The sequence below is a fragment of the Podarcis cretensis genome (genome assembly GCF_951804945.1).
Source record: "Podarcis cretensis genome assembly, chromosome: 1".
Lineage (NCBI taxonomy): Eukaryota > Metazoa > Chordata > Lepidosauria > Squamata > Lacertidae > Podarcis > Podarcis cretensis.
In genome coordinates, this window is record NC_137170.1 from 27989300 (window position 1) to 28133478 (window position 144179).

Sequence of the window (144179 nt, forward strand, 5' to 3'; positions counted from 1 at the left end):
CCTTAGGGGCAAACTGAATGCGGTGCTAAATGTGAACTGAACCTTTGCTCCCTCCTCCCACTCTGTAATGACTAGTAGATCTTACCCATTTCCCTACTTCACAATCTTCTGCTTTCCTGCCCTGACTGCACAGCACACAGGGGGGTATATAAAAGAAAAGGCAACCTTAAAGATAACCAGGACTTTAAAGAAGAAGAAAAACAGAAAACAGGTATCTGAGCCAAAATAATCAAAGTAACCAAAGGAATAGAAGAGGGTTCAAGAAATATTTTTTGCCTAGCCAGTCTGGCAACAGAATTTTTAATAAAATGGACAAAAGGATCAGATTCAGAAAGAGCACAAGGCTGCTTACCCATCTCTGTGGTAATCGTTTTGTAAACTGTATCATTGATCATCACAAAGTAGAGATGGGTAAATGGCAGTCCCTCCAAGTGTCCCTATTTTTCAGGTACAGCCACGGATTTACAGAAACCATTTCCTGGAATGTCCTGCTTTTCCTTAGGACGTCCCTATTTTCATCGGAGAAATGTTGGAGGGTATGGAATTATGTGACCCCCCCCCCCACAAGCTAAGGAGATCATTAACTATACAACCTTTAGAAGACAGCTGAAGGTTTTTAAAATGTTTAATGTTTTATTATTTTTTATATATATGTTGTAAGCTGCCCAGAGTGGCTGGGGCAACTCAATCAGAAGGGTGGGGTATAAATAATGAAATTGTTGTTATTATGGAACTGGAAGCCCCTGCTTTCACTGGAGAAATGTTGGAGTGTATGCCTTGTGGGTGAGGGCTTCACTCAGATATTTGAAAGCCTTTGAAAGAGGTGGGAGAGTTTGAGAATTTGAAAGAACTTTAGAGCCCAATTTGCTATGCTGCTTGCTACTCTGTTTTTCCATCCTGGGGTGGTGACACTGAGGGGGTCACAATGGGGTAGTGGGTGGTGTACATGAATATATAGGGAATATATTCTTCAAATCTGCCAGGAACATAGAAACCGCCCTTGTACTGAGTCAGACCATTGGTCTATCTCTTGCTTCTTCTTTGGCCATCACTCATACCTGACTAAGATTGTCTTCCAAGAATATTTGTCTTCTAGCTCAGTACTGTCTACCCTAGGAGTAGGAAACCTCTAGCCTGTACCAAACCTCTGTACATCTCACCAGGCCTCCCCATCTGGCCAACAATGCATGCCTGCCCATCCCACATTACTGCATTAAATCCAATAATTGCACTACTGGAAACATGCAGTTTAGGTTGTGTGTGTGTGTGTGTGTGTGTGTTTGCATGTTTCCAATAATAGCTCACAAAAATGTTAAGATTAATTAAGGTTTTCAATGTATTTAGGGCTTTGTAAGTTTTGGATATTGGTAAATTCCCTTAATGACGGGGTCCTTTTTCAAGCTCACCTCTTAAATGTCCCCTGTTCTAAGCAGAACAGCAATGATGACAGCAGGTATTTAGCATTTAACATCCTGCAACCGACAACCATCTCTTCCCTGGTTATGAGCTATAATTAACTTTTACCATCGCACTGTTTAAAGATCTTTGTCAAAGGATTTCATGCTTCAGTGGCCTCCTAAAACACAGCTCACTGAGGCTGGATATAATTAATACATAAAACTGAGGCCTGGGAACACAAGGCAAATTTGGAGATCTGTCTATCCGACTGCACAACCATGTCACCTGTTAGATAGGAGTGGGAATTTTGTTTTTTATTCTATGTGAATATTATGCAGATGAACAAAATGTTCTTTGCTACAGAGAACCTGGGAGAGTGAAATCCTTTGGAACAACCACGACATGAATGACATGGACAACCATCTATAATGACCCCTTTTTTTACTCTTAGCTGGGGGGAAGGCAGTGAAGTGGACAAAATGAGAAGCAGTCTGGTTAAATGCCAAATCATCCCAGAATTTTAAATCTAAAGTAGTACATTGTGGGCAATCAGAGGCTTGGGAGATGGAGGTGATTATGCTAGGCACTCCTGATATTTTATTCTCATCCATGACTGGGCCAAGCAAGATTGCATAGCCTGTGTTCAGCTGCACTGGGAAAAAGCAGTAATGAACCCAGGTATAGCACTGAGGCCACCTTTGATAAGCAGTTTAATGGAAATGGTGCATAAAAAGAGTGTACCACAACTAAATAGCAGCTTTAGCCAAGGTGGCCATGGTGGCAGGAAGCTCCTTTTACCAGCTGCGGCTTCTATGATAACAGCCACAGCCATTGCTGGGCAGGAGAGCTTGACCACAGTAGTTAAGGCACTGGAGATTTCCGCACTGGATTACTGCAATGCACTCTATACAGGACTTCCTTTGCTGCAGCACCGTTGATACTGTCAGCATATAATACCTCTGCTCAGTGCTCTGCACTGGCTGTAGATTTGTTACCAGGCCAGGTTCAAGATGTCATTCTTAGTATATAAAACCCTTATCAACTTAGGGCCAGTTTACTAGTGGTATCATCTTGCTCCACATATGTCCACTTGACTGCTTCCACCTGCGGAACTGCCACTGTTACAGCTGCATCATAATAGTCATTCTGCACTGCTAAGAATTCCATCTGTGGCAGCATCTACACTTTGGAACACCCTGCTTATTGAAGGCAGCTGCCTTCACTGTACTCTTTTTGGCACCCGCTTGAAATATCTTTGTTGAGGCAAGCCTATCCAGACACGTGAAAAGCATGACATGTGTTTTAATTTATTTATTTTTGCTCATTGTCGGTTTGCAAAATCTATGTTTTAAACTGGCTTTTATTCATAGTTTTAATGTTGTTGTTTTTTGTAAAGTGGTTAGAGCTTCTATGACAGTCAAGTGATACCTAAATGTTGTGAAAGAAATGCAAATAAATGGAGAATGAGTGTTACCTAGCTAGGATTTGGAGCGCCACCAAAAAAAAAAAAAATGCTATAAAGAAAGCATCCATTTTTAATGCTTTTATTCACAGTGCTTTCCAAAGGGAATTTTGGACTGAAAAGTGACGCTTTTGTTGTCTGTTCAACCTTGACTACTAATTCAAGTTCTACAGAAGCCCTCCTTGTGTATTCAAAAGAATGCATGCAGGCATAAAGTGAGGGGCCAGACAGGCTTCATTAGAACTGCTATTGTTGCTGCCCAGCAAGGACTGGGGAATTCTGGGGGATGTTTTGTCAGGAGTTTTTTGCCATTATTGATATTAATTTTTGGAATCTTTATTTTTATGTGGAAATTGTTCAGTTTGGTTATGTAGTCTTTGACGTGTTTTATGACTACTTTGCTATGTTTGTAATTATGTAAGGTAAAGGTAAAGGGTCCAGTCGTGACCGACTCTGGGATTGCGCGCTCATCTCACTTTATTGGCCGAGGGAGCCAGCGTACAGCTTCCGAGTCATGTGGTAATTATGTAAATCTTTTCAAATTGTAAGCCACTTTGAGCATTGTTTTAACTGTGGAAAGGCAGCATACAAATAAAATGATGGTGATGATGATGATGAAAGTGGGTTCTGAGTGAGTTCAGTCAAATGCACCTAGAAGCTCCCTTCAGACTTTCCCACAGCGTGCTGGAAGTTGGGATGATAAGTGAGCATGCTCAACACATTTGTCGACATTTATGGACATTGAGAAGGTGGGGTTGGCATGCCCATGCACACCTACAGCCTTGTGTAGTAATTATTCCTTCTTTGTCCTTATACAAATCATTGGTCCCAAAAACCAGACAGAGGGCCTTCTCGGTAGTGGCGCCCACCCTGTGGAACACCCTCCCTTCAGATGTGAAGGAAATAAGCAGCTATCTTATCTTTAAAAGACATCCAAAGGCAGCCCTGTTTAGGGAAGTTTTAAATATTTAATGCTGTATTGTTTTTAACACTCGATTGGGAGCTGCCCAGAGTGGCTGGGGAAACTCAGCCAGATGGGCGGGGTATAAATAATAAATTATTATTATTAAAAGACAGCCAGAGACTAAAAGTTGGACTAGATGACCCTTGGATCCCTTCCAACTCATAAGATTCTATAAGAAGAGAAAAGTTTGGATTTGATATCCCGCTTTATCACTACCCGAAAGGAGTCTCAAAGCGGCTAACATTCTCCTTTCCCTTCCTCCCCCACAACAAACACTCTGTGAGGTGCGTGGGGCTGAGAGACTTCAGAGAAGTGTGACTAGTCCAAGGTCACCCAGCAGCTGGAGGAGCGGAGACGCGAACCCGGTTCACCAGATTACGAGTCTACCACTCTTAACTACTACACCACACTGGCTCTATGACTGACTTACTGAGTCATCCATCTCTCTTAAGAATTCACAGACTTATCAACCTCCCTTAGGTAAAACTCTTTCTGCCTCTCTTATGAGAATGACTGCTGAAAGCCAGCTACACAATCAGATTTTCTCTGCTTTTTGTCATACTTTTCTCTGTCTTTGTTTTTCCTCCTGGTTAAACGGTGAAGATTAATAGCTGAAGACGACCAATGGATCATTTAGAGTGTTAAGCATCAGTGATAAGCTAACCATCTGAGGATTAGGACAAGCTGGTGGGGGAAAGCGTTCTCTTGTCACAGACCAGTGATCCAGGATATATTCAGATTGTGGGGCATGGCACATGGCAGCTCCTCATATGGATGTCTGAGGAGAGAAAAGGATATGGAATGAAAATCTGAATCTTTGCTTCTTAAGCTGTTTTGATGTAAACCTGAAAGCTGATTCCTAGCCCAATCAAAACCAGTTAACAGTTGCTAATTGTTTCAGGCGAATACTAATACATATAAAAGTAAAAGAAAAAAGATTTTTGTTCAGCTTTCTTGAGCAATTTGTTTTTGTAACTTGATGTGGTGGATCACATCAAGTTCTAAATGGTTGACATCCATTCAACCATTTTTTCACCAGCTGGGAAGATTACAAGCACTGTTGTTGTGGTGGTGGTGGGGGTGGTGATAGCCAACTCCTGTAGTTTGACCCCAATACCTGGAATATGGGATCTAAAGCTTGTCCCCATCTTACAAAATTGACTTGTCATCCTTCCACTTCTCTTTCTCTCTTTCTCTCTCCACAAAGTAATAATGCTTCATTGTGCATTATCTTTACCTAAACAATACAAGCAGAAATGGTTCATCTCCAAAACAAATTGGTACTCCCTTGAATATTTCCCTTCAATATCAAAATACTTCAAAGCAGGTTCAGTGTTTGATCAGGTCACCCTGGTGGGGGTTGGGGGAGACAAAATCCTACACGACTCATTACTTTCACTTTTCTTTCCTTCTTTCTTTCCCATACTTGTGTTTATTGTTGTTTAGTCGTCTTAGTCGTTTTTGACTCTCCGTGACCCCATGAACCCGAGCATGCCTTGGAAACTCTCACTTTCTTCTCAAAGCTTCTCTTTTTTTATGTCCATGGAGTTTTCTTGGCAAAATACTGGTTTGCCAGTTCCATCTCCAGGTGAATCACATTTAGTCTAAATTCTCGGCTATGACCTGTCAGTCTTAGGTGGCCCTCCACAGCATAGCTCATAGCTTCTCTGAGTTATTCAAGCCCCTTCGCCATGACAAGGCAGTGATCCATGAAGGAGATAGTTGTGTTACTCACCTGCAAAGGGCAAAATATTATCATGAAGCTCTGGCAGCTCAGGGTTTCCTTGGATGAAAAAAGCTCATCTGGCCTCCTTCTGCACTTTGTTCAAAACTGAAAAGAGACTATCTACTACTTTGATGACGTAGCAGCTTCTTCTGTTCATGAATGTAAGAGTTGCATTGCAACTCCTATCATCCATGAAAGGGGTGGACGTCAGGGTTTCAGATTTCAGCGTTGCCTTGTGCAAGGCCAAAATTCAATGTGTGCCCCTGCCTCCCACATTCTGTTCTGCTCAGTTCTCTAGCCATAGTTGTGTTGCCCTGTGGTATCCCCTAGGTTACCAAAGATAACCTAGCCCCGTGGTATCCCCTAGGTTAAGCAGAGACATCACCTTGCCAACAAAGGTCCATATAGTTAAGGCCATGGTTTCCCCAGTAGTGATGTATGGAAGTCAGAGCTGGACCATAAAGAAGGCTGATCGCCGAAGAATTGATGCTTTTGAATTATGGTGCTGGAGGAGACTCTTGAGAGTCCCATGGACTGCAAGAAGATCAAACGTATCCATTCTTAAGGAAATCAGCCCTGAGTGCTCACTGGAAAGACAGATCGTGAAGCTGAGGCTCCAGTACTTTGGCCACCTCATGAGAAGAGAAGACTCCCTGGAAAAGACCCAGATGTTGGGAAAGATGGAGGCCACAAGAAGAAGGGGACGACAGAGGACGAGATGGTTGGACAGTGTTCTCGAAGCTACAAACATGAGTTTGACCAAACTGCGGGAGGCAGTGGAAGACAGGAGTGCCTGGCGTGCTCTGGTCCATGGGGTCATAAAGAGACAGACACGACTAAATGACTAAACAACAACAATATCCCCTAGGTTCAGGGCCCAGTGTGGTAGAACCAGTCATGTTGCCTAACTCCGACTCTGTCTCTTTTGACATTGTCTGCTGTGGTCAATGTGTGCTGTAGTTTAATTCTTGAGCTCTTGAGCAGAAATAGATGTTACAGATCAAGATGTTGGTTCCATCTCCTTTTTTGAATCACAGAGAAGGACAAATGGGCTCCACCCGTCCAAGGAGCCACTGCAGTGCCACCTTCCACTGCCTACCTAGTCCCAAAGGTCGGCTTTTGCCTTGAACTGTTCGGTGGGTGAGCACAAACAGAACTGAAGTGAGCAGTCTCCTTGCAGAAACTGAGCAGGATCTTTCTGTGCTTTAAGCACTCCTGCTGATTTCTTGTGACTCTCCTAATGATGAGGAAGAGGAGGAAAGAGACATAGAGATGTCTGCTCTGCGTCTCTCATGACTTCTTGTTAAATCATAATAATCTAGGCTTTAGTTAAAAGAACACTTTATTTCCCTGCATGCCATCTGTTTCCCCCCTGCCACAGACTATGGGACAGGTGCTGCACTCCTCAGAACTGTTCTAATCGATCCTTCAAAATCTGTACAAAAAGAAGAAATTTAACAGGACACCCACAAAGAGCAAAAATATATGTGGCAATACCTTCACATGCTGGCCATCATTACTAATTTTATTTAAAAGTATAGTATTTATAAGTATATTTATAATTTTATTTATAAGTATATTTATAAGTTTTATTTGAAATTAATATGGAGCCCTCCAAACTTTTGGGGTCAGTGGGCACATTTGGAATTTTGAAGCAGTTCCATGGGCATCGGTCACAAATTGGATGCTCTGGGGACATGGCATAACATAAAATGGCTGTCATTCTGTGTGGTGTAACACAAAATGGCTGCCATATCCAAAAGAACAGAAAGAGATAAGACCGCAAAATGGTGGAGGCATACTCCCGCCCAATCAGCCACTTCATCAATGTGAAGAAAGGCACCTGTACCATCTACTGCTCTTTTCATCGGAATGGACGGGATAAAGTGTGTCCAATCCTGCCATCTAATGAAATGTGGACATGTTTAAGAAAGCATGTTTAGTGTAGGAGAAGCCGAGTCAGCATAAAGTGGAACAGAATAGGAAGAACAAACAGTCGCTTTTGCACTCTGGGTTTTTAGGGGGATATTTACTAAGATCTTTCAATAGCATCGTAAAAGGTAGTGATGCACACATTGGTCCCATGGGCACCAAAATGGTGACTTCTTTTTCATATTGACTTGAACAGTCACTGCATTGTCCTACTGTGTGCATGAGCATCCGATCAAATGTTCCTGTGTAGGTTAAAGAATGTACTCCTTACAATTTGAAGCGTGTTTGGAGTGTCCTTATGGAATGGGTAACTGATCTGAGCAGAGACTGCTTGATCACTCGTTTCGTGGGAAAATACACATTTAGGCTGCATGTCAAAAATGCATTTGTCCTATGGGGAAAAGCTGTAACCAGGAGAATATAGCTTGAGATAAATTAGAACAAAAATTGCATCTGGCCAAAACAGAGTTGCTACCAGCATGATCATACACCCTGCTATGAAACAAAATATTTAAATATAAGGAAATATTTGCTCCTGGTTTAGGGCTCTGGCATTGCTATTCCCCCCCCCCCCCATAATGAAAGCTAATCATAGCATCTGAAAGAATAGATACATTGCCCTTCCCTCTTTTTTTGGTTTCTTTAATGCAAGTTTTAATCTGCTCAGAATTAGATAAGAGTTTTAATCCTCTTTGTTCTATAAAACATTTCTCAGAGGAATGGATTAGCAGATGTGTAGGAGGAGCTGGGATTGTTTGAATACCAAAATAAATGCTATCCTGCTTTGTTGGATTCTCCTGGAGTTCAAGGAATACAAAAGCCTTCTTTTAGTGCACTTATTTCTGCATTAGCCACAATAGATTAACGAAATGCCCATGATCACCCATAGAACTTCAGAAAATCAGGTGGGGACAAACAAAGAATAGGGAAAGACTGTTGTCTTCCATGTCTTGCTTTCAGGGTTTTTTGAGACATCTGGCTGGGAACAGTTTCAAACAAAAAATGGGACTAGATCAGCATTCCTCAAGCTGCTGCCTTCTGGACGTTGTTGGACTCAACTCCCATCATCCCTGACCACTGACCATGCTGGCTGGGGCTGCTGGGAGTTGTAGTCCAGTAACATTGGGCAGGCAGCAGGTTGGGGAAGAACGTACTAGTTGGATCCTTCATCTTATTTTGCAGAGCTCTGTGTATGTTCTTAAGCTTTTTTTTCTACCTGGTGGTCAGAGTTCTGTGGGTTAAGGTTCAGTTCCATTTTATTTGCAACATTTTGCCTGCAATGACAATAACAGCATGGCAGTCTGCTGTCCATTATTAAATGAGAACAAGCATTTGGACATCATATCTGACTCCAGTTAAAAATGCTTCAGATTTGCTTGATTTTCTGTAGGAGCGCTTCGAGAATTTGATATTTGAGGATTCCAATATAAAGTGACCTGAAATGCACATCCTTGACGAATGTGTGGATCAGAATTCATTCATACTGGAAATTAATAGACGCATGCTGATACCGTGCATTAAAATACATTACTGCTGCTGCTGCTGCTGCTGCTACTACTACTACTACTACTGGCACATTTGCAAAGTTAAGCAGGGTCTTAACTTTGTGAAATGTTGAAATTCCTATATTGCAAGGGTTGGACTACATGACCCATGGGATCCCTTCCAACTCAACAATTCTATGATTCTATGTCAAAAAAAGCTGAATCCACATCCTGAAATGGAATTCTATAAAGTAGTTCTATTATCTTCAATTGGAGAAGCAGCTGGTAAACCATATAAAGACTATAGTCTAAGCCTAATTAGGGATGCCATAACATAGACTCTGATAATTAGTGCATTTCTACCACACCTCCATATAAGTAAATGCATTTATAAACAGTCTGCTTTTTTAACGTATGCCTCAATTTCCTGTAAGTATAAAAATACAGTGAATAGAGCCACAGCTATTTCTTATTTATCTAGTTTTGAATTTTAATGAGCTAGAAAGCCGTAAGTTCATGCATTTTTTAAATTGCACAAATGAATCTTATTAATCCAATTCACAGTCCTGGGATAACTTGGGTAGGCGGTAGTGCTAAATAACATTTCATTTAAGGCTTCATCTTATGAGCCATAGCCCTGAGGGAATTAAGTATTTAGGGACACAACTGTGCCAGCATTATGGCACCCCCTGTAGCATTGTGTCAGTAATTGGAAATACATGATCATGTATTGCTGAGTTACTACTTGAACCAAACAGCCCAAACCTTAGTCAGTGTGTTGATGTGCAGGCGGAGGTGGAGAAAGACTCACTGAGCCCCATAAGAGATGCAACCTGATCTTATGCCTGCCCTGTGCTCAGAAGTGAGTCCCAGTCCCATTGACTTCATCTATGCAGAATGATCACTGCTTTGTGAAAGAGCCTATGGTCTGCATTCAAAAGGTTCCAGGTTCAATCTCTGGCATCTACAGGCATTGCCTCCAACATACCACAGGGGAAAATCGGGACACAAATATTTTGGGGCCGTGCTCTTACAGGAGCCAAAGCAAGAATTCTCGGATGCAATCAGAAGCCAGGATGGCTTCTGTAATTCTAGGATGCCCCAGTAAAATTGGGACAGTCCAGGTAGGCCCTGTTGCAAATATTAATATTGTGCAGTTTGAAATGACTGGATGCGTGAAAACTGACTCCTTTTGGAATGAAGCATTAGATATTATTCAGAACTTTACTTGAAGAACTTTCTTCAAAAACAGAATAAAAACATCAGCTGATACATCCAAACAGTTCCAAAAGACATATGCCAGTCCAAGGCATAGGCTCAGCATCTTACAAAATATGAAATAACTTTAAACAGGATCAAGATCATAACTCTGTCTCTCTCCCATTCCAGCCTTCATTAGCCTGGAGTTGTTTTCCTGGAGAGCTGTTCATACACCTTTGCTTCCACAGAATCTGAGAACAAGGGCTAAAGGCAACTCACTTTCAAAATAGAGATTTGTAAACAAATACCTTTGTCACACAATCTAAGGTTAAACACTCAGGTGTTAGCTAGCAGAAAACAGCAACAGTTAATTATCAACTCAGTTAAAACTCAGAGTTCCTTAGAATACCGCAGTGAATTTTAACAATGTTAAACCCTTTCACGAATACACATTTAGCCATTCACCATTTCAGTGTCAATTAAATTATTATATTTAACAGGCCCCTGGCTGAAACCCTGGAGAGCCACTGCTACTCAGCATAGCACAACACTGGGCTTGATGAACCAATGGCCATATGACTTAATAGAAAGCTACTTCCTGTGTTGCTAATTTTGTTTAGGATTACAACCTTACTTCTAAGCGAGTGCATTTAGGATTGCAGCAACAAACATGGCAGCTCCATCAATGTAAGGCTTGTTGACTCCAGCCATGCACAGAATCCAGCATCCCAATGAATAATCTTCTTAGAGGTAAAGCCCATCTCACCACATTTTTGTTCTGTGAACCACCCCCCTGAGACCTCAGAGTATAGGGCAGCATAATTAATAAATAATAATAATAATAATAATAATAATAATAATAATAATAATAATAATACAACTATCTTCCTGTGGACTAGATAACCCTTGGAGTCCCTTCCAACTCTACAGTTCCATGATTCTATGACCTGTGTGCTTTCTCAGTTTGTTGTTCAGGTGCTAACTCCTGATGGGTAAGTTCAAGGCCCCTACTCTCCCTTCTTAGAGGTCTTCATTTGAACTTGGACCAGACAAGCCTTGAACAGATTACTATCATTCACAATGGTCCTAAATACATGATGTCATCTCTCTCCCCCACCGTCAAATCCCATGTCAGTATTACATGCATTCCATTTCTATATATTTCATTCATTTCCCCCACTATCACTTTTTTCTAGGCCCTATACCAATTAAAAGTTTGATTGTCCATGAGGCAGGATGCCCAGCAAATGAATTCCATGCTTAAGGAGCAGCAAAGGCAAATCTTTTCAGTGAGGAAGTGAGTTCCTGAAGTAGAGCTGTCATACGTCTGGAACTTCCCAAACAGATCCAGGACTCGTCAGCCAAAAATAGTGTCCAGGTGGAATTTTCAGCAATCGGCTAAAATGTCCATATCACACTTATCAAAAGTGTTGAAAGCTCAACAACTTTTGTGTCCGGATTTTCACTTTTTGAAATATGGCAACTCTACCTGAAGACGTGGGTGGCACTGTGGTCTAAACCACAGAGCCTAGGGCTTGCCGATCAGAAGGTCGGAGGTTCGAATCCCAACAACGGGGTGAGCTCCCGTTGCTTGGTCCCAGCTCCTGCCAACCTAACAGTTTGAAAGCATGTCAAAGTGCAAGTAGATAAATAGGTACCGCTCTGGCGGGAAGGTAAACGGCGTTTCCATGTGCTGCTCTGGTTCACCAGAAGCGGCTTAGTCATGCTGGCCACATGACCCAGAAGCTGTATGCCGGCTCCCTTGGCCAGTAAAGTGAGATGAGCACCGCAAACCGAGAGTCAGCCACGACTGGACCTAATGGTCAGGGGTCCCTTTACCTTTACCTGAAGAGAACAGGTAACTTTCAGGTAGCTGCGGGCAGTAAATCTGAAAGAGGGAAGGTAATGGAGAGGGATATATATGAATATGTGGGCAGTGATGAAGATCTGATGGTAATTAAAATAATAATAAAAATATGTTCCCAATAGACCCACACGAGTAACGAATTGAAAGGTCAGGGAGGCAACAAACAACATCACTATCCTAATACACAGAAACGGCCTTATAAGTCAGATCATTGATCCATCCAGCTCAAAAAGGACAGGCAGGGTTCTCCAGGGTTTCAGGTAAAGGATATTCCAGCCCTACCTGGAGATACTGGGGATTGAACCTGTGGCTTCCTGCATGCAGAGCAGATGTTCTACCACTGAGCTTTGGCCCTTTTCCCTCTGGCAAAATAAAAGTGCAAATCTGACCATTTTACTTGCCTAGGGGAGAGGAAGAGGCTTTTCTGTTTGAACGTGTATGTTAATTTCCCTGCATGGTGGTAATTTTAGGCTCTAAGTTTAGCTTGTGTATTTCTGCACAAGAAAAGAAGAAAGCAATTTGCAGCTCCACGCAGAAAGGCCCACCACTTCCAGTTCATTTGCGTTTCATCTTGATTATCAACACATTTGTCATCCCCCTGTAATTTATTCATTATCTTTACCAAAGGGGAAGGAAAAGGTGTGGAAAGGAAGGGTGGGGAAATAAGTGCACTTGTCAAAACGTGAAACAGATGCTCTTACAATGATGGAGACAATTAATGTTCTCGAGAAAGTATCAACAGGCAAGGGGCTGTGCTGCGCTTCAAATTTCTTGGGAAAAACAGATGTCTGAAGATGCAAATGCAGATTTATTTTGTAAGCATGTGAGCAAGCTGTCTCTGGCTTGGAATGAGCTATCACATTTCTTCCTAAAGCCTGGGCTGTTTTGCTATTACTTTGATCTAAACGGCAAGAAGACAATAGATCAGAGACCAAATAGCTGACAATTAGTTTGGGGTTTTTTAAGAAAGAAAAAAGAGAGAGAGGTAGGCTTTTTTTCTTTGATTTGGACTTGATCTGCACATTCTGCTGAATAAGATGGTAGAGTCTTGAGTGAACTGGTACGAGTGGATCATGCCATTTCACCCCTGCAGAGAGCACCATTTTAATGGTGCCCCCATAGTGAAGAAGAAAAGCAATCTCCCAGCAAGAAAAATCTAATATAGCAGGGGGGGGGTCATAATTACCCTTTCCCCTGCTTTGCAGGTGGGCTGGGTGAACAGCTTTGCACCTGGCTTCAAATGAGAAAAGCAAAACATTTTGATTGGTTGGCAAAAGCCTCATGCAGCTGAGAGGAAGGAGGGAGTTGGCTGCTTATATCACCTGGGCAACTCCTCAAAAGTAGCTGAATTTCAGCAGTAGTCCACTTAGAGCAGTGATGGCAAAACTTGGCCCTCCAGCTGTTTTGGGAATACAACTCCCATCATAGCTAACAGGACCAGTGGTCAGGGATGATGGGAATTGTAGTCCCCAAACAGCTGGAGGACCAAGTTTGTCCACCACTGACTTGAAGGTACAGTATAAATCAGTGGGGCTCCAGCTGTTTTTGGACTACAATTCCCATCATCCCTGACCACTGGTCCTGCTAGCTAGGGATTATGGGAGTTGTAGTCCAAAAACAACTGGAGGGCCAAGTTTGGCAAACCCTAGCCTGAGCTGGTTGCAAGTTATTGGAAGTTAGAAACTGCCTTATACCTATAGATCTCAAATAGGACTGTTTTACTCTGGTGGCTGAGATTGGCTATTAAGTCTTCTGCCAGACATCCTCAACTAAGCCAGCTGTAAATGTAGCCATTGCAGTCTGCAGGAAATTGTCCATTTCAGAGTTGATATCTAAATATTTCTCTGGGATTTCAGCTAGGCTCCCTGGAAATAGTTTATTCCCTTGCTACTGGACTTAAAACTGCTTGCACATGTGTATATGAACTGTTTATATATTGCCATCTGTCAAACATTGTAAGGTTTGTTATAACAAATCCATATGTGAAAAGTCCCTATTGGGCATGGGGAGAGTCTATCCCAAAGCATTGTTGACATGTGGACGAGTCCTTAGGCACCTGTTTAAAATTAACTATGTGCTTTAACTGCTTTTCTAAAAGTGGGCAGGATAACTGAGTGAATAAACCCTTCCAAGAGCAGTATTCATTTCACTCTAAATATACTTACAAGGGTATAGATCTGAACTCAACAAGTCCTTCCAGTTAATCAAGTATAGGATCGCATATACACGTGATAACAAGGAAGCAAGAGAGACGTGGACCAGCTATGTCCAAAATTTCTCTTGCATTTCCCCCCAACCATGTGAAAAGGGGAAAGGAAATTCCACTGGATTCCATTGTAGTGTGCAGGCATTATTTGTGCTTACCTTGCTTTCAAGGTGACCAACTGTTTGAATGTGTCCTTTGTTTCATCCGGCAAATCATCTCTCCAGTGGTCTGCACCCTGCAACTTTTCTGAATACCTAAAAATGTGTGTTTTTATGTGAGCACCAGAAGCTGTGGAGGCTGCCTACTGTGTTCACCTGACAGGTGTTCACTGAGTGTTTTAAGTGCAATGTTTTCACTTTTAGAAAAAAAGTGCACCAATTTCAGGCCCTCTGTAGGCAAAAGCCAGAGCCACACCCTGACTGCCACCCACAACACCCCATTGGCTGTCCAGATTTCACACACATGGAAGAGTTATATGCACATATATTGATGTGGTCACAGGGCTCTTCCTTAAGATTGCCAACTTTGCAGCCAGCAAGGGCTTTGCTGCTACATATTCACCCAGTGCTTTACCAGTTGCACTGGCTCCCAGTGGAGTATAGGGTGAGGTTTAAGGTGCTGGTTTTGATCTTTAAAGCCTTTTGTGGCTTAGGGCCCTCATATTTATGGGACCGCCTCTCCTGGTATGCCTCATAAAGGACCATAAGGTCCATGAATAAATTATAGTTTAGAGGTCCCGGGCCCTAAGGAAGTCAGATTATCCTCCACCAGGGCCAGGGCCTTCTCAGTGATGGCTCCTACCTGGTGGAATGCTCTGTCCCATGAGACCAGGGCCCTGCAGGATTTAACCTCCTTTTGCCGGGCCTGTAAGACAGAGCTATTCTACTTGACTTTCAATTTGGTACACCTTTTTTAAAAAAAGGTTCTTTTGCCATCGATAAAAGGCAACCAGCAAAATAAATAAATGTTTTTTTGCAAAAAAAAAGGGAGGGAGAAAATCAATAACAAATAGAAACACTCTCATTAGCAACATTTGTAGCTGTCTTTATTGCTCTGTGCCCCGTGAAGCTTTCATATTTCCGCTCAGTGCTCTGTCAATTTATTTTCCCTTTCTCTGTGTTTGTATTATCTAAAATGATCAAACACCAAGTGTGCCCTGGAAAGTACACCAATTAAGAACCTCATTGAAGTCTTCTTGAGCATACGAGCTTCCAACGTAATTGGAATAATAAACTCATATTTGGTAGGTTACTATTTGTATTTCATTAGCAGTAAGGTAGGCTCCCATTTGGATTTCATTAGCATGACGAGTGCCACCTTTTCACATTTATATATATATATATATATATATATATATATATATATATATATATATATATATAGGATTTATTTTTGCACCTTCATACTGCAAGAGCAGCAGGGCTGAAAACATCTGGGCTGACAGCTCTTCAAATCAACGGGGAAATTCTGCCTCCAGCCAAGTCAATCAAAGTTTTACAATTAACTTCACAGAGGAAAGAATCTCACCCATCAAACAGCTCCGATTTCTTCATGTCACTGAGATTAAGGCAAGCAGACACCAGTTGTTCGCTTCATATTCATCCCACTAGAGTCAATAAACTTACTCAGAAGAACTCTTCCTGATTTGAGGTGATTATTCCTTCCACTAGCAGCCTATACTGCTCCATCCACAATTGTTTAGGAGGGCTACCTGGCCACCACACCACACACACAAACACACACACACCAAGAAGAAAGGAACAGGAATTGTCTTGGGATCAAAGCCGAAGAATTGAGGATTGTAATCTAAGTGCTTGGAAGCAAATCCCTGATGCTCTCTCTCCCGCCCTGCCTCTGTACAATATTGTCTCTCATGCTGCGGGTGGAGGGTAGGGGCTGTGCAGGGAAAATAAGGGCAAAGCTGTAACAGATGATCAAACACCAATTGCTAAATAACAAATAATAAATGCCAAAAGGGGATTTTTCAAATGGCCCCAGAGTCCACTGTGAAGGAAATCATGAAGGAAGCAAATTCATTTCCAACCACATAATACACCTTCATAATGATATGTTGCACCAATTGCATGGAAGGAGGGAGGCAGTTTCTGACCTCTGCAGGCACTTAGCTGTTGAGGAGAGAGCAGGGGCGAGTACCATAGCTGTCAACTTTTCCCTTTTCTTGCGAGGAATTCTATTCGGAATAAGGGAATTTCCCTTTAAAAAAGGAAAACGTTGACAGCTATGGTGAGTACTGTCTGGGCTTGTGAGGCAATTTCCTCAAACCGCACCTACCTGTCCATCAGCTGGTGAAAATTGGAGAGTTAAAGAGCAGTTTGAGCTGTTTGAAAGCCCTTTTGCAAACAGACTCGTGCTGTTCTTTAAACCCCTGGCAACTGGAGGTTTAAAGAGCAGTGCAGGACTGTTTGCAAAAAAAGAAGAAAAAAAGGGTTCCAGCAGCCCCATAAGGCACTTTGAAGTCCCAACAGTCTGAGTTTCAAAGTGCAGCATCAATATGACATCAAGTGCTAACCAATAAACTGAAACTGGCATGGGGACAAATGGAAGAAGATGCCTTCACCTTGGTATGGTTCCCTTTTATCACATACACAACCCAACAAGACAACGACAAGAATCCACCAACAACATACAAATCAATATGGCTAACCTGATTCAAAAACACCCACCCACCCTACTCACACATGAAAACATAGTTCACCACAGCCAACCACAAACAAACAACCACACCCTAGGCCAACCCCAACCTCTCTCACCACGAAAAGAACACAAGCGAATAGTAACGAGAACCCGCACAAGCGTCGCTGACACAAAACCCCACACATACATTAAGTAAAATAGAAACACCACCTCCCTACCCACCCCCACTCACCATGGCCCCCTCCACCTCTTTCCCCCTTTTCTTCCTTGTGTAACACTAATGTCTCCACAAATGAAACTGATCTATAGAAAATGTATCTAGAAAAAAGTGACTTTGCACATACTTTTGTAAACCAAGAAATCTTTAATAAAAAATATGAGAGAGATGTGTGTGTGTGTGTGTGTGTGTGTGTGTGTGTGAGGTCAAGTGATTGACAGGTGGGTGGCCTCCCCAAGGCTGGCAAAAAAAAGGTTCCTCCCACACATCACTCCGATCTATAAAGTATAAGTGCAAACAATGTGATTCCAGAATAAACTAGAATTACAACACGTCTTATATCTAGCTATGATAAGAAAATAAAGTATTCCAACCCCTCAACCCCACCAGTCTGGAGGTATTAGAGTGGTTTGATCTTGATGACAATAAAAGAGAGAGAGAGATTAAGAACACGTTTTCTGTTCCCAGTGGCTTGTAGATGCATAGGCTGTAATAATTAATTACCTTTGATTTCCAAGAGGTTATGTTGCTGGTTTTCTGTCAACAAGGGAGTTTCCTTTGGATGCAGTCCTAGCTTCTCTGATTGCTTTTTAATTCAGAGAATCCAGGTTTGCAGCATATGCCCCCAAAATGGGTCATCTCCTGTAATGACTCACCCTCTCCTTGAAGTAATTAATAGCGACAAGCACAGAAAATGCTCGTTTTTGCAGTGGCTCTGAACTTTTTCAAAGCGTTCCTTTGGTAGGGTCAGACACAATGCTGCCAAAGCAGTTTGCTACCTATCTTTGCAATGCACACACACACACCCCTAACAACCTTGGTAAAATTAATTCTATTGGAAAAAAATCAGTACAGTACTTGAAAATAAATGGAATACAATTCCAGCCAGCAATCAGATGTGGCTCTTCATGGGAATTCTTTGCAAGCCCCATAAACAAAACACGGTTTTGTTGTTCTGCTCACGGTTTTGTTGTTTTGCTCATCTGCCATGCCACCATATTTGTACTCCTTGCAGCCTTACTGCAGAGGCTCGAGAAAGTGTTGCTACCTCAAAAAGCTGTAGTAACCCACAGTACCATGTTTGACTTATAGCATCAGTGAGGGAGATTCTGGAGCATTTTCACCCACCTACCCCTAACTCACCATTATGAGGAAAGTCCTTCCTGTTCCTTACAACAGGGACATAAATATTGGGCTGCTGTCCTTGAATAAGCTTGCTGGATGGGCTTCAAAGAGTAGGAACCTAAAGCATAGGACTCCAATTTCTAGGGGCAGGGGAGAAAGGTGGGAGAGGACTCTCTGTGGGGTGTGCTGTGCTAAGGTAGGGTTGCCATACGTCTGGAATTTCCCAGACATAGCCGGAATATGGCAGTCGGTAACAGTGTCCAGGTGGAAACTGCTTGAATGTCAAGGGAAATCCGGACGTATGACAACCAATGTCAGAAGTCTGGTTTTTATTGTTTTGATGAATGTAATACTGTTATTTTTCCTGAAATAATAAAATAAACCACATATTTAAAGGAACAAAGAAACCTGGAGGGTGCAATTGAAATATGGGCATTTCAGTACATCTTCTCGTGAGAGATTCTAGGTGAGACTTGCCTTAAAGCACTTCTCCCTGTTCACAGATCTAGACATCAGCATGTGTAGAAAGTTTCATCTAGGTGTGCACCATTAACCTTGAGTTTCTGTGATGTCGAAATGGGAATGTGAGGGGAGGGGAGAGAGGAGGAAGAGGGAGAGTGGTGGAATTCTCCAAGATAACACTACCAAATGTTCACAGCCCAGAGGCATGTGAGTTCAGCAAAAATACACTTGATTTACTACTTACCAGGTGCCCAAGTGTCATGAAAAGAGTCCATCTCCTTCTCTGCTTGACAACAGAGCCAAAAGGTCCCTCATGGCTCATTTTAAAAAGAAACTGATCTATTACTCTTCTCAGAGGCAAGCCTAGTTTACTGCACATCACATGAACAAAGGAAAAGTTTTGGCAGCTTATGTGATCACAGTACTCTACAAAACAAATAAGCAGAATCATTCTAGGCTATGGGCTTACAAGGGCAGTAAAGGTGTGGCACCTAGATTTGCGGGGAAAGGGGGGGATTTGAAAATGTGGTGAATGGGAAGGTGACTTATGAATGTTAGTGCCCTAAAGACTCATCTTTTCCATAACGACCTTGGCTAAATCCCCATATGTACTGCCATAGCTAAGTCCATAATGTATAACTTAAAATCAGCTGCTGAGAATCACAAATGGGGAGAGTGCTGTTGCACGGCTTGTGGGCTTCCCATAGGCAGCTGGTTGGCCACTGTGAGAACAAGCTGCTAGACTAGATAGATCTTTCATGCTTTCCTGATATCTTATAACCAAACACATGTGCATGTAATGAAACAATCATTCCTTTTGCCCTGCTTCCACCTTCATTCCTTTCTTCTGTTCTTTCTCTTGTGTTGAATTATTGAATGTAAATTAATAACAGTTACTTGGATCCTAGGATAAGCCACCTTGAGGTAGTTCACAGAAGGAAAATTCCTTGTCCCTTCCCCTTCCTTGTGCCCCCTGAAAAGGCTTTCTGAGAGACAGAGGGATGGGGTGCGGGGGCTGCTTAAAGGAGAGAATGCAAAACTCTCGTTCCATGAACTTACTTAAATTAATTTATCATTGGATCCTAGCCTGATTTGGGAGGGGATTCTTCCCTCTTAGGAGAACCTCCTCCCTCAACTTTCTGGAAAGGCATCTTGGGGATACAAGGGGAAAGAGGGTGTTTGAAAACTTTGTATCATGAACTTCTTTGTTAACATCACAGCTAGCAGTAGCAGCAATATTCAGCTGGAAGGAATCATAATCATATTGTAACTAAGATCACAATGTATCCCAGTGCATCTACTGAAGCACAAACCTGACATCTTAGAGTTTGGGAAGTTGACACTGGTTGATGAACAGATATTGAGCTCCTGAAATTGAGAGATTTTCCCATCATATTTGAGCAGACATAGCTTGACCGCTTAAGCAAAATGTGCTTTGACACTTTGATTCTGGGTCTGAATGGACCCTAAAATTATGGTGACAGCCATATGAATCAGGAATAATTTATGAATATTAATTGAAGCAAACATTTCAGACTCTTGGAAATCTGATTTAGAAAAAGTTTGAAGATTGCTGAACATTTCTTAATGAAGCATAAAGTAGATCAAAATTCATTAGCAGCGTTGGAGAAGACCCAACTTCAAAATGTGGTGTTGGAGAACATACTTTTATGCCACTATTCCTCCAAGGAGCTCATATATGTATCCCCCATTATGTTCACTGCCCCATGACCTTTTACTGAATGGTGGGATAAAAAATAATAAATTAGGTAGAGAGATTGTGAGTTGATCCCAAAGTACCTGGTGCTAGGCCAACAACACATCTCGCTTTACTGGCCGAGGGAGCCGGCATACAGCTTCCGGATCATGTGGCCAGCATGACTAAGCCGCTTCTGGCAAACCAGAGCAGCTCACAGAAACGCTGTTTACCTTCCTGCCGGAGCGGTACTAAAAGGTCACATTTGGCACCCAGCCTGAGGCCCCCTCCATAGAAATGCAACTTCACTTTGTTTTGTTAAAATTGGTTCAGTTTTTAGACTCCAGAGCTTCAGTGTGCATATTATTTCACAGAAAATAAAACATTAATTTACAGTTTTAAAATAGGATGGGGTTGTTGGCCAGGAGCACTTCTGGTGGGATATTGCCAGAAGCAGCAGAAGGAATTGTGTATCATGCAAAACTCAAAGGGCATCTTTACATGTAAAGTTTAAATTGGTCTGTGTTTTAATGGGTCTATTACCCAGATGTAGAATCTACATTGAATGCAATACATGTTTGATTTCTCGTCCTCATTCTGTTCCACATTAGCAACATTCACAAATAACTTCACGCATAGCTATCTGCAAACCAGAGATCCTGCTGAGACTTACATTTCCTAGATCAGAAAGATGAGTCTTGGAGGTATAACTACAAACATTGCAATCCCAGAATTTTCCAGGATTACAACAGCCTTATCTGTAGCTATGATAAGAAAACAATAAAGCATTTCAAACCCTCCATAACAGTCTAGAGGAACTGGCACTCAGTGGTGTGATTTTGACGAGAAAGAAAGAAAATGACATACTTTCCTGCTTCGTTGAAATACAAGGTGAACATGATGATCCCTGATTTATGTTGTTGTTTAGTCGTTTAGTCATGTCCGACTCTTCGTGACCCCATGGACCAGAGAACGCCAGGCACTCCTGTCCTCCACTGCCCCCCGCAGCTTGGTCAGACTCATGCTGGTAACCTCGAAAACACTATCCAACCATCTCGTCCTCTGTCGTCCCCTTCTCCTTGTGCCCTCCATCTTTCCCAACATCAGGGTCTTCTCCAGGGAGTCTTCTCTTCTCATGAGGTGGCCAAAGTACTGGAGCCTCAGCTTCACAATCCGTCCTTCCAGTGAGCACTCAGGGCTGATTTCCTTCAGAATGGAGAGGTTTGATCTTCTTGCAGTCCATGGGACTCTCAAGAGTCTCCTCCAGCACCATAATTCAAAAGCATCAATTCTTCGGCGATCAGCCTTCTTTATGGTCCAGCTCTCACTTCCATACATCACTACTGGGAAAACCATAGCTTTAACTATACGGACCTTTGTTGGCAAGGTGATGTCTCTACTTCTCAAGATGCTGTCTAGGCCTGTCATTGCCCTTCTCCCAAGAAGCAGGCGTCTTTTAATTTCGTGGCTGCTGTCACCATCTGCAGTGATCATGGAGCCCAAGAAAGTAAAATCTCTCACTGCCTCCATTTCTTCCCCTTCTATTTGCCAGGAGGTGATGGGACCAGTAGCCATGATCTTCTGGCTCAAATTTAATCCTTTGCAAGGAAACCACTGTTCCTATTCTTTTGAAATTTGGAAGTATTCACTATCTCAAAAGGGGCTGCCATGGCTGCAAATTTCATCCAATTCGGCCAACAAATTAAAAAAAATGTATGTGCTTCCCTTTTTAAAAAATACAGGTGTATAGCACCTAGATCGGTGTATATGTAATTTTGCAGGCTTTATCTACTCGTACCCGCAAATTTCTGTGAGACAGAGAAATACCTAGGTATCTTTTTGTGCCCCTGTAATAGTGAATAGGGGAAGCACAAAGCTTCATTTTTATTTACTTATTTTTCAAACTGGGATTTGGCTTCAGACCCTGAGCAAAACTGAATAGTCTCTAAATCAGTTCAGATTGAATCAGCATGTTTCCTGAAGCCCTGAATTAGAGTCCAAACCAAATATTGTGGTTGGTATGCACCCCTAATTGCTGAAAATTCATCTCACTGTGAACACAAAGAAGGACAATAAAGGAGATTGGCCATGAACTCATGACCCTTTTTATATGAATACTTGTGTGAGAACTACAAGAGCATGAGATTTTTTCATTGTGCAGTGAGTCCTCCACTAAAAGCTTATATTGATTTTTATGTCAAGTTAAACTGTTGTGTGGATCTTTCCCCAAATATGTAAAGATACGGAGTATTCTTTCTTAAAGCTCCCTAATCTCCCTCACAGAACCATTTACCAGATCTTTCTGAAAAGGCTTGTGTGTTAAACCAATTTTAAAACATTGGTGTACAATAACTTATATAGACTCCATGTCATGCATGGCTATCCTAGGCTATCAAAGATCAGCTCAAGTCTAGCATTCCCTAAGCTAGCACTCTCCAGATGTTTTTAGACTACGACACCCATCATCCCTGACCATTGGCCAGGTTGATTGGAGCTGATGGGAGTTGTAGTCCAAAACCATATGGAGGGCACCAGATTGAAGAAGGATGCCTTAGTATAACAGCAGTAAATGCTAATGAGCACCGGAGGCTGGTTCACCAGAGCTTGTCTACCAGGGCCCCACTAAGCTTTGTCTATCCACAGCCATCCCCCAACTCCCTTCCTTCCTAACTTACAACCAGTCTAGAATGTGGCAGTGACTGGCAGCTTTCCTGGCTCTTGCTCTGCCTGTCATTGGCTTAGGCTCCACCTATCATTATCTTTGGTTCCACCTCATGTTGGGCTCCCTGACTTCTGCCCCACCAGTGCCAATGGACAGCAGCTACCACTGCTAATGAGTACTAGGGATGTTTGAGGAATTCAGTCTTTGCAAACTCTGATATGAACAAATGCACACTTCCTGGACCAATGCCCAGAATGGTATTTAGTTATCCACTGGCATTCACAATTCCTGAATATGCAAACACATTTGCTGCTCAAAAAAGTATGCTTTAAAAAAATGCACATTTTGAGACATATTTAGAAATGTGCATTTTGAGAGAAAATTCATTCAAAGATCTGTATCTAAGTGTGAATTTGTGTGCATGCATATCTATCTATCTATGGTTAATTCAGATTATTCTGAGTGTCTGTGTGTGTGTGTGTGTGTGTGTGTGTGTGATGGATGAGCACTTACATTAGTGACAGGGACTGGAAATAGACTGATTCACCCATCCCTAAAGAGTATGTACCCTAGATCGTTGAGCAGATGCCTTCTACTTGGGCACCTACTTTGATCAGGTGCAGGGGATGACATAACAAAACTCAAGAGAAATCAACACTGTTTCCAAATCTTCCTCTTCCTTCAGAGAACAGGACCTAACTAGACCTTCTGTTCAGCAGGGGAGCACTTACCTTCTCACCTGCTACCTGCCCTCTCAGCTATAACCAGCCTTACATCAGTAGTAAGCTGCTGAAAAGTTCTACAAGCACCTTTCCTTAGCCTATTACTTCCTCACCTGGGAGTTGACTGAACCAGCACTTCAGAAGACAGAGCTCTGTTCTACTGAAAAGGCCAACTATAGCACTAAGCAAAGAAGAGGAAGGTCCTGAGAGCATGGCTGGACCACCCACCCACAGTGATTGCGCCAATAAAGCAAGATTTAACAGATGGGGCCACAACATGCCTCCTATCTAGAAAGGGGCAAAAGTCTTCAGTGGAATGTTATTAAACCTTGGTGAAATTGTTTCAACTTATTCTGAAATTCCTGCAGATGTTTGGAACTGGGAATCAACCCAGTTCTCATTTTACTTAGGAGAATTCAGCTGCTACTCTACTTACCATATTTTTTGCTCTATAGGACACACCCAGCCATACGACACACTTAGTTTTAGAGGGGGAGAACAAGAAAAAAAATATTCTCTCCCTCTCTGCGCAGTGCCCCTTCAGCTAAGCGGCAAGAAAAGCGGAGCCCCTTCCATTTCTCCTCCCGCTTCACTGAAGGGGCACCGAGCAGAGAGGGAAAGCTGCGCAGCACCTCTCCAGCGAAGCAAAGCCAGGAGAGCAAGAGGGATCGGTGCACACCAAGCCCTCTTGCTCTCCTGGCTTCAGCGAAAGCAACGCTGCGCTCCGCAGGCTTTGCGTTGCTTTCACTGAAGCCATGGAGCCCGCATTCGCTCCATAAGATGCACACACATTTTCCTTTACTTTTTAGGAGGGGGAAAGTGCGTCTTATAGAGCGAAAAATACGGTACATCTCCTTTTGCAGGATTGTCACCCCTTTCAGAATTTCTGGCTTCCCACTCCATGCTTCCCCAATTTCTGAACTTCTCCAAACACTGGAAAGCAGGGGAAATGTAGTGCCGGAAGACCATACTTGATCACTGCAGATGAAACACACCTATTTGTGATCAGTTTCCAAGTATTCTCCTGCCACACTAGTTAATAGCAGTCAGCACTGTTCTGGATTAAACCATGCAAATCTATTACATGGAAAACAGGGTTAGGAGACCTAATAGGGCAAGTTCTCCCATCCCTAGCTAGGAGTAGTTAGCAAATAATACTGAACAGAAACGCCATCTTAAGAAGTCAAGGGAAAGTGTTTAATCTCGAGTTTCTTAAGGTTGCTTTCATCTTAGTTTTGCCGCTGAACGTTCGAAATCACTGCATGCACTTTTTTGTCTCTCTCTTTTTTTAATTTAATCATTTTGCTTCAGACAGCACACAAGCAAGCAACCATCTAATTCCATCCCTAAAGGAGATTAATTATTTTCTATTGTTAAGTTAAAAGGCTTTGCTGTGATTAAAAGAAATTAAAAGGCATTCGCTAGTGGAATCACTCTAGTCAATAAAGTAATTAGGGTCGTGGCAAATGGAGGAAGAGACAGCCAGTGATTTCAGTACCGAGAGAGACAGGAAACTTTAAGAAAGTGATTGTCTCATTTTGCCAAACATGAACTTACTCTGGAATGGATTTTAAGCAATTAATTTAATGCCTATTAAGTTTTGCTATTTTCAACAAAATAACACTGCTATACATTTGATGTACTTAGCTAAATGCAACCCAGAATGTCTTAGGTTCAATCCCTTGCTTTGAGAATAGGACTGGGAATATCCTCTGTCTGAAATCCTGGAAAACAGCTGTCAGTCAGTGTAGGCAATACTAGTTAGACCAATGGCCTGACTCAGTATAAGGCAACATCCTGTGCTCCTATGAGAAGAGTGTAATCTGAGTGATTCCAATTCACATACAAGTCAGCATGTGAAGGGAGAAAATGTAAGCACGTCATGAAGAGAGATAACAGACAGCTACAATTAAAACAAAATGGCAGCCGGTCCTTCACGGTGCCTTCAGCTCTGTGCAGCATCAAGAGTATTCTGCTGTATGAAGAACATAACTGTCCACCACATTCTACACATGGCAAGGATGTATCACTGCCTCCCCCCCCCCCATCGCAAAAGGTTTGCACTGTATGCTTTCATTTCAGCTGTGAGAGATTAATTGTGCTCCCCTTTGCTGAGGGAACAGTTGTATCTATCTCAACCTTCTTTGCTATAGATTATTTCAATTTCTTTCTTTCTTTCTTTTTAGAAAAAGAATCAATAAAATGTTTAATTACCAAAGCACCAGCCTCAGTGGAATTTTAATAGATGACACCAGCTCCAGTGCTCTAAGGGCAGCAGCAAAGAAATGGTTTCCCATAACCTTTTCCAAGGCATTTTGGCAGCTCTGATTTAAGCCGCCAGACACATGGTTTCAGCACACCCGAGCCCTGCAATACACAGCTCTGTCTGGCTGCAAACTGGATAATACAACTGGCAGGGAACAGTCTGGGCGAGGAAGTATCTCCCTTTCCTGCAACACTTCCTTGAATTTTCTAGACTGATGGGGAAACATAAGCCTATTTCAAACCATGCCATTCCCACTCCTAAACAGGGGTGCATTTGCCCTCGCTCACCCACTCTCCTCATCTCACCATACCACCCCTTTATAAGATGACCCAGGAGCTATAGGTGCTCCCAGGTGAAGGGTGAGGAAAAGGTCATGTGAGTCTTGGCAACTAACTGGGAAGTAGAAGGAGGCAGAGAGCCAGTGTGGTGTAATGGTTAAGAGCGGTAGTCACGTAATCTGGGGAACCGGGTTCGCATCTCCGCTCCTCCACATGCAGCTGCTGGGAGACCTTGGGCCAGTCACACTTCTTTGAAGTCTCTCAGCCCCACTCACCTCACAGAGTGTTTGTTGTGGGGGAGGAAGGGAAAGGAGATTGTTAGCCGCTTTGAGACTCCTGAAGGGGAGTGAAAGGCGGGATATCAAATCCAAACTACTACTCTTCTTCTTCTTCTTCTTCTTCTTCTTCTTCTTCTTCTTCTTCTTCTTTATAAGGGTCACCTCTCTAAATATGAACCTCCCCAGACCTTGCATCATCATGTGAGGCCCTTCATCATGTGCCCCTTCTATAAGAGTTCCAGAGAGTGGCTACATGAGAACGGGCCTTTTCTGTGGTGGCTCCCCACTTGTGCAATGATTGGATTTATTACATTTTTATGCTGCTTTTGATTCACAAAGTGGTTTACAAACAATAAACAGCAATCACATAATAGAATGTCACAACATAAATCATATAGAATAATTAACAAGTCATCCATAAAACAATTATAAGTGATACAACACTATTAACAAAACAACTAAAAAGATAAGCTAAATAACACAATTTCTAAAAATAAAAAATCATATTATAGGATTCACGAAGTACAGCATTCATCATCCATAAAACAGTATCAACCGCATCAACAAAACAATAACAAAAAACATTCCTCTTCTCCCAGGACTTTCGCTAATTAAACAATCTATTGCCTTTTAAACTGTGAGGGGGTTATTGTTCTTGTTTGTTACTATGGTTTGTATTTTTGTGTATTTGTATTGTAAATGGCCCTGTGATCCTCCACTGAAGGCTGGTATGGAAATTTAATAAAAAATAAAATAAAATAAGCCTGCTTCACACAAAGCCTGCCACTCTGTGACCCATTGTAGACAGATAAGGAAGTGGGAGGGAAAATAGGAGGCAAACTGAGGCATTACTGGCTTAAAGGTACTAGCAGTGCCAGGTATATGGGACAGAGAGGGCTTTAGTTCCCCCAATATTTTTTGGCAGCGGCGGTGCTCCCCCAATATTGAGAGGGGCACCACCCCCTGCTGCCACCGGGTGCTCCAGCCTCTGCCTGGCAGCCCAGGAGCTAGGTAACAGCTGGGGCAAACCGCACTTGTTTGTCCCAGCTTCAGCCTGGGAGGCCGGGAGCCAAGCTGCAGTTGGGATGAGTGAAGCAAAGACTGGATCGCCCGCGATTGTCCCAGCCTCTTTGCGGCTGATCCAAGCAAGTGCGGAGATCTCCCTCCATGTGTCACATGACTGCACCCCCTCAATGTGGGGGACAAGTCGGCACCCCTGAAATGTACATTTCAGGAATCTGGCAGTGTAGTACCTTGTGGAGCTTGGGGGAGAGAACCCACATCTCAGGTGAAGACTTGGTGGTGGGGCCTGGATGCAAGCCCAAGGTACACCTTAGCTGAGGGGCCACAGCATGCAGCTGCATCACATGCCCAGGTAACTGGAGGAGTGTTTTCTTACGAGTGTTAATTAAATCCTCACCTGTCCATGCTTATTTTAATATGGTGAACAGGGTTAACATTGGTTTGCAGTTCCTCTGACTTGCTACATTTTAATAAACATAACCTTTCTTCCCAATGCTGCCTCATGAGTCTTCTTTGAGGGGGAGGGCAAGTGGTCTTCGCCACAATGAACATGGATGACAGCATGTGGAAGGCCCCACACCGCAGCCATACATGGGCACATCTGCAACATGCCTATTCAGGCACACTGATATGTGCACAGAGACGTTGTGCCTTTCCACAGCAAGTCCTGCCACAGGATGCCTCTGCCAATGTCAGATATGGCAGGCCATGAGCGCAACAGCACACCACGCAGCCAGAACATGGGCAATCGAAGGATTACCAGAGAAAAGGACTGCTCAGCTTTAATCAAACTGTCACAGTTGTGTGGCAAATTGTTTCAACTAATGAAAAGCACAACCTTAGGGAAGTGTCTCAGGCTAGGCAACATAATTGGACAGTGTGCGTACATTTATTGTGCTGAAATCAAACTTGTTTATATCGTAAGAGAAGTTAAAGAGGTTTGCAGAAAGAAAGTTTCCCGTATCCTTCTTCCCTCAGCAGCTCTCCCACATCATCTGGCTTTGTTCGGGGGAAACCCCTGCCATCTTGAAGATCTATTTTAGAGGCTTCAGGAATTGGTGGAGGGTGAGGGTGAAAGCAAAATTTCCTTCTGCAAACGTATGTTAACCATTTCTGTTTCTGTTTTCATCAGGGTCAGGGGTGGGCACCCTCCTATACCCCCCCAGTGGGGTCAAATTTGGTGGAGAAATAAGAATATGACCTGCTGGCTGGAAAACATTCCCCATGCCTGCCCTGGATGAACATACTCCTCCACTTAGAAATGCTAAAAAATCGAGTAAAAGCCGAGTAAAACTCCCCACATTTAACATCTTAGAACTGAAGAATGCCTTTAGAGGGTTATTTTTGTGCAAACCACTGATTAATAGGTTTTATTAAATGGTGTGACGTGCCCTTTAAGTTGAATGTATAAGTAATATATTGTGGGGCTTCTGAATTATTAACTGCATTGCTATATGGTGTTTTTCTCTCTTAATTCAGAGTTGTATTATTTATTCTGCCCAGGGGTAGAGGGCAGGTTTTGATATGGGCTCTTGCCCCTGATCTGCTGCACTATACCATTTTCTCATTATTCACATTATGAAGCCTCACATTTCCACAGGGGAAGCTCCTGTGAATAATATCTGGGCAAGGCTGGATCATCAATAACAATAATAACTTACTCGCTGTTGTAAAACGCTATCTAAAAAGAGGTGTGGAAGACAAATGATTTTACTTCTGTTACATTTTCATGGCCTAAATATTATTCTCAGTTTACAAGATTTCTGTCTGTCCTCCAACATTCAGCAACATTTCAGAGAGGTAGCCCTATCAGTGAAATATTGGAATTTTGAGGGCTGAGAGATAAAAGAAAAATTAAATTCATAAATCCACATAATAATGTGATTTTAATAAAATTTATCCGAGGCAGGAGGTAAGCTAAGAGACTCACTGTCTGTACTCCTTTACTGTTCATTAAGGAAAGGAAAGGTGAAAAATAACTTAAATGGCTCCTTTGACTTGCTCTTCCTCACCATCCACTTTGGAGATTTTCGAAAGGCTTCCAGTATTTCCACACAATCTCAGTTGCATGGAGAAAGATAGTGAGGCCACATTATTTATCCTGCTCCTATGCTGCACACACGGCCGCTAGCCCTTTCCTGTCACTAGTCATATTTAAAGCACTATGATACCACTTTAAACAGTCCGGACTTTCCCCAAAGATTTATAGGAGCTGTAGTTCATAAAGGGTGCTGAGCATTGTGAGAGACCGCTATCCCTCCCACAAAGTTCCATTTCTCAGAGTGATTTAACAATGGTTCTTCACAGGAAACTCTGGGAATTGTAGCTCTGAGAAGGGAATAGGGGGTCTCCTCACAATGCTCAGCACTTTTATCTCCCAGAATCCTTTGGGGAAAGTCACAAGTGTTTAAAGTGGCCTCATAGTGCTTTAAATGTATATTGTGAATGTGGCCACTTCTGATGTGTTGGGGAAAGCTCTGAAGGAAGAAGTGTGCCTCACATGCATAGGCTGTCCCTGAAAACTGGAACCCTGAGTAAGCTGGAACTAGAGCCGCTATCATTCCTGACCATTGGCCATACTGGCTGGGACCGATGGGAGCTGGATTCCAACAACATCTAATGGACCACAGGTTTCCCATCCCTCCTGTAACCAATCTGTGACTACAAAACATCAGCATATAAGGAATTGATGGGGAACCTGTAGCCCATTGAGTGTCACTGAACACTTCAATAATCCCTGGCCGTTTCCCGTGCCACTTGGGGCTGTTGAAAGCTGGACTCCAGTGGTATCTGGAGGGCCCCAGTATCCCCCACCACTACCTTTTCCAGTACAGTACTTACCAGTTCACATCTTTGCCTCTTTGTGAGACCTCCACACAACTGGGAGAGAAGAAAAACAATCTTTTACTTACACCCCTCTGTGCTAACCACACAGTCTTCTTTCACTGTCATTAAATTCACAAAAAAGCAGAGCTCTTTCTAGCTCAGCCATAAATAGAAGGTCAGTGAATGTCTGCATTTCAATGAAAATGTGGTTAGCACTGCTAAGACAGGGAGCACCTCATAATAAGGGATTATTAGACAGACGATATGGAAAGATAAATAGAGAGTTGTGGATAATGGCTCTAAAGGCAAGTAGGCCACTTGGCCGCTTGTTGTTTATTCTGCCAAGAGATGTTAAGATCTATTCATTATGTCCATTAAAGGGCCATGTACACAAGGAAACAGAGAAAGAAGGCAGAGGCAGCCATTCTGCTTCTTAGCTTAAGTAGAATAAGCATGGCAGAAATGGTGCATATGTCATGGAAACAGAGCAGAAGAGGTAAATCCATTATTCCATGCATATTCCATATGGGTTTCAAGTACAGTGGTACCTCGGGTTAAGAACTTAATTCATTCTGGAGGTCCGTTCTTAACCTGAAACTGTTCTTTTTTTTTTCCCAAATACATTTTTATTGAGGTTATACACATAACAAACATACAAACAGATACAAAAGAAAAAATTATAACAAAAAAAAAAAGCGTCAGGATATACAAGCCAACTTTTTCCTCTCTCTAACTATACAAAGATAGATTAATCTGGCTGTTTCACAAAACAGTAAACGATTAAAAAAAAAAACACACACACGCAAAAACCACCTCCTGGACTTCCTTCCATCCTTTTGGTAAGTATCGAATATCTGCTTCCATTACGTATTTGATTTTTAATCTATAGGCCTAAATTCACACGCTGGTAGTATTGTTCTGACCCCGCCAATCACATTAAGCATTTATTCCAATATAGTTCCAGTATTTACTCCAATTTTTCAGAGATTTCTGTTCATCGTGGTCTCTTAATTTACCTGTTAATTTATCAAGCTCAGCATAATTTATCATTTTAATTTGCCAATCATTTATATTGGGGATAGTTTCCACTTTCCAATATTGTGCCAATAAAATTCTCGCTGCTGTGGTGGCATAGAGGAATATCGTTCTATCTTCTTTCTTAATATCTTTACCCGTCATTCCCAGCAAAAAGGCTTCAGGTCTTTTGGGAAAAGTGTATTTAAATATTCTTTTAAGCTCATTGTAAACCGATTCCCAAAAGCCTTTCACCTTTTTGCATGTCCACCATAGATGATATAGGTCACCCTCCACCTCCCCACATTTCCAGCATTTCTTATCTTTTAGTCTATACATTTTGGCCAACTTCACAGGGGTGTGGTACCACCTATATAGCATCTTCCAAACATTTTCTCTCAGAGACATACATGCTGTAAACTTTATATTACAATTCCACACTTCCAGCCACCTTTCAAAATCGATATTATAACCAAAGTCAATTGCCCATTTAATCATTGCCTCCTTCACCTCCTCGTCCTTTGTATACCACTCTAAAAGTATGTCATAGATTCTAGATAGGGTTTTGTTTTTACCTTCTATTACTTCTACATTGAATTTTGATTTTTTGTCATCAAAACCCAACTTCTTCTTGTCCTCTTTTAGCAAATCATTCACCTGGTGGTATTGCAACCACCCAGTGAATAGATTTTTTATCTCTTCATAAGGTCTAAGTCTTGGCCCTTGGTCTGTTTTTCTTAACATTTCCTCATAGGTGGCGTTTTTTTCCTCCATGTTTGTTTTCTTCACCGTTAAAGCCTCAATTGGTGAGATCCACCATGGGGTCTTTCTTTCAAGGAGATTTTTATTCCTTTCCCATGATTGGTATAAAGGTCCTCTAAAAATATGATTTAGAAAGCTCTTGTGGACCTTCACTTTCCCATACCAAAGGTACGAATGCCATCCGTACCAATTATTAAAGCCTTCTAAATCCAGTAGATCTCTATTCTCCAGTTTTATCCAATCTTTTAACCAAAGTATGCAGGCCGCTTCGTAGTATAGACTTAGATCCGGGAGAGAAAAGCCCCCTCTTTCTTTTTTATCTATCAAAATTTTCATTTTTATCCGTGGCCTTTTCCCCTGCCAGATATACTTTGCCAAGACTCTCTGCCACTCTTTGCATTGTTTTAGGTCTTTAAGTATGGGGATGGTCTGGAATAGAAATAGCATTCTAGGCAGAATATTCATTTTGACAACAGCTATCCTCCCCAAAAAGGAGAGTTTCATCCTCCCCCAAAATTCCATGTCTTTCTTTATACTCCTCCAGGTGACATCATAGTTATCCTTATATAAATTTATGTTCTTAGCTGTGACCCATATCCCAAGATACTTCACTTTCTTAACTACTGCAATTTCCGTCCTTCTCTCTAAATCTATTATTTCTTCCTTTGTTAAATTTTTAACCAACATTTTGGTTTTATTTTTATTTATCTTAAGTCCTGCCACGGCTCCAAATTCGTCAATCTTTAGTAAAGCTTCTTTTACACTCTTTTTTGGGTCTTCTAAAGTTAGTACGATGTCATCTGCAAAGGCCTTGATTTTATATTCCCTCTTTCCTACCTGCACTCCTTTTATTTCTGTTGCCCCCCTCAGTCTCTCATTCAGTATTTCTAGTACCGTTATAAACAGTAAAGGGGACAGGGGGCAACCCTGTCTAGTTCCCTTATATATACCAAAATATTCTGTTGTGGTGTTGTTTATTACCAATTTTGCCTTCTGTTCCTTGTATATTGCTTCTATCCCTCTTCTAAATTTCTCTCCCATTCCCATCGTTTCCAGACTTTTCTTCAAGAACTCCCATGAGATGTTATCAAACGCCTTTTCAGCGTCTATAAATACCAAGGCCGCTTGTCTGTCTATACTCATATCCAAATATTCAATAATATCTATCAGATTCCTTACATTTTCCCTTAATTGCCTCCCTGGAAGGAAACCCGTTTGATCTTTATGTATTTTGTTGTTCAAAACCTTTTTTAGTCTTTCTGCCATTATATCTGTGAATAGTTTATAATCATTATTTAATAATGAAATTGGCCTATAGTTTTTCACTTCCAGAGTATCTGCATCTTTTTTAGGAATCAAAGTAATATATGCTTCCTTCCAGGTGTTCGGGATCCTTCCTTCCTTTAATATATTATTCATCACTTCTCCTAGCACTGGGGATATTTGGTTACTTAGTGTTTTATAATATTTGGCCGAAAGGCCATCTGGCCCTGGGACTTTCCCACTTTTCATCCTTTTAATAGCCTTTTTTATCTCTTCTTGAGTAATTGTCTGGTCTAATATCTCATTTTCTTCTTTTGAAATTCGTTTTAGGTGATGCACTTGTAAAAAGTGGTCTATTTCTTGCTTTGTTTCCTTTCCTCTTTTATATAAATCCTTGTAATATTTTTGAAATATCCTTCTTATCTCTTTTGGCTCTTCCACAATCCTTTCTCCTTCCCTTATCCTACTAATCGTATTTTGTTTTCTTCTTTCTCTTATTTGCCACGCCAGGTATTTTCCTATCTTATTTGCTGACTCAAACGTTCTCTGATTCATCATTTTAATTTTCCATTCTACCTCTTGGTCGATTATTGTAGAAAATTTAGCTTGTAATATCTTTATATTCTGTTTTGCGATCTCCTCATTGGGGTTGATAGTCAACTTTCTTTCATTTTCTATAATCTGTGTTAGGATCTGTTCCTTCTTTGTCTCTTTTTCTTTTCTTACTTGACTATTTTTCTGTATTAAGAAGCCCCTCATAACTGCCTTTCCTGCGTCCCACACAGTCTCTATAGCAATTTCCCCATTTAAATTCCATTTAAAATAGTCTTCTATTGTCTCTATTGCCTTATTTACAATCTTCTGATCATTAAATAAAAATTCATTCATCCTCCATCTAACCGTTCGGATATCTCTACCTTTTAGCTCAATGGAGACCGCATTATGATCAGATATAGTTCTTGGAAGAATTTCCGATTTAGTTAGATTTTGAGTTAGTTCCTTCGAAATCCAAATGCTGTCTATTTTCCCCCAACTCTGATTTGGGTTTGAGAAGAAAGTATATTGTTTTGTAGTGGGGTTTTTAAGTCTCCACGCATCAATCAGTCCCAGATTTTTTACCATATCAAAGAAGGATCTCGGTAATTTACCTTCCTTCTTCTGTTTTTTTGTTGACTTATCTAGGTTTGGGGACACCACCCCGTTAAAGTCACCCATCAATATCATTTTTTGGTCCATCCATTCCATCAATTTGTCTCCTAATTCCAAATAAAAGGCTGATTTTTTATCATTTGGGGCATATATTCCCACAACAATTATTTTTTCTCCCTGAAACACCATTTGAACAATGACTACTCTCCCTTGGTCATCTTTGTATAATAATTGTGGATCATGTTTTTCCTTTATGTATATTACCACCCCTCTTTTCTTCACTCTATCTGATGTCACAAAATCTATTCCCAATCTCTTATTGCTTAGTAATCTCTTATGCTTATTTATTATGTGTGTCTCTTGGAGACATATTAAGTCACAGTTCTTTTTCAGTAATATGTGTGTAATTAGATTCCTTTTATTTTTATTGTTCAATCCATTCACATTCCAGTTTAGTATTTTTAATGCCATCTGTTATATACTATTTAATTAACTTATTAAACCTGTGTACAATTTAGTGTTCTTTGTCTCCTTCCTCTAGTTCTTCTCTTTCTCCTATTGAGCTCTCCTCTCTTTCTTCTTCTTCACTCCCTCCTTTTTCTTCTCCTTGCTGGTTCTCTACCTCCTCCTCCCCCATCATTTTCCCCAGGTCCTTCTCGTATCTCCTTGCAAATTTTTGAAGTTCTGAGATAGTGGACAGTTTAAACTTTTTTTCTTTGAAATAGAATGAAATACCTTCCGGAAACTCCCATCTATACAAGATCCCATTTTTCTTCAGTTGATTTGTTAATTTTTTATATGGGTCCCTCCTTCGAAGAAATCTCGAAGGAATCTCTTTGTAAATAATAATTGGGTTTTCTTCAATATATAACCTTTTGACATAGTTCTGTTTCAAAATTTCGTTTCTTATCTCCAATGAGTTAAACATGGCTATTACATCTCCTGGCAATTTTTTCCCTCTGGCCTTGGCCGATTTTGTTCTTATTCGAAATATGTTTACCAAGCAATGGTTTATCTCTTCTTCTTTTCTATCTAGCCATATTGCCAGCTCTTTCACCACTTTAGCTCTAATATTCTCATTTAAATCCTCTGGTATTCCTCTAAGTTTTAGGTTAGATTGATTTTGACGCATCTGCGTCATAGCCATGTTGTCCAACAACTCTTCCTGTGTTGCTCCTATTTCTTTAACTTCTAATCTAATCCTGTCCATCTCTTTCCTACTGTCTTTCGTGTCCTTTTGAACCCTTTTCACTGAATCCTCCAAAACCTTAGCTTTTACCGAGAGATCCTTAACTTTCCCTTTCAGTTCCCCTACCACTTCCTCCAATTTTTTGTCTAGAGTATCTTGTACCTCCATCAATTTTCTCTCAATATACTGTTCATTATTTTTAAATTCTTTTCTTATTTCGGCCATCAAGCTGTCATAATCTCTAATATCTCTTGCCTCCTTCCCCTCTTCTTGTTTTGAAGGCCTCCTTTCCGCTGGTGTTGCCACCCCCTTCTTAGAACCGTTCGGCATTTGTATATTTAAGTTTAGTTCTTCCTAGTATACTGTATAATGTAATATACTATGTGGGTAAGATATAGAGGTAACAAGGTTAACAAGGTTAACGTCTCTCAGATATTACAACAAGAGTCCAAAATTGACTAAATTGGTACAGCACAAAAATTAACCCTTAATTAAGATCAGATATTAATAATACAGTTTTAACTGTACCTAAATTCAGACACGTATTTAAATCCTCAGAGTCTTATAATTAAATGTAGTAAACACCTGAACCTCCAGAAACACTTCCAGATTCAGGGGGTTCTCAAACTCATGAGCAAGGTCCTGCGAAAACGTATTCTTTAACTTTGCATCCCGGGGTGTATGTCTCTTTAAATCCCGAAGAATCAAGAGAATCACAGCTGTCTCTGAAGCTCAAGAACGTATCCGGTTGGGGATGAAGAAGGCGGGTCCCCTTTAACTCACTCAATATGGCAGTCCTTTCACAGTCTCACCATCTTTAAGCAAACTTTAAACAAACTTTAAACACAGTCTCACAGTCCCTGTCTTTAAACACAGAGCGCTGCTAAGGCACCTATATTCCACACTCCGTTTAAGTCCCAATTCTCCCCAATCCTGAGGTTTAAAAGCAAAAGTCCTCCACCGAAACCCGTGCTGGTTAAAGCGCTCTCCGTCCCAATGAAACAGAAAAGTCTTTTTCCCCTCTCCTTAGTCGATATAGTAGTTCAACTGTTACCTTGCCTCTGACACTTTATACTTTGTGTCTGAGGTCTTTCCACCACACACTCACTGGCAGCTTGTTTCCTCTTTTCCTCTTTTGTTTCCTCTCTGCCAGCGTCTCGCTATACTTTCTTTTCACCTTACCGCCAGGAATGGACTCTTCCTCCTTTTCACCAATTATTTCTTCTCCCCTGGGTTCTTATCAAAACGTTCCTTTAATCTTATCTAAGTAATTTCCAATATTTCTTTATCCCCACTGCTTTTTCCACAGTGATTTATAGCTACTTCCCAGCTTCTCCGCTGTTGTTGGAGGTCCGCCGCTTTCCCTCGGAGCTTGAGGCTTCACAGCATGGAGTCTGTTGCCTCCCCTTTACACTGCAGCTCCAGCCTTGTTAAACGCCGGCAACACAGGCGAGCACAGGCAGCGTCGCAGGGTACCTTGTCCCGCAGGATTCCCTCCTGTGGTTTCAGGGTTCACGTAGCCTTCGCGACCCCTCTAAATCTCCATGCTGTTCGAGACTCCCCCAGAGGAGTTATCTCACACTCCTTTTCTGCGGCCGCGGCGTCCCGGAAGTCCAACCTGAAACTGTTCTTAACCTGAGGAACCACTTTAGCTAATGGGGCCTCCCGCTGCCGCCGTGCCGCTGGAGCACGATTTCTGTTCTCATCCTGAAGCAAAGTTCTTAACCTGAAGCACTATTTCTGGGTTAGCGGAGTCTGCAACCTGAAGTGTCTGTAACCTGAAGTGCCTGTAACCCGAGGTACCACTGTATTCCCATTTACTAGGGACAGTCTCTGTTTTCTGAAACCTTTCCCTGAAAAATTACTGTCTGAATTTCTGATAAAGCATATATTCCAAGGAAACCAAACCCTGGGTAAATGCCTGGAAACCCTGGAATCTCTCACCGTTTGGAGACTGAGGTGGCATGCAGCAATATATTTGGAGCAACTGATGTAACCCTTTCCCTTCACATAATAGGCTACATTCCTATAGGAACAGAGGAAGCTGCCTTGTACTGGATCAGACTGTTGGTCCATGTAGTTCAGTACTATCTACATTGACCGGAAGCGACTCTCCAGGGTTTTAGACATAAGTCTCTCCTGCAGATGGAACATGGGACCTTCTGCAGGCAAAGCAGATGAGCTATGCTTTCCACATGTCACCCAGGCAAGCAAGGACACATTTCAGCATGGCAGAAGCACTCAGGGAAAGTGTGGAGGATGTTGATTTTGCAGAGTCCTGAGCACAGCGGAATGATGAGCAGTACGTGCCACATACTCTACATTATTTTACTTTATTTACACTTCAAAGCTAAGAGCTTACAAACAAGCATCTTGCTTCTGCAAGGAGCAGAGAGGCATCCTCTCCCTCTGAAGCACGGAGAGAACTGTGAAAAACAGGAAACCAGTGTACGTCACATCCAGTCTCCTTTCCCGTGAGAAACTCCAACAGCAACTCTGAGTGTGGAATGTAAACATCGCCTCGTGACAAGCACTTCGCTGCACAGTGAAGAGAGCAGAAACCAACAGAGGAGTCCCAGTGAGCAGTGGGGTCCGGGCAAAATGGGCCCCATTCAGCCCATGCACTGGAGATTCCTCATCCCGTATGAAAAGCTCATAGGAAGCCATAGACTGTGCAGCACTTGCTTCAGTTTCTCAAGCTGCAGCCTCCTCTCCCGCCCCCCACAAGAAGAGCTCTCACTATCAAGCTGTGCGCCAGCAGCAAACAAAAGAGAAGTGTGAGCAAAGTGTCTGTTGCATCAACAGTCAGCAGGAGGAGACCCTGTAGCAACAGATTTTCTCCCTGCCAGCCTACATGCTCTCAGATGAAGGCACTGGATCCCAGAATGTGACCCTGTGAGTAAGGTAAAGGGGACCCCTGACCATTAGGTCCAGTCGTGGCTGACTCTGGGGTTGCACGCTCATCTTGCTTTATTGGCCGAGGAAGCCGCCGTTTGTCTGCAGACAGCTTCCGGGTCATGTGGCCAACATGACTAAGCCGCTTCTGGTGAAGCAGAGCAGCGCACGGAAACGCCGTTTACCTTCCTGCCGGAGCGGTACCTATTTATCTACTTGCACTTTGACATGCTTTTGAACTGCTAGGTTGGCAGGAGCAGGGACCGAGCAACGGGAGCTCACCCCGTTGTTGGGATTCAAACCTCCAACCTTCTGATCGGCAAGCCCTAGGCTCTGCGGTTTAGATCACAGTGCCACCCACGTCTTCAAGTAGAGTTGCCATATTTCAAAAAGTGAAAATCCGGACACAAAAGTTGTTGAGCTTTCAACACTTTTGATAGAGGCGATATGGACATTTTAGCCAATCGCTGAAAATTCCACCCAGACACTATTTTTGGCTGATGAGTCCTGGACATGTTTGGGAAATTCCAGATGTATGACAGCCCTACTTCAGGAACTCCCTTCCTCACTGAATAGATTTGCCTTTGCTGCTCCTTAAGCATGGAATTCATTTGCTGGGCATGTGGCCAGCATGACTAAGCCGCTTCTGGCGAACCACAGCAGTGCACAGAAACGCCGTTTACCTTCCTGCCGGAGTGGTACCTATTTATCTACTTGCAATTTGACATGCTTTTGAACTGCTAGGTTGGCAGGAGCAGGGACCGAACAACGGGAGCTCACCCCGTTGCCGGGATTCAAACCACCAACCTTCTGATTGGCAAGTCCTAGGCTCTGTGGTTTAACCCACAGCACCACCCGCGTCTCTTGGCCTGTGAGTAGGGATAGGCAAATCTGTACTTTCAGGTTCTGTCTGTCATTCCCCCCTCCCCCAGTTCAGTGCTTCACATTTTCACATCAGTCTGCAATTTTTTAAAAAAGTCCTTGTGGAAATTCACCAGCATTTTAGTGTGCATTTCCCCAATACACACAATTTTGTGTGGTACTTTGCCTAATGTGCAAACTACTTACAAAGCTCTCCCTCCCAACATAATGCAATTCTGTATGCTATACATGCATTTTTATGTACATTTTACACCTGTTCATGCATTTGGGGCACATTACTTGACTGGGGGTATAGGAGCCAACGCCTAGGAGCTGAGGTATCTTTCCCCCCCCCCAAAAAAAAAAATATTTGAGGGGGGCTCCCAATGATGGGCATTGCCATTCAAATGGTGTGCATGCAGCATGTCATGTGATCAATAAAGTGGGACAAGGCTAACTTGCCCCAGCCCAATATTTTATTCAAGTTGGCACCCCTGACTTGAGAACTACACCGCAAAATCTGGAGAAGTGAAAATTTTTGAAGCAAGACTGCGTTTCAGTACAGTGGTACCTCGGGTTAATTTGTTCTAGAGGTCCGTTCTCAACCTGAAACTCTTCTTAACCTGAGGTACCACTTTAGCTAATGGGGCCTCCTGCTGCTGCTGTCGCGCTGCCTCCACACGATTTCTGTTCTCATCCTGAAGCAAAGTTCTTAACCCGAGGTACTATTTCTGGGTTAGCAGAATCTGTAACCTGAAGCATCTGTAACCCGAGGTACCACTGTACTCATATTGTTTCAGGAAGTACAATTTGGGTAGATTTGCCTTTAAATGCAAACTAGCTCGAATTCTGCCCCCATCTCTAGTTGGAGGTGTGCAGCCTTCCAAGACAGCCAGTGTAAAAGATCTGCACCCCCTACAAAAGCATAACTGTTGGAGTACCTCAATACCAGATTTCACTATCATTTATTCATAATTCTCCCATTTAAACAGCAGATGAATAATCAAAAGGAGATCATATGCTGTGAAGCAGGGTGGCGGGGGTGGGGGGTGGGAGAGTGACAGGGAAGGAGTCTCAAGGGGGCATGCCCTCCACCATCCGTCACCAGCTGTAGTCTCTGTGCAGGAGACAGCGTCCTAATAGAAGCTGGCTAATTTCTTTAGAAATATCTCATTAGTCCCACCCTTCCCAGGCTGCCTCTCTATTAAAATGTGATAAATGAATTCTGCCATTGCCAATTCCAGTCCTGTCCCCCTAATGAAATGAAGATGCGTCATGCTGGCAAGCACTCAGGATAGAGATAATTATTCATGGGCCAGTGGAAGTATTTCAATCACTGAACCCATAAGCGCTTTGCAGATAATAGAGATTGGCGCTCCCTCTCTCTCTCTTTCTCTGGCTCTCTCCTTTGTTCCAGAGGGCTCTGTAGAGATGGATCTATGAGCTCCTTCATAAAAATGTCTCTCTCTCATAACTTATTTTAGATATTTTGCCTCCCCCACCCTATTCTTTATTAGAAATGCTGATGATGGAAGCAAACGTTCACTATGACATTCCTTCCCCCAACATGGAATGCTGCCCTCAGGGCTTCAGGTTTTTGAGCCAGGCCCCATCAGGCCCTTACCTTACAGAAAGCCTGTTTTCCAGTGGTGCGGTCTGCATGCTAAAGGCTACCAATTCAAGCCTTTGCGTTTCTAGCTGAAGAAAATCAGGCAGTGGCACAGAGAAGACTTGGTTACAAGGCCATGGCATGACTCAAACACACAAACACTTTATCATGTTTTACTAACAGGACCTGTTTCACGTCTGGTATATGCTCAGACTAGTGTTGCTGATCATCGGCATGTATGATAGGGGCTAATGATACTCTCTTCCATGGATATGAAAAAACAAAGGCGAGATTTCAGGGGCCCAGATGCTTACTCAGGGTCTATGTTTCCTTTGGAAGTGAGGCACAGCGGAGACAGTGGTGTCCTTATGATATATGGATTATTTACACATATATACAACCTGAGTCTGTGATGGAGTGGTCCATAGCATTACACTCCAAGCAGCTGCCTCTGGGAGCATAGGCGCAGCATTCTTGAATCCAAAACAGGAATCAGCCACACTCTTTGACTCCTTTCTACAGGATAAAAGCAGTCAGCCCATCCTGTGCTCACTCCTGTAGCCACTAACAGACTGGAAATATTTTCCTCCCATCCACATCAGGCAAACTGCAATCCTCAAACTACAGTGCCAGGGCCTAGGGAAGGGCTTTACCCTTTTGCCCATTGGCCTACCTTTTATTAGGTTAATGACTTGGCCATTATATCAAGCTTTATTTGCTTAATGACCCACACTCAGAGAGCTGTCACCGGGCTGGGGTGGCTAGTATGTTAAGCATAAGCTGAATTCAGGGGTTTAGTGTTTGGCAAAGTTTAACTCCCCAAACCTTAATTAATTCTAGCTTTTATTAGCTCCTGTAATTTAGGGGGATCTGCCCCCCCAAAAAAACTTGTAACAATACACACACATAGATGCACATTCATTAAGTTTGGTTACACATATGCATGCTGTCGCGTTCTCTTGCGTATGAACACACACAGAGCTGACTTCCTTCCACTGGGCATTTCATCTCTAGCAGGCAGTTTGTGGGTCATAATGAAGCTGAGAATTTGACTGGCTTTCCTCTTAGCTCTTTGCTCTCGACAAGCCTCAAGGGTCTTCCCGCTGTTGGCTGAGCTAGGCATGGATATGTCTCCAGCTACATTTGCATTCACTTTCATTCAGAAAGGCCACAGCAATGGCATCATTTCCCCCAGTACAGCTGGTTTTCAGAGGGGGCTGGGGAGGGGGGAGGCGGCAGCAGACATGAGCTAAGAGATAGAGCAGACCAAATAAGAAATACCAGCATATATTATATATCAGGCCATGAAGCGTAAAAGACTAAATAAATTGTTATTATCAAACCAAAATGGGAAATCAAATCTCCTTATATCTTACTCCCAAGTCAAGTGAGATTGGGCTAACTAATATATTTAGAAAGCAAGAAAGAGACCAAAGGAATGGCAACAAATCAATGTACCAAGTATTCCTCCTCTGGTTTAAGCAGTTGGATCCAGCCAACTTTAGAAAGGAGCTAGAGCTATACGGTATACAGTGGTACCTCAGGTTAAGTACGTAATTCGTTCCGGAGGTCCGTACTTAACCTGAAACTGTTCTTAACCTGAAGCACCTCTTTAGCTAATGGATCCTCCTGCTGCCGCTGCGCTGCCGGAGCACAATTTCTGTTCTCATCCTGAAGCAAAGTTCTTAACCTGAAGCACTATTTCTGGGTTAGCGGAGTCTGTAACCTGAAGCGTATGTAACCTGAAGCATATGTAACCTGAGGTACCACTGTATACATTTTGATCCAAGGTATGAATGGTCATGGGGAGGAAGTGGAAATGGCCCTGGATTTGACTGGGAATTTGGTAAAAGTATCCTAGTAAAATAAGGGTAATATTCTGACTGTACAAGTTTCAATCTCAACTATGGAAATGGGAAATATGTGGTACTTGACTACAACTCACATTATCACAGATCATTGGCTATGCTGCCTTGCAGTATGGGAGTTAGGAAGATCATGCTATCAGTGGCTCCTAATCCTGGTGAAGTTTTTCTGAAGTATTTTTGGAAACCAGAGGAAGGGAGAGCAGGTCATATTTCAGGGCTTCTCATAGGCATTAGATGGGCCACTGTGAGATCAAGATACAGTGGTACCTCGGGTTACATACGCTTCAGGTTACATACGCGGGTTACATACGCTTCAGGTTACATACGCTTCAGGTTACATACGCTTCAGGTTACAGACTCCGCTAACCCAGAAATAGTGCTTCAGGTTAAGAACTTTGCTTCAGGATGAGAACAGAAATTGTGCTCCGGCAGCGCAGTGGCAGCAGGAGGCCCCATTAGCTAAAGTGGTGCTTCAGGTTAAGAACAGTTTCAGGTTAAGAACAGACCTCCGGAACGAATTAAGTACTTAACCTGAGGTACCACTGTACTGGGCTACATGGCCACTGGCCTGATCCACAGGCTCTTCTTATGCTCTTATGGGAGTCTAGCAACATCTGGTGAGTCATACATGACACAGCAAAAACAACCACCACAACCCTTGGGTTTGCCGCCTAATGTACACAGCCAGGAACTGCTTGCTCTCTAAGTATTTATCACCATCAATTGTTTATTTGTATGCCATTCTTGCACAAAATTGTTGCCAAGGTGTTTCACAACATACTAAACAAACAATAAATATAACAAAGCAAAAAATAATAAAAGCAATTAATAATAATAATGTCAATAAAAATGGTTTGACTATATTTAATCTGCCTTTTGATTAAAGTACCCAAGACAGCTTCAAAATATATTAAAAACAATATAAAATCATGTTTTTTAAAAAAAATCAGAGTATTAAAAAACTGCAGTAATGAATGTTCAGAATATGATATACTTGGAGAGAGGGAGTGAGGGAGAGTTATCCTTTCTGTGAAATTCTAAGTATTTGCAGATGAGGGATGTAGCAGTGAGCTCTTCAGCTAAGGTTAAGCTCTTGACACACCAACTGTGATTTCATTCTCAAAACACTCTTTGCAGTAGCACAACAACATGAAACATGGGCAGAAGAATAAGGTGGGGAGATACTCAGCACTATCAAATTTCTCTAGAAAGCTTCCCCATTCCATGGCACATTCAAGCAAGAAATTTCTAAAGCAGTCACAGCGACTTTGACAGTAGGTAGGAAAGAGAGGATCTGTCAGTTTTTAAACAAACAAACAAACAAAACCTCATGAAAATTCATCAGTGCAAATTTTTCCTAATAAGCACATTTTTTATTTAGTTTTGATTAATATACACATGTTTTTGCAAGCAATTTCCCCTGAAATAATGCTTTCTGTACCTTATTTTTACTCTTATCTTCATTGTGATGCCTACTTTATCCTAAAATACACATTTTTTTGTGTAAATGCTGTTTGGTTTGAGGATTGCATTGCAAAATTTAGTACCACTTTTCAAGGACAGCTGTGTTTCAGAAAATGCTAATTTGATATTCACCTTTAAATGTGAACTGAAACAATTTTCTCCCCTGCCCTTCGAAAGAAATAGCCCCCCACTGTGAAAACACCAATGGGGGGGAATCATTAATCCTCTCTGTCCCTATGCTATGATCCTGATCTTGTTTCTGCCCACCCTGATGTTATTTGTAAGTTTTAACAAGACAGAGATGCATGGGTGCCTCTCCATCACCAGGTCTAGTCTGGCCCCAAGCAAGGATGGAATAGTGGTGAAAATGATACTGTATATAACTCTAATATAAAGCAAAGGCATGTGCATCTTTAGCTTAAGATTTCTGCACTACTCCAGGGCATTAATTGCAGATCAGGATGTGAAAAGTAGACAGTTGCTTTCCAGGACACATTGCAGCTATTAGCACCTTGAGAAATTACTATTGCCTCAATTGCTAGCATTTCTTCAATTAGTACTAACGGGGGAAATGAGACATTTTTCTTTGTTAATGCCTCTGTCTCTTCATCTTATTTGCTCATCCATTTTACTCCTCCTGTTCATGCTCAGGCCAGGAAGCTTCATCCAGCACACTTCCTGCTTACATCCAGTCAGACTAGAAATTATCGCCGCTTTACCTGACGTGTTTCCCCAAAGAGACAGATGCTTCCCAAATTGTGCACAATTGTAGAATTTGATTCTTAGTTTTGTCCTCAGGGATTCTTCCACGTCAAGTAATTATTGACTTGAACCTGGTCAAGTTTGCCAAAGAAAACTTTATTTGGAGGACACAGGAAGACCAAAATGCTTGGGTTTCCCCCAAATTGAGTAAAATGTGTGGAAGGAATAAAATCTCAAATGGAAATGGAGAAAGCAGGCCACAAAATTGGGTATAATAAGAAAAAAGCTGGGGCTATCTTGGCTACATGTTGATGTGTGACCAAAATTGAGTGAAGCAGTGATCAGTGGGGGGGGGGGGTTGCTTTTGCTTTAGCAGTGCTTGGAAAGTTCATTTTAAAAAGCAATTTTTATCCTGTCCCAAAAAGAACTAATTCCAGTTCAAGTTTGTCTTTTTACAAATGAACTAGTTTGACCAAATGAATGTTTCCCTAGCATCTGGAACAGAGGTCAGCAACCTAAGGCCCATGGGCCAGAATCGGCCCATGAGGGTCGCTTAACTGGCCCATGAGCCAGCCCCGAACCGAGTCACCCGCTCGCCGAGTCCCTACACGCTGCGCTAAACCAGCACAGTGCGGCGTGGGGACTCTCTTCCATGGCTCCAGAAATCGCTTTTGCACATGCTCAGATGCCAGAAACCTTCTGCACAGGTGCGATTTTCAGTGCCTGGGCATCCGCAGAAGTGATTTCCGGCACCGCAGACATGCACACACGCAATTTCCGGCATTGCACTGTGCCGGCACAGCCCACAAAGGATCTCCACGGGAATGATCCGGCCCATACCCAGTAAGCCTTGCTGTTCCCTGATCTAGAATTCTACTGTGCTGAGGTATAGGGCCCAAAGGTAAATGAGGGACACATACAAGATATCTGACAGACCCAAAGTCAGCAGGCAAAGCTTTCCCCATAATTGCTTGCCCTGTTTAATTTGTGCCAGCCACACAGCTGTTAAAGGTATAAGGCATCATTTGCTTTGTTCCTGTTGTTGCCATCAGTGCTCACTGCAAACTGCTCTTCAATAGGGAAGATACAGGAAATGCTTCACAATCCTTCCTTTTTATTACTTAGCAGCAATGATTAAGTGATTAAGTGCCTTTAACAACAGCAGCACCTCTGTATCTGCCTAATGAGCATTGGAACATTTGCTCCATATTTTGCCTTCTAACTTTTCATATAGTTGTCCAATTCACTTACTTTTTTCTTTTTTTAAAAAAAAAAAAAGGTAAGCGTCTGGGCCTCTTGCTAGGAGGGGGTTAAGAATGGAATGAACTTGAAGATAAAATAGAAATCATTCAAATTCTATTTTAAAAATGCACAGAATTCACCTTTAATTCACTCAACAATTATGGGAATTATTTTCAAGTGTAGTTTACATATTTTGACCTGGTTTAGTGAACTTCGCTCAACCAAACTAGTTCATTCCAAACACTGGGTGATAGTCAGCTATGTTTTACTCAGAGTTGACTTACTAACAATAATGGACCTAACTTAGTTATGTTTCTTACTTTCAATTGATTTACTCTGAGTAAAACTTCGATGAATGCCACTATTTTGTCTGGGTGCATGTTTGCAAGCCTTGCTAGTGTAACCCGATGCAATTTAAGCACCTGTCAGAATCATTTTGGGTTGCATTTGTATTCTTGGTCAATTTCCAGTGTGAATATTGTTGTTTTGCTGATGTGGGCAATTATCCTGAAGATTCTTTACATCCAGTACTGATTGATTTTTGTCAGTGAAAAAACTGTAATCAGTGGCTGGATGTGTGGTCTCATATGCAAATTAGGCAGAGTGGGGGAGGGAACAATGGCTGAAAGCACAGGAGAATGTGTATTTAATTGTGCACATGACTTCAGGAGTCTGCAAACCCTCTAAATTTGTGTCTGCTGTGCCTTCCGTCCTGTGGATGAAAAGGAGCAGTGATTTGGAGTATCCTTCCCGTAAGATCAAATTGCTACTCTGATCTATCCAATCAAAAAGCAATTGTGCAGAGCCACTAGCAAAGAAGATCTGCCCAATAGCTGCTATAACATTGGCAGCTTAAGAGGTACTAGAGAAAGATTGCTACCTTGTCACAAAATACACTTCTCTGCAGGTGATCAGTCGGGGCCACCCAAGGTGTTTTTGCTGTTCCCCCTCCAATTCCATATACTGAGATGGGAGTTTAACTTTACTCCAATACAGGCAATCATGTCCTCCACTGCACCTGGGGACAGCAGGCTAAGGATGGGAGTGAAACACAGCTCTGCTCTCCAATAGAAGGGTACAGCCAGGTGGCTCTGAAGGATGTCCCCAAGGTTTGCCACCTGATGTTTCCTTCTTCCTTATGCTAGGGCTGGGCTTGAGTTCAGTATTATAACTGTGGAGCTGCACCTAGTTCTGAGTCACCTGAAACTATCCATAAGGACTGACACTCATCTTTAGATTCTAGCACACAGGTGCTTCTGTTTGTGGAACTAACTGCTGCCCGGACATGCCAGCATGGAACCACCAGTGCTTCTCTTACCTCTATCAGCAGATGAAGAGGAGTTTCATCACATACTCCTGCTCAAATTTGCCACACCTTCCACCTTTTAACATATCATTACTGGAGAGTATTCAACTTAGCCAACCCATCAGTGCAAAGATTTCCTCTTGTGCAATGGGACACTCCCCCTTCTCTGTCTTGATCCCTGCAACACTATTCGGATGAGGCTTGGGTTGGCAGACTCTGATGGAGAATGAAGATATGGAGGAGGAGCTGAAATGTGGGAACCTGGATGGGAGAAGGGCAAAGCAGGGATGCCAGCTCTCTCCTTCAACCTTCCTGTGGACTGAGAAGCCTCAGTGGAGGTTACAGAAGGCTTTGATCAGTCACTGGGGGAGACTGAACAGGAGGAGCCTGAGCAGGAGGGTGCAACTCTGTTGCCTAGAAGTTGGCACCACTTTTGCAAACAAGAGCAGACCCACCCCAATGGAGTGCATGCTTAGAATCCTAATATTCCCTCAAAGTTAGAAAGTCTCATGAATGAGCATGCCACACATCATTTTTAAAAGCTTGGTGCGAGGAATGGAGAAACTTGTTGGGACATCTTTGTCAGTTCCATCCAGCTCAAAACTTCTTGCACTGTTCCTGTACTCCTGAGCATTGTGTCTGTTGTACTGTTACTTGTCTGAATAAAGATCTTCTTCTTCCTTCCAAGTAAGAGCCACTGTCTATGTCTGGGCAAGAGCCAGAATGCTCTCCTCTCCCCATGCACCCTTCCACTACAGTCTCCCAAATTTTGCTCCAGGGATATGAGGAAAGCCCTAGAACAGATTTAGGGATGGGTGCTGAGGGAGGAGACAGGGAGAACATTCAGTCATGCCAGCAGAAATCTTTACACTGATGGAACATTCACATAGTGCTACTTTAGATACAAGCACTGTTGATTGCGATTTCCTTGGGAGAAAGTAATAAAAGCACTCCTTGACTTCAGTCAAGTGCCAAGTCCATTTCTCAAATCTCCACTGAAGGCATCTTGCTCCAATAAGTAGGATGGACTCAATGAGTCCTCAAGCAGTGAGACATGTCATTGTGGAAATCTGTGTGCAACTTATTCATGGACAAAAGAGAATTCAGTAACCTTTAAAGGAAGGGCAATAGCTAGGTAGCAGAGCATCTGCTTTGCATGCAGAGGGTTCCAAGTTCAGTCCTCAGCATCTCCAGGTAAGGCTGGGCATGTCCCCTGTCTGCAACCCTAGAGAGATGCTGCCAGGCAGGGTAGCCTGATCAGCTGATGCTCTTACTTGATAGAAGGCAGCTTCCTGTGTTCAGGACTGGCATTCCATCACCTTTCAGCAGCATAGCATTCATGATTGTAAACAAATCCTTCTGCTGATATGGACTTTGGGCAGAGAGAAAAGGTAGAACACTGAGCAGCTGCCACTCAAGCACACACCCATCCATCAGACAAAATTGCTACCGTCAATTGGGATAACATCATAATAGCAGATCGCCCGAGAGGATCAGTGTCTTCTGCTCTTAGGATAAACGCTTGGCCTGTTGCGTAGCAGTAGGAGATAATATCTGCCTATGATAAATTAAAGTCCAAGTCTCCTCACATTATCTCTCATCTCGAGAGGAGCACAAGTGAAATCCCCACAGTTAAACCCCTAATGCGTTGACTCTAAGGAATCCAGGTTAGGACAGGGGGAAAATCATTGATATCACAGCAGGAAATAATTGATACGTACACACAAATGGCATGGAGTACACTGTGACAGGCTGGTAGAAATCCCCCCCGGAGCACACACAATGACAGGTTGATGTTATATAGATAATAATACAAGGAGATATAAATTTAAGCCTAAAGCAGGCTTGCAATTACCAAATGTATCATAAAAGGAAGATTTCCCAGTAATTCTAAGGTATCCCATTCTTGCAGCATTTGCCTCAGAGCATTCATTCTCAGAGCTTCATTCGGTCAGATTGAATTGACTCATGTCAGTGGGCAGGGTTACTGGACAGTATCCTAAAAGAGGGCAATTAGGCATTTTTAAAAAAAAACCCAACACCCAGCTTTGGACTAGGGTTATTTTGTTGTTTTGTTTTGAGATTGTATTTTATGTGCTTTCAACGTAAACCACTTTTAAGCCTGTGAGCGGAAAAGCAGTCTAAAAATAATATCTGGTTCTCCCCCTACCCTCCAGTGCAAGGAATTTGATGGCTCACCCAATTCAGACATTTCATGCAGACCCATTATGCATTTAAAGCATGCAGAAACATGTAGGCTAGTAGCTATTGGCCATGATGGCTTTGCTCTGCCTCCATGGTCGGATGCAGTTGCTGGGAACCACCAGAGGGGTTGTGGGGCATGCAGTTGTGCTTGAGACCTGTTTGTGTGTTTCCTATAAGCCTCTGGGTGGCCCCTGTGAGATCAAGATGCTGGACTAGATGGGGCACTGGCCTGATCCAGCAGGTTCTTCTTTTGTTTTTATGTATGGAGCCATATGCTTGAGCCCCCTGCAGCCCTATGAACATAGAGCATCTCCCCACAAGGTGGAACTGGGTAGATGATTCTGGTGTGGATCAGAGTCTCTGCTGTCTGTGTAAGAACAAAAGCCTTATAATCTAGACTTCTCCAACCTAGTGCCCTCCAGAGGTTTTGGACTACAACTTCTATAAGCATGGGGTTGCTGGGGCTGATGGGAGACGTAGTCCAAAATCCTGTGGAGGTGCACTAGGTTGGGAAAGGTTGTTACAGAGCCGTCATTCCCATAGGGCTTAGTGATGCTTCGCGCCAGGGTGCCGGCCTCTCAGGGGTGCCCCAGCAAGTGGGGGAGCTGTGTGGCTTTGCTGGCGGCCTCCCCTTCCCCTGCATGCCTGCCAGCTGTGCCCCGCCAACCATAAGGCTGGTGGGTGTGCAGCTTCCCTCCCAAGCCTCTGTGGGGTTCGGTCTCCTCCCGAGGAGGCTTGAGAGGGGCACACATTCACTCCCAAGCCTCTGCAGGGATCGCTCTCCCGCAGTGGCATGGGGGAGAGTTGTGCCCCCCCCAGATGGCTGGCAGTGGCAGCTATGGCCACCCCAACACTATCTGTGGTAATTTGGGGGCGCTGGGCAGATATTTGCACCTCGGCGCCGCATTTGCTAAAGATGGCCCTGGGTTGTTATACATGTTATGGGGAGAACAGATGGAGATACTGTTTCCAGCAGCTTTCTCATCTTTAGCATAATGTATAGTTCTCAGACCTTTGCATAGCAGTAACCAATGGTAGCTTTGAAGAGCTGTTACTAATCCCCTCTCCTTTCCCTCCAGCCCTTCCAAAACAAAATAAGGAGAAACGACTGTTTATCCGTCAGGATTAGAAGGATGCTGGTGGTCCGGCAGGGAATGCAGACCATGTGTGCATGAGATAAGAAGCCACTTTCTTAAACCATGAAGTCCCCGCCCTTGAAGCAAATGGATGGTGACTGTCTTAAGCAGTCTTAGCTGCAACCAAGTGTTTTGTAATTGGCTTTTTAACTCCACCTCCCCCACCGTTCCGATCTGACACAAACCAGTATCACACACAGCAGAGGCCTAGGGCTAAAGCAGCAGGGATCGCGCCAAGTCAAAATTGCCTTTCGCAGCTCCCAGCAATACCATCTTTGGCATGTGCAGCCAGAGTGTTCCACTCTCCTAAAAGACACAGCACTCCACTTCATCTTCAAAGTGTTAATGTACAATGAAGGGTAGAGTCATCACATTACATTAGTGCTATCTTGAACAAGAACAGCTCCTCTTGACAGACTCCATACAGCAAGCAGCAAGGGCACCCATTTAGCAAAGTCAGGGCACGTCCTTGCATTACATAACTGAGACCAAATTCCTGTTATATTACAAGAGGCCACAGCTGCCCATCTTCTGATACTGTTTTAAAATGTGTAGCCAAGCACTTACTTAATAACTGTATGTGTGGAAATTACTTCCCTGGCCCATTCACTTACACCTTAGAGTGAAACTGCACATTATGGGACGGGAATGGAAGAAGGCTCCCATTCTAAATCGCATTCCCATGCTGTTCTTCCCAACAGGAACAATATCCAATAATGCTAGCCCATTCACACCATTCATTGAAGGAGTACCGTACCACTTTAAAGCATCAGGGCCTCCCCCAAAAAATTCTGGGAGCTGTAGTTTGTTGAGGGTTCCAAGAGCTGTTAGGAGGTCCCCATTCTCCTCATGGAGCTACAATTGCCAAAGTTCCCCATGAAGGGAGATTGATTGTTAAACCATCTTGGGAATGGTAGTTGTGTCGGTCTGACGCAGTCAAAATAAATAAAAAAATAGCACCTTAGAGACCAACTAAGTTTGTTCTGGGTATAAGCTTTCGTGTGCATGCTATTTTTTTTTAAAAAAATTATTTATTTCATCTTGGGAATGTTAGCTTTTTGAGGGTAACAGGGCTGAGAAATAGAACTGTGTGTGAACAGCCTTGTGAAATTCTCCTTAGGTGCGTAAGGGTGCTGAAAGTTGTTAGGAGATGCCTATTCTGCTCCCTATTTTGCTTCAGTTTCCAGACTGGCTTCACAAGTAATCCCTCTTCTCCAGGAACTATGGGAATTATAGTACTAGGAGCAGAATAAGAGTCTCCTAGCAACTCTCAGCATCCTTAACATATTCTCAAAATTCTTTGAGGGAGGCTATGACTATTTCAAGTGGTTTCAGAGTGCTTTAAATGCACAGCATCGGTGTGGTTGAATAAAAAAACAATTTGTCAGACCCTCATTTCCAGGGGGAGAGTATTCTAAAGATGGGCCATTCCCAGCAAAGGCACTTTCAGGAGCTTACATATTGTGCTTTGAGGAAAGCATTTACAGGATTGCTTTTCTCTAGACAATGCTCTCAGCTGTCTTGGATGGCAGATTCACCGAAACAAATTTATGTTTCCATATAAGGGAGCAGCCAAAAAGCCATTGAGGATATTGTCTACCATGTTTTATGCTTTTTATTGCATAGCACCCCCAGTTTGCTTCCTTTCAGAGTTCTTTACTAGTCTTTGCGGGTTTACCAACTTTCAAAAGATTTTCAGTTTCTCGCAAATGCAACTAGTTCTGTTACCGACAGACTTTCTGTGTTTGCAGTGACAGCTAAGAACATTAGGAATAAGTTTGTACAGTTCACTGCAGTGTGTAGTAGTGGAGTTGTCAGGAAGATACAGCTGAAAACTCTTTTGGACCAGTTGACCCATGCCATCCCTATCTCCGTGTATTTGTATGTTCATGTTATCTTTCCTTTTTTGTGCTTGGTTTGTAATAATACTGTTTCATGCCAACCCAATCTCCATGCGATGCAAGATTCCAGGGGTTCCAGGCACTTACCTAGAGTCTGGTTTTTTCGGAATGAGGGACAGCAGAGACTGTGGTTTATTGATACCATATATATACAAGCTGAGCCTACGGTGGCCAGGTTCACAGCATTAACCCACCCCAAGAGGGTCTTTTACTCCCATAGCCGCAGCCTTGGATTCCAACAGAAATCAAGCATAGCTCTATCTTTGCCAGCTGCCCAACTTGCAGCTTCTAGCTCACATAACTCAATTCTCAACTCTGGCCTTTGTCTTTCTAACCAGCAGCAAGTTGAGGGAGTGGGGCCCAACCATTTCCCATGTGGCACAGAGTCACTTCCTTTGTTACCTTAATAGCCCATACTGAGACGGGGATTACCTCACCAGGAAGCTAGCCTGGCTATTCCAGGAACTGAATTCATGCTGCATTGAGGAATGAGAAGGGGCCTCAGGCATACAGTTCAACCGCGCCTGCCAGCCCCTAACTCATAACACTACTTTTGTCATGAATTTCTGAAAATTACAATCCTGTTGCAAGAAACTGAAAACAACATTTGGGAGCTTTATCATCATAATGTAGTGGATGCATGGTCTGCTTGCTGTCCACTGTAACTCCTAGACCAGCTGTTCCTTAAATTGGTTCATCTTTCCTTTTGGTGCTCCACACAACTAGGACCCATGATTGGGCAGCAGTCTCATTCATTGCTGCTGTTCTGTTAGTGCAAGGATTTACACTTGTGCAATGGAACTTGTTCCCATCTGCTCACCCCACTGTGTGCACCCCACACCCTTCCCAATACTACTCCGGGGTGTGTGTGTTGGTGTGGAAACCCAGAACTGTTCTGGGGGACAAGTTATGCTGAGCAAAGTTAAATCCTCAAACTAATGGAATGAGAGACGTAGCACTACTTTGGATTCAAGCCTCAGTCTCATGGTTCTGTATGTGAGTAGGTGTCCCTTGTAGGCATCATGCTGAACGAGTATACTGTATACAGTGGTACCTCGGGTTAAGTACTTAATTCGTTCCGGAGGTCTGTTCTTAACCTGAAGCACCACTTTAGCTAATGGGGCCTCCTGCTGCCGGAGCACAATTTCTGTTCTCATCCTGAAGCAAAGTTCTTAACCTGAAGCACTATTTCTGGGGTAGCAGAGTCTGTAACCTGAAGCATATATAACCTGAAGCGTATGTACCTTGAGGTACCCCTGTGTGTATATATATATACCGGTATATGTGTGTGTGTGTGTGTGTGTGTGTGTGTGAGAGAGAGAGAGAGAGAGAGAGAGAGAGAGAGAGAGAGATAGATGAGGTCAGCAGTGTTGGCTACAACACTGCAGTAATATGGCCTCACTCTTCCTTATTCCATGTATTTATTGAGCATGTGTAAAAAGATTGCATGTTACAGTCACGTGTGCCAAACAAAAAGTGCAATGGTTGCTTTCCCTAAATTTAAGTGGAGCAATTTGGAGAGCAATTTGGAGCAGAGAAGCAATGGGCCAGAAAGGGTCTCAATCCTTTCCCCACCAAGCTATTGCTGGAACTCCCTGAGGAAGCTGTTCAGGGAAGATTTAAGTGGAGAAGCAGCAGGTAGGGTGAGAGTTAATCATCCCTCACAGACTGCAGCACCTGAACCCTCCTGCTGCCATCAACTGTTTTTCTCTAGGGGAAAGCATCACTAGGCATTTGTTCTGACAAAGTTTGCACAGAGGTTATATGATACCCGCTGTTCATTGAGCAGTCACTCTGATTCGTTGGTGTGGATGTTGGAAGGCATCGTGTCAGGTGATTGTTATCCCATACTTTCCAGTGCGCTTTCCTGTCACTTTCCTTTACTGCAAGAAGTCTGATTTTGGGGAGTGGGGTGGAGTTGTTGTACAGGAGCACCAAAACCACTTTAATTGTTCAGTCTAAATCTGCTGGTATAGAATTGAACCCTACCTGCAAAATAGTAAGTCTATGAAAGCTAGAAAAGCCAAATGATCTCCTATGTCTAGTTTTTATGACACTGAGCTGGTTTTAAAACAATACCACAGAATGGGAGGAGTTCAGAAAGAAGAAATGTCATGGTATACCTGCATCAGCCCAAGCAGACACCTTCAGTTGCAACAAAACATGTATCCCCCCATATTGGTCTCTACAGCCACAGCAGGCACTGTTTGACTTCACCCCTGAAGACAACCCCTTCCATGGTCATCCAAGACAGACAGGTATCAACCAACTGATGATCTGGAAGTCACACCCATTAATATCACATAAGCAAGTTACTGTATATTCTTTTAAAAACTTTTAATACATATATTAATTTGAATTACTTTTAGCTTTTTCACTTTTTTAGTTAATTTCCTTATCACTCAGGAGGGTTTTGTTTTTCTTAAGATAAACAGGTTCATCCTTTGTTCAAATTGTCTTTAATTCTGCTCAGCTGCTGTAAGAAGCTGTGTTACAAGACAAAAACCTAACAATTAGAAGTGTAATAATTCTTGTCAAACTCGCATTACCCTCTGGCTATCTGGGGATTATTAAAAAGAAGGATAAGGAATAAAATATTATGAATAGCAATTACTTTCGTACACATACTTGTTTGCAATTGAAAACAATTATTCAGATGAAGGAAAACAATTATTCAGATGAAGAAAATGCTGAGATAGCATTGTGGGAATTTTATTTGAATAATTCACTTGATTTACACCATTCATGACCAGTAAGTACAAGTTTATTGAAAATTAAACTAATGGTCACAAAATATGAGTTAGGCTCTTAATCTAACAATGTGTCATATTTTAACAGAAGGGAGAGCAAAGGAATTTACTTGGAGAGCTGTGTCAAGATTCATAGCAAGGTTGAAAAGCTTTTTATTGAATTTGTTGGGTGTGTTGTTTTTTTTTAAAAAAGGATATTATGACGCCTCAGTTCTGTTGGAAATTTGGGTGCAACTCAATTTACCGGGAGGGATTTGCCTGGGGTTTAGACCTCCAGATTCCCAGATGATCCGTTACCTGTATTTCCATGCTGTCTGATCTCTGCCCTTTGAAGTTTAGAACATTTGCAACTTCCTCCTTACACTTTCTCAGGACTTCAAGGTACGAGGTCATCTTGGATGTATCTTCTGAAAACAAAGGGGCAAACATGGCTTCTTTGTTTTTCTAACTAGTTAGTTAACCATAAGTAACTACACAGCCTTTAGAAAACATCTGAAGGCATGTCTGTCTGGAGTGGGGGCCATATTTTTGGCCCCATCCTGACATCAGATATTTTTTTTTAACAACCATGAGTTGCACATAGTTTTCTGTATAGCTTTGGACAGTGATATAAATCTTTATTTAACCCCCCTAAATATTTCCATTTTCTTCTGATAAATGTCCTGGCAGCTAAAAATAAATTTAACCATCTTCATTTGGCTCATCCCATATACCAAACTGAACACACAATCTGTGGTTCCTATATTTGTCCTTGTGGTCTCAGGTCTGCTTGATTTCTGCTGCCTTCCAGGAGTCAAAAGTTACAATACCAAGAAAACTAGAAATTTCAACTGCACTGGGCACCAGGGCTTTTGTATTTTATGAACTGCATCTCTACTGTCTTTGTCTTTTCTTTTCTTTTTAAAGGCAATATAATGATAGTTGAAAGACTTCTGAACTGATTTCACCCAAAGATGTTGGAAACCTGTGTATACCCGTACTATATATCTTTTCTGTCATCTGCCTTCTCACCGAGGGAATGTCAATTGTGCATCTAGTCAAGTAAATCCTTAAATGTTACTAGAGGTGATGAGAATGGAGGGGCAGGAGTGACAGCACCAAATACTCAAAAGAACATTTGATCTTCTCTATAAACTTGTCAACAAACATAACAGCTTTCCTGTCTGTTTGTCGATTTCCCTCTCTCTCTTAGCATCTTTTATCTATCTCTGTGCTTAGGCTTTTCCATCCTCCCCTACTCTTTCTTCTTCTTTTTGTTTAATAAAATTGTCACCTACGCACACCAGCATTGAAGTTTCAAATTGCTGGAACAGAAGAGGAGACCGAATCCTAGGCTAATAGAATAGCTTTACAAACACTTCAGAATATTTCAAAGGGGAACAAATTAACGAGTTGCTGAAAAAAAAATAAAAAATGAAGGAGAGCTGAATTCAGCAAAAACAAAACAGCCTTCCTAACCCAATCTCCACCGCTAAGGGCCAAACACTGGCTCAAATAAAATGTAGAAATAAGGATTTATGCTTGCACAACGGGACTTCCCCTCACACACACTCTAAACACATCCCAAATGTGCTGCAGAAGGTTGGGAGGAAACACAGAACAGGTTTAGGGCAGGAGAGGGAAAGTCTTGCCGTGGAAACATACACCCTTCTGCTGGTGGGACAGTTACTTAGTACTGCTTTGGATACAAGCCATGATGTGTACACATGGCCCTGACACCCACAATGAAGACATAAGACAAATATGGTTAAATGGTTAACTAATCAATAGATGTTAAAACAAAGAGTGAGCATTGCCTATCTGTGGGCCAACCATGTCTGCGATGGCAGGTTATACATCCTGTTTCTCCTCAGGTGTGAGCTTATGTGAGCCTTTAAAAGGACAACTTACCATTAAGGTGAGCTGAGGGGGTTCCTGATATTTCACATCCTCACTGGGCAACCATTCAGAAGGGTGTAGTTAACCCTCACCAACACAAACCCTATGAACTTGTGGCTCCAAGTGCCCACCAGGAATTAAAGGTGATTTGCCTTACTTTTTGAAAGAAATGCAATAAAAGAAACCCTAATTGCCCTTATTATGCACCAAGTCACTTTTGGGAAAGGGTGAACTAAAGGTAAAGGTAAAGGTACCCCTGCCCGTACGGGCCAGTCTTGACAGACTCTGGGGTTGTGCGCCCATCTCATTAAGAGGCCAGGGGCCAGCGCTGTCCGGAGACACTTCCGGGTCACGTGGCCAGCGTGACATCGCTGCTCTGGCGAGCCAGAGCTGCACACGGAAACGCCATTTACCTTCCCGCTGGTAAGCGGTCCCTATTTATCTACTTGCACCCGGAGGTGCTTTCGAACTGCTAGGTTGGCAGGCGCTGGGACCGAGCAGCGGGAGCGCACCCCGCCGCAGGGATTCGAACCGCCGACCTTTCGATCGGCAAGTCCTAGGCGCTGAGGCTTTAACCCACAGCGCCACCTGCGTCCTAAAGGGTGAACTAGGTAGCAGTAAAAGAGGTGCTTAACCCTTCTGCAACCACTACCAACCTCACAAGGTTCTAGATGTGCCCTGCCTTCAATTATCTGCTGCAAGGCTCTCCTTTGCCTGGATGAAGATGCCACCAAAGCTTTCTTACACACATTGGTACCTGACCTGGGGTTATGATCTTGCATCTTAATTGCTCATTCATTGCCCCCTCCCATTACTCTGGGTTGAGAACCTGCTTACAGCCAGTGGCTAGAAAGTACAGGCTCTCTTACCCTTATGCCCCAGGAGGCTGCTGATCTATACTCAAAATTTCCCATAAGCTACCGCTGCACTCCCATTTATCATCTTTGGCGTTGACTGGGAGACCACCATAATAAATATTTCATGCTTCATAATGCAACTGCCATGTGAAACACAAATGGGTTCAAAGGGTGACTTGCTCCGCTGTGTCTTCGAGCTGACCTTTTCAAAGAAAGAGCGAGAGAGGAAGACCTTAATTTTATTTAATTATTTTTTTATCTTCCCCTAATGGAGGTTATTTTACCCAGAGAATATGACTCAAACATTCATCATAACCTCAGCTATGCCCCTCCTTTTCAGCTCCCAGGAAATAGTTACTCTATCAGTCACTTACATCCAACATATTGAACTAGTTGCACCTGAAAAGGAAAGAAAGTGGTCTTGTTTGGACATGTTTGCTGATAACTCTTGTTGCATTTATCTTGAATTGTGGCTATTGAGGAGCAGCAGTGGGAGAGAGAGTCAACTCAGTTAACATTTAAAAGTGAACCAACCTAATTCAAATTTTCAAATACAATACAGGAACCATCACAGCCATCCTTTGTGATTTGCACTTCTCCAAACTGCGCCAGCCAATTAATGTACCCAATTATGCATATTCTAGGGTAAAGTGTGCATAAAAATGCATATATTTGTGAACATGACATACAGAAAGGAGAAAATGGTTTTGCAAAAGTGTGTAAAAAAAGCAAAATTGCGTACAAATATGTGTAGATTAGGAGAAAGGATTAGGAGAAAGTGACACTAAAATGCTGCTGTTTAAAAAAATTAAACTGATGTAGAAATGTGGAGAAATGAACTTAAGATTGGAAAAAATATCGGGAAGTGCATATATTTGTGAAGATGATACATAAACATGCATTATATAAGGGGGGGAGTGTATATTGGGAGAAATTTGCACAAAAATGCTAAGAAATGCTGTTGTCTTTAAAAAACAACAGCACTGTAAACTTATTGCCCTGGCAGGTGCATTTTTGGGCTCATGTGTGTGGTGGAAATAATGTAAACAGACACCAGTTTTGGGTGATAATCAGGCCAGATTTCCTGGCTAACAGAAGCAGGGTTAGCATGGTGGTAGGGCAAGATCAGTTCCTCATTCCATTCAGCCATTGCTGATGGAATGGCCCTCCACTCAGGCTTGGGAAGTACCCAAAGCCTATTATGGAATCAGCCAGCCTGTTGTGGTGAAAGCCAAGCATCTGGGTGACAAGGGAAGGAAAGACTCCTGCCCGACAGAGGCCCTAACCAAAGCTTAGGGCATGCCCTTAGTAAATCCTGCCTCCTGCTTAACTATGCTAATCCTGCCCATACCATTTCCCCCTAAAGTCATAACAAAAATACTTGCTAACACCTAATGTAAGCAATTATTGTTATTGTTATTATATTTATACCCTGCCAATCTATACTACTATATAAAAACATAGTAAAACCTCAAACATTAAAAACCTCCCAATACACTGAGGGAAAGGAGAACCCCAGCCGCCAGCAAAGGTTCCAATTGTGGTTGAGAGGAGGAAATCCCTTTCTGGCCTTGTCATCCAAAGGCCCACCTACACCATATGGATGGGGTGGGAAGTTCACAAAGGAAACTAGCTCTGAATCCCTGAGGGAAAGGCTTTCTAAAGCCCACCGCCTCTCCTCCCTCTCATGCAATCCTACGGGACAGTCACCATCTTGTGAGATCACAGCAAGGAACTGTAGTCCCCCCCCTCCATCACTGCCTGCAGAGCCCTGCACTGCCTGACAAAGTTGTCTCGTGTGCATAGCACACCCAGACCAATGCTCTGGAAATGTGGGGAGCTGAACTTAAGGGTGGAAAAATGAGAAACCAAGAGAAACCAAAATGGACAGTTTTGCCTGTCTTGGGGGAGGGGAAGCAGGGAAAAGCTCCACAGAACAGAGTGAAGAACAAGCGATTGTTAGCAAAGAGCCACAAGGCCTCCATGCTAGAAGCTCATGAATATGTAAATTCCAGATACCTAATGTTTTCCAGGTGTGCGGCACCAAGTAGCTTGTTACCAGTTAATGAGCCACCTGGCCCTGTTTTTAAGCAGCTAGAGAACAGATTACAATGGCAATTGTTGCTGCCATGTTTCATGGCCTCTTATTACACAAGAACTGAGTTGGAAGGCTCAGCCAGGTATCGAAGCGATTGTCTGGAACTGGGGAGTGGCCCAAAAAAGAATTGAGAGGGAATGCTTTGTTCCACCAGCTTTTGACAGAGATAGCAAGTTTGCAGTGCTCATGTGAAATGTTTCTCTCCACTCATAACCCAGCAGTAAACTTTAGCCTGTCTTCAATCCTGAATAATTTTTTAATGAATTGTTAAACAGCTACGATTCCTGGGAGAGTGTAGCACAAATGCGACACAAGAAGTGGATTAAACAAGTAGACATGTCATTGTACATGTTAAGTGGCCAATTCTATGAAACCTTCAAAGGATATAGATCACCAGGTCCTGTAGAAAAATGTTTTGAAAGCTTCCCTCAAATAAGCTGTCTCTTTTCTGCATGTTCTTGATTTGTAGGATTGGGGGGAGGGAGGGTTAATAAAGATTAAATATCTATGCAGCTTAGACAGTTTGCTTTGGCCCTTGCTATTCCTGATAAAAACCTAAACTGTTTTCCTCCCTAAGCTGAGGGAACTTGCCAAGAATCAGTCACATACACACACACAAACACTCATGCACAGCCTGCCTGCTTCCTCCTCCTCGTGTGCAGATGCCATGCCGTGCTTGCATTAGATTAGATGTTTTGTCAGAAAACAGTCATTTCAGATACTGAAAGATAGCTTATGGTCTTGCCACAGTTCTTGCACTGAGAACTCTAGAAAGCCTCTGAATGAAACTAGTATTCGTCTGCACTGGACTCCTTCACACAGAGAGAACTTGGGATGGAATAAGAAATCAGAGTCAGTTGGACACCAAGGTACCCCATCATTTCTGTTGCACCAGTAGTGGTTTAGTCTTGCTGGCCACATGACCCAGAAAGCTGTCTGTGGACAAACGTCAGCTCCCTCAGCTGAAAGTGAGATGAGCGCTGCAACCCCATAGTCACCTTTAACTGGATTTAACCATCCAGGGGTCCTTTAACTTTTAACCTTACCTCCAAAAAAAATGTATTGCCTGTTGTGTCAGCCTAGTACTTACATACAGTGGCTGAGGAGGTAGACCAGTTCCTGAGCTGTATTGCTCACTTCATGCTACAGGTGACGGAGCACACCCCTGCACATCAAGTAGGAGGTTAGGCTACAAAACTTCTTGACATGCTTTTCTTTTTTATGTGCAGAGAAGAGTTTCATGCAGAAAACACAGAAAATCTTGTTGCATTGGCCTTTGTTAACATATGAAACATATCACTTGGATATCTAGAGATTACATGTTCTTCCCACTGATGAGTATGACAACAGGAGAATTCAAAATACCTGTCTTAAATTATTTCCTGTCTTAAAAGACTCTGTGACCACATTCACACTCAAGCCCACAGTCAGGGCTTCCCCCAAAGGATTTTGTGACCTATAGGTTGTTAAAGGTGTTAAGAATGGTGTGGAGAACCTTGTTCCCTCTGCGAAACAACAATTTTCAGAAGGAGAGACAAATTGTTTGTTAAACCACTTTGGGAATTGTAGCTCTGGGAGGGGAATCCTTAAATTCTCACTTTCATAATGCCTTAGCTCAGAATATTAACACTGAAGACTTGTGGAAGTGAGCATTATGACCCCATCATTTTTTTTCTTTGTCTTGGACTGAGAACTAAGGAACAGAACTATGAGGAAATGGCCTTCTGAAATCCCCCCAACAAGAAATGGGGGTGGGGGATCGCTCCAAATTTTCCCCTGAGGGAAAAGCAGCAATTTCTCAGGGGCAGCGCTCGCCAATAGTAGTAGAAGTAGCCCAGCTTATTTTCTTTCCCTGTGCCCTTTTTTGTGCCCATTGCAAATGGCAGCAGTAACTGTACTGGCTGTCTGGCCGCCATTTTGCACATGAAACATTTTGAAGGAAAAATGAGCTACATATATATGAGAATATTCAGTAAAAATTCTGCAAAGTGACTTTATTTTTCTAGTGGTGTGAAACACAGAAAAATATCTGGCATTTCCTTGAAGAAGTTTCAGTTCAATTCTACAGCTGAAAAATAATTGCCCTTATTCTGAATGGGAGAGGATGGAGAGCACAATCCTATTGCCAAGGAAACCAGGTTGATATTCTTCCTCTTGCTGTGTGTCACTGCACTGGCAGTTTCATTACACACCAGCAAAAGTTGCATGCCCATCTGTTTCTGTGTAGCCGCGCCAGTGGTGGACCGAAGAAGAAGAAGAAGAAGAAGAAGAAGAAGAAGAAGAAGAAGAAGAAGAAGAAGAGTTTGGATTTGATATCCCCCTTTATCACTACCCGAAGAAGTCTCAAAGCGGTTAACATTCTCCTTTCCCTTCCTCCCCCACAACAAACACTCTGTGAAGTGAGTGGGGCTGAGAGACTTCAGAGAAGTGTGACTGGCCCAGGGTCACCCAGCAGCTGCATGTGGAGGAGCGGAGACCCGAACCCGGTTCACGAGATGACGAGTCTATTGCTCTTAACCACTACACCACACTGGCACTTGCGGGTATGAACATTGTGTAGACGGGCAATATCAACATTTAGATACTCTTGCTATTGCCCATCCATGCCGCATTATTTCCAATGGGATACATACAGTTGTAGCTCAATCCAGTGTATAGCTTCATCCACCTCTGCAACTCATAGACAATGTGCCAGCCCTGGTCCTTGAACACTGGGACATGTGCTTCTCAGCCCACCAACTGCTTTTCCTGGACACCCACTGCCTTACCAAGCATATTAGCAAAGGAGTACAAAAAAGATTCAAAGTAAGTGTGTTTCTTCATGACGGGCAAACGGGTGCATGAAAACAAGCACACACGTACACCATTTCAACTCAGTGTAAGTTTTAATCCAAAATTTGTGTATCATTTAAACATATACTTACAGCACCCTCTGCTGGTAAATGGGAATGAAGAGAAACTGAGCTACATTTTTGTTGAATATGGAACACAAAAGACAAAATAGGTGGTCTGGCAGGCTGTTGTCTTTCAGATCCTGTGCAGAAGAAGAGAAGTACTAAAGAGCAATGCACAGTAACAGTGTAGATAAGAGAGGGAAACAGGAATGTACAGGCACATATACTTCCCAAACTCATGAGATCTCTTTCAGGATGCAGCAGAAATGATAATGCCACCAACACATCTCTGACTGCAACAATTCCTAGGCAGAGCCAGAGATTCCCTGCCCTACAGTTTTCACACATGGACATTTCTCTCTGTGTGTGGCAGGGAGGTTCTTGTTTTTGCCATAATGGAAACAGAAGCTCTTAATGTCTTATTCTGATGCAGATGCAGAGCAATAGGTATTGTGGAGCTTTTTTGAAATCCACGGAACCGAGTTAATAATGTTATAAACTGCTATCACTTGGGAATAGGGAGGGGGAAAATAAATTATATTTTGCTCACATTAAAGAGCAAACCGTTTGCCAGAACAAGATGCAAACTGAAAGACAACATTCGTTCAAAATCCATACTTTTCCAAATTTTAGCAATTCAGGTTCCCAAACAAATAATGCATTAAAAAATGCACACATTGGTGTAAAGTGTGTCTATAAATGCATATATAAGTGAACATGGCATCAAAAAATGCATTATATTACAGGAAATCTGTATTTCCTTACTCCCTGCTGTAATATTTTCCATTAACTATCTCATGGCTGCTTCCTATGAGAATGAGACTTTCTACACAAGTGGCAGCAGTAGCAGGCAGCAGGGTGACACTGTTCCTGAATACTGGGATGGAGAAGAGGAGTGGTGAATTCAGAGTGGTGCAACCACACTAGCAAGAGCACTAGATTGGCTCTGCCAGTGTGTTTGCACCACACTGACCTTGCTGCCTCACCCCTCATTCTTTTGTTCCAGTTTCCAAAAGCAACACTGAGTGGCAGGTATCCTATTGTGATTATGTGATTGACAAGGAAAACATCCACACAATGGAGTGAAATGCTATACAGTAGTACCTCGGGTTACATACGCTTCAGGTTACATACGCTTCAGGTTACAGACTCCGCTAACCCACAAATAGTACCTCAGGTTAATAACTTTGCTTCAGGATGAGAATAGAAATCGTGCTCCAGCAGCATGGCAGCAGCAGGAGGCCCCACTAGCTAAAGTGGTACTTCAGGTTAAGAACAGTTTCAGGTTAAGAACAGACCTCCAAAACAAATTAAGTTCTTAACCCGAGGTACCACTGTATATACAATGAAGGGGGTGATAGGGATAATCGCCACAAATATTATACATCTGGAAGAGATACGCAGTGAGCAGCACTGGATGTTACAGCTAGGAATAGGGAGATAATTTTAAAGAAATGTCTGGGAAGAAGTGAACTTCATGTGTCTTTGGCCCCAAGGAATAAGTTATTTGCTCTATCCTACACTGAATTCAGATTACTTGTTTTCCAGTCTCACAACATTTTTGCATGTGAAAATGAGTCCTATGAAGAGATCCAGAATTCCTTTAGGCTTGCCAAAAACATGTTTCTTGCCGTGTTGGCAAGAAATTCCTATCCAAATACTCTGGATGCCTGCATTACGGAGAACAGAAAAGCCACATTAGTGCCATCAATTTTCTCAACTAGAACTGGCTAGGAGTCCTTCACTTCCTCTTTCGAAAGCAGAGGTGAAATCAAGAAAGCAAACCCATGGCACTTTCAGTACTTTTATTTTTCCATGGACTACAATTCCTAGCCAGCTGAGTGCATGCCCTAAAAACAACCCCAGTCGGAACAATTCATGTTTATTTAAAAAAACACCAATCTGAAATCACAAGAAAGCCTCGAGGCAAACAAACCAGAGCAAAATTGTCTTACAAATAGGTTGTGATGGGGCAGGCGTGCAATTAAACATACCTGGGAATAATAATAAATTATCCATGAAGCTTCAAAGGAGCCATCAAATCATTACAACAAGAAGGAAAAAGAGCAATGTGAGCTTGCTGTGTTATAAAAAAGCTAATAATTAATAGCACCACACACACACTACTGCTACAACCTTCCAATGGCATCAGTCTTATCGGTAACTTGTTTTGTTTTGTTTTTTCTAGTGGGAAAATTGTAGGGGAGAAGGAAGGTTAATTGGTCAAAACATACCAACTATTTCTCAAAGAATCTTAAGAATATAAGAAGGACTCTACTGGATCAAGACTAGATACATATAAGAAGCCTCAAACAGAGTGCGACAGCACTAGTGATTCCCAGCCACTGGCATTCAGAGACATAGTGCTTCTGACAGAGAAGGAAATATGTCACTGGTGTGACTACAACTGATACAGTCAGCTGGTGCCACTGTGATAACTAGTGTGGCTATGATTGTGCCCCATTCATTTATCATTTTTGCCTCTTGCTTGGTTGAGGGAGGGTAGCATCTAATACTGCTCCACTTCTAGTCCCTATCCTATTTGGATCCAACTTTATTGTGAAACATATGGAAGTGCTTATAGAATCATAGAGTTGGAAGAGACCACAAGGGCCATCGAGTCCAACCCCCTGCCAAGCAGGAAACACCATCAGAGCACTCCTGACATATGGTTGTCAAGCCTCTGTTTAAAGACCTCCAAAGAAGGAGACTCCACCACACTCCTTGGCAGCAAATTCCACTGTCGAACAGCTCTTACTGTCAGAAAGTTCTTCCTAATGTTTAGGTGGAATCTTTTTTCTTGTAGTTTGGAACCATTGCTCCGTGTCCGCTTCTCTGGAGCAGCAGAAAACAACCTTTCTCCCTCCTCTATGTGACATCCTTTTATATATTTGAACATGGCTATCATATCACCCCTTAACCTCCTCTTCTCCAGGCTAAACATGCCCAGCTCCCTTAGCCATTCTTCATAAGGCATCGTTTCCAGGCCTTTGACCATTTTGGTTGCCCTCCTCTGGACACGTTCCAGTTTGTCAGTGTCCTTCTTGAACTGTGGTGCCCAGAACTGGACACAGTACTCCAGGTGAGGTCTGACCAGAGCAGAATACAGTGGCACTATTACTTCCCTTGATCTAGATGCAATACTCCTATTGATGCAGCCCAGAATTGCATTGGCTTTTTTAGCTGCCGCGTCACACTGTTGACTCATGTCAAGTTTGTGGTCAACCAAGACTCCTAGATCCTTTTCACATGTACTGCTCTCAAGCCAGGTGTCACCCATCTTGTATTTGTGCCTCTCATTTTTTTTGCCCAAGTGCAATACTTTACATTTCTCCCTGTTAAAATTCATCTTGTTTGTTTTGGCCCAGTTCTCTAATCTGTCAAGGTCGTTTTGAAGTATGATCCTGTCCTCTGGGGTGTTAGCCACCCCTCCCAGTTTGGTGTCATCTGCAAATTGGATCAGGATGCCCTTGAGTCCATCATCCAAGTCGTTGATAAAGATGTTGAATAAGACCGGGCCCAAGACAGAACCCTGTGGCACCCCACTAGTCACTCTTCTCCAGGATGAAGAGGAACCATTGATGAGCACCCTTTGGATTCGGTCAGTCAGCCAGTTACAAATCCACTGAGTGGTAGCATAGTCAAGACCAGATTTTACCAGCTTCTTTACAAGAATATCATGGGGCACCTTGTCAAATGCCTTGCTGAAATCAAGGTAGGCTACATCCACTGCATTCCCTTCATCTACCAGGCTTGTAATTCTGTCAAAAAACGAGATCAGGTTAGTCTGACACGACTTATTTTTCAGAAATCCATGCTGACTATTGGTGATCACAGTATTCCTTTCTAGGTGCTCACAAACTGTTTGCTTAATGATCTGCTCCAGAATCTTCCAATCTTCTTATGCCAATGACTAATTATACTAATTTACCGAAACCTCCCTCGAATCTTCACACTGTTGGGGTCTGCATCAGTGTTCCATTATGGTGTGGACCCACAGCCCAAAGACAGGGAAACTGAATCTTCACTCAGTTTTCAGAATGCCAAATATTTCAGGTTAACACTTACTGCCTTGCACTATTTGTATGCATTTGAGACTATATCCAGCCCTATCGTCACTTTCTGGGTTCATGATCCTACAAGGGGTGTGTCTTCTTGGGATTGGCTGGATTCACAAGGCTGTGGTCCTTGGTTTCATGGTCCACATCATAGAGGAGATCAAGGTGTTCCATTGAAATGAATGTAGAATATCCTCCCCAGAGAGCTTAGACTGGCTCCCTCATTAATGGTTTTCAGTTGAGTGATGAAATCCCCTTTGTTCCACTGGTGAATATTGGTTCTATTGGCTTGTTTTAAGGCTCTTCAATGCTTTTAATAATTAAAAATATTTACTTATTTGGATGTGCCTTGGGGGCACTCTTGAGGGATGGAATATTTGCTAAACTTTCCACTTTCAGGAATCCCCCAACCCCTCAATGAGAAGTAAATGGGGAAAACAGAATGAAAGGGTTTCCCTTTTTGTCCTCCTTTATTGTTGTTGTTGTTTTTTTACTTTCCTTTGCTTCTCATGGAAAAGTATTGAAAATGAATGGTGTGTATTCAGTTTCATTTCCCCTTCACTTTGGAAATGAACACACACCCTTACACTAGGTCCATCAACTTCAGCTTCCTGCTTCCCACATAAGCAAATCAGAGGCTTTGCCTATGCTGTTTTTATCTTTCTGTAGCATTTTAGCTTATTTATGGCTTTGTATTTACATTGTCATTATTTTATTCTTTCTGTAAGCCACCCTTCTACTCAGAGTGCAGAGTGAAGTGATACAACCATCAGTCTCACATTCCTGCCATTTTGATGGGCAGCTTATAGGCAAAGGAAGGGATTGATGAAGGCTTATCACTGAAGGCTGGGCAGTTGCTGGTTTTCTTTGCCCTAAGCACTACCATGTTTCCATGTGTAGCACTTTGCACTTGTCCATAGGGTAAGCAGTGATAATAATGTCACAGGGACACCAATAAACCAATTTCTTATAAGATAAATAGTGCAGAGTACATGCACTTGGGTACAGCGCTGTTATTGGGACTAAATATGTTCACTGTTCTTAGTAATCCCCGTCAAGCCTATGTTCCTGACAAGCCAGCTTTTAGACACACACATTTTCGAAACACTACTTGTGGATTTCAGCTCTCATTAGAACAAAAATATTATCTATGTGCTCAATGCTTGCAAAGATATCCGCAGTACAGTCTAAAGTAACTGGCCGCTGCCAGGTTTTTTTCTTATTTGACTCTTAGCATCTGCCTGATATGAGTGTGGCTTTCATTTTGGAACACTGAGACAAATCAGATTGACTGTTCTCAGTCCCATTCATGCCCTCTGTGTTTCCACACAGAACGTGCAATGCCAAGAATTGTTGCTTCATCACCTTGTCACTGCAGCTCTCTTCCCTAAGGGGACATGGAAGTAACTGTCTAAGCATTTCATGATTGATTGCCAGAGAGTGCAGGACTCCAGTAAAGGAGAGAATGAAGTTACTAGGAGAAAGTTTTGTAAAGCCAAGGGTATGCCTTCTCCTCAAAGTGGAATAAGAGAAAAGGCTGGTTCTGTCATTCAGTTAGGAGTGCATAGCCAGATAGCAGGATTTTAAGCTCACACATTCAGTTTGTCATCATATTGGCCTGGGCACTGGATTTGGGGACAAAGTAAGATCTTCTCTGTAAGTGTAGGGAAAAGAACAGTTTGCATACTTTAGGAGAAATGCTTAGGTTTGGGAAGTAATGGCAGCAGTTCAACATTCAATCAGCCAGAGTCGGGACATGCCCTTAAACAAATATAATCTGAACCTCCTTATGCCTACTGTTCAGCAACTGACACCCTGCTGCCTATAACATTTTCTTATTTCAGAGTAGGGCTGTGACTCAGTAGCAGAACACTTACTTTGCATGCAGAAAGTTCCTGGTTCCATGTCTAGGCAGAGCTGGGAAAGATCCCATCTGAAACCTTGAAGAGCCACTACCTGACAGTGTAGACCTGGGTTTCCCAAACTTGGGTCTCCAGTTGGTTTTGGACTACAACTCCCATCATCTCTAACAAGCAGGACCAGTGGTCAGTGATGATGGGAACTGTAGTCCAAAAAACATCTGGAGACCCAAGTTTGAGAAGCCCTGGTGTAGATAATACTGAGCTAAATGGACCACTAATCAGAATTAGTACAAGGCAGTTTCCCACATTCCTGACCAGATATGACAAGTGAGAGCCTAGTACTTGTTTGTTTAGGTCATATATAACTCACTCTTCATTAAAATCACACAAGCCGAGTATCTTTATGTGTATAGACTCAATGCCACAGTTGGTGCCACTCCCATGGAGGTGTCTAGATTTGGGGATCAGTTTTAGTCATTGTAGCCTGAGGGTGTGGACAGGACATTTGCAGGTGTTACGCCAATCACATGCCCTCTTGACCCTTCCCCATCATTGCTTGCAAGGTCTAGTTGAGAGGGATTGACCAGGTGGCTCCTGGGGGTGGTCAATATCTCATTACAGGAGGAAGAAATGCCTATTGGTCTCTTGGAAAAGGCAGTGATACAGCACCTTCTTAAGACACCATAAGTGGACTCTAAGGTGCTGGATAGCTACCACCCAGTTGCAAGTAAAAGCATCCAAATTGGTGGCCATTGCTCCCTCCCATGGCAGCGAGTTCCCCATAGTATAACTATGCTATATGGGAAGAATAAATTTCTTTTATCTATCTTGAATCTTTCGACATTCAGCCTCATTGGGTGTCCCCAAGTTCTAGTCTGATGAGGAAGAAAATCGTCAGATTTGCTCGGGCTGTCTAGAAGAGGCTCCAGAGTTTTCACAGAAGCATGAGACACATCAGTCATAAAAAAGGAGGTAATGCAGGTGAAGATGGATCCCAAAGAAATAGTCTTCATGGCAATAGGGGAGCAACCAATACCAATATTTATTTATTTATTTATTTATTTATTTATCTATCTATCCCTTGCATTTCCTCTGCCTGGACTTGCATATGAGAAATCACAGAGTTCCTGGAAAGAAAGAAATTAAGCAAACCCCTATTGCCAAGTTTGCATTAGCAGATCTTCACGGGAAGAAGCCTGGATAACCTCCATGAATTAAACACCGCAACAATCAAAGGCCTTTGGCACCAGCTGAGGATTAATGGCCAAGCGGAAACATGATGGCTTAAGGCAAAATTGAGCAATCATTAAGCCAATTCCCTTGGAAAAGTACTGTGCCAAGGTTATTGCTATTATAGAGTTTCTTTAAACATGCAGAGGAGCAAACAAATAAAAATCACAAGCGAGTGAGAATAACCATTAGACTCTGTGGTTTTTTCACCTAGCAAAACAGAAATATGTTGGTTTTTTCCAGGGAGTGTTTGAGTTCCATATCTAAAAAATGCTCTAACAGATATAAGTAGTTATACACTATACAGTTGGAGCCAAAACCAAATTACAACAATAATATATCATAATACATTAGATATGATATATCCAGTGTTTTATTTCTATGAAAAATGGTACCGGTATACACCATGCCTCACCATCCCCTCCCCCCACCATCCCGCTGCTGTTTGCCTGCTTGCACCCTCCTATCCCACCGCCTCCACCGCTTGCCTGCCCACCCACCCACCCACCCACCTGCTCACTCACACACCCCTCACGCCTTTGCCTGCCTGGGGTGGTGGTGGTGGGAGAAGAGGTGGTACTGCATATCGGCATGTACCGCCTCAACCCCCCCCCCAAAAAAAACCCCTGGATATATCATGATAATACAATATGGCAGCAATCTCTCTCTCTCTTTCTCTCTCTCTCTCTCTCTCTCTCTCTCTCTCTCTCTTTTTTAATATTTTTTATTAATTTCCAATTTTTAACAGAAACAAAAAACAACAGAAAAAACAGACAAACAAAAAACTCATATTTTCATAACCTTATTTTCATAACCCTCTTTTCCCGGACTTCCCCATACCTTTCCCTTTTTGCATCCTTAGTTTAGTACCATTATTCAGCAACCTATCTTGCCCAATTAAATAGAAATTCGTCATCTTTCTCTATTCCACCCTAAATTTTAAACCCAATTATCGCTGCAATTCTACGTCTTCTTTTCCCTCAGCATTTTAACACTCCTCAGTTTTATAGTAATTCTTAAGATACATCTTAAATTTCTTCCAATCTTCTTCCACAGTCTCTTTCCCTTGGTCGCGGATTCTGCCAGTCATTTCTGCCAGTCCCATAAAGTCAATCACTTTCGCCTGCCATTCCTCCAGCGTGGGTAGCTCTTGTGTCTTCCAATACTTTGCTAGAAGAATCCTTGCTGCCGTGGTAGCGTACAAAAAGAAATTCTTATCCTTCTTCGGCACCAGCTGGCCGACCATACCCAAGAGAAATGCCTCTGGTTTCTTGTTAAAGGTGCACTTAAGCACTTTCTTAATTTCATTATAAATCATTTCCCAGAAGGCCTTAATCTTTGGGCAGGTCCACCAGAGGTGGAAAAAGGTACCCTCAGTCTCTTTACATTTCCAGCATTTGTTATTGGGCAGATGATAAATCTTCGCAAGCTTGACTGGGGTCATGTACCACCTATAAATCATTTTCATTATGTTTTCTCGTAAGGCATTGCATGCCGTAAATTTAATACCTGTGGTCCATAACTGCTCCCAGTCAGCAAACATAATGTCATGACCTATGTCCTGTGCCCATTTAACCATAGCAGACTTCACTGTCTCATCTATTGTATTCCACTTCAACAGCAAGTTGTACATTCTTGATAAGTTCTTAGTATTGGGTTCTAACAATTCTGTTTCTAATTTCGATTTCTCCACCTGGAAACCAATTTTCCTGTCTTGTTTAAAAGCCTCCATTATTTGAAAATAATGGAGCCAATCTCGTACCTTGGACTTTATTTTCTCATAGCTTTGTAGTTTAAATTCACCACCTTCTTGTTCTAAAATCTCAGAATATTTTGGCCAATTGGTTGTCATATTAAGTTTCTTTACCTCCTTAGCCTCCATAGGTGAAAGCCACCTGGGAGTTCTATTTTCCAATAAATCTTTATACCGTATCCATACATTATATAGTGCTTTCCTGACAATGTGATTTTTAAAACCCTTATACACTTTAACCTTGTCATACCAGATATATGCATGCCACCCAAAATTGTTATCAAATCCTTCCAAATCTAAAATGTCTGCATTTTCAAGAAGTAGCCAATCTTTTAACCAGCAGAAAGCTGCCGATTCATAGTAAAGTCTTAAGTCCGGCAGGGCAAACCCCCCTCTTTCTTTAGAGTCAGTAAGTATCTTAAACTTGATTCTGGGCTTTTTGCCCTGCCAGACAAATTTAGATATGTCTTTCTGCCACTTCTTGAAACAGTCCAGTTTATCAACAATTTGTAATGTCTGAAATAAAAATAACATTCTAGGCAATACATTCATTTTAATCACAGCGATTCGACCTAACAAGGAAAGCTTCAGGTTTGACCATATTTCTAAATCTTTCTTTATCTCAGTCCAGCACTTGTCATAGTTGTCCTTAAATAAATTCACATTCTTAGATGTCATGTTAATCCCCAGGTATTTTACACTCTTTACCACCACTAGCCCAGTTTCTTCTTGGAATCTTTCCCTTTCAACATTTGTTAAATTCTTTTCCAGTACCTTGGTTTTTTGTTTATTCAACTTAAATCCTGCGACCTGGCCAAATATTTGAATTAATTCCAAAGCTCTTTTGGTACTAGTGTCTGGCTCTTGCAAAGTCAATACTAAGTCATCTGCAAAAGCCTTTAATTTGTAATGTCTGGCTCCGACCTGAATCCCTTTTACCAGCTGATCTCCCCTAATCATATTTAACAGGACCTCCAGGACCGATATAAAAAGTAATGGGGATATTGGGCACCCCTGACGTGTCCCTTTTTCTATAGGTAATTCATCCATAACCACATTATTTACAATTAACTTCGCCTTTTGCTCAGAATAGATTGCACTTATACCATTTTCAAACCTTTGGCCTACCCCCATCCCATGGAGATTCTTTTTCATAAATTTCCAAGATATATTGTCAAAGGCTTTCTCCGCGTCCACAAAAATTAAAACTGCTTTTGTATTAATGTTCACTGACAGCATTTCTATAATGTCAATTATATTCCTTACATTGGTAGATATATGCCTACCCGGGAGAAAGCCTGCCTGATCTTTATGAATCTCCTCCACCAACACCTTCTTTAGTCTTCTTGCCAAAATGTCTGCAAAAATTTTGTAATCCACATTAAGTAATGATATAGGGCGGTAGTTCTTGATCTGTTTTTTATCAACCTCAGTCTTTGGTATAAGTGTGATGAAAGCTTCTTTCCACGTCTCAGGTGCCCTTTTCCCCTCTAGTATCTCGTTGCAAACCTCCTTAAGTGGCTGAATTATCCAGTCTTTCAAAGCTTTGTAATATCTGGAGGTTAGTCCATCTGGCCCTGGAGATTTCCCCAATTGCATGTTTTGAATGGCACCCTCGATTTCTTGTTCAGTTATTTTCTCATTTAAAAACGCTGTACTTTGTTGCGAAATTTTTTGTAATTCATATTTCTTAAGAAATTCTTCAATATCTCTTTCGTTTTCCGGCCCTTGTGCATACAGTCTTCTGAAATAGCTCTGAAAACAGTTGCTGATCTCATTTGGTTTCGAAATATTCTTTCCATCTACCTCCAAACTTGTAACTGTGTTCAATTTCAATCTCTTCTTCAATTGCCATGACAGGAGTTTCCCACATTTATCTGCCGATTCAAATGTCTTTTGTCTCATTCGTTTAATTTTCCATTCAATCTCCTGGTTCATCAATTCCATATATTGCTTCTGATACAGTTTGATTTGTCTCAAGATCTCATGTGACTTTGGGTTGGATCTCAGTTTCTTTTCACTGTCTTTTATCCTTTCCAAAATTTTATCTTTCTTCTCCTGTTGTTTCCTCCTTTTCAAGGAGTTCTGCTGTATCAAGAAACCCCTCATCACGGCCTTGCCAAGCAAGGTCTCTCTCTCTCTCTCTCTCTCTCTCTCTCTCACACACACACACACACACACACAGGACAGTTCCCATCACAATCTTTTGCATGACCCCCAAACAAAAGTGTTAGTGGAGTCAGTTTCCAGAGTCAGTTTCCAGTGCCTCCCATTTACTCTTCAGGAACAAGCAGAGTCATCCGCGAGTGTACCTAATGGTCAGGGATCCCTTTATCTTTACCTTTACTAAAACAGGGTGCAATCTGGGATGCAGATGAGAGAGTTTCTTACACAGATTCTGTGTTTACCAGCAGTTTGGAAGAAATCTAGCTCCCATAGTACCACAGTGCCTTTGGCTACACTCCTCTTAGTTGTCATTCATACCTGCGATGCACTGCAGTGCACAGTGTTGGGTTGCATTTAATCTCACACTAAGGCAAACATTCCATCCGAGCAGGGGTTTCTCCTTGTGCAATGGAACATCCTCCACCCTCATCCCCTAAATGTGTTCTGGGGGGGGGGGTTTCCCCAACATTCCAGAGCAGATTTGGGGACAGCACAGGGTGTACATGGGGTAGAGAGGAGAAAGTCCCATTGTGCTAGCAGTAACCCTTAAAGGTAAAGGGTAAAGGGACCCCGACAGTTAAGTCCAGTCGCGAACGACTCTGGGGTTGCAGCGCTCATCTCGCGTTACAGGCCGAGGGAGCTGGCGTTTGTCCGCTCCGCAGACAGTTTTTCAGGGCCATGTGGCCATAATGACTAAGCCGCTTCTGGTGCAATGGAACCAACACCAGAGCAGCACACAGAAATGCCGTCCTCCCCACTGGAACAGTACGTATTTATCTACTTGCACTTTTTGGTGTGCTTTCGAACTCCTAAGTTGGCAGGAGCTGGGACTGAGCAACAGGACCTCACCCTGTTGTGGGGATTTGAACCGCTGACCTTTTGATCGGCAAGCCCAAGGCTCAATGGTTTAGACCGCAGAGCCACCTGCGTCCCTGCAGTAACCCTTACCAGTGAGCAATGATTTAGTTGAATACTGGCCAATGTAATTTCTACAGAGAGGGTTCCTCTCTGTAGGCATGCCCCCAACATGTGGGCAGTAGGGGTGGGGCCACTGAGAATGCAGGGAAAGGCCAGCAAGTATAGATCTCCCCTCCCCCACCAATAAGATTGTTAATTTCATAAGGCAGAAAAGATCAAATGCAGCTCAACTCCAAAGCAGCAATTCTAAGCACTTTTAGGGAGTAAATAGCATTGAACCCAGTGGGCCTTGCTTCTGGAAAAGTAACGACATACACAGGATGGCGCTGAAAGCTTTAGACAGCGTGTGGTCAGTTCTCTCTGCTAACAGTATGATTATCTAAAAACAACTTCAGGGTCCGTGGCTTGATAGTCCTAAGGCTTCCTGTCTGAGTGACAGCTCAAGATCCTGTTCTTCATGTAAATTCACTGCTGCAATAATAGGCCGGATTGATAGAAAGTACATGATGGGGAAAGTCAGGCTCTTTCAAGTTAACACTAAGGTCTTTTCCACTGATCAAAAATACATAGCAACTTCGGAAATCAAAGGCAGTGTAATCTTTCCAGTTAAATTCACCCATGAAATGAACGTCAACACATTTATAAAAGAGGCTCCAAGTGCAACTTCCATTTGAAAGTGCAAAAATGTGAATCTCACAACTTGAGAAAATATGTGGTGCATTTGTGTCATACCCAGCAACTGCTGGTGTGGTGGGGCGGAGCATGGAGCTGCTCTCCTGATGCTGGCATCACTACAGCTCACCTTAAGGTTACCAGATCTTTTCAATGAATCCAGGGACACTATCAATCAATCAATCAATCAATCAATCAATCAATATTTTTAAAAAGAGAGGTGGAAAGTTATTTTTAAGAAGAAAGAAGTAATATCTTCTCCTCTGTGGTCTCCTGTGTTGCATGGCCTTCCTCTGGGTCCCGGCCTTTCTTGGAGTGCTAGCTGTGCTTTCCCCCTCCCTCCCTCTCCCTCCTTGCACTGTGATCCCCTACAGGCTTACTCAGAAGTAAGCATTAGCAGAAACCCCCTCCTCCTGCTGCTGCCCTGCCCGCCTGTCTGGGCGTCTCCTGCACAGGCATCGTCTGGTGGCTGCCCATCTGCTGCATGGCGCACCCAGTCAGTGGGTCCAGGGCAGAGCCAGCAGCGAGCGAGCAGGAGGAGGCTCACTTGGGCCAGATCAGCTCGTCTCCTGCTCGCCTCTCATCCGTGATGGCCAATGACGAGCTGGCCAACAAGCTGAGCCACCGCTTGCAAGTCGAGGAGCACAATGGTAAAGCCAAGCACCACCCAGAGGCTGAGCCGGAGCCCGATCCAATGGCCTGGGGCAACGGCGCTGATGGCGAGCTGAGCGCAAAGTTGCAGAGGCACACCGAGCTCAACGACCCCGCGCAGATCTTGCCCAGCAGCAGTGCCCAGCACCGCATCTTCACCCCCTACACGAGTCCCCATATGATGTGTCTTGTGCGCAACACATCATATGGGGACTTCCAGTGATGCAAAATGTTGGACACCACGGCAGCCAGCAGCTCCAGAAGCCAGCCAGAGCCAACTACGCTACCAGGCTGGCTCCAGGCTGCTGAGACTGCCGCTGCTGCTGCCACATTTCCCGGGGACATTAGATGAAATCCGGGGACATTCCGGGTATGGAATTACTGTCCCCGGGAAACGGGGACATCTGGTAACCCTACCTTAAGCTGTTATGTTATGCAACATTATTAATTTATTTATTTTAAAACTCCCCCTTCTCCCTTTAGGCCCATGCTTTTAAGGCAGCTGACCATGTACATTAAAAATTCAGCAATCCTCCAGAATTGTGGAGGTTTGCAAAAGCCTAATCCATGCATATTTTGACACCTGTGGCTCAGGAGGGAAGAGTTTGTTCCTAAAGCTGATTAAAAGCAGCCAGGTTTTTTTGTTGTTAAAAGAAGCTTGATGAGCACTGAGCTTATTTCTGCCTGTGTATCTTCTTTAATTATAGCGTCTTTTCTTCCTGCTTACGATCAATGTAATCAGCAACTCATTTCGTTTATTAGTATTATTAAATGAAATGATCTTCTGAGCTGGTCTGTGTAACTGATTTAGGAACCTGAAGTAGCAATTGTGACTATTAATGACTGATCTGGATGATAATATGGCACTCGTATTTGTTATCGCTTTATGAAAGTTATTATTGTAATAAACCCGCATGGTTTTCTGAGTGATTCCTTTTAATCTCCTAGCAAAAACAAATAACTCATCTCATAGAATACTTTACATTATTAATCCACTGCTGATGAAATGCCTGGAAAGACACAACAGTGGTTAGACTCAATGGAATAAGTTTGCTTTAAAGCAGATTGTGCATGCATGCAGCTTAAGGATCATTCTCGAGATTCTTTAATGCAAACCAAAACTGAGGCCTTCTTTAGTACACGAATTAATTTAGCGTGAACTTGAGCTTGCGCTCTTATGATTCCTGTCAGGTGTATTCAATCCAGTGCAGTTGCTTATTTTATAAAGCAAAAGTCAGGGGGTCTACAGAAGCACCTTATGAGTAGCTGCAACATAGGAACAGCCTGTTCATAGCCTAACAAAAATGGCTGCTGGAGCAAATAATATTCTAGCTAACATGATTGGATTCAAGATTATAACTGTAATTTATGAGTTGTGTATTGTATTTTTTAACACTTTTCTAAAGACTCATTAAATCTCTTTTATGTGTAGTTTTCCCAGTCAGGCTACCATTAACTCGAAAAAGAGAGAATAAAATCCCATTTATAACCTTACTACAATCACACAGCAATTCTCGCTTGACTGATGTCCTTCTTATGAATTATATGTATTGTAAACAAGTACGGCAAACCATCTTAAGGTCTTCTCTATTAAATCCCATTAATGAAATGCACCACTTAGCTTATCTGACACTTAAGTGACTCCCATAAATTTCAAAGATAAGGCACTATAAAGAAAATATGTGGAAGAAACAAGTTAATGAACTCTCTGTATAACACCCACCCCCGCAAAAAAATATGCAGATCAAAATTTGCAGAGCAGTCTCTCGTTGACCTCAAAAACCAAGAACTATTCAAATATAAGTGTGAGGAAGTGAAAAGCTGAGTGCACTACTAAGCAAGCCATTAGCTCCCTTTCTGCCATCACCCCAAGACCCTCCTACATAAGACAGCACTTAGACTTCAGCAGAGTTACTTTTTCTTTGAGAAGAACAAGTGGCTCATGTAAATGTAAACTAAGCTTTAGGGGGAGGCGGGGCACATTAATGCAAGCGGCACATTGATACACCAAGAATATTTCAATATCGAGAAACGTTATTCATGTTGTGGCATCACTAAAATATGTCTATACATGTGTGAGTATGACAGCTGCGACCACGCTGACCACCAGTTTGCCGTTGGCATTTGACAATAGTAGGTGTGTTTTTAGCATGGCCAACTAAAAAAATTACGTGAAATGTAAAAGGGTTCCAATGCTATTTTACGTCATTTAGTTAAGATTTAAAAATACCAAAGGTAAGTTATCCCAGTCAGTAATCAGGATCACATGTGATTTTTAAATAAGTTCAGTGGTTTTATTAATAATTGTTAGTTTTCTGAAAATTTCCATTGGGGCACTTTGATACACTAAGACATTGATACACATTGATATGTATAAAAGTGCCCCGCTAGTGTAAAATAGTGCCCCAATATGCAAGTTTGCATGAAATCTCTAAATTGATTTCCTACTCATGAAATTTGAAAAGAAAAAAATTGTTGTTTACTACGTAGCCAAAGTCATTTCTAAATATAATATGACCGATTATCAAGTGTCATATCTCAGGGGAAAAACAGGATCTTGTATGTTTGTCTTCCCCGTTGTAGAAGATAAGGCAAGCGTTGATTTCAAGGATGTTGTTTTGCAGTTGCCAAAACCAAGTTTCTCAAAGGGCACATCTCGAACATCATCTCTTTATACTTTTTATTTTGACTTCAGTGGATATAATGTGCAATATAAACTAAACGTTAAGTCATTATCTTATTTTTTTATAAGCATTTTGTTTAAATTACTATCTTTTGACTACCTAATGTGAGTTCCTATACTTTTAAAAGTTTTTCCAAAGTTTTTTTTTTTAATGGATAGGTGTTTGAGGAAAGATTAATGTAAGTTTTGATGTTTTGTTAAAAAAACCTGCCATAAAGTCTATGATATGTGTGAAACACTGTTAGCTTTGATACGTAATTTAGATTTTAAGTAACAAATTGTAAAGCTGATTATGATCTCTCACAATAAAAATTGTTTTTTGTAACTAAATTTTTGTAAATAATTACCATTCTCAAACAATTTACACTTTGTATCGAAGTGCCCCATCCACTGTATCAAAGTGCCCCATAGGTGGGGCAGAATGATACAAAATCCATTTTTTACTCAAGTCATTATATTCTCATTATCTTCTAACTTCAATGGTTCTTTTGATTGCTATTATAATATTGATTAGTTATGCCATGCATAAAGCAAAATTTTTTAATTATTTGACTCATTTTGGTATATAAAATATGAGATTGAATTTTTCTGCATCAGTCTGCCCCACTTCCCCCTTATAGTAAAGAAAACTGTAACAAAATAAGATAATGAGAGAAACTAAATACAACAACACGAGGCAAGTCTGAGGCAAAAAACAAGAAGAGGCATTTGGTTTCTGTGGCATTTGTACAGAGCCCCCAATCATCTCATGGACTATTGACCCATACACCACTAATCCGCTGCCACCAACCAGGTCCTCCCCAGTAAATCACTTAGTCTCACTCAGGTTCTTAATTTAACAAAGAAGAGTGTAGTGTATTGCAGACACAAATAAACTTTAACTGCATTCAAAACGTTGTTACTCTTTACCTTCTTAGTCTTATTTTATCCTGTCTCTAACTCTTCTACCTTCCCTCACACAAGAACCAATTGTACTAACTGTCTCTCTAATTCCAACTGTCTGTCAACTGCTTTTCCAACTGCCTTTCCCAACCAACCAACCCACTAAAACCAACCAACTACCCACCTCCCAAACCTCAGGCTAAGCCCTTTTATAAACAGGTAGGCTCCGCCTCCGGCTTTCCTATTGGTCTATATATTAACTCTTTCTCTCCCCCTGTACAGACATTTTCAAACAAACAGGCAAACGCCACATGCTCACTTAACTGAGTGTTTTTCTTACACAACCTTCTTCTAAATGGTCCGTCTTTCAGCATTCTACAGATAGGATGTCCTTCCATTTGTGTTCCATCCCATTATGATTACTTTAGGTCATGCTTATGTCATACAAGTTCCAAATTAATAATTCTCAAAACACCAAGACTCACTAGGTGTGGAGATGAAATGCCAGACTGCAACAATGAACAAATTCAATGAAAAGGGAGAGGCATTGTGAGACCTGGCTTCTGCCATCAACAGGGCCATGTTTGGGGAAGTGAGGCACGGGCAATGAACAAGAAACCACATTGCCTTGTTATTTAGACAAAGAAGCAGGCCTGTCCCAGAAGCTAGGCTTTACCTAATGACCTCTTTTGGCCTATTGTCAAAGGGGTTTCATCGCTGGTCTGGCTGTTCCAACATATTTCCCTTCCTTGGCCAATGAATGATGCTGGTTAAATCCCTGCCAAATATCCCTCAGGCCCAAATTTAGGAGCCAATGCACTGTGGACCATAATTCTGATGGGCTTCTGGACAGATTGCCCTTCAGTCATGCCTAATGTGATACAGAACAATCCGACGCTATCCGTGGGCTCAATCTTGGCAGTCTGCAGGCTTCAGTAATGCCAGCTCACCCACCTTGGCACAAGTGCCTAGCACTACTGATTGGTTGTACATTACACACACACATCCAAAATGGACTGGCAGTAACCAGGACTAGCTAAAATGCCCCCTCAGGACAGAATTATAGCTATCTGGAAGTGCAGTCCCCAGATGATTCTTTCTCTTTCACAAGGTAAATGTCACACAAAAAGGCCTTTAAAAAAAGAAAGAGAAAGAAAAAAAAGGAGACTATGCCCTGGAGATTTGTGAACAATGCAGAAGACCCAATACGCATTGTATGCTCTCATATTGAAGATAAGGGAGAAGGTGGGCATTGTGGAAGTTGCAAAGCTTTGGAGTGAGTGCAGGAACACACACTCATCCATGCATGTTCTTGCTGATCACACTTCAAAGAACCTAACAATAATGTCTGTGGAAGCGAGAGGGATTATCCTTCATACTTGAAAGTGACACATCTGGCTCGCTAGAAAATGGGAAGGGGGGGGGGATGAATTGACAGAAGTGAAAGGTAAAGATCTGAGTCTAAATACACAATGCATCAGCCTGCAGCTTTTCTTGAAAGAAGACCCTCGGTAAGACATGAAAGGCATAGAGGAAAGAAGCTCTTTATTGCAATGAAAGGCAGTGTATATATACGTTTTAATGAAATTCAATTCTCTCTGTAATTGGGTCACATCAGTAAAAAAAATAAAATGCATGCAAATTTATAGGCTCACATTGAGTTTGGCAGTAATGAATGCCTAATAAATTGTTAGTCTAAAGCAATGAGTTTGGTATTTTTCCTTTCTTAATCCTGTCATTACACAACATTACACATGCCTTGCTGAGGGCTTGGAGAGATCATACACATTCATACACACAAAAATAGGTTGCAAAACTGAATATATTTGAACTACTCTTGATGAGGAGGATGAATGGGGGTTTGAGGAAACAGACTAACAAGAAAAACAGGAAACAGGATTAATGGTTGAGGAATGAAAGCTTGCAAGATTACTGTTTTTAAAGCACGGGCTGAGGGGCATGGCTGGCTGGTTTCATCTCATTGTATCAAGATGAAAACATGATTCCAAGCGTTATACTAAAGTACACACAGGGGAAGTTGCTCAAAATTATTTTAAAATAGCAATTGTATTCCAGGTAGTCACACATACATAAGAGAAACTTCAACTGTATAGCCCTGGTTCAAATATATAAGGAACAGGAAGCATTCCAAGATAATATACTCATATATTTTTCTTTTTTAAAAAATCAAATCCTGTGTTACTTTTCAAACAACTAAACCACTTAATCTCAAAAGCTTTCATCTTATTCATGCATTTAAATAGAACCTAAATTGGCTCTGTAGCTCATCAATGCTGAGACATCAGGGTGTAAATTGATTCCATCTACATGGCACTTCTGGTACTTAAAGCAAATCAAGAACAGGTAGTTCTGAGGGTTGCTCTGCACAGTATGAGGCACCCAGCCTGGCAATGGCAAAGTGAACATTTAACAGCAAGTTTCAGCTAATCCTGGCTCACTGATGAGTGAAAATGCTAAGGAGGGATGGGAATCTGTGGCCCTCCAGGCATTCATCTTTAACTATTGACCATTTTGGATGGGCCAATGGGAGTTGGAACCTAACAACATCTAGAGAGCCAAATGTTTCCTACTCCTCTCTTGGAGTAGGCTGATTGATGAGGATAGAGGCTGAAGTTTTCTCAATAGAAGAGATCTAGCTACTGCATTCCCACTATTCTGCATTTTGCATCTGTTGTAATTTCCATAACCCCATACATATACAGTGGTACCTCAGTTTAAGTACTTAATTCATTCCGGAGGTCCGTTCTTAACCTGAAACTGTTCTTAACCTGAAGCACCGCTTTAGCTAATGGGGCCTCCCACTGCTGCCGTGCCGCCAGAGCATGATTTCTGTTCTTATCCTGAAGCAAAGTTCTTAACCTGAAGCACTATTTCTGGGTTAGCAGAGTCTGTAACCTGAAGCGTATGTAACCCGAGGTACCACTGTATAGCACATGGCAGTGTTCTAATCTTGAAATCACCTTGGTACATTATGATTACTAATTCTGCAAAGGAAGTCACACAGCTGTACTATCATCCAGAGTGATGTTTCCCTTTGCAAGGGGCTTCACAAAACCTGATGATCAGGTTTCGTAAATCTCTTTGTAGAGCACTGTTCACTAAATGGAGCCTAAAGTCCATTTGGGCCGAGCCAGATTGAAATAGGTCCAGAAAAATCAACTGCTTCCAACAGAGCTGAAAGATAATGTGCCATAACTCACTCCCATCTGGAAATGAAATATTTGAGAGTGCCATCCTGTGATTTTTCAGCTTAGAAAATGACCATGAGGTAATTTTATTGTGTTTTAATATTTTAACTTTTGCATGTTTTAAAATATGGTTCTGAGTTTTGCTTGATTTTTCTGTTTTATCTTTTGTAAACCGATTTGAGGGTTTTTCTTAAATCAAGAGGTGTATAAATGTTATGAAATGTAAGGGGGGGGGGATTATTTTCCATACAGATCTTACAACACCTGCCTTTTTCAAGGCTTCAGGCACCTGCCATTCATTTAATAAGTGAACCACCCTAAGACCTGCAGGTATAGGGTGGTATACAAATATAATAATAATAATAATAATAATAATAATAGAAGATTTTAATGAACACCCTTGTAACTGGTCAAGTTGGGTAAAGCGTGTTCTCCTTCATGGAGAGCACATGTTGCAGTGGAGGCCGCCAGGACACTCCAAAGTTGGGGGCAGACTAATTGATCATTGGCCACTGATGCGATTGGGCCTTCCCTTGTTGTTGGGAAGAAGTTTATGTTGCCATTTGTTGATTGACAGCCAGAAATGCTAAAACTCATTGCACAAGGCTAGGGCTTCCTCTTTTCTCCCGTGCATCGGATTGCCTGTCCCCCCCCCCCCTAGAATTAGGGTTGTTCGCTTTGACCTTGCTATGCCTGTCATGGGGTCATCTGCTCTTGGGGCAGGGGCCCGGTAGGAATTTTGTCCATCTGGCTGATTGGCTGGGGCCATTTGGTTTTTGCCTACTGCGTAGCAAATCGTCACAACTTGTAAGGTTGCGGTTAGGTATTGGTTTATGGTTTGGTTGGTTGAGAGGCATGGATTGGCTGTGCCTGCCCCTATAATGCTGCTGCTGCAAGGGATTCCGTTAAAGGAATTGGGGGCTAACTATTGCTTGTCCACTCTGTCAAGGGGGCTCGGGCCATAGCAATGAGCTGCTGGTTGCATTTGAGGAGGGCTGAGGGCAGGTTCCCTGCTCTGTCGCTACCCCCAAGTGTATTCCCCTTTTCTGACTTTCGCATCGTGTGGAATGTCAGTCTGTCCCCCATGGTGGGGGCAGATAGTCGCAACCAATGCCTAAGCAACCAGTCACATTTTTGTATTTTAATAAAGTTGTGGCCAAAATTATGCCAAAAACCTTAAACAAAAAATTCTGTGTGATGTGTGAGTTATTGGGGTGGCCCTGGGGACCTCAACACGCAAAAGTCATAAATATAAGTATTAAAACTTCACATTTATTTTCCATAGAGGTAAGTTTTCATTTCATGGGATAAACAGAATATTCTAGAATGGGTTTTCTGTAGAAGCTGAATGAATAAAGAAGCTTACTGGCTTCTAATTACCGGTAATTCAGTATATCTTGTGGTTTCTGGTCTGTTTCCTTATTTGCAACTCATTGGGATCAAGAAAAAGGATTCCTCCCACCTATGGTCATAGATTTATCTGTAGAAAACCTTCTATTTCCTCTTAAGTTACAGCTCTCAGTTGTAGTAACATCCTCCAAGGGTACCCTCCCTTTAATGAGAAACCTGTGCTTATGTGAAGCTTATGTAAGCAACAGATGAGGATATTATTCGTTGTAAGTATAAACCAAGATTTGCATTGGGGGTTCTTTGACATCACTAAAAGCTTAAATAAAAATGGGTTGGCTGTTATGCACAGCAGAAGAGGAATTAACATAAAACTAAGGATAATGTTGTCACTTTCAGTGTCTAATTTTTTTTAATGCCAGTGAGCTAATTCTATTTTTTGGAACCTATAGTGCCTTTGGCTGTGTCTCTGTTGGCAGACACTAGCCAATTGACTTTTAGGAGAACGGAGGACTTTTAAAGTACTGAGAACTTCGCTTTCTACATATACCTTCCAATCCTGAAAAGCTCTGGCTTGCATTCTAAGGCTAACCATTAACTTGGGAGTAAGCCTCAATGAACCCACTGGGTCTGACTTCTGTGTAGGCATGTTAAGAATTGTGATTTAAAAGAATGCAATATTCTGGAGATGATGAAAAAAAATTACCAGAGACCAAGGTCTTTCAAACTGTTTGTTAACAAAAACTCAAGATTTGAGTTCCACATTGAATATAGCAATCTCAGAGAATTGGCCTACAAGATTGGGGTTGTCTTCCGTGGGTCAAACACAATTTTAATACCTGATAAAATGAAAAGAAAGGCTCCTAGGCTAGGATCTTAGAACCCTAGATCTAGAATGTGTATACCTATAGTAGAACTACTATATATGTACTACAAACAGAGGTTCAGGCTTATTCACACATTACACTGAACATGAGTGCACACTTATTCTATGCATGTGCATGTGTTTGAGTAAAATAGTGTACACTTGTTGATTTGTACCTCCCATGTTTTGCAAATAGGTGCATGGACTATACATCCATTGAATGCAATATGCATATTATTTGCAAGTGTGCAACCTAAATGTTTGTGTACACAGGTACACAGACAGCACAACCGTTGACTATAAAGTTGAATACACACCTCCACTCTGATATTTCTGCTGCGGACACCCACATGCCTGAGTTGGAAAGCAGGAGAAAACAAAAAAGGATTTTTTTTCACCCTTCTGAACTGTTTTGGGATTTGTTTAATATTTACTGTTCTTATTTGCTTTTAAAATGGCTTTATTATTACAATTTTGTATTTACTTTAATGAAGAGCAGGTGAAAACTGCCTTTAAAAATTAAGGAAATAAATAAAGCCAGCTTTCCCATTGAGCCACTCATTCGAGCAACTGTGGTAGAACTTCAAGGACTCTTTGGCTGGAATTGTTCCAAATAATTCATGTGGCCAACCTTGGCAACATCCTCAAAGTGAATGGAATGCCCAGCGTCAAGTGACTGTGTGGTTATGGCGCCTGTATCTATGAGGTCCTCCTGAAAAAATTGTTTATTATATCAGACATAGTTACTATGTGATTAATTTTGGTTTAATTCATTTTGTTACCCATCAAAACGTCCATCCATATTTCTTCAGCTGTGGTATAGATAAATATACATTAATTTCACTGCTCTGTTTTCTATTCCTTGATCTTATGCATGGATCATATAATTTTATTCATTGCCGTAAACAACCCTGTAGGAACAAAGAATATTAAAGGACATAAAATAAGGTCATTAACTACAGAGTATTACCTTGGCAGGTTACTCAGCTAATGACCAAATATGAAGCTGGAAGCAGGGTATTTTAATAAAAATATTCAGCTAACTGGCTGGCAAAACTATTTTGCACTGGCAAATAAAAAATGAGAAACTTTCCACTCCGGAACCTCAGCATAATGCATTTGTGAACATGCCATGTATTGGAACGGAAGGTTTGTGGGTCACTTCCTACATATACTTCCATGTAACAGCAGAGAAAGATGGATTAGATGTAGTTCTCCAAATCTGTAGGGCTATGCTCTTCTAAAAGCTGATGTTTTATGTCCAATTCACAGGAATGGAAAATGTTGTTTTATATTCATTTTACATACAAAAGCATTTGTATCTCGCCTTTCAGTCCTCAAAAAGCAGGGTATGACATATGAGGAGAAACCCTAGTCTATTACCACCCACTGTGTGCATTCATTCAAGGTATGTGCTTCCCCTCCTCAACAGTGATCCAAAAACTACTACTACTACTACTATTATTATTATTATTATTATTATTATTATTATTATTATTATTACTATTATTATTATTAGAATTTATATACCTCCCTATACACAGGGGTCTACTAGTTACTACAACCATTACCACATTTTTTAAAAAAATCAAATATTCAGCATCATGACTTTATACATCAATTTTAACTCACTGCTTTCCGTGGTGATATGAAATAATTCAAATATGAGCACATCGACAGATGCTACATTTATTTCACTTCAGTAGCCAGACCTTTACATTCATCTAGAACGCTATTATTAGAATGCTTTTCTAGCAGAATATCAATAAAGTATATTTTCAGTTGTTGTAAAGGGGTGTTCCTAAGTCCAGAAGCAGCTTCAGAGTCTCCGCCTGATGTTTGATTGACCTGCAAAAAAGAAGAAGTAATATTACTCTTGTGAGCAGCAGGCTAACCAGCACGTAAGCTGAACTTTCTGAATGATCTGCTTTCCTGTTAAATCATGTGGAACACAAGAATGGACTCAGTGATCCACAAATGTGATAACTGGAATTGATCTCATCCCGTGCAACTTTCGGCCATTCCACAAAAGTTTTGAGTCATTCAGTTTTAGTGGCTAAGTAGTAAAGTGGCTAGAGCAGGTGTGGCCAAAATGGTGCCCTCCAGATGTTTTGGAACCACATCACTCCAACTATTATTATTTTTAGTTTGTTTGTTCTTTTATTAAAGATTTTCTTGTTTTTCAGAAGTAAGTGTAATTTCTCTTGTATTTTTTCCATGTAACATTTTTACAAATCCGTTTCATTTGTTGAGACACTAGGGGGAGAAAAAAGAAAAGAAAAAAGGGGCTGGAGGGAGGGAAGATGGGTGGGGTCGGGTGGCGATGTTTCTATTATGCTTAATGTATGTAGGGTTTGGTGTCAGCGTTGCTTGTGCTGTTCACTTATGTTCCTTTGGTGGTGAGAGAGGTTGGGGTTGGCCTAGGGTGTGGTTGTTTGTTTGTGATTGGCTGTGGTGATCTTTGTTTTCGTGTGTGAGTGGGGTGGGTGGGTGTTTTGGATCAGGTTAGCCATAATGATTTGTATGCTGTTGGTGGATTATTGTTGTTGTCTTGTTTGGCTGTGTATGTGATAAAGGGGAGCCATACCGGGGTGAAGGCGTCTTCTTCTATTTGTCCCCGTGTCAGTTTCAGTTTATTGGTTGATTTTTCTAGTAGGGCTGTTTCCCAGACTATTTGGTACCATTGACCCATGCTTACTCCTGACAGGTCTCTCCAGTGTCTGGTTATGCTGTTTTTGGCTGCTGAAAGTAGGTGGGTTATGAGTTCTTTGTGGTGTAAATGGGCATTGTTGTCTTGGAAGAATCACCACAACTATTGACCATGCTGATTGAGGCTGAGATGCATTGGGGATCAATAACATCTTGAGGACCCTGAATTAGCTACCTGGACTACAGCGTTGGGCAGTGTGGAGAGACCCAAGTTCAAATTCCTGCTAAGCCAATCGGCCAATCACTTTCTCTTTCAGCCTTAGCAAATTTCCAGGATTGCTGTGTCAGATTCACATCCATCTGGAATGTGGACCCTGAAAGGTTGCCTGAGAGCGTATGTGGCCCTCAGGTTAGAAAACTTCCCTCACTTTTGATCTAGCATTTACCACTTTGCTTCCTGGGGGAGGCTCACATTCTGTACCAACTATCGTGGATTTCCAAGAATGTATTGTGAGCAGGTGCTCGTGATCTCCCTTGCCAATACTGTCCAGTCAGAATAACAAATCTCTTGTCTTCCCTAACAGTCAGTTGCTTCTATTGTGAACATTTTGTTTTCCACAGTTTCTGGGCCCTCATTCTGTCCTACGGTGCTACTAGCAAAGGGCTTGGTTCTCTCGCAAGGAGAATTTATTGTCACAATAAAAATAAAGCCCCTTTCTCCACCAACACTCGCAGCTCAGAAGACAGAGTGAATAAGCTTTGGGAATTTACAGTAGAATACCACTGGGTCATTGTACCAAACTGAAAAGTTGGCTCAGCAGACAGCTGTAGACGGTAATAAAGAAAAGGTTGCCTAAGGGAGAGAACAGAGCAGTTTGATTTGTTAGTGGAGAAATGTACATTATTCTGGAGTGTGACAGCCCAGACATTAGGCTGGGTTTGTATTTTGACCAGCCAGAGACTTTGTCAGGGCAGCTATTTTCATGCTCTTGTAAATTATTAGCGCAAACAGAGTGCTCAAGAAAATGCAAGTTTACTTATCACTTTGGGGAGTGTACCATTTGGTGCAAGACGGGTCATTTTGCTTTTTAATAGCATCGTTTGGAAACAACTGGCTTCCCCCCCCCCCTTTGTGATTGGTCAACAGTCGAGAAAGACATTTCATGTAACAAGGGCAAGAGAAATATGGACACAAGCAAAATATGTTTGCCGTGTCCAGTGGGTTGCTGCTGTCCATATGACTGTTGTAACCCGGAGCCTCTGAAGGCTAGGACACTGATTCTGTTCCAGGTGAAGATGACACATCGGGCCTGAGGATTGACTGAGCTGCCTGCCCCCTGCTACTTCATAATGAACCGGAAGGCTGGGGAAAACAAGGTTATTTTTTAAATTCTGTGAGTTGAAGGCAATCTCAGACTTTAAATACATTTCTTTGGGGGCAAGTATATCAAATTCAATTGGCTTGCAATTTGTAGCATTCTCTGAAGTTGGGTTTGGGTGACTAGATGGATGGATGAGGGTCTGTAATGGCTACTGCAGCTGCGGGTGAAGGGAGTAGCAATAAAATAATCTGAGAAGCAAGACTGCTCATGCTTCCTACCTCTTGACATTTCAGGGAATGGGAATCATAAAACTGAGAAGAGATAGAAAGATAGATAGAAAGATATAGCAGTTCCATGTCACAATTATATATTCATTTTATTACATGAATATCCTGGGACTCAAGGCAGTGCACATGGTTCTCTTCCCTCAAAGACCATCTCTGTGAGGTAGGTTAGACTGAGAGATGGTGGCTGGCCCAAGGTCATCCAGTGGACTTCATGGCTGAGTAGGGAATTGAATTAGTATCCTAAGGCAGTACTCCACACTTGCATGCTACATTATACATTCTTAAAATTATGTAACACTTTGCTTCCTAAAAAGGCATTTAATGAGATGTACAATAAAGAAACAGAAAAGTTCCATACAAGTATATGACAGCTGAAATAATGGCAGTAAAGGTAAAGGGACCCCTGACCCCTGACTCCGGGGTTGCGGCACTCATCTCGTTTTATTGGCCGAGGGAGTCGGCGTACAGCTTCTGGGTCATGTGGCCAGCATGACTAAGCCGCTTCTGGCGAACTAGAGCAGCGCACAGAAACGCCGTTTACCTTCCCGCCAGAGCGGTACCTATTTATCTACTTGCACTTTGACGTGCTTTCGAACTGCTAGGTTGGCAGGAGCAGGGACTGAGCAACGGGAGCTCACCCCATTGCAGGGATTCGAGCCGCTGACCTTCTGATCGGCAAGCCCTAGGTTCTGTGGTTTAACCCACAGCGCCACCTGTGTCCCTTAAATAATGGCAGTAGCGATCTACAAAAAATAAAATAAAATGAAGGAGGCAATTTAAAAGTTTAACTTTTTAAATTAAAAAAAGTCTGAGAGAACAAATAAAATTTAATTCCATATCTGAAGTCCTACATGGAAGTTGCCTGGCAAGCATTGCTGGGTTGCTTGATCCAGCTGCTATGGGCCCCACGAAGCTGAACATCACACAAAAAGGAAACCTGAAGCAAGGCCTAATAATTCAATAGGAGAGTTATAATAATGCTCCTGCATTAATGGTAGTGTGGTGAAAAGTATTGGGGTAAGTACTATAGGTAGACGGGGAAACAGGAATCGTCTGGTTGAGGTATCCTGTAGATCAGGGTAGAGAAGTTTTTTGCCCTAACAGGCCAGATCCGTATTGGTTGCCAGACCCATGGACCAGGTCTGACAGGTAAGAGGGACAACCCACCTGTCATTCATGGAACTTAATTATGACATCATTCAGCTTATGAGTGGTGACTTCAACCCTGCTTTCTGGAGGCTTAGTTGTATGATTCAGTTCCCCACAGGGAACTTAGCTGCATGACTGACACAGCCATGTCTCAACCCCCCACACCACCCCTACCTGAGGACACCACACACAAGTTGCTTACAGAAGTTTCATAGGTCATCCATTGAAATATATAAGCTTGCTAATATATACAAATAATTTAATTTATCATGCACAACCTGCTAAACAGAAAGGTAAAGGTTTCCTAATTTCATTTCTAGGCTCTTGAACACAATTCAGAGAATTGATTCAATGGGGAAAACTGCAGCTCAGTATCATAGTAGCAGGCATCACTATTAAGGGGGGGGGGAGGGTTGCATAGTGGGAGGCATCTGTGAGGTGAAATAAGTTTATGAGAGAAATAAAAGAATGGGATTATGAGAAGAACAAAAGGTCTGGGGAAAGGGATGGTGTGAGCACTATTAGAAAAGGAAATGAAAAACACAAAGAGGGAGAGGGGGAGAGGTGTAGAGTGAGATCAAACAGCTCAGATCTTCCCAAGAAGCATTGGGTGTTTGAAGTCCACAAAGATAACACACCTTGTCCAATCCTCTTCAAAGATCAGATTTCAAGGAGCGAAAGGAAGAGGATAAGAAAGAAAAGGAGGGAAAGGGATGGGCTATGGTGGTATTGCCTCAGAAATGAAAAAGGAAATCACAGAGATGGAGAAACATTTTGTCCTGACAAAGTGAAGTAACTGTGAAGAGTATAGAAAAGTCAAACAGTCACCCTTCATGGGATTCTGAGATTTAGGGACAGGGAGGTGGTTTGTTTTGATGAAAGCAGAAGGCTCCATACATCAAGTTAATCATGAGCAGAAAATGTAAGGAGGGCACATCAGAAAAGCAGTGCCCATTTATTCTCCCATTCTCTTTTCGAACAGCACAGCCAAATCTGTGCCAGATCTGTTTTAGAGGCTGCTTTTCAATGGATGCTACCTTTCAGGAATTAGTTAAATGTGCCTGTGTGTTTAACATGACCCTGATGGTTTCTTTTTCTCATTTTTCAGAGAAAAGGTCCTCCGGGATGGACTGATTTATAACACAGACACGGTGGGTGTACGAATGACTGAACCTTTGCTGAGCCTGCTGTTTCTCCACCGTGGACTGTCCCCTCGCCCTGACACCACTTTCCTTCGCTATGGGGTTCCAAACATACGTTTGTAAGAATAAACTCACAATTAGAGCACCAGAGGTGGGGGAAGGAGAAGCAGCTGGGAAATCAATTTGTTGTGAAGTGACTTTTCTCTCTTCTTCTCTTTCTTTCTTTCTTTCTTTCTTTGTTGAGTAGGAATGGAATGGTCTCATTTTCCCAATCTTCAATTCAGTTCCCCACATTTCTGCAGCAATCTGCAATCCCTCCCTCCCGGAAAATTCTAAAGCATTTTAGTATGAATTCCCCTAATGAACCCATTTTTGTATGTAGTTTTGACTAGCACACACATTTGTGCAACCCTTTATCCTACTATAATACATTTTTTGTGTTAATTTCATGAATATATTGATTTTTAGGCACACTTTCCCCTCCACTTGGCTGGAGAACAGCATCACAAAATTGGATAAGTGTGAATTTTGGAGGATGCCTTTTGTGTTCTCATTTTGTTTCTGAAAGTGTGAGTTTGATAGATTCAGCTTCAACTGTGAACTGGATCAAATTTCTCCTCCATGGTGCGTCCATTGCTTCACTTTTGCTTTTGTATAACAGTTTTGAGGGGAATCATGTATTTATTTATTTTTTGTATTTGGGCTTTAATACTCTTGAAATGTTAATGTTTTGTTTTCTTTGCTTAGCATTTGTATTTTTCATATATTTGTATTTGTGCATCAGTTCTTTGTGAGCTGCCTCAGGTGTCTTTTTTAGCCAAAAGGCGGCATATAAACAAACCATAATATAAACACTTGGCAGAGCGGGCAGAAAAAATTCATTGTTTGGATCGACCTTTGTTTTTACAAAGATTTAGGCATATGAAGATGCTTGAATATCTTGAAAGTTCTAGAACTGGCATGAAGGTATTTATTCACTGCTTCTTAGATCACATATAAGTCCTTTGGGGAACAACAACTTCTGGCACAACGAACAAGTTTATTTTATGGCTTGTGGGCAATAGGGCACCAGCAATAGCATGTTGCATTGAACATGACAATTAAACGTGGCAACCTGAAGCCCATTCTCCCCATCATCCATGAAGATCATCCTGTGTCCTTGGACAAATTGCTTTCTCCCTGCCTATACCTGTGAGGATGAATGTGACAAGAACCGTAAAGCATTTTTAAAAAATGGTTTCTCTTACCAATCCCTTCTATTTTCCCTTTCAAATCGAGCACAGCCTCATTCACATCCAGTCACCAGGAATGCTACAAAATTTGTATGCAACGGAAAGGCCTCCAAAATAGATAGACACATAAAGCATATAGCTATAGAGCAATGGGGGACATAAAATATGTGCCTTTCCCACCTCAAATGGACCCATATTGAAGAGATCTAGATGAATGAGGCTTTATTGTGTTCAAGGTGACATAACACAGAGAGTTGCCTCTATGCATTCTTCTTAAAACAGTTCTGAACAAACTATCTGTAATCCACCCAGCGCTTCTACTTGGTCATCTCAGCCATATTCAGATTAATGGAAATAAATTGAATGAAATCCATGCTTAGAGGGCTGCCACAGTGTGATTTGAGCTTCGTTATTAGTGATCATGCCCAAGCCAGTTCCAGAGAGGTCCACTGCTCATCTCCCTATAGCTTCTATCTAGAAATATACTGTATAAAGCAAGCATAGTGAACTTGTAGCCCTCCAGATGTTGTTACACACTACAAAACCCATCATCCTTGACCACTGCATGTGTTGACTGGGGCTAATGGGAGTTTAAGTCCAACCTCTGTTCCCCTGATGTTTCCTGCCTGTTCTCCTGTAGAGCATGATCCTTCCTGTACTTTCTAAAAAGTACCATGCACCATGAAAACAAGACACAGCAAAATGGGAGATGAAATACTCTTTGTCATTTCCATCATAAACTTTATTGCAGTAGCCAAAGGCCATGGCATCAAATTACTCTTCATTGCTGTGAGTGAAATTCCTATCAACATTTCGGTCCTGGAAATCACAAACCCTCCAAGTATCCCTATTTTCCAGGGACATCCCTGATTTAGAGAAGCTGTCCTGGTTTCTGATTTGATCCCAGAATGCCCCACTTTTCCTTAGGATGTCCCTATTTTCATTGGAGAAGTGTTGGGGGATGTGGAGTTATCTGACCCACCAAGCCATCTGAAGGCAATCCTGTATAGGATTTTTTTAATGTTTAATGTTTTATTATGTTTTTATATATGTTGGAAGCTGTCCAGAGTGGCTGGGGCAACCCAGTAAGATGTGTGGGGTATAAATAGTAAAAGTATCGTTAGGGAATTTGGTGTTCCTATTTTCACTGGGAAAATGTTGGAAGATATGCAACCACAATCAGTGTTATTAATGACCTTAGGCCCTACAATCAGCAGGGGAAACCCTATTGGTAGTGTCACCACTGAGCACTGGCTACTTGATGCTAACCCATGACAGGGCCTTCTTGGTGGCAGTGTCCCTTTTGTGGAATGGTAAAGTGCATCTGTCTTCCTTATTATTAACTTTCAGGATGAACTTAATAACATTCTCATTTACCTAGGCATCTGGTAGCTAGTAGATACTGATCCTTACAACCTTTACATTATTGGCTCTGTGTGTATGTGACTACAGTGCTACCTCGGGTTAAGAACTTAATTCGTTCCGGAGGTCTGTACTTAACCTGAAACTGTTCTTAACCTGAAACACCACTTTAGCTAATGGGGCCTCCTCGCCACCGCACAATTTCTGTTCTCATCCTGAAGCAAAGTTCTTAACCTGAGGTACTATTTCTGGGTTAGCAGAGTCTGTAACCTGAAGCATCTGTAACCTGAGGTACCACTGTATTTTAAAATGTTTTTAGATGTTTTTAAAATGTTTTTATTTCTTAATTCCATTGTTTTACTCTTTTAGTGTTTGTTGCCCTGGGCTCCTTTGGGAGAAAGGCTGGGATGTAAAATTTAACTAACCAACTATTTAGCCACTAAGGACTTTTAGCTGCACAAGGGAATGTCCCTTCTCTCTCCTTTCCCTGTGAGCCCCCCTGCTCCACCCCCTACATCTGCTTTGGGATTTCCCCAAAATCTTCCAGAGCAGATTTCAGAAAGGAACAAGGGCAAATGGAGACAGGAGAGGAAGTTCCATTGCACAAGCAGAAATTCTTGTGCTAGTGGATCTATTTAATTGGATACTACCATTAATAATACAAATAAATACATTTGACAATGCCAGAACCTCCCACTCTAATTGTCCTGTGAAAGTACTGTGCTTAATTATAGTAATTAAGAGGTCATAGGTGGAGTCTAACATTAGTACAACGGAGATCAGTCTTTAATGTTTCCATGCATTTTCTCCACATTGAACAGGCTCTCCAGATTCGTTTTGAATACCCGCAAAATCCCAGGAGTTTTCGTTCAGGCATAGTCACAGTGAACCGACAGAAAGTAATTGACATGACCCATATTCCCTGATGAGCTAGTCAGAGACAGAGAATGGAGAAGGTGTTGTTATGGCTCCTTAAATCTAACCAGAGAGCCTGTAAGGATAGCATGAACATTTAACCAAGGACAGCATAAGTGAAATTACTGCCGTACATGTCTATAAAATAATGTATGGATGTATTTTAATATGTGTTTCTATTGGATTCATTTGTTCCGGCTTTGTTTATTTTCTTGATGCTCTTGAGTGGAGCAATAAAAAAGATGAAAGGCAATATGAGCCTGGAGAGAAGGAGGTAGAATAATAAAGCTGCAGTTATTAATGATCTGTCCTGCTTGGTGCAATAAGACCCTGACAGCTGTCAGGTTTCAGACACATCAGACCTCTTGTGAAATGTAGTGAGAATATCACAGGGCTGTTATAATTCTCGGGCAGTTGCAGAGGTCCAACCTTGGAAGTCTGACAAGCCCTGTGGAATTATGAATTGTTTAATAATATGACAGAGGACTTTTATTTGACAAAGGAGAAGGGAATTGGCTGTGGGATATGTGTCCTTCCAGTCCACTTGATGTTGCAGCATTTCACCGTTTGCACCATTTGCAGTCAGCCACAGGGCCCAGGCTTGATTAGAGTTGCCAGTGAAATTTCACACAAAGCCAGGTGTGAAGTGAGCTTGTGGGTGCCGCTTGGGGCAGAAACACCTCAGGAATTTCACAATAAGTCAAAATAAGACCAAGAAAACCACCTCAAGTTTAGGGATTCACATGCCTTTAGCTGTTCAGCAGATTCTTCTTCTTTTAATTAGGTGACAAGTGGAGGAGCATCAGGCTGGTTTCTAGATGTTTCACTATCCCTCATCAGTATTTCTCAATCCAGTAAGTTGTCAGGCAGGAGCAACAAGCTGAGGACAGAGCCTGGAAGATGCCCAGGAGAAACCTCAGCCTGAACAGGAAGCTATTATAGAACTTCCTATTTGAGAGAGTCAATGCTTCTGGAAAGAATGACAGTTATACATGTCATCCCAATACATGTCATCTCAAAAGAGCCTTCTTCAAGGGTGTGTCTGACCAGCTTCTTTATATGCTGCTCAGAAATTAGCTCTGTCCTTTAAGATCTTAAAAACAGGTGGTTTTTGAGCAGCTTGTAAAGAAACAAGACCCTGAAGAAGGCTCATTCAAGACTAAATGTATTGGGTTTATGTGTTAATAAGCTACAATCTCTGAAAAACATTTCTCGCTCTTTTTGTTTACCTCATTGGATTCTTCCTGGCTTTTGTAGGTTTCCTTGGGGAGAGTCAGTGGGCAGCCTGAGTGGGTGCCGCCATTGCAGTACCTGGGAGCCCTTGCTTAGCCAGAGAAATAGACCAGCCTGTAGCCCTAGACAGGTCAGCTTGTGCACAGAACCATAGGTATCCAGTTCCTCCATGAATTGGTCTAATTCTTTATGCCCTCTAAGACGGTGGCCATCACCACTGTTTGTGAACCATGGCAGTGAACCTTGTAAATTCACAATGCAGTATGTAAATTAACAATGCCTTGTCTGAGGAAGATGTTTCTTCTGTCACATAGAGAGTGCTAAGGCTGGAGATAAACCTCTGCTTGCTTGTTGATGATAAGCGACACTATTGAGGAATACTGCTCTTCCTCCAAGAATATTTGCTGAACTATGTCCCCAGTCCCTGCCCTCATTTTGCCACCCACTAATCTGGACATTTTGGGAGGTCATAATTGCTCAGCCCTCAAAGGCTCACATCACCTTAAACACAAACTATTTACCAGGATGCAATTTACACATTAAAAGGGGCACACCAAAGCTACATTCACCATTGCCCTCATTAATAAGGGACACCCCATGTTTGGGCAGTGCTCTCAGCACAGCACCAAAAAAATGCACAAGATTGGGGAGCCCAAAACACACATTTTTGGGTTCCATGCTCTCATGCATCTCATGTAACTTGCGCAGGCGTGCACCTGGGAAGACGCAGGTCCCAGTTTTCAGTCTCAACATGTTGGATGGTATACATTTATACCATATATTTAAAACACTATGATACCATTTTAAATATTCATGGCTTCTCCCCAAAAACTCTGGGAGCTGCAGTTTGCTAAAGGTGCTGAGAGATGTCAGGAAGCCCCTTTTCCCCTCACAGCTATGATTCTCAGAGGTCTCTGTGAAGAGGGGTTGATGGTTAAACCACTTTGAGAATTCTAGCTCTGCAAGGGAAATAGGGGCTCTACTAACAACTCTCAGCACTTTTAACAAACAGCAACTCCCAGTATTCTTTTAGGCGAATCATGAATGTTTAGAGTGGCATCATAGCACTTAAAATGCATGATGTTAATGTGACCCTTCTTTAAACACTTGAGGTTTCACGTATCAGCATTCAGCACTCTATAAGCACTGAACAATAGCTTGCATTTGCTGTTTTTGTGTTTGTGTGTAGAAATGAGGTCTATTAGAATAATGAAAGTCCTTGAAACCACAGCAAATTTCTTGAAATAGCCATTTTGTGACTGTTGCTGAATCCCTCCCCTCCCTCCCAACACATTGCGCATGTGAGTGGCAATTGATCTTTCTTCATCTCACTCTTCTTCGCTGGACATGCATGACAAAAGACCATTTCAGTCCTTGAATTGCAAACTCAGAGGCCTCCATCACCTCCCTTTACTCAGGCACTTAAAGGCAACAGACACAGCTTTGAATAGAAATCACTAGTGTTGGAATGCAGAGAAGCAGCGATTCTGCACATTTAATAAGAGAAGCCGTAACTTCTCTCAGCTCCGATATACCTCGTTTGTTTGTGGTTTTATCTTTTCTGGCACTCTGGTCCACAATTCCATTTTCCATTGACCTTCAGCACTTCTAGTGTCTGTCAACCTGCTTCTGCTGACACCAGCAACAGCTACTACCTTTCTGCTATGCATAACAAGGAGCTTTCACATCTGAGTTGATTGTTATGATTACAGGCAATCTGCTGTTCCATGGGTCTCCAGCAACCATATAATATGGGAATGCGGGCATTTTAACAGCATTTATGTAAATGTAGTACATAGAGACAACAACAGTATTTACACAAGATTCAGCCCATAGCTTTGCCTTTGCCTTTAGTAAATATCCTAAAGCCCCATACCTACCTATTAATTGTGCTCGGAAACGTACTGGGAGCCAATGTAGGTCTTTCAAGACTGGTGTTATATGGTCTCGGCGGCCACTCCCAGTCACCAGTCTAGCTGCCGCATTCTGGATTAGTTGTAGTTTCCAGTCACCTTCAAAGGTAGCCCCACGTAGAGCACATTGCAGTAGTCCAAGCGGGAGATAACCAGGGCATGTACCACTCTGGCGAGACAGTCTGTAGGCAGATAGGGTCTCAGCCTACGTACCAGATGGAGCTGGTAAACAGCTGCCCTGGATACAGATTTGACCTGTGCCTCCATGGACAGCTGTGAGTCCAAAATGACTCCCAGGCTGTGCACCTGGTCCTTCAGGGGCACAGTTACCCCATTCAGGACCAGGGAATCCTCCACACCTGCCCGCCTCCTGTCCCCCCAAAACAGTACTTCTGTCTTGTCAGGATTCAACCTCAATCTGTTAGCTGCCATCCATCCTCCAACCGCTTCCAGACACTCACACAGGACCTTCACCGCCTTCACTGGTTCTGATTTAAAAGAGAGGTAGAGCTGGGTATCATCCGCATACTGATGAACACCCAGCCCAAACCTCCTGATGATCTCTCCCAGTGGCTGCATGTAAATGTTGAAAAGCATGGGGGAGAGGACAGAACCCTGAGGCACCCCACAAGTGAGAGCCCAGGGGTCTGAACACTCATCCCCCACCACCACTTTCTGAACATGGCCCAGGAGGAAGGAGTGGAACCACTGTATGACAGTGCCCCCAGCTCCCAGCCCCTCAGGACGGTCCAGAAGGATGTTATGGTCGATGGTATCAAACACCGCTGAGAGATCCAGCAGAACTAGGAAACAGCTCTCACCTTTGTCCCTAGCCCACCGGAGATCATCAACCAGTGTGACCAAGGCAGTTTAAGTCCCACGATGAGCCCTGAATCCCGACTGGAAGGGATCCAAATGGTCCGCTTCTTCCAGGCATGCCTGGAGTTGTTCAGCAACCACTCGCTCAATCACCTTGCCCAAGAATGGAAGATTTGAGACTGGGTGATAATTGGCCATCGTGGCCGCATCTAAAGATGGTTTTTTAAGAAGCAGTTTAATAACCGCCTCTTTCAGCGGGTCTGGGAAGGCTCCCTCACAGAGGGAAGCATTCACCACCCCACGAAGCCCATCGCCCAGTCCTTCCCGGCTAGCTTTTATAAGCCAGGATGGGCAAGGATCCAGGAGACTTGGCTTCACTCGTCCAAGCAGCCTGTCCACATCCTCGGAGGTAACAGATTGGAATTGATCCCACTCAACTTGACTAGACAAAACTCTAGCACTCTCCCGCCCCGGCACTGCTCCCACGGTGGAGTCTACTTCTTCCCGAATCTGAGCGATTTTATCTGCAAAAGACTTTGCAAAATCATTGCAGCAGATCATGTGGCCCGTACTGGGCCCCGATGTTGCAGGTGGTTCCGCTAAATTGTGAACCACCTGAAAAAGTCTCCTGCTGCTGTTTTCTGCAGATGCAATAGAGGCGGCAAAGAAAGTCTTCTTCGCTGTCGCTATCGCCACTTGGTAGGCTCGACGTTGAGCTCTAACCTGTGTCCGGTCAGATTCGGAATGAGTTATCCGCCACCAGCGCTCTAGCTGTCTCAATGATTGCTTCATTGCCCTCAGATCTGTGGAAAACCACGGGGCTCTCCGGGCTCCATGCAATCGCAGAGGGCGCTTCGGAGCCAAACAGTCAATAGCCCTGGTTAACTCCACATTCCAGCGGGCCACCAGGGAATCGGCTGAAAGGCCATCAACATGGGATAAAGCATCCCCTACCACTCTCTTACCCTACCATTTGGATCCATTAAGTGGCGGGGGCGGACCATCCGAATCAGTCCCACCTCCCTGCAGAGGGGATGGGTTGCAGAGAAGCCCAGTTGCACCAGGAAGTAATCTGACCATGGCACTTCTTTCGTTTCGCTTTTACTTAGTGTCAGATCACCAACATCCATAGAGGTAAACACCAGGTCCAAGGCATGTCCGCGGCTATGGGTTGGGCCAGACTTATTGAGGGACAGCCTCATGGAGGCCATGCTTTCCACGAAGTCCTGAGCGGCCCCTTGTAAGGTCGTGTCGGCATGGATGTTAAAATCCCCTAGGACAACCAAGCTAGGTGTCTCCAGGAGAACATCCGCCATGACCTGAAGCAGCTCAGGCAGGGAATCCTTGGTGCAGCGGGGAGGTCGGTACACCAAAAGGAATCTTGTACTGTCCCTATTGCCCAACTTCCAGAACATGAACTCGGAAAACTGGGTCTTCCCAATAGGACGCCTGGTGCAAACTAATGACTTCCTAAAAATCACTGCAACCCCCCCTCCCCACCCACATGACTTGGGTTGCTGTGCGTAAGAGAAACCTGGTGGACAAGCAGCGGCAAGAACAGGCCCATCTGCTTCATCCAACCAAGTCTCTTGTTACACATGCCAGGTCAAGTCCTCCATCCATGATCAAGTCATGGATGGCAGTGGTCTTATGAATCATTGACCTGGCATTGCACAGAAACACTTTCAGGTCATGTGGGTATCCCTTGCTGATTCTAGTATCCATCCGGTCAGGACCAGACCCGGAGGCAGGGATAGTCCTCAGACAACGACTAAACCTGCCTCCTCTGTAATGACATGTTCTGGTCTTAGCGTAACTCCTCCTCCTACCCGTGATCACTGAGATCAGTTGTCCCAGTGCATCCCCCCCCCCCCCCCCGTGGAACATGCCCCAGCCATTTTGTTGGCTGGGACCTACTCCCCAGCAGCCCTGACCCCTCCCCTTAAGAACAAAATAACACCTTTAAAAAACACAAATAAAACAATACAAACAAAAAACAATAAAAATTACATAATCATAAAATCAAACAAATTCCCAGGCCCAATAAACATCCATCCCAACCCCAACCCCCCACATACAAAAAATTCAAAAGAAATTTTTAAAAACATTTTAAAAGCACTCTGCACCCCTCCAGCAGTAACAGCAACTGTCCTAGTGAGGCCCGTCAGGCCCTGCCCTGGGCCAGGTGGTGAGTGGCAGGAAGGAGCAGGGCCCTCAGACACTCACACAGGAGAGTCCTGGGCAGCAAAGCACAGCAGTCCCTGTGAGGCTTCAGGCCCCACCCTGGGCCAGGTAGATGGTAGGCGGCAAGAGCAGGGCCCTCAGACACTCACACAGGAGAGTCCTGTGGACCCCAAATGGAAGAACACTGATGTGGACCACGGATAGCCAATCTGGTACTCCTCTCCAGAAACTTTTGGGCTGCTACTTGCTTCAGCTGCAACAAGCATGGCCAATGGTCAGAGATTGTAAGAGTTCTATTCCCACAGCATCTGAACAGCACCATGTTGGTGATGTATTGCTCTTCTTCCTACTGCCCCACTCAGATAGGATTCCTGCTCCATGTTTGCAGTCATGGGCTTATTTTCTAACACATGATGGTGTATGTTTTCATTCCACAGAGTGGGGAGTGACGGAGACAGGATGTTTTGGTATTACTGCGTTCCGTGAAGTGGGACTATTGTCCTTTGTTCTTACTCTTTGCTGTCTGATGAGAAAGAGGAAGGAGCTGAGTCAGAATACTCCAAGTGTATTATATGTAAATAAAAGTAAATTAGCCAAAATGCTGTGCTGCTGAGTTTGTTACGCACACTGCTAATACTCTACAGGATCCTTAAGTGTGCTGATGCCTTTTGGTATCAGTCGCTGTGATGTTTGGGCTGGAGAAAGCTTTTAAAGCTCCCGACCAACTGACCAGGAGGGAGAGAACATGCCAGTTGGGCATGTGTCTCTGCCAAGGTCGTACACGCGAGTAGGACGATCCTAACACTTGCCTCAGCTGCAACCAGCTGCAATGCTCAGAGATTGTAAGAGTTCTATTCCCACAGCATCTGAACAGCACCATGCTGGTGATGTATTGCTCTTCTTCCCACTGCCCCACTCAGATATGCTCAGCACCGCTGGGATCTGAGAATGTGTAAATCCTCCTCAGGCATTTCAGGATCATGCTGCTGGCCTTGCCCTCTTGTGTCCCTGTCCCTTTGTGTTGGGAAGGGACCTTCTGCAAAGGGATATTTATCTACTAAATTAAAGATCAGGATTCTAAATCCTAGAGATCTCCATAGCACAGTCAACTACTACAGAAAGCTGGGTTTGAAATGACTGCAGACCCCCCACTTGGATCTTCCTTTGCAGTGTGGCATGAACAAAAGTCATGCTACAAAGGAAATATGGGTCACCTGCTGTCATAGTGACTTCAGGTGACTGGCTGGTGAGTAGCCCCACCCACCTGTCTGTAGTCAGACCCCGGTCGCTGGCTGAAAATGAATCTATATTCCTACTTTAGATAAACCCAAATATTACAGAAACACCTTACATCTCTAGTAACCCTTCCTCCAAAGGAAGCCAAATCCAGAAACATTGCTTCGGAACCTTTCTTTTTGCTCAGGGAAGTTGTGAGGCTTTAATAACAATATAAACATGTCGCAACAGTGAAAGTTATACGTCACTGAAGAACACATTAAATGTTTAATGCTCCCCCATCTTTTTACCAGAAGAGTATTAGATAAAGAAATGTCTACTTTAAATATTTATGACTTTAAGATTATTATTGTTTATGTGTGCAATCGGAATTGATCAGTTCTGTCTCTGTGAGATACCAGAAGATCCAAGAAGGGTTATTGATGTGTTGACTTGCCTTGTATAGATGAAGAATAAGTTAGTTATGGTTCATGTACACAGGAGAGTCAAAATAAATCTGCATTGTAAAAAAAGCAGGCAAGCTGACAAGCTTGTTGTTTTTCTTCAAAAACAAAAAGCCCTCAAACACACATAAAATCAGCACTGTTCAAATACAAACCACATAAAGAATAAATATCAAGAAGCACCAGAGGAAGTGTGTGGAATACAAGTTAAAGGTGATGAGAGCTCCAGTTGATGGAGTTTTTGAGGATACATAGCAAATAAAACAGTCCTATGATAAATTAAAGAGCTAAACCCAAGCTCAGTGCACACATAATGAATTTATACTTCCAATAGATAAATAATCATCTAGAGAGCACTGTTAATATACACCACAGCTTTCTTTCAGTCTGAAAACAAATGTGTAAGATAGGCAGATCTTACAGAGGGCAAATACTAGGAATTTCTCCACATTAGACTGCAGGTAACTAAATATATGCTTCATCATTTTGAATGTAATGGCCTTGAGCTCCTGCATGGAGACCTTTTAATGCAATTGTATAAAGCTGCAAAATCATGTACAGCACTTTATTGGAAATCTCCCATGTAGACTTCTGAGCAAAAGTGGATTGTAAGCAGGGCTTTATTTCTAGGAATAAAGGAGCCAGTATGCGCCATGCCCCCTGCATCCAACCACCACTATCCCACTGTCATTTGCCTGCTCACACCCCTTCCCCACTACCATACGGCCACAGCTTGCCTGCACACCCACTCGCTCCCACCCCTTCACACCATTCCCTGTCACCTCCTCCTCTGCTGCTTCCCACAGCAGTAGCCACGGCCTTCCGGACACTCTTTAGCAAGACACTTTTACAACTTGCCAGATGATTGTAAAAGGGTCACACCAAAGCTCCTCCATTCTGGCGCAACCTTTTTACGATCGTCAGGCACCAGGGTGCCAACTTGAATAAAATATTGTGGAGGCCCAGGTAAGCCCTGCCGCACATGGCGCAGTGGACACACACCATTTGAATGGGAATGCCCATCAACTTTGGGGGAGCCCCGCCCCCTCAAATATTTTATTGTGGGGGCCAAAGCCCCCATGGCCCCTATGTCAGACACATTCCTGGAAGGCACTTTGCCATTCGTAAAAGGGTCACGTGAATCCGTAATGCTGTGGGAGGCGGGCGGAGATGTGGTGGTACGGCATACTAGCACACACTGCCTCACAAAAAAGCACTGATTGCAAGTCTGGTACAGTAGGCAGCATCCTCAGGCCAGGGTGGATGAAATAAGAATGTGGGTTGAAACAGGCCACTTCTTTGTTGACCAAAGTGAAGTAAGCAGGGTTCGTGTGGTGTTGGGGTAAGAAACTGTTGGCCAATAGGACTTTCCATCTGAAGCTAAATATACCATCCCAGATAATCCACTGGGGAATCCCAGGGGAGTTAACAAGCATAATCAGGAACCAGGATGATGCAATCCCGCTGGCAATCTGAGATAAACAGCAACAGACCTGGTGCACCTGCTGATACCCCTGGAAAAATGAGACATCCCATTTTTCCCCCCACAAGAGCATGGTGGCCATTTTGGGTGCCATGATCTTACGTGATTTTTGCCATGATCTCACCCTGAAATAAACACTTGGGGAGGGCATGATCTTGCACGGTGCCCCAAAACACAAATTTTGGAGTGCCATGAGAACACATGCCCATCTTTTGTGTTCCATGATCCTTCATGGCTCACGTAGGAGAATGGGTGGGCAGGTGTGTGTCCCAGTTTTGGGACTCCACATGTTGGAGGGCATGCAAGTTTGTGACAGGAGCTGGTCTCCTCCTCAAGACGCCTAAGCAGTCCACTCATGATTAGATGCTGCCCAGTGCCATTTCCGCCCAAGTTCTGACAGTTAAATATTTGCTTATGTGCCTAACAATAACCTGCTATCAAGGATAGGGATGAGTACAGGTGAACAGTACTTGGAGAGCCACAGGTTCTGCATCTGAGGTATGAACAGACCCAAGCAAGTACCTACTATTTCAAAGAATAATTTGTAATTCCAGTTGGTAATTTTGGAAATCCTTTATTTGGCACTTTCTTGATTGCCTGATTGATATTCAATCTCAACCACCTCTTCATTGTTCAGAAACCACCAATATGAAAATATGAACAGACCCTCCATTTCTGCGTGGGTATACCTAGACAAAAGCAACCGTCTTAATTAATCAAATTAAATCAGCAAGACACTTCTGATTATCCTCTTTTAGTCCAAACTAGCTTCTATAATGACAACTGATGCAAAAATAATTAAACCAAGACAGAGTTGAGTGGGGAAGGGTGGAAGAATATATTTAGGGTTTGAAGAGAGGTAATTAGTTTTGGCAGGTTATTTATGTATGTTTATGTATGTAAATTGAAAAATTAGCTGTTCTAAGCAGAAGCAACACATTCCAGTGTTTGCTTTGCTGCATGGGCACAGGGGTGGGGGGTGGGGGAAAGGAGAGAAGAGAAGAGAAGTTGGGCAACAGCAAAAACTTCCACTAGTGTTCACACTGGGAAGGATGGAGTTGAATAAGACTTTTTTCTGTGTTCTTAATCCCTATCCTGAAATTGTCATTCCTCTTTAGTGTGATTTCCCTGGGAAAGACCCAGACTATTGGCCCTCACTCATGTGGTTGGGCACGTTAAAATTTACCCCACTCACACGCAAATTGGCAAGTGGATGGCTGATGGTTAAGGAAAATAAGTTTAAAAACAACAAAAAGCTATTGTAATATAAGGTGAAGGTAAAAAGGTAAAGGACCCCTGAATGGTTAAGTCCAGTCAAAGGTGACTATGGGGTTGTGGTGCTCATCTCACTTTCAGGCCAAGGGAACCGGCGTTTGTCTACAGACAGCTTTTTGGGTCATGTGGCTAGCATGACTGAACTGCTACTGGCACAACGGAACACCATGATGGAAGGCAGAGCGCACAGAAACGCCATTTACGTTTACCTTCCCACCACAGTGGTACCTATTTATCTCCTTGCACTGGTGTGCTTTCGAACTGCTAGGTTGGCAGGAGCTGGGACAGAGCAACGGGAGCTCACCCCATCACGGGGATTCAAACCGCCGACCTTCTGACTGGCAAGCCCATGAGACTCAGTGGTTTAGTATAAGGTTAATTATAAGGAATGGAATGTGAATAAGAAATAATGTGGCAATAAGAAAAACATTTGGACTCATCAAGAATGGAGTGCGGGAAACCTATTTTTTTTTGGGGGGGGTTAAATTTGCTTTAACGTGGCTGATTTAGTAATAATTTGGAAAATCAGTAAAAATGATTTGGGAAGCCACTCACAGAAAAGCAGCTCCCAAACAGCGAATGTAATTCTGAAAAGGCCACTAATGTGTGCTCACATGCAATGCTCAAAGGGTATACAGTCTGTGTAATTGTGTATACAAATAGTTGAGTGCCATAAGTCAACAAGTGTGCACTCTTTCACATTTGTACATATGTAGAATGGCTTCTGCCTGCGTTCATTGTAATGTGTGAACAAACCTTAAGTCTAGTCTTAAAGGACAAAACTCAGAGAAATAAGAACTGCCTGTATAATTAGAATCCATAGAAACATGATCAGGGACAACTGGAATGATCCCATTTCAAGCCTCCACACATTTACATAGTCAAAACAAAATAAAAAAATTCCTTCCAGTAGCACCTTAAAGACCAACTAAGTTAGTTCTTGGTATGAGCTTTCGTGTACATGCACACTTCTTCAGATACACTGAAACAGAAGTCACCAGACCCTTCTATATAGTGAGAAGGTGTTATGCATTTACATAACATGTGAATCAGTTAACAGTCATTCATCTCTAAGCTAGACCAAATGAAGTCAGTTTCACCTTTCTGATTTTAGCGGGAAGATTCTGTTTCTGCCCCCACTTCAACCAGAAGTGATTTTTTTCAATCCACTCCTGCCCCATGTGAGTTAAACATTGTCCCTGGGTAAACATGAAGACTTGTTGTGGAAACTGTGTGCCTCCCAGTCCTCTCTGCTGAATATAAAATCCTCGAGTGGAACTAATATGACAGCAAAATGAATTTCATTTAAATGCACAGTACATTCTTTGGCTTGCTTGGGTCAAGGCTTTAGCGGGGGGGGGGCTGTCTTGCAGGCTGTTGTTTTTTTATCCTCTCCTGGGTGCCAAGATACCTCACCTGCCTTCTTGGGTTGGAGGCAGGGCTTTAGCTGTCTTCTACAGAAGAAGCATGATGGTTTCTCAGACAGAATTAAATAGAGGTCATGGACTAAGGTTTAGGAAAATCCTCATCATTCTGAGTGCAAAGTGGAATGAATACTAATCATGTCAACCTATGTAAGTTGGAGTCCAGCATTATTTTTGCAGCTCTGCTAGTGGATTACTAATGGTCAAAAACAGGGCACCCAAAATTTTATTTTTACTTATCTTTCAAGGAGTATTAATGAGGCCTTAAGGGAGCAGGACCATAAATGCCAATAATCAGTAGATCTACTTGCAGGGAAAGCTACAAACCTATTGTGATGAAATGTTAATCTGCACAAATCACCCGCAACTGAATTAGAGGATGACACTACACATTGAGTCAGTTTGGATTATCTTTCCTGGCTTCATAAACCATGGTCAGGCTTTCATGCTCCTCCTTCCCCCTCCCTTGCCAAAGACTTTGGCAGAGCATCTCCTCCTTGAGCATCAGCTGTTCACTCCCATTTATTTGTGCCTTTGCTCATTCATGGGAGTGAGCAGGAGATGTGCATATGAAAACCAGCAGAAATCCTTTGTTCTGCTCACACTAGTATATACAGGTTCAAAGAACTCTTGAGTTAGATGTGGCACTAAAGGTGGCATTAGAAACCTGATCAATTTCAGTGGCTAACAATTATTAGCAAGCATTGGGGACAAGATTCTCATCAGGACTACGGAGCACAATGAAAGAGGTATTCTCACTGGGACTGTAGCTGGGAAATGATAGGTTAACATCCCCTCCCTGCAAGCTGCAGTTCTGATGAAAATCCAGCGCCTTATCACTTGCTAATGATTATTTTTTAAAGCCAGTGCGCTCCCTAATTACTGTATTGGCCTGAATATAAGCCACACTTCCCCCCCCCCCCCAAAAAAAATGGGCCGTGAAAAGTTAAAGTGCGGCTTACATTCGTGACCTTACAGCTCCCCCCCCCCCCCCAAGAAGCAGCCCAGGGATCTCCCAAGCCTCTCCTGGCACCGCTTTGGAGAGGGAGTGCTGGGATTGCCTGGAGGTGTTAGTGCGACGAGGAGGCCGTGCAGCACACTCAAAACTGAGCACCGGCACCTGCTTGGGGAGTGGGGCACCGAGCGCCGACTGCCCCCCACTCCCCGTTTTAAAGGTATGGCTTATTTGCAGGTGCATCTTATTTTCGGGCCAATACAGTATGCATTTAGCATCACATCTCGTTTGCCCCTTAGCTTAGGGGAAATGTGTCTAACGTGCCTAATAGTAAGGACAAGAGTTATTAGATATGGGGCCATGCTGCAGGACTTACAGGCACAACAGTGCCACCAAGAAAAATAAATGGGGTTGGCATGGAATGGGGGAGGGGTCATCCAGGTATGAACTTACTCCTGCTTGTTAGAGTCAGGTGCTTACTCCTCCTTTTCTTTCCCACTGCTACTGCCTAAGCTTTGGCAACTAGAACAGGCCCCCAGGCCACCAGGAGGGCTATCTCTACTGCAGAGATGGGGAATCTTTTCAGCCCAATGGGCTGGATCCTATAGTCCTCCACCTCCATTGGACCACTTTGGACCACCTCCTGATGTCACCATGATGCCATATGCCCCATTTTTCCTTTGCAGAACAGCTAGAACTTGAAGTAGAGTCTAGTCTACATTGACTGAAAGAGAGCAACATAAATGCTTCCTTGACTGGGGTAGAGGGAGACACACAAAAGGACAATGTAAACTATATAAACTAGTATTTCCTTTACCTGTGTCTCTGGGGTTGCTTGTGTGAAATGAAAATGCAGCATCTTTCAAGCAGGGGATTATGTTCTGCCGCTTGAATGTTGCTATGTTCACAGCTGGGGCTTAACGATATCATGATGATTTCCAACAGGAAAGATTCAAAGATTACTTTGATTTCTGTGTAAGATTGCCTGAGAATCACTCCCTAAGGATGGCACAGCTTGTCAAGAGCTCTTAGATACAGGTCGTGCTTCTGAGGACTGTGCAGAAGAGATCCATCCACACAGTTTGTATCCCATTCATCAGTTCTTGGGCATCAGTGTGTTTCGGGGTTTCCCCTCCCCAAGTTATGTTTTCAGTTTGGGGGTCTGAACCAAATGGGAACAGCTGCAAGAAGCTTTCAGTATGTCATGAATTTTTCCATGCAGATTAATGCTGTGCTGAAACCTGTCCTCCACTTTCCGGAAAGTTGTCTTCTGCCACAAAAGAGGCATCTGTTTCTCTGCCTTATATACTTTTGGATTTCTTTAGAATTGCTTTCAAATTTTGGTAGGTGTGGGATTTAGCTTACTTTCATGTTATACAATGCAGTCTATGGTAGTCTGTGGGATCTAGTGGGGTGTAGTGATTAGAGTGTTGGACTATGACTGGGGGACTGAGGTTCTAGTCTCCACTCAGCCAAGAAACTCACTGGGCGACCTTGAACTGTCCACTGTCTCTCAGCCTAACGTACCTCACAGGGTCGTTATGAAGATAAAACAGGCTGAAGGACATCCATATATGCCACCTTGAGCTCCTTGGAGGAAAGGTAGGATAAAATTATAATAAATAAATGTATTTCTTAGCTGCCCATGTTTCCTGATCTCTAAAAGCCCAATGAGAGGAAGCCCCGGTAGTATGTTCCTTAAATTAAATATGTGTTTTGCAAAGAAATACTTTATTTTGCCTCTGGGAGAGCCAATTCCCACATTTCATTTTTAGGTAAACACCTAAGACATTTTTAGTGAACACCTACAATTGCAAGGAGATTGTCCTGTCAGCACAATATTCCTGCCAGCCCAATGAAATGATCTTGCCTCTCCTCCTCCTCCCCCCCCCACCTTTCTGGGGGTTCTCCCAACCCTCATGAACAAATTTGGGAGAGGTAAGGGGGAGCAAGAGATGCCAAAGAATGATCCAACTATCACACAATTGCACTCATTTCACACGCTAGCAAGGTTATGCTTAAAATTCTACAAGGCAGGCTTAAGCAGTATGTGGACCGAGAACTCCCAGAAGTACAAGCTGGATTTCGAAGGGGCAGAGGAACCAGAGACCAAATTGCAAACATGCGCTGGATTATGGAGAAAGCTAGAGAGTTCCAGAAAGACATCTACTTCTGCTTCATTGACTATGCAAAAGCCTTTGACTGTGTCGACCACAGCAAACTATGGCAAGTTCTTAAAGAAATGGGAGTGCCTGATCACCTCATCTGTCTCCTGAAAAATCTCTATGTGGGACAAGAAGCTATAGTTAGAACTGGATATGGAACAACTGATTGGTTCAAAATTGGGAAAGGAGTACGACAAGGGTGTATATTGTCTCCCTGCTTGTTAACTTACATGCAGAATTCATCATGCAAAAAGCTGGGCTGGATGAATCCCAAACCGGAATTAAGATTGCTGGAAGAAATATCAACAACCTCAGATATGCAGATGACACAACCTTGATGGCAGAAAGTGAGGAGGAATTAAAGAACCTTTTAATGAGGGTGAAAGAGGAGAGCGCAAAATATGGTTTGAAGCTGAATATCAAAAAAACCAAGATCATGGCCACTGGTCCCATCACCTCCTGGAAAATAGAAGGGGAAGAAATGGAGGCAGTGAGAGATTTTACCTTCTTGGGCTCCATGAACACTGCAGATGGTGACAGCAGCCATGAAATTAAAAGACGTCTGCTTCTTGGGAGAAAAGCAATGAAGAACCTAGACAGCATCTTAAAAAGCAGAGACATCACCTTTCCAACAAAGGTCCATATAGTTAAAGCTATGGCTTTCCCAGTTGTGATGTATGGAAGTGAGAGCTGGACCATAAAGGAGGCTGATCGCCGAAGAATTGATGCTTTTGAATTATGGTGCTGGAGGAGACTCTTGAGAGTCCCATGGACTGCAAGAAAATCAAACCTATCCATTCATAAGGAAATCAGCCCTGAGTGCTCACTGGAAGGACAGATCCTGGAGCTGAGGCTCCAATACTTTAGCCACCTCATGAGAAGAGAAGACTCCCTGGAAAAGACCCTAATGTTGGGAAAGATTGAGGGCACAAGAAGAAGGGGACGACAGAGGACGAGATGGTTGGACAGTTTTCTCGAAGCTACAAACATGAGTTTGACTAAACTGCGGGAGGCAGTGGAAGACAGGAGTGCCTGGCGTGCTCTGGTCCATGGGGTCATGAAGAGTCGGACACGACTAAACAACAACAACAACAAGGGGGAGCAGGAGATTGTGGAAGCTCCATTGTGCTAGGTGGAGTCATTCCGCCAGTTGACTCTGAGAACAAGGCTCTTGAATCCATTCCACAGTTTCCTGTCTCATGCTACTAAGATGGATATGTGTCTGTTTAAATATTATTTATCAGTAGTGGACTGTCCAGGAATACTGTTTTCCTGTAGGCTTCAGTACAATCTCCATGCTTACTGTCCAAAGCATGTTCATAGAAGTGGTGCTATTTGTGCACAGGCACCCAAATGGCAGACATTGCTGCAGTCTTGGAGCCTTAAGCTAGAGACAAGGCAGGTTAGGCTGAAAATGCATAGGCACCTTTTGAGGATATCCTGAGCCAAAAACAGCAGGCTTGTGAAACAGGCCTCTGAGGAGCCTTGCAAAATATTCCTTTCCATACAAGAAAGGGGAAATAAATCTCCTTGGAATGCCCGTCCACAACCCATATAACACTCATTAACAATTGAACTTCAGCAAACACCAAGAAAGAAGAAGCTATTACAAAGAGATTGTATAAGGCACTAAATGGGACGTGGGGATGCAAAGCTCCTAATAAAGATTAGCATTTGTTTAGGGGCATCTGCCTGAGAACATTAGAAAATCTTTTAATAAATGCACTAAATAAGATGCATAATTTAGCTCCAGCTCGGCTGAACGCTGGCTGGCTGCCAAAGCTGGTCTGTCTTGGGCTTGACTCAATGTCAGGGCTGCCCGCTGGCCCAGTACAAATAGGCTCATTAAAAAGCGGTTGCTGTTGCGTATTTGGGTGCCATTTCTCTTGCTAATGGCTCAATTTATGCTTTTCCTCTGAGAATGAGCCTCGGGAGAGGGTAATGTTCATCCATATATACATTTCATGTGCATCTGTGGGCCACGTAATGAAAGGAAAAGGGAGATGTGAGATATAACTGGAAAAGCCAGCATTTTCTTTGGGAAGGACTTCTGAACCTCCTCTAATCCCCCAACTAGTGGTTTGCTGATACCCAAGAGTACTACACCACCTAAGATAGACGGAGTAACCTTGAGGGCCGAAGCATCCAGTTGCCCATCCTTTGTACAGAAAAACTTCTAAATAGATCCAACAAGGAGTAGAGCTCTGTGGGTGATCTTGGGCCAATTACTTTCTCTTAGCCTGACTTACCTCACAGGATTGTTGTGAGGATAAAACTGGGAGACAACTCCTCAAACTCATTGGGGGAGAGGGAAAAAAAATTCAAATGGGGCTGCTTGTACTTTCAACACTCCTGAAGTGCAAGAGGCCAAATCTGTGTTGTCATTCTCAGTGCTATTTTTCTAGAAAAAGAGGTGCCGGAACTATACCTTGAACACCTCCCTCATTTTCTTAAAAAGGCAATGGTGCCCACCTGAGAGGTGCCGGAACTGAGTTCCGGCAAGTTCCAGCTGGAAAAAAGTCCTGACAATTCTGCTGGCTTTTGAAAATGCACCTGTTTACAGGGACATTCCCTTGATATTGCCACCTTAATCTCCTATTTCCATTATTTTGGTTTTATTATGTTTATTTCCCCCATTTCCTAAAAAGGTAAAGGTAAAGGGACCCCTGACCGTTAAGTCGAGTCACAAACGACTCTGGGGTTGTGCTGCTCATCTTGTTTTACTGGCTGTGCAGACAGTTTTTCTGGGTCATGTTCCCAGTATGACTAAGCAGCTTCTGGCAAAACCAGAGTTGCGCACGGAAACACCATTTACCTTCCCACCGGAGTAGTACCTATTTATCTACTTGAACTTTGACGTGCTTTCAAACTGCTAGGTTGGCAGGAGCTGGGACTGAACAATGGGAGCTCACCCCATCGCGGGGATTCGAACCGCCGACTTTCTGATCAGCAAGCCCTGGGCTCTGTGGTTTAGACCACAGTGTAAAGGTAAAGGTAAAGGTACCCCTGCCCGTACGGGCCAGTCTTGACAGACTCTGGGGTTGTGCGCCCATCTCACTTAAGAGGCCAGGGGCCAGCGCTGTCCGGAGACACTTCCGGGTCACGTGGCCAGTGTGACATCGCTGCTCTGGCGAGCCAGAGTTGCACACGGAAACGCCGTTTACCTTCCCGCTGGTAAGCGGTCCCTATTTATCTACTTGCACCCGGAGGTGCTTTCGAACTGCTAGGTTGGCAGGCGCTGGGACCGAGCAGCGGGAGCGCACCCCGCCGCAGGGATTCGAACCGCCGACCTTTCGATCGGCAAGCCCTAGGCGCTGAGGCTTTAACCCACAGCGCCACCTGCGTCCCACTTAGACCACAGTATTATTTTGTTATTATTATGTTTATTTTCCCCATTTCCTACAAAGAGCTCAAAGTGGCATGTGTGGTTCTTCCTCTCCCTATTTCATCCTCAGAACCCTGTGAGGTTGGTTAGACTGGGAGACAGTGAATGGCTCAATGTTACCAAGGGAGCTTCATGTCTGAGTGGGGACCAGAACCCCAGGATCTCAGGTCTCAGTCCAACACTTTGACCACTTCATCATACTGCTTGATAGGAGAGGTGTCCATAGGTGGTGAAGCTTAAAAGTCAAGGGCAGCTCCAGTGGGAATGGATGGAAAGGTTGGGTGGGACTTGTTTTGAAGGCATCTGCTGCCACTGACCATGTGTATAATCATTTCCTCCATGCCTATCAGCAGAGAACAGCAAACATATTTTAAAAGGGATATTTCTTCCCCAGCCTCTTCTCCCAGCCAGTATATCAGGTTCATAATATGCACTTAAGGATCTTACAGGAGAGACAATGGGCTCAGCTACATTAATAAAGGGGGGGAGTATTTTAAACCATAATCACACTGTGACACCAGATGGTGCTTTAGAGTTCGGCCTTTCAGCAACGTGATTTCCCATTATGAGGTTTACAATGTGTTTTCCTGAAACGTGTTGTTTTTTTTTAATGTCTAGATCCAGCCAAGGGGAAGAAGTGGGTGGTCCGAAGAAGTAGATTTTCCTCCTCTCTACAATGTTTTGCAAGTATCAGTTTTGCAAATTAGCAAACTTGTTTGATGTAGCAGAAATTCAAAAAGGTTGGATTTTCTACCAGCCAAGTGTTTTCTGGGAACTGGCATGGGCCAGCCTTGCTAATCTACACATCAGCATGATACAAAGGTTGATAATAGGTCCTGGAGTTACTAAACTCGTAAAGTAGCAAGGTATGTGATTCAAGATCTTAATATGCGCTGGGCCTGCACAACTGTAGATGATCAGCCAGATGTGACAGCCTCTTATTTATGTGGCTTGCTTGTAATTGCAGAAAAGAAGAAAGATCCTGGGGGTTTCTACATGGCATGCTACATGAGACACAGTGATCTGTGCCATGGGTCCTGAGTTGTGCAGTTCTTGCTCCTTCTGAGAACAAGTCCTGTGAAGTGCTCGTGTTAAATGTTCAAGACCTCAAACCTGCATGCCTTTCCACCACACCACTTCTCACAAAGCTCTGTGAAACTAAACGAAGACCTCAACGGTAGATTTGCTCATTAGGAAGTCCCCTTGAAATTGTGACTTCAAGATTCTCAGCTCCATGGTGACAGGTGGGTGAAGACACACTAAAGAAATATAAATCTGGAGGTGTTTTTCAGAAGCTGTGTCTTACCCAAATGTAGGCTTCTCAGAGTGAGGTAAACAGGTCTCCGCATAATCAGCCTGTTCATTAACCATGTATATACATCACAGCCCTCCTGTTTTCTCCCTCAAAGGAGACTAGCTATTTATCTCTGCTGGGTTTCTCTTGAAGCTGTATCTGTACCTTTTCAACATAAAACACTTAGGCGTTTCTTCCACTTTTAAACCTACATGAAAGGAAGCACACATCTGATAGTCATTTTATCATTAGGACGGGGCTGGCCCAAGGCGGTTTGCTACCTGGGGCAAAGGAAAAGATGCTGCCTTCCTTGCTCCATGTACAAAAGCTGTCTGGGCTGATACCTGCATCATATTTCAACACTGGCGAGGGCACAAAGCCATCCACTGCACTCAAGGGCATGGCACTAGAGGAGCAAGCTAGCTTAAAGAGGGCAGACTACATGGCACACAGCTCTGCCCACTGTCTGCCCCCCAGCATTTTCTGCCTCACATTGCCTCATGTGATAGAGCTGGCCTGTATGAGCAGACTTTCTAATGCATTAGTAGTAATGCACTTTCTTGCTCTCAAGCACATGCTACCTGCCTTGGGATGGGGGACAAATTCAATTGAGTCACATGTTAATTCAAGCAGGAGTGGTTAGCAGCAGTTCTGCTTAGCTGGTCACAGTCTCTGGGAGCTCATGACCAGTATATGTAAACAGGGGCATTTAGCAGGGGTGTTTGAGAGAGAGGCCCAGAGTGCTGCCTTGCATAGGACCAAGAGACATGGATGGTGAGGGAGCTGCTGCAGTGACTTGCAGCACCTGCACCATGTTTGTCTTCCTCCCTGAAAATGTGCAAAACTACACCTGCAGCAAGTGCAAGTGTTGCTGGAAGAGAAGGTACAGCAACTTGAGGCCTGCCTAGCTATTGGGAAAGACGAGGAATTTCTCACTAGACTGTCCTGGAACAACAACATAGGGAAGTGTGCCTAGGGAGAAGGAAGACTGCCCATTGCAGGAGATGAACCCCTAGAGGAGCATAGCACACAGAAGTGGGACTATCAGGAGCCATGCTGTGTCAATGGAGCTGCAAAATCAATTCCATGCCCTCACCTCAGACTCCGATTCTGGGGCAGAGGAACAAGGACAGCAGTGGCAGGCCACTAAGGAGGCTGTGGAAGATACAGTGTGCAGAATGATTCCTGCCACTCCCCAGAGGAGGAAGAGACATGTGCTGGTGGCAGGTGACTCCCTACTGAGGGAGACAGAGGCAGCAGTGTGCAGAGGAAACAGGATGTACCAGGAGGTTTCCAGATTCCAGATTCATGATGTAACAGAGATGCTAAGTCTTATAAAGCTCACTGATTACAACCCCTTCCTTCTTATTCATGTGGGTACAAACAATACTGCCAGACCCGGTCTTCAATGTATAGCAAGGGACTATGAGATTCTAGGTAGGAAGCTGAAGGGTCTTGGGGCACAGGTGGTTTTGCCACCACTCCTTCCTGTTGAAGGTCATGGCTCAGGAAAAGAGAGGAAAACACTGAAGTAAACCAATGACTGCAAGTAGTGCTGTCAGGAAAGGTTTGGCTTCTTAGACCACGGTCTCTGCTTCCTCGAGAAAGGACTTCTGGCAAGAGATGGGTTGCACCTCACAGTGGCTGGCAAGAATGTGTTTTCTAAGAGTATCAAGAATCTGATCAGGAGAACTTTAAACTTAATCCTGAGGGGGAGGGAGACAAAATTACAGATGACAGGGAAACACTTGGTACTGGGGATAATAGTGTTACAAAAGCCTGGCACCCATCCCTCTCTCTGCCAAGCCATGGAAAGAGCACATGGGATCTCAGGCACCTACACAGGGTCTGTGTCCCCTTGGAGAACAGAAGACACGGTGGAGGCTGTCATGCTTTAAGAAATAGGGTCTTTTCGCCTATTTACATCCTCCGTCTGCATGGAGGGAATCCAGATTTTATAGCACAGGCCAAAGCATTGCAGGAAGTCCTTCCTTCTCACTCGCCAGAAATGGATCTCAGCCTTTCTTCCTCTTTCTTCTTCTCAGAAGCTCCTTGCCTTCCCCCAGAACAGTTACCCTGGCAACCTTCCAAATCTCCAGTCTCTGGTCACACCTGGGGCAAGGAGTTACTGAGGACCCTCAATGGCTCTCAGCTCTGCTTTTCCCTCAGCCAGGCAGACTGGTTTGCATAAGGCAGCTCAGGAATTCTCTGTCTGGCACAGCCCTACAGTTTGTGGTTTTAATCCATATCCCAATCAAAATTCTAGTATTTATTTCTTCCTAGTGTTTTGAGGGACCCCACCCCCTATTTCTGTAACACCAGCTTCATTAATGCACAGGAAAGTAAGGTGGTGCTTCAGAAACCCACAAAAGGGTAGAAAACCACTAGAAGGAAGAAGTTGCATGGAATGAGTCGTGGTTTCAGTTGTCTCTATACTAATGCACCAAGTATGGGAAACAAGCAATATAAATTTGAGCTCTTAATACTGGATGGCAAATATGACCTAATAGGCATTACTGAAACCTGGTGGGATGAGACTCATGACAGGAATGTGGCTATTGAGTGATATAACCTATTCAAAAGGAATAGACCAAACGGGAAGGGAGGTGGAGTAGCATTATACGTAAAGGATGTGTTCACTTGTGAAGAGATCCATGGCCTGGAGCAAAGAAGGCAGATTGAGATTATATGGGTAAAAATTGTAGGAGAGGGAAACAACAGTGACCTTACTATTGGTATCTGCTATAGACCTCCAAGCCAGACTTAAGACCTGGATGATGCCATCCTAGTGCAGATTTACAAACATACATGTGTCTACTAGTCTAGGATTCCACCCTTTCATCTGGAACTATTTAATAGAAATGCAATGTCTGTTTACAATGTACAGCAGGATGGGGAACCTGTGGTGTCATTGGACTACATCTCCCACTATTCCTGAACATTGGCCATGCCAGCTGGCACTGATGTGCATTGGAATCCATCAATATATGGAAGGCCACAAGTTCCCCACCCCCGCTGTACAGGTTGTTGATATGTACTAAGCTTTATCAGATAAGGGGACTTATTTGCTGCCATTTTAGCTGGCATATTGGTGTTTGCTATTCTTGGAACCTGGATTTGACAATTTTACTAGCATGTCCTGAATTGTGACATTCCGAAAAGTGAGATGTTGTGAGGCAATGTGCTAATTTATGACCTGTTAATGTCAACCTGTATTTACTTTCTGAATCTTGGGAAATGCATATATATATATTTGAAACTCATTTTTCAGAATGAGATTGGCAGGCCACGGCAACAAATCCCTTGGGAGCATCATGTCACTGGCTTGTCACAACACCACAAAGGCTTTGTTCACTTTTTGTAGAGCAAGTGCATCTCATTTCCTCTGCCAGTTGGAGATGTGCTGCATGAGTATAGGCACATCAGCCCATCCTGTATTAGGATTCCTGCCATGGGATTTGGGAGGAAACACATTGCATTTTACATCAATATCTAACCTTTTCTGCAGATCTGTTGCTTGAGTCCCAGGAACAGAAATTCACAATGTGTGAAATGACCTTTAGGATACAAGCCATCTGTCAGGGTTTGTTTGTTTTTTCATACTACACTTTGTTCTGGTTTAAAGGCAGGGAATACAATAGCTAGGCCTTGATCCAAATGTAGCCACATGCAGCCGTGTATGTACAACCTCAAAACAGAAGTTTGCGAAAACACTAGCCCATCTATGCTGATGTCCAAGTGGAAAAGGAGGATTGTGGTGTGTGAATCTTCATCACACTTGAAAAATCATTTGGGGGTTTTGAGTGCTCACTTGCACTGCTCAAAAACTGTAAGGGGTTTTTCAAGGACTGAAAAGTAAGAAACAAAAACCCAAATGGTATTTTTGTGCAGCCTGCCTCCACAGCCAGTTTTATCTACCAGAAAGAAAGAAAGAAAGAAAGAAAGAAAGAAAGAAAGAAAGAAAGAAAGAAAGAAAGAAACCAGCTTGTTTTTGCAAAGGCAGAAGCAGTTTCCAGCTGGAGGTGAAGGCTTAGTGGAGTGGAAGGAAGCCTGTGGCCAGTGTGACCTTCTGGATGTGTTGGGCTCCAACTCCCATCAGGTCCAGTCAGCGTGGCTAATGATCAGGGATAATGGGAACTGTAGTCTCGCAACTTCTGGAGGCCACAGGTTTCCCATCCCTGACTTGGGAGATTGATGCCTGCCTCTATCCTGAAAATGATACACCTGAGCATTCAGCCTACAGTCAGCTAGGTACCTGTCTCTGAATTTATCTCTCCACCTCCAGCTTCCCAATCCCCATTTGCAAAGGTATCTTTTTCTGGCAAACAAGAGGTGGAATGGTAGAATTACCTAAAAGCATGATAATAAATTGGGCAAGGTTTTGATGAATGTAGTAAGTCTGCCTTCAAGCACCCGCTGCCACATGGTGCTGTTCCCATTTTTGCTGATATGCAGGGGAGGGCTTATCAGCTTTGAACAACTGGGAAAAAATAATATGCCCTGTACAAGAGGGCCAATTTGTACTAATGGTCTACTGATAATGATCATACTGGGTAAAATTAGTAAGCTGGCAATGGGGTGGAATAAAGAAACTAAAAATGATGTGTCATAACATAGCAATTTAGTCTTTTGGGTAGAGGCTGAGCACTTGCACTGGAGTTTATACCTTAGGCACAGTGAAATAAATGTATTCATCAGCAGTTACTTGGTATATAGAATTTGTTTTTATTGTTACATAGCATAAAACTAGATCCATATAGCAGATAACTTCATGTACAAACACAGCTATAAATGGAGAAAATAGTGTCTCTGTTTTGGGACTCAGCTATATAGCTGCAAATAAAACATTTTAAGTGAAATATACAAATGTGACGCTAGATGGCAACAGTGAGCTATGGCAATTTCATTACATTTTTCAAAAGAAAAAATTTTTTAAAGCATTTTCACAGCGTTTTTTATATGTGTGTAGATTCCACCTTGGTCTTTTTGCTGCTAGCCAATCATCAAAACCTCTTCAGAGGCTTCCCCACCACCACTCCCACTTGTTGTTGGCATCCATCTGCCTCAAGAGATATTGGAGTGTGCTTCTGGGGGTGAAGTCAAACCACTGGAGAATCACAGCATCTGCTGTGGCTGCAGAGATTGGTAGCTCGTAACTGCTGCCTCCCACATTGCTTTTGCTGCATTGGCAGCACCAAAGTGACCTCTTCAAGATGCAAGCCTTGGCAGTGTGTGTGGATGGAGGTCCTGGGCTTTCCAGACAACAAGACCCCACTCTCAGCCTTACTGATGTGGTCCAAAGGAAAGCAGAGCCATTCATTTGGCACCAGCTTGACTGTAGGAGTTGCAAAGGAGGAGAACAAGATGCCATCCAACCGCCTTAGGCGGTTTCTGGGTTTACTGGATTTCTGTAGGGTTTACTCCTTAGCTCAGGCATAGGCAAACTCAGCGTTCCAGATGTTTTGGGACTACAACTCCCATCATCCCTAGCTAACAGGACTAGTGGTCAGGGATGATGGGAATTGTAGTCTCAAAACATCTGGAGGGCCGAGTTTGCCTATGTCTGCCTTAGCCTGAAGATGTTCCATTACACGTTCACTCCCACTACACACAGAAGTAAGAGCAGACCACATCTTCTTTAGCTGCACCTGATGTTGGCATGCTCATTTGCTCCACCTCTGACTTTTGCATGTTTAGCAGAAGGTCCAAAAGAGTCTAATGTGGAGTGGAGGTAGAAGCCGACATGATGCAAATGCACTGGCAAAGCCAATCTGGAACGTTTTTGTACCCCCCCTTTTTTTCCTTTCCTTTTTTTTTGGCAAGAGAACTGTGTTGAAAATTTTAGAAATCTTCACATTGCGAAGGATAAGAACATAAGAGGAGCCTGCTGGATCCGGCTAATGAACCATCAAGACCAGCATCCTGTTCTCACAGTCGCCAACCAGATGCCTGTAGAAGAAGAAGAGTTTGGATTTGATATACCGCCTTTCACTCCCTTTAAGGAGTCTCAAAGCGGCTAACATTCTCCTTTCCCTTCCTTCCCCACAACAAACACTCTGTGAGGTGAGTGGGGCTGAGAGACTTCAAAGAAGTGTGACTGGCCCAAGGTCAACCAGCAGCTGCATGTGGAGGAGCGGAGACGCGAACCCGGTTCCCCAGATTACGAGACTACCGCTCTTAACCACTACACCATACTGGCTCTCACTGTAGGAAAACCGCAAGTAAGATCCAAACACAACAGCACTCTCCCCTTCAGTAGTTTCCAGCAACTGGCATTCAGAAGCATCACTGTCTCTGTTCATAGAGGCATAGCACAGCCATCATAGCTGGTAGCCACTGATAGCCTTATCCTCCATGAATTTGCCCAAGTTAGTAGCTATCGCTGCTTCCTGTGGAAGCGAGTTCCATAGTTTTAAGTATGTGCTGCATAAATAAGTACTTTCTATTTTATGGATATGCAGCTTCATTGGATGTGTTGTAAGAGATAGGTTTTGTCTTTGTTTTGGGAAGTGTGAATTAGGTAAAGGGACCCCTGACCATTAGGTCCAGTCGTGACCGACTCTGGGGTTGCAACACTCATCTCGCTTTATTGGCCGAGGGAGCCGGCGTACAGCTTCTGGGTCATGTGGCCAGTATGACTAAGCCGCTTCTGGCGAACCAGAGCAGCACACGGAAACGCTGTTTACCTTCCCGCCAGAGCGGTACCTATTTATCTACTTGCACTTTGACGTGCTTTCGAACTGCTAGGTTGGCAGGAGCAGGGACCGAGCAACGGGAGCTCACCCTTTCATGGGGATTCAAACTGCTGACCTTCTGATCGGCAAGCCCTAGGCTCTGTGGTTTAACCCACAGTGCCACCCGTCTCCCTGTAAATTAGGTAGGTTTACATTAAAATACAAAATGAACCAAATTTCTTCCCCATCTCTACATTGAAGATGACTGAGACAGGAATTAGAAAAATTATCTGTGAATAACTTCAACATGTTCATAATACTAGACCTGTACCTCCATTTCTTAGAATGTAGCCTGATTAGCAGTCTCAGTGGTTAGGTATTTGGTTTTTTATTTGGTTTAAGGTTTGTTTTTGTCCCCCCCCCCAATTAGCAATCACATGGGATGTTAACTATACCCCTCCACACACAATAATAATTTAACATTAAAAAAGAGACAGTCAGTAACTCTCTGTGTACAAAATAACTGGTAAAGCACCCATTGGATAAAGGACATTGAGCTGAGTAAATATCAAGATTGCAAATCCCAGATAGCCTGAGATCACGCATCATCATCATCAGATAGATAAGAATCACAAAGCTGAACAGCTTGTTGAATAAAGGGAGTTTGTACTGATTAGGCCAGCTCCAGTATATGCATGTAGTGTGCTCATAATCCACAATCACAGAACCTGCTATATGGTTTCTCAAGGGCATCCTGGGGAGAATCCAAACAGTACAAAAGGGAAGCGCAGCTGATGGTGCATATTGGAGGGGGCTCCATTGCATCAGAGGACTGATAAATCCTGACATAAACATAAAATGTACTTGAGCATCCACTCTGCGCATTGTGATTAGATCAGAGTTGGCCAACAAAGGCCGCACTGACCCCATGGTCAACCCTCCAGGTGCCTCATGTCAAACTGGGCATAATAAGGCAAAAGTGGCTGTGGTCGAAGTGTAAAAGTGGGAGGACTGTTTCAAAAGGGTTTTCCATCAGCAATTCTGTGGGCAGGGAGGAATCATGAAAAGATTTTGACATCAGAGTATCACAACAGGGGACTTTCAGGAATAGTCAGTAAAATGAGACAGTTATTTTGGTTTTTTAGGGACCACAAAAAACATTCTGGGAAACCAAGTACAGCCCAAACCATGGGTTAGCCACCCAAGTTATATCCCCAATGAGATATAATATAACTAAATATATTATAATAAGAAGTGTGGGGTTATTAAATTGCATAGCTTAAAGGCAATATACAGGGTAGACAAATTTAACAGTAAATGAGTGTTAATGGCCATTAAAGACTCAAGTGAACTGGGCAGATATAAGATGGTGTCTAACAGACCCAGGAATCACATCAGACAATAGAGATTTCCTTAACTGGGGTGCCAACACAAAGAAGACCCTCTGTGTTTTCTGCTCACTATGTCCCAACATGGAGCACCTTACTTTCCCCTTTAGGAATGAATGGTAACTATTCCTGCCCTCAGTTTGCTTCCTTGGTGATTCTGACTGAATGTGGGCTCCTGGTATATAATGTAAGGGGAGCATTGTTTGAAGACTAACCTCTGTACTGACTCTTGGGGTGGAATTCAACCTGAGCAGAAAGTCAAAACCACCACCAATACCGAGGACAATGGAATGCCAGTGGTATTTCAGTGAAACCTGTAAAGGACTGCGTGCTGCTTGCTGCCTGCTGCCCAGGAGGCTTCCCCTGAGTGAGTGCTTGAGGGCCCTGCTCTTGCCACTTACCATCTGGCCTGGGGCGGGGCCTGAAGCCTCATAAGGACTGCTTGGTGCTTGCTGCCTGCTGCCCAGGAGGACTCCCCTGAGTGAGTGCTTGAGGGCCCTGCTCCAGCCACTTACCATCTGGCCTGGGGCGGGGCCTGAAGCCTCATAAGGACTGCTTGGTGCTTGCTGCCTGCTGCCCAGGAGGACTCCCCTGAGTGAGTGCTTGAGGGCCCTGCTCCAGCCACTTACCATCTGGCCTGGGGCGGGGCCTGAAGCCTCATAAGGACTGCATGCGGCTTGCTGCCTGCTGCCCAGGAGGACTCCCCTGAGTGAGTGCTTGAGGGCCCTGCTCCAGCCACTTACCATCTGGCCTGGGGCGGGGCCTGAAGCCTCATAAGGACTGCGTGCTGCTTGCTGCCTGCTGCCCAGGAGGACTCCCCTGAGTGAGTGCCTGAGGGTCCTGCTCCTTCCTGCCACTTACCACCTGGCCCAGGGCGGGGCCTGACAGGCCTCACTAGGACAGTTGTTACTGCAAGAGGGGCACAGAGTGGTTTTAAAATGTTTTTTAAATTTTTCTTTTGGATTTTTTGTATGTGGGGGGTGGGGGAGGGATGGATGCTTGGTTGGGTTTGGGGAATTATTATTTTTTTTATTTTGATGTTTTTGTAATTTTTACATTTTTGTTGTTGTATTGTTTTATTGGTTTTGTTTGTTTGTTTAAGGTGTTATTTTGTTCTTAGGGGGAGGGGTCAGGGCTGCCGGGGAGTGGGCCCCAGCCCACAAAATGGCTGGGGCATGTTCCACAGGGGGGGATGCACTGGGACAACCGATCTCAGTGATCACGGGTAGGCGGAGGAGTTACGCTAAGACTAGACCATGTCATCACAGAGGGGGCAGGTTTAGTCGTTATCTGAGGACTATTCCTGCCTCCGGGTCTGGTCCTGACCGGATGGATACTAGAATCAGCAAGGGATACCCACATGACCTGAAGGTGCTGCTGTGCAATGCCAGGTCAATGATTCATAAGACCACTGCCATCCATGACTTGATCATGGATGGAGGACTTGACCTGGCATGTGTAACAGAGACTTGGTTGGATGAAGCAGATGGGCCTGTTCTTGCCGCTGCTTGTCCACCAGGTTTCTCTTACGCACAGCAACCCAGGTCATGTGGGCGGGGAGGGGGGGTTGCAATGATTTTTAGAAAGTCATTAGTTTGCACCAGGCGTCCTATTGGGAAGACCCAGTTTTCCAAGTGCATGTTCTGGAAGTTGGGCAATAGGGGCAGTACAGGATTCCTTTTGGTGTACCGACCTCCCCGCTGCACCAAGGATTCCCTGCCCGAGCTGCTTCAGGTCATGGCGGATGTTCTCCTGGAGACACCCAGCTTGGTTGTCCTAGGGGATTTTAACATCCATGCCGACACGACCTTACAAGGGGCTGCTCGGGACTTCGTGGAAAGCATGGCCTCCATGGGGCTGTCCCTGAATAAGTCTGGCCCAACCCATAGCCGCGGACATGCCTTGGACCTGGTGTTTACCTCTATGGATGTTGGTGATCTGACACTAACTAAAAGCGAAACGAAAGAAGTGCCATGGTCAGATCACTTCCTGGTGCAACTGGACTTCTCTGCGACCCATCCCCTCTGCAGGGAGGTGGGACCAATTCGGATGGTCCGCCCCCGCCACTTAATGGATCCAAATGGTTTCCAGAGAGTGGTAGGGGATGCTTTATCCCATGTTGATGGCCTTTCAGCCGATTCCCTGGTGGCCCGCTGGAATGTGGAGTTAACCAGGGCTATTGACTGTTTGGCTCTGAAGCGCTCTCTCCGATTGCATGGAGCCCGGACAGCCCCGTGGTTTTCCACGGATCTGAGGGCAATGAAACAATCGTTGAGACGGCTAGAGCGCCGGTGGCGGATAACTCATTCCGAATCTGACCGGACACAGGTTAGAGCTCAACATCGAGCCTACCAAGTGGCGATAGCGACGGCGAAGAAGAATTTCTTCACCGCCTCTATTGCATCTGCAGAAAACAGCAGCAGGAGACATTTTCAGGTGGTTCACAATTTAGCAGAACCACCTGCAACATGTACGGGCCACATGTTCTCCTGCAATGATTTTGCAAAGTTTTTTGCAGATAAAATCGCTCAGATTCGGGAAGAAGTAGACTCCACCGTGGGAGCAGGACCGGGGCGGGAGAGTGCTAGAGTTCTGTCTGGTCAAGTTGAGTGGGATCAGTTCCAATCTGTTACCTCCGAGGATGTGGACAGGCTGCTTGGACGAGTGAAACCAACCACCTATCTCCTGGATCCTTGCCCATCCTGGCTTATAAAAGCTAGCCGGGAAGGACTGGGCGATGGGCTTCGTGGGGTGGTGAATGCTTCCCTCCGTGAGGGAGCCTTCCCAGACCCACTGAAAGAGGCGGTTATTAAACCGCTTCTTAAAAAAACATCTTTAGATGCGGCCACGATGGCCAACTATCGTCCAGTCTCAAATCTTCCATTCTTGGGCAAGGTGATAGAGCGAGCGGTTGCCGAACAACTCCAGGCACGCCTGGAAGAAGCGGACCATTTGGATCCCTTCCAGTCGGGATTCAGGCCTCATCATGGGACTGAAACTGCCTTGGTCGCACTGGTTGATGATCTCCGGCGGGCTAGGGACAAAGGTGAGAGCTGTTTCCTAGTTCTGCTGGATCTCTCAGCGGCGTTTGATACCATCGACCATAACATCCTTCTGGACCGTCCTGAGGGGCTGGGAGCTGGGGGCACTGTCATACAGTGGTTCCGCTCCTTCCTCCTGGGCCGTGTTCAGAAAGTGGTGGTGGGGGATGAGTGTTCAGACCCCTGGGCTCTCACTTGTGGGGTGCCTCAGGGTTCTGTCCTCTCCCCCATGCTTTTCAACATTTACATGCAGCCGCTGGGAGAGATCATCAGGAGGTTTGGGCTGGGTGTTCATCAGTATGCGGATGATACCCAGCTCTACCTCTCTTTTAAATCAGAACCAGTGAGGGCGGTGAAGGTCCTGTGTGAGTGTCTGGAGGCGGTTGGAGGATGGATGGCGGCTAACAGATTGAGGTTGAATCCTGACAAGACAGAAGTACTGTTTTTGGGGGACAGGAGGCGGGCAGGTGTGGAGGATTCCCTGGTCCTGAATGGGGTAACTGTGCCCCTGAAGGACCAGGTGCGCAGCCTGGGAGTCATTTTGGACTCACAGCTGTCCATGGAAGCACAGGTCAAATCTGTGTCCAGGGCAGCTGTTTACCAGCTCCATCTGGTACGTAGACTGAGACCCTATCTGCCTGCGGACTGTCTCGCCAGAGTGGTGCATGCTCTGGTTATCTCCCGCTTGGACTACTGCAATGCACTCTACGTGGGGCTACCTTTGAAGGTAACTCGGAAACTACAACTAATCCAGAATGCGGCAGCTAGACTGGTGACTGGGAGCGGCCGCCGGGACCACATAACACCGGTCTTGAAAGACCTACATTGGCTCCCAGTATGTTTCCGAGCACAATTCAAAGTGTTGGTGCTGACCTTTAAAGCCCTAAACGGCCTCGGTCCAGTATACCTGAAGGAGCGTCTCCACCTCCATCATTCTGCCCGGACGCTGAGGTCCAGCGCCGAGGGCCTTCTGGCGGTTCCCTCATTGTGAGAAGCAAAGCTACAGGGAACCAGGCAGAGGGCCTTCTCGGTAGTGGCCCCCGCCCTGTGGAACGCCCTTCCAGCAGATGTCAAAGCGATAAACAACTACCTGACATTCAGAAGACATCTGAAGGCAGCCCTGTTCCGGGAAGTTTTTAACGTGTGATATTTTACTGTATTTTTGGTTTTTATGGAAGCCGCCCAGAGTGGCTGGGGAGGCCCAGCCAGATGGGCGGGGTATAAATAATAAATTATTATTATTATTATTATAATGAAGAGCACTCAGCTTTTAGTCAGTAGCCTTACTCAGATTGTTTCCTCAGAGTAGCAACTTGTCACATTTCCACTATAAGATAAGAAGGCTGACCTGAAGTTGGAAGTGTAACAGCCATCTCCTTCTCTTTTCCATGCAATATTATTTGGCAACAGCTGAATATGGAAATATTTTACTCCCCTGAATGGATATTCAGCAACCTCCTTAATAATTTTTCATCACCTTTTGAAGACACATTTGTTGGTACATCTGTCTGGCTTGTTTGGCTTTCATCTGCCACATTCAGCCTACTCTACTCATGTTATAGTATTTGTATTTTAATTACATTATTTTTAAGTGTCTTGTGTTCATATTTTAACTTGTTATACCACCTTTAGCATATTTGGAGGGAAAAGCAGGACACAAATTTACTTAAACAACTAAGGCAGATGTGTGATGCCATCACATAAAAATAGTTTCCAGTTGTTCCCAACTAGGGGTCCAGGGACCTTGGGGGTCCACAAAATGCACTCAGGGGGGCTGTGGCCAAATCCCTTGCCTCCCTCCCTACTAATTTTTTGTCATTTTTACATGGTAATATCACAATTTTTTGCTCTGTTTTTTTAGTATACCTAAAATATTCTGCTTATTACAGGCTACCCCACATTTTGTTCAAAAAATTGCTTTGCAGAGGTAACTACCACAGAGTCATCAAAAATTTCAAAAGTAGGGGGTCCATGGCTTGGCTTTTGAAAAAATGGGGGATCCTCAGTAATTAGTTAATTGGGACCACTGACTATATCCGAATGCATTTTCTCTCAAAGTCTTCATTTCAAAATGTATTTTCTCAAAACACTCAGAAACGGACCTTGATAACCTTTGATTACATAGAAGAAGCGTTGCAGAACAACTAGTATAGAAAAATGATGTGTGAATGGTCCAGTCTGAATCCACCACTAATACGCCATTATTATGTCAATGACATGTTGCAGAATACATCTGCAAAAGAAAAGAAAAATCTGGAGAGACCGGCAGATTAACAGTACTGATATTAATATGGTGCTGCATTATATTTTAACATAGGAGACCACTATGAAGTGGATCCTGGAAATCTAATTAAGCAACAGAGGACTGGAGAAAGAGAACTGAAAGCATCTTATCTTTAATTTTGCTTAGGCTTCTTAGTCACAGAACAGCTAATTTAATCTTGCCCCCATATACCTTTGCTTGCTGATGGCGCTTTTATCCCATGAAATCTCAATAAATCTAGCATTAAGAGTTGTTGGCTATTATCTTTTCCTGTAAAATCTCCCTATGGGAAAAGAGAGGAGTTCAATGGAAACCATCACTTTGCATCACTGACATGAAGTGGATTTGTCAGTAACATAGGAAAAGGAGGCTAATGTGCCTGTCACCACAACATCTGACAGCAGGAAGAGCAGAGCAGAGCAACAGAAATGTGTACTGACAACAGAAAAGTCCTGGGAAGCAAATTAGAAATAGATCTCTTGGTTTTATATGCTGGGAATGAAGAAGCTGAGAAATGCAAGTTTATATGGGGCTCAGAGTGTGTGTGTGTGTGTTTCGTTAAGATTTGACTTGACATGGGAAAGGAGGGTTTGAGTAGCACTCTTAAATGCACTGGTGATACCTTCATTGTATCTAAGCATTAGTGTCTAGAGTACTCTGCAAAAAGACTAGAGAGCTATCTAATCACCAGAAGACAATCCAAATTTCAATATGTCTACATGCTGAAGTATCACATCTCAGAGGTAGAGCTTCTACTTTGGCTGCAGAATCACAAAACAGGGACTCCAAGGGTCATTTAGTCTAACCCCCTGGCAATGCAAGAATCTTGCCCACAGCCATCCCTGGGTGGTTTGAACCACCAACCTTCTGGTTCAGAGCCAGACACACTGACCCATTGCACCACCTGAGGTCTCTGATTCAATCCCTTCTATTGCTACATAGGGCTGGGAAAGACCTCTGTATGGAATACTGAACTAGATGGATCAATGGTATAACACAGCCCCCTATGTTCCTCATTTCAGGCAGAATAGAGATCAAGTTTCAAACCTGAATAATTCTATCCTTTTCATTCGGGGTGGCAGAAATTATCTTCTGAGTTGTTGTTGTCAATGTTATTGTCTATCCCTGTCCTAAGATCTCCACCCCCCAACTAAATGCAAAGACAATTCATACCTAAATCCACATTATCCACATCCTACACTAGTCTAAAACCCATTAATCACATTTCCCAACCAAGGAAATATATATAGTAATATATCTAATATATAGTAAATATGGAATTCTGAATTGGTTGTAAATCAGCAGATGGACAAAGCTATGTAGAACAGGGATGAGGATGCTGTGGCTCTCCAGGTGCTATTGATCTGCAGCTCCAACATTAGCCCCAACCAGCATGACCAATGGTAAGAGTTGGTGGTATGATATGGTTTGTTTATATACTGCTTTTTGGCCTAAAGCCCTACAAATGGGAACAGTAGTCCCCTGCGTTGCAGGGAGTTGGACTAGATGACACTTGGGGCCCCTTCCAACTTTACAATTCCATGAGTCTATGATTCCGTGGAGGAATAAGAGGTTCCCCATCCCTGACACAGAAGCTGTTTTACATGGATGTCTGTGGCTCATGGCTGTATGGAGCCAGCTCTTAGTAGGAAGTAGTTCACTATGGAGATTGAGGCATTCTCTTCACACTGCTATAATGGCAGATAGAGGGGAAACCCCTGGATCTCCTTGGCAGTCTGCTTCACAAGACTGGCTTGCTGCCTGGATGGAACTGCAACAAGAAAGGCATTTAATGTGAGCACCACCAGCACATGGCCATGCACACAAAATTGTGTCCTATGTCATTCAAGAAATATGAAACAGAATGGTTGGAAAGGCTACTGTAAAGTCCAGTTATAATCCATACAATCAATGGCAATTGACCATGATGGCTATGTTCTGTCTTCATGATTGGAGCCAAGTCATGCTTTTACATTACATTTTTCTGGAGTCTGGGGGTGGGGGGCAGAGGGGGCTCTTGTGCTTGGGTTCTACTACTTGCAGGTTTCTCAAAGGCATCTGTTTGGCCACTGTGAGAACAGGATGCTGGGTTGCAGCCTTTGATCTGATCTAGAAGGTCTCTTCATCTGTTCCATATGGACAAAAAGAGAGAGACTTGAATAGCCCGCAAGAAAGATGAGAAACAACCTCAGTTAGCCTGTCTCCCTTCCCCCACCTGGCTTTCCAGTGGCTGCACAACTCACTATTTATAGATTTCATTTTCACACCCCTTCTTCACTCTGGTTATTGATAGGATGGGTGCTGGAATGAGGACAGCATGCATAAATTACTTCAAGCTCATCTCCATTTAGAATGTCTTTTAAAATACTGATTTGACCTCTGGATGCATTTGGTATAGGGTAATATATGTTAAACTGCCATTAACACTGAGGACAAAGCAGGCGTACCTTGCTGGCCTTTTCTCCCCATAGGGATACAATGACAAGAGAGGTATACAGATAATCAATAACAAGGACAATGGCGGAGGGACACGAGGTGCAGAGTAACAGAGCCGGGAGAGCTCAGCTTTCTTTTCATCATTATTTTAATTATATTGAAAACTTATGTATTACAGAATCATAGAGTTGGAAGGCCCCAAGAGACATAGAATCAACCCCCTGCAATGCAGGAATCTCAGCTAAAGCATCAATGACTGATGACCATCCAACTTCTACTTAGAAACCTCCAATGAAGGAGAATCCACAACTCCCCACGGAAGTCATCTAGTCTAACCTCCTGCAACGCAGGAATCACAACTGCATACATCATATTTTCCCTAATTCCAGCCTTCCACAACTTGGTACCTTCTAGATGTTTTGGACTACAACTTCCATCAGCTGAAGCCAGATGTATTGGCCGGAACTGATGAGAATTGTAGTCAAAAACATCTGTATGGCAGATGTGGCTTTCCTGGTGTGGGGAAAGCACAGTCCTACCTTCCCAGCAGTTCACTGCTGTTGCTTACCAGCAAGGAGAGGGACAAAGCAGTGGGGGAAGTTGGTGAGGTGTGGATGCCCTGGCAGGAACACTGGATTGGTTCAGCCACCGCATCTGCCCTGCACCAACCTCCCCTCTGCCCCGCCCCTCTCTGTCCCAGTAAGCGGCAGTGAAGTGACCCCACTGGCAGGAAGGTAGTGTTGCAGCTATGCCACACAGGGTGAGCCACTCCTACTAGAGGCACCAAGTTGGCAGAAGCCACCTTTTTGAGCATGGTATAATGAATGCCTAGTCAAATGAATGCCTAAATTAGCTGTTGCGAGGGAAACAGAACAGAAACATCACAGCTTCAGTTACTATGAAAAGGATGAGTCAGTGGGCCAGTTGGCTGATTTAACCCTCATTCAATACTCGAAACTAACGAGAACGAGGAAGCTTCTATTAATAAAAAGTGAGACAGATGTCACATAATGGAGTGGAGAAAGTTTAACAGTGATGAAAGGAAGTTGGGTTATTTTTGTCAATCGATGTTAATTAAACTTTGGCACTTACCACCTCCCTCCCAGATGGCATTTGTTTTCCTAGAATTGGACTGTAGAGCAAAGGGCCATGTAAATATTGGCTGCAATCTCATAATAATGTTGATCCAAGGGAAGGGTTTTCTTATACTGTCAGTGATAATAACCCTGAAGCAAAGCAATTCATCTCAAGTCATTGAGAAATATCTGCAAGTAGCAACAGTTTGTTGTTTTTGCTTATGAATCTCTCATCCTACCTATACAAAAGGGTGTTGTATGAGCAGGGGTGGGGATATTCTGAGTTGTGTGCTCACAGCCCAACTGATGTGCTAAGGTGAGGGAGGAGCAGGCACTAGTCTCAACTGAGACACCATTTTATCCATCCCAGCTGCTGACAGTTGACCATATCGGACTTGAGACCATATCTGAGAGGGCAATTCACAAGGAGGGAGGCTCTGTAAGCACATCAGGGCACATGATTCCCTCAACGGGAACTATTCTATTTGTTATTCTGTACATAGGAAGAAATGTACACAGGAAGGATTGGCCAGTGTATCTGAGTTTTGAAATTTTACCTCAGAACATAGGAAGGTGCCTTATACCAAATCAGACCATTGGGCCATTTAGGTCAGAATTACTTACTCTGACTGGTAGCAGCTCTACATAAGAACATAAGAAGAGCCTGCTGGATCAGGCCAATGGCCCATCTAGCTCAGCATCCAGTTCTCACAGTAGCCAACCAGATGCCTGGATCTGAGCAGGATCCGAGCACACAAGCTCTCCAGGATTTCAGACTTGGGTTTCCCCCAGGAATTGATGCCAGGAATTGAACCTGAGACCTTGTGCATGCAAAATATGGGTTTTACCACTGCACTATGGCCCTTCATACACTTCCCACATCTATCACTAAGACTGCATACACACCATGCATTTAAAGCACATTCAAAGCCTATTCTTTCCCTCAAAGAATTCTGGGTACTGTAGGTTACCCTTCACAGAGCTACCATGCGCAGCAAGCTTCAACAAACGACAGTGCCCGGAAATCTTTGAGGGGGAAATGGAACTAAAATGTGCTTTAAAGATATAATGTGTCCACAGCGTACATTAAGCAAATGAACGAACAGAAGAAGAGCCTGTGAAATTGCTTGTGAAAATGTCAATACATTTTGGTGTGTTATGTTACTCTCTTTGCCTCGTTTGCGACTTCAGGGTTGCACTTCCAATTAAGGATACATTTATAAATAATGTACAGAGAATTAATACATTATTAATACATGTTTCCCCAATCGGCTGCTATTGAGCTCAGCACGTTTCTAGGTGGCTTTTAACAATAGCCCATAGCCAGTTCAAATGTCTTTGATGCACTCGTTTCAACATACTTCTGCTTCCATTTGTGAGATTTTGTTTGTGGCTTCTGAAGAGTCCTTTGCAATGTCCACACTATGCATGTGTAGGGTTACTCCTTTGGTGCTCCTCTGACCCGGATGTGCGCCGGAAATAGCGTGTGCACACGCACATGGTGGGTGCTCCTCCGACCCAGAAGAGTGCGCATGCACACACGCTCCGGCCCATCCTCCGACGAACAGAGCATCAACCAGCCCATCCTGGGATAAGGTTGCTGACCTTTGAGCTACATTGTGGTTCCAAACCAGGTAAAATTAGTTATGCTTACATCTATTTCAAATTAGTGGGCCAAGTTAGCCACAACTGGCTGAAGGACTGCAACCAGTGATGTGTGGTGAAATTTTTCATAGGGTAACAGTTAGGGCCAGAGGCGCCACAGTGTGAGAGGGATGGGGAGGGCAATGTCATGCATGTGATATTGTGACATCTTGATGTTGCACACATGAGCATGGTGCCTCCTCCCTAAGCTGGACATAAGTGTCCTGGGCTTTGTGAAGGAGGTGCCAGGGCTCTGACAGGATACTGGAGCCCTCCTGCCTCCTTCCAAAAGCCAGATAGGCTTTGGGAAGATGGCAGGATGGATCTTGGACCCATTGGAGCCTCGCACCTCCCTCCCTAAGCCAGGCAGAAGTTTCCCAGGCTTTGGGAAGGAGGCATCAGAGAAGCATTTAGGGAACTAGCCTAGTCCCCTTATTCCAATGACCACGCACCACTGACTGCAGCACAAACAACCATCTAGCCCATGGGTAGGCAAACTAAGGCACAGGGGCCTGATTCAGCCCAATCACCTTCTAAATCCAGTCTGCAGACGGTCCGGGACTCAGCGTATTTTTACATGAGTAGAACGTGTCCTTTTATTTAAAATGCATTTTGGGGTTATTTGTGGGGCATAGGAATTTGTTCTTCTTTTTTCAAAATATAGTCTGGCCCCCCACAAGGTCTGAGGGACAGTGGACCAGCCCCCTGCTGAAAAAGCTTGCTGACCCCTGCCTTAGTCCAATGACCACATGCCACTGACTGCAGCACAAACAACCATCTAGCCTTACATTTAATTCTGGAAAAAGTTGGCAGTGTTGTTGCTTTTAACCCAGCACTTCCTAACCTGTAAAAGCAAATGAGATACCGTTTGCCTATTTGCCTAACATTTGCATTTCCCCTATGAGTCCCATAAGCAAATGTGAGCCCACACCACTTTTCCTACAGGAAGAAGAGGAGAGGGGGGGGAAATCAACACTTTTATTTAGAACTAAATTACTATTTTTCCTGCATAAGGCAAGTCATTAACCTTTGCCTAATCATTACCTCTGGAGATAATTAAAACCAATCCCACAGAAATCCCAGCTAATATAGTAAGCTCTTGAAAAATAATACAGAGAAGGAAATGGTACTTTGCTTCCCAGACAGACTGATTTCCCCAGAGAATATGAATTTCTGGGAACTTTACAAACTCCTGTCTTGGAGCAAAATGTGACTTTGAAATGGACAGTTTGTATTAGGTTAGCAACCGCCTGGAAATGTATCCTTTATTAATGGTCTTGGGGGGGTTGCCAGTAAATGGGTTTAGTTTTGCCTTTAGTGGTGCCTGATTAGAGCCCAGGAACTGATAAAAGGATGCTAATATTTCTTAATGCTGGTGGATGTTTCCTGAATGGGCAATTCATCCATAAGAGTAGAGTCTGAGGGCCAAATAAAACATATGGTAGTTGTGTGGTTGTTTTTGTTTAAGAAGTAGCTGCTGTGGGGAGTACAGTGGTACCTCAGGTTAAGTACTTAATTCGTTCCGGAGGTCCGTACTTAACCTGAAACTGTTCTTGACCTGAAGCACCACAATATTCTCAAGCACCTGAAGCTTGAGAATGCTGGAGCAAATATTTTACAGAAGCTATTATTTGATCCCTCTTTATGTGCTCTAGATATTTCAACAGTGTTTACCACTGGATTAATTCATTGATTTAAGCATTCTTATGTGCTCCTCACCTCTATCATGTTTGTATAACAGAACATAGGAGACTTTTTAATGATGATGATGGTATCATTTGACTTATAAAAACAACTGAAAGCAACTTATGAACACAACAGAAATACAGTGGTACCTCAAGTTAGGGACTTAATTCATTCCGGAGGTCCGTTCTTAACCTGAAGCTGTTCTTAACCTGAAGCACCACTTTAGCTAATGGGGCCTCCCGCTGCCGCCGGAGCACAATTTCTGTTGCGTGTTGAGTCCCACAATGCCACCCCCAAAAAAAATCACACTTCACACATTAATTTTTGTTTAAGGTTTTTGGCATAATTTTGGCCACAACTTTATTCAAAATACAAAAAATGTGAGTGGTTGCTTTGGCATTGGTTATGACTATCTGTCCTTGCCCTCAGGGACAGAGCTGGCCTTCTGGACACCAACGGAAGCCAGCGTGGGAAACAAGTATTGGGTGAGAAAATGAAGCTGGGCATCAGTCCCTCACTTCTCACCCTCATGTTCCTGTGGGGCTTGCACAGCCCAAGTCCGACGCCAGGGACAAGGACAAAAAGAATGGCAAGCCCCTGGATTCCTTTAACAGGATTCCCTTTCCGCACCATTTGGAGGGGTAGGCACTTACCCCTCCAAGCACCAATTTAACCAATGCCTAACCACCATGGAGCCTTCAGCTCACCGCCAAACCACTCACAGACCCAACCAAGCCTTCAGCTTAGCCACCACCGCACCCAGCCAAGCCTCATTCCATCCCTAAGGCAGAAAGGTGCACGCCATCATCTCTGAAAAAGGATTCAGCCTGAAAAAGAATCTCAGGGTGGGAAATCACATCACCACCCAGCTCAAAAATCTTTTTAGACACCGCAGAATTGATGCATTTTCTGGCCCTTTCGGTGGCAGCTGGGCAACGACTGCCCATCCAAACACGTCGTTGCAAAAGCTTTGACCAAAATATTTTTTGCTGTCGGCACCACTGCCCGCAGCTTCTCCAGGTCACCCAAAATTGCAGCACGTAGTGAAAAACAGTCCATGGAAACCAGGTTGTTCTCACCCAGCTGCACCCTGACAGCAGTGGGCAGCCCTTCCAGCAGCACCTGCCTCCGAATCAGCGGCAGGAATTCTGGCCAGAGCATTCCCCGTCTGGACAGCCAAGGCAACTGCACATGTGGAGGAAGGCCGAGACCCGGTCCCAATCCGGACTGCCGTGCACTGATGCCAGCCCAATGCATGATGCTGTGCTCCACCATCCAGATGCGGACAGCTGCTAAACCTAAGATAAAACAAGCAAAAATTGTAAGACACCAATAATGTTAACGAACATAACCTTGGAATGCATTCGATTTCCAACGACCTGTATTTTATTTTCCACTGCCTTATTAACACGCTTTCCGGCCTCCTCGGTGGTAGTTTGTCTAGGCATTGGTTCCCGACTAGCTGCACCTGACCTCAGCAGGGCAGCACTGACGACTGGGCCCCACCATATTGTCAGTACCAGCAAACATTGTGGGGGAGCAATGAATCCCAAGGCAATCGCATCCAGCCAGGTGTTGTTCCCCATAGGGGAAAGATGCACCCCATCTGCCCTAAAGAGGGCAACAGCCTTGAAGAAAAATAGCAGGGTGGAATATTACAGAACCACCTAAAGCAATGACCTATTTTATTTCATTCTATTTGTTATTTTATTTTATTTACTTTATTTATTTTATTCTATTGTCCACCGCCTTATTAACATGCTTTCTGGCCTGCTCGGTGGTAGTTTGTCTAGGCATTGGTTCCAACTATCTGCACCTGACCTCAGCAGGGCAGCACTGACGACTGGGCCCCACCATATCGTCAGTACAAATAAACAGCGTGGGGGAGCAATGAACCAGGATCAGACTCAAGCTCACCCCCCAACTGCTCCCAGGGACTCTTGCGTGGCCCTACCCCTCAAAAGGGGTCGACAAAAGCATGGCAAATCCTTGGATTCCCTTAATGGAATATCTTTGCGCATTGGAGGGGACAGGTGCTCCAATCCCCCCCCCTCCAGACCACCTTGAACCAATGCCTTAAATTATTTTGAGTCCAGGGAGAGCTGCCATCAACTCAATCCAAGCCCTCTTGCATGCAGGAATGCAAACTTATGCTGGAGGAAGACAGCAAACATTCTCGCCCAGCTGTACCACCAGCACTGCGGGAGGACCTGCACAGGTCACACTCGACCGCACCAAAGGAAGGATCTCCTCCCAAAGCGTTCCCCATCTGGACATCCAGTATATGTTCACATGGGCAGGAAGACTGAGATGGCGCCCCAGTCCAGACTCGTCAGCGCGCTTGCCAGCCCAGTGTACGATGCTGTGGCCCAAATGTGCACAGCTGCTCCTATGAAATAAGGAAATAACAGACAAGCATCAGCACAGACATCATTGTGACACTTCCTGATATAACCCTTGTCAGCGTCAGACTTCCAATGACCCGTATTCACAATCCTGTCTGACAGGCCCCCAGTGTGCAGCCTTTGCAGCAGCACCTAATCGTAAGGAATGAAGCGTGTTCAGCAGTAAGCAAGCCGCAGGCCGTAATAACTGGTGCACGACGTAAGCACATTGATGCCTGGCTAACGGGAACCCATTTTCATGCACTAGGAGCGGGCCAGCCCCCAGGGAAATGAAAAGCCAAATATTCTGTTATCCATAACCGGGCAAGGGCCCTCCTCACCTGTGGCGGGAAGCCTGATTGTGGCACTCCTGCCCACTAAGTCTGCTTTAGAGTTCCCAACTCAAATGACAAGCTCCAAAGCCCATAAGGAAAAGTCCTGAAGCAATAAGCCTCCAGACTCTCAGCCCCGTGCTGGCTCCAACAACCATTTCCCCAACCCTCAGTGCCAAAATGCAATGGACTACTGAAAGGAGTCTCGCCTTGATCTTTAACCAGCAGACAAGTTTTTACTTGTTGCAGATACTGCACAGGTAAAAATTGACCGACTTCCTGCCCACTGTCCTATGAGGTTGGGGCCTATTCCAACCTTCCAAGGCCCTGCGCACTACAAACTTTATACAAGGGTCTCTGAAAAATAAAGCTTCAGTGTAACAGACATTGCAGCGGACTGAATTCAGCATGCCCAATCTGCAGCAGGTGGACCAAATACTGCAGGATCTGCTCAGAGGATGGGGGCCAGTTCATCTGAATGGCCGAGGACTGCCAGCTTAAGGCTAAGAAATCCATCCAGTCCTTCCCATAAGAGCTAAAAGCAGAAGGGGAAATGGAAGCTGCTGCTCTCTGTAATTACTAATTGTTGTCAAAATGCCACAGGTGGTCTGGAAAAGTCTGGCAGTAGCTGAGTGTCTGGAGCCCAGGATCTGAAGCGCTCCATCTGAAAATGGGATAGAGTGTCAGCGACATCATTAGAGGATCCCGTAATCAGGAGAGCAGAAAGCACAATATGAAACCTTAAGTGGCGCAGCTCGAAAGCGTGAGCAGAGGGGCGGAGACTGTGGTAGAGCGTGAGGACTGTTTTGCCAAGATGCTCACAACTACCTGGTTATCAGACCAAAAGCAGATCCGATGGTCACTGAACTCCTCGGGCCACATGTGAACTGCTACTACAATGGGGAAAACTCAAGAAAAGTGATGTCACATGATTGCCTCACCACACTGGGCTGGAGGCCATAGCTTTGCAGACCAGCAGCCCTTGAAATAAAAAACCAAAGGGCAAAGATCCAGCAGCACCAGCATGAACCTGAAAATCCCTGTGCGGGTTCAAGGTATCCTGCCATGGCGAACTACTATTGCATACATTCAGGAATTGCAACCATCGCCTGATATCTGCCTTCACCTCACTTGGTAGGCGTACACAAAAGTAAGCGGACCTCAGGCCACAGGCAGCCTGGCCTAGTGGGAAGATTAATTAAGTGACCCAGCAAGATCGGATCTGATGAAGCATCACTTGCTACAGAGGAAGTATTACAAAATAACTTCCTTCAAGGCAGACAGCTTTTCCATAGGCAAGTGGTATGTTTTAGCAACGATATCCAACTGGATCCCTAAATAAAATGGGAATATGGGCAAAAGGTATTGATGTGTAGATCAGACCCCACCTTCCATGGGAGGTTCAGCCGCTTAAATATTTGCATGGTTACTTTCATTATTCTGTTTCATATAATCCTGTTTAGCTGCAATAGGACAAAAAGAGAGAGTACTGTATTGATAATGCACAATATCTAACTGTACCATGAGATTTTCATTGCCATGCCAGAAATACCTATTTTTAAAATTTCCATTATTACCTTTGTTTCAGTTGTTAGCAATAATTAACAGGAAGAAATTAAACCCAAGGTTGTCACCTTTTGCTTCTTTTGGAACAAATTATCAGTTCAATCCATAGTCAGCTGAGCAGGGAGGGGGGAACTTTTCACACTTCAATGTACATAATATTTCTAAATTTAAGGATATGGTGTGAGAGGGAAAGTTTGCTAGTAGAAAAGAAATGCAATTGTTGCCTATAGCAGAAACGGAATTTAGTCTGCCATTCTCTGAATAGTCAAAACAAAATAAAAAAATTCCTTCCAGTAGCACCTTAAAGACCAACTAAGTTAGTTCTTGGTATGAGCTTTCGTGTGCATGCACACTTCTTCAGATACACTGAAACAGAAGTCACCAGACCCTTCTATATAGTGAGAAGGTGGGGAGGGGTATTACTCAGAAGGGTGGTGGGATTGAGTGATTGGCAGATAGCTGTGATGAGCCTGTTGACGACTCTTAATGACTGCAATAGGTCTTACAGGAAAAAGCAAGGGGTGAGAAGGTGAAAAATGGCTTTGTCATGTATAATGAGATAAGAATCCAATGTCTTTGTTCAGACCAGGTCTCTCCATGGTTTTAAGTTTGGTGATAAGTTGCAATTCAGCAGCTTCTCTTTCCAGCCTATTTCTGAAATTCCTTTGTAATAGAACAGCTACTTCTCTGAATACTATGCTTACCTGGGTGTAAGCCTAACTCAAATCAATGGGACTAACTTTTGAGTAGACATGTGTAAATTGCATTGTTAAATCTATATATCTTTAAAGGACTCTTCAAAGTAATCGCAATATAAGATCTCATTTTGCTTATAATGAAACCACCGTAAGATTGGATGGGATGTTCTCTACAGTCCAATTTAAATGTTGGAAATGCTTTACATTTCCTGCAGGGTTTGCCTAGATGTGATGGAGATACCAAATGGTGCAAAAATTACTGGGAATGGGGTTTAGGAACTATTTGTCAGATAGCGATCTATAATTTAACTCAAGATCCTGTGTCGGCGTTATTTCAAGTAACATTATGTATGTGTTAAAATCTCTTATATTGCATTTATTATTAGCTGTGAAAATAGTCTGGGCTCAGTGCTGAAAAAGAATCCTATCCCTGAAAGGATTGAGAGAGTGGCCGTTAATTTTTTTTAGATATTATATTGTCCAACTAATGTTATCCACAGAAGATCTGGATCAGCTCATTTAATGCAGGCTGGCCTTAGGAAGTTGAGGATTTAGCCAGCGGTGGCTGATGCCCATTAAGGCTGGTAGGGCAGAAGCCAAGGAGCCCAACAGTAGGAAGTGCCAGAGCCAACACCAGATGGAACCAACTAAGGACACATTGGCACCATACATTTAAAGCGCTATCAAACCACTTTAAACCGCCAAGGCTTCCCCCAAAGAATTATAGGAAGTGTCGTTTGTTAAATCTGGTAGGTGTCAGGAGTGCGTGCAGGAGCCAGGCCATGTGACCAGTAGGGCTTTGCAGGACTGGGGCCTTACTAAGTTTGTTCTGGAGAGGCATGGTGCAGCCGCACAGGTGAGGCCACTTGGTAACTCACTGCACCTGGTGGCAAGAGCTGGGAAGGGATATAAGGTCAGCATTTCCCTTCGGCTCTTTGCCACAGCAATACATTTCCTGCCTTGCTGTGTTTTGCTCCTTCCTTCCTGATCCTTGGACCTCGGCTTCTTGACTCCTTGTTTCTCGACCCTCGGACCCTTGACTTCGTGACTCCCTGCTTCCTGACCCTCAGACCCCTGGCTTCTGGACTCTCATTCCTGCTCCCACCCTGCCATCTTGCCCCCGGTCCCAATGTTCTCAGCCGGGACTTTGACTGCCCGCAAACTGGACCGTGACAGAAGTTGTTAAGAGACCCCCTATTTGCCTCACAGAACTACAGTTTTCAGAGTGGTTTAACAATCAATCCCTCCCCACTGGGAACCCTAGGGAATAGGGGGTCTGCTGACAACTCTCAGTACCCTTAACAACCACAGCTCCCAAGATTATTTGTTGTTTTAAAGTGGTACCACGGTGCTTTAAAGGTATGGTGTGAATGTAGACCAGGCTCCACCGGGCATAGGGGTAACCTGGTGAGGCTCTTGGCTAAGAGGGGATTTGAACCCAAGTCTGTCTAATGTGTTGTTTTTGTCCATGGAGTTTTCTTGGCAGGGATATTGGAGTGGCTTGCCAGTTCCTGCTCCAGGTGGATCATGTTTAGTCAAAACTCTCCACTATGACCTCTCCGTCTTGGGTGGCTCTGCACAGCATAGCTCATAGCTTCTCTGAGTTATTCATGCCCCTTCGCCACGACAAGGCAGTGATCCATGAAGGAGGCAGTGGAAGACAGGAGTGTCTGGTGTGCTCTGGTCCATGGGGTCACAAAGAGTCGGACACGACTAAACAACAACAACTGTCTAATCTGACACTAAACTACACCATACTTACTCAGCTAACATGCAGCTAGTTTCCCTACCAAAGTCTAACATCACAGAACCCCAAACAATGTTTTGCCAAGTTCTCTGGAACATCAGTACAGTGGTACCTCTGGTTACATACGCTTCAGGTTACATACGCTTCAGGTTACAGACTCCGCTAACCCACAAATAGTGCTTCAGGTTAAGAACTTTGCTTCAGGATGAGGACAGAAATCGTGCTTCAGCAGCGCGGCGGCAGCAGGAGGTCCCATTAGCTAAAGTGGTGCTTCAGGTTAAGAACAGTTTCAGGTTAAGTACAGACCTCCAGAACGAATTAAGTACTTAACCCAAGGTACCACTGTATTGTAATTCACCTGGTTTAAAGGACGCCTTGCAGAAAGAGAGCCTCAAGACTTCCCAATACAAAAAATACAAACTGGATCTCTTACGGGCTTCTCAGCTCTACCTTGAAAATTTCAGCATGTCCACTGTGCACTTTCTCATTACGCCAAGCAGGGAGTGGAGCAAATTGGCTAGCTTTCCTTGTCTACGTGTAAATTTATTTCTCGTTGCACAGTCGATGCTATCGCCTGTCTGGTGCCACACCGGAGCTGTGTATCACTGTGGCCAATACCCACGGAGTTTGTCAGTTCTACAGTGTGATTTTTATGAGGTTTGTGTAAAGGTTTCATGAAATAAATCACTCGCTTTTATCATTCCATGTAGTACTTGCTTGCATTATTTATAAGGGCTTGGCAATGCATCATGTTGGCTCATGCTAGAAACCTATAAATAATCTAATCTAACATAAAATGTAAGCCCCCAAATCAAGCAAATATAAAAGTATATTTTCTCCTTTGAAGAAAACCCAGCCAACTGCTATTTGAAAATGCATCAAAATGCGGGGAGATATCTGATCATATCTAATATTTAGAGATGAGAAATACACCTTTAGAACTGATGCATACTGTCGAGTGAGAATGTCGAATCTATCTTACTGGCAGTGCTTAATATTCTTAAAAGTTCAGGTGGGTGTACTCATGCACAAAAACAGCAAGTGAGAGCTGTCTGGAATAGTTCTGCCTTCCCATATTTGAAGCAGCCAGATTCTGGATTATTTCGGATCAGGGGTTTACCAAACTTTTCGAACCGGTGGGCACATTTCAAATTTTGAGAAAATGCTGTGACAAAATGGCCGCCACGGGTTGCTTGGCATAACACAATACAATCAGACTTACACCACATCCCAGACAACCTCATGCATGCTTGCCTTGGGAAGTTACCTATGTTGTGCTGTTCCTGATTTGTGTGGAGAACGCACAATATTCATTTTGCACACACAACAAAACTGCTGCTGTCTTAATGAGGGAGCATTCCCCAGCAAGAAGAATATGCAAACACATATCACACCCATATACAGAAGACTTGAGCACCCCACATACATATTTAGAACTGCCTCTTCATGGATGAAGAGGATGCCTGCCAGTTTAAAATAAAAAATAAGAAATCGAACCACTAACTTGTTGCCCTGGTGCCCCTGGGGACTGAGTTGGTGATATCTGCGTTAGATAGTCCCATTTTGGAATATGCACAATATAACAATCT

General features: G+C 43.4%; 3 long non-coding RNA genes across 4 annotated transcripts; 1 reads left to right on the forward strand and 2 right to left on the reverse strand.

The window, feature by feature from the left end:
• Window positions 1–55383: 55383 nt before the first annotated feature.
• Window positions 55384–80448, reverse strand: LOC307223220. Its single transcript, XR_013842037.1, has 3 exons — window positions 80395–80448; window positions 56063–56172; window positions 55384–55501 (listed from the first exon to the last, which is right to left on the reverse strand). It is a non-coding gene; the product is annotated as an uncharacterized lncRNA (long non-coding RNA).
• Window positions 80449–80528: 80 nt separating this feature from the next.
• On the forward strand, window positions 80529–95967 carry LOC307223225. 2 transcript variants are annotated; one of them, XR_013842039.1, is made up of 3 exons: window positions 80529–80586; window positions 92304–92456; window positions 95753–95967. It is a non-coding gene; the product is annotated as an uncharacterized lncRNA (long non-coding RNA). The 2 variants fall into 2 exon arrangements; XR_013842040.1 differs by lacking the exon at window positions 80529–80586 and adding an exon at window positions 91321–91488.
• Window positions 95968–136184: 40217 nt separating this feature from the next.
• Window positions 136185–139941, reverse strand: LOC307199194. Its single transcript, XR_013831825.1, has 2 exons — window positions 139408–139941; window positions 136185–138252 (listed from the first exon to the last, which is right to left on the reverse strand). It is a non-coding gene; the product is annotated as an uncharacterized lncRNA (long non-coding RNA).
• Window positions 139942–144179: the final 4238 nt, after the last annotated feature.